The sequence below is a fragment of the Equus asinus genome, chromosome 3, assembly GCF_041296235.1.
Source record: "Equus asinus isolate D_3611 breed Donkey chromosome 3, EquAss-T2T_v2, whole genome shotgun sequence".
Taxonomy (NCBI): Eukaryota; Metazoa; Chordata; class Mammalia; order Perissodactyla; family Equidae; genus Equus; species Equus asinus.
Genome location: NC_091792.1, coordinates 103,230,654 through 103,374,832, shown reverse-complemented (window position 1 = coordinate 103,374,832; position 144,179 = coordinate 103,230,654). Strand labels below are relative to the sequence as shown.

The window sequence follows — 144,179 nt, the reverse complement described above, 5'->3', positions numbered from 1 at the left end:
GCTTTGCACCTCCACAGAGAAAGTATTACTTAGACAGGCTCCATCCTTGTGGCCCACCTCTACCATCATTACTGTAACTGGGTCAGTGAATCTTCTTAGATCTGAGTTCAACATTAGCAAGTCCACTTCGCTAACAAACTTAAAGCCCAGTTCTCCAATCTAGTCTCTATTAGGAATAAAACTGATATTTTGGCCTCCATGTCTATTATTTCCCAGTTAGTTTAGAAACAAGATGGGAAAAATGAAATATCATTTTAAGGGCAGGGAGGGGTGTTTGGAGACCACAACTTCAGATACTTACTGTACATAACATTGTCTTAGGTTCTATCGAAGAAATAAAGGAAAAAGTAAATGTACCATCTGTGTTGAGGAAATTTACGATCCTCTGGTTAAGATGTTGTCTTGCTGACAAGAGAAGCAGCTTCTCAGACAGAATATAAAACCCCAGATTTAAAAAGAAAAATTGATCAGTTTAGACTCCCCCGAGACTTTGCCACATGTTCTGTTTACACAGAACTGGACAACCACACGACATAGAAATAGAGGAAAGGACTAATGGAAAGAATGTTCATCTTTTGTACTCAGCAGTGAACTCTCATCTGTTCATTGACTTTCACTGTCTTCAAAGTATTGAGCTGTAAACTTTGGCTCTGAATACTGCTTTCATCTCAGTTATTTTCAACTCTGTGTTCTTCAATCTCTTTCTCTCCCACATTAGACAGTGGGAGAAGGATGCTATTCTTGGCTCTTTTTCTCAAATTTCTCACATTGTCCATTTGAACATAAGACACTGCTGGAGGCTTATTGCTTAACATACGAAGGATGGTCAATGCAAGGAGTAGAAGAGTCTTAAGTAACCTCCTGCCTAACTCTCATGTGGTAAAGGTGAGAGATAAATAGATAAATTTAAACTCACGTCTGAGAAAAGGACCCTGGACATAATGGAGACTTATGTGGTAGCGAGAGACTATTTTATCAGCCTTACAAGGAAACCAAATGCAGATCTATTCATCTTCACTTCAGGAAATAAAGCTCTGAATCACTTACTGGGTGTGATACCTAAATGAACCGAAGAGCAAACTATGCTTGATCTGCCTTCACATATTTTCTACTTTTTTCCAATGAAATAAAGAACCACCTTATTGAATTTTAAAAGTAGAATAAGGCAAATATGTGCATTAAAGTAGTATACAGGAGCTCTGTGTAACAGCTTTTATGTATTTGTTTGTTTTGTTTTTCATTTCTTAGGTACTTCAAGTTTCATAATGGAGCCCAAATTATGAGGCAATTATAATATTTAATAATACACACCTGGGGGCACTTGACCCACATTATTTTGGGCCTACTCTAGAAGCTTTACCCAAGGAATTTGGTTATCCTATTTGGCTATTCCAAGAAAAATGAAATCGAAGTGATCCTAAGTGTAAGTTGCTGACCATTTTTTTCTATTCTAAAACTTGTCCAAAAAGTCTTAGAAAGGATGGTCATAGCCTTTTTACCTGATATGCACCCATACCCAACAGGTTAAGACAGGAGTAGTGTAGGTGTATGAAGAGAAAAATGAGGTGAATTTCCTGTGGTGTCACAGGTAGTAAGTGAGTTTGCATAAACCACCGTATAAGCCATTATCCCCACAACTGAAGTTGCAACCTTTAATTCTCTAATTATCCTCCTCCAATTTCTGGGGAGTGATTCAGCTGTTTGGCATCCTGCCTCACTTCTGACCCACTCAGAAGTACTCACATAGCAGCTGCCGCACACTTTTTTTTTGAAAAGAAAGGGTGAAGTTGCAGCTGTGAGTCATGAGAGAATGAGAAGGACAGAGGTAAGGTGAAAGGTGAGGTGGATATCCCAAATGCATTTCACAAGAAATAGTCAAAGGAGAAAAAAGATCGAGTCAAATTTTCCCTAGAAACTTTTGAAAAAATTAGTAATTAAATAAATTTTTCATGACTACTCTTTAGTTCTGAACGTCATCCTTTCTCAGCCTTCCCACAAATAGGCACCCACAATCGCTCACACACAGCTGAGAGAGAAACTTAGTTCTCATTTCAAATCCCGCTATTGGAAATATACTTTTCCTATGATTTTCTTCACAATTATTCTATCATACAGCTAAACTGAACATTCTGAATCATTGATTATAGATTAATTGAGTGAAATCAAGCTTTTCAACCCTATGCTTGGCCATCAAACAATGCATGGTCTTAAGAAGAATTAATTTAAACACCAAGAGGACAGTTTGGTTACTAATAAGAAAAAGATTTTTTTGATTGTTTGCTTTATTGAGGTAACATTGGTTTACAGCATTACATAAATTTCAGGTGTACATGATTATATTTCGACGTCTGTATAGACTACATCGTGCGCACTATCAAAAGTCTAGTTGCCATCTAGAGAAAAACATTTTTTAACCAGAACTCAATTTTCAGCAGAGTGAATGCAAATTGATTCTTTTAAATTAATTTACAATTGGTAATTTAAGAGTCCCAAAATAACATAATAGCATAGTGGTTTAACCCAGCAGATCTGATGAGAATACAGAAATCACTGATTGGAGTCATTAAGGCTCCAAGAACACTAACACTGGCCAAAGCAACAGGCTTAGAATTTAGCCAGTAAGTCTCCTCAATATTTTGGAAGATTTTTATGAGCCTGTTGGGGACCCATCTCAAATTAAAATTTTGTTTATAAGTGAGTAATCTTTTTAAAATTTTTAGCTCCCAAGAAAAGCCTTAGAAAGGACGTTCTTACCCTTAGTTATTTTTGCAGTAGATATATCTAAGTTTCTACTGATTCAGGGCCTGATTAGACACTAAGCCTAAGGGAAAGAAGTGAATGGGCTCTTGACAAGAGAGTTCTTCCATTGTGTTCATGGAAAGGGGAGTGGTGGGCACAGTAGCATTGCACAGCGGTCAGGAGCAACGGCTATCACGCCACCTTGGGTCGGAGTCGTGCTTCTGCTTCCCCCTTGCTCAACCCCCTTAGGTAACTTTCTACCTCTTCCTTGAAATGAAGATAGAGACATTACTTACCTGACAGCATTGTAGAAATGAAGTATAAAGCGCTTAGAACAGTGCCAGGCACATAAAAAGCTCTTCAAAGATGTACACTAAAGAAACATGGGGGTCTAGATGGGTTAGTGACATTTTCCAGGTTACACAGCAGCAGAGCTAAGATTTGAACCCAGGACTCTGAACCCTCGATCATAAGCTCGGACTTGGTTTGCTCATTGCCGTTCCCCCAGAACTCTGTGAATAATTGTCATGCTGAGGAACTGGTGAAAAATTAATTTAGTGCCTCTGCCAAATGCCAAATCAAAAAGTTTTACTTAAACTTTGTGAGCTTTTTTTTTAAAAAAATACGGGGATTGATAGGGTAAGTGAACTCTTCTGAGATGTTTAAACTTGTTAAAATAGGAAAAGCTGCAAATGAGTAGAAGCTAGAGTACTGACTTTAATACTGTGACTGCTGAATTGTCCTCTCAGGGACCCATTTTACCTCCAGGCCTCTAAGCCTTGGAAGGGCTCTCGGGAGGGCACGGTACTACTCACAACATAAGTGTACTTTCTGTCTCAGCAATTGAAGGGGCCAGAAGGCAATAAAACAATGTCATTATCTCTAGTTTCCTGTCAAAATCCTTTGGGTCTCAACAAAACGCTCGCTGACATGTGACTCTGGAAGACCCCATTTGTCTTTTCATGGAGTCATCACAACCATTGCAAGTTCCTACAATCTTTTTCCTCAAAGAAATGCATTTTTGACCCAAAAGGAAGAAGTTGGCTGCAACACAAACTCCTAGCCAAATAAGGCTACCTTTTCACCTGCTACAGGATAAGACAAGTAAGCAATGGATCTGATGAAACACAAGCCCTGGAGGTAACAGCACGGTGGAAAGTGTCAGACACTGAAGATTCCCTCTTCACGTGACTCACTCAGGTGAGATCAAGCCATTAGTTTTCACATACTGGTGGTCTAGGGGCACAACCCTTCCTAAAACCTTGCTGGAAATTCTCTGAACAGTTCCATAAATTATCCACTGACCCTGGAGAATATCCAGGAGTGCCACTTTGGGGTCTAGTCTGAATGTGACTCATTCTCCCACCGGTAGTTTCTGCATAAAAAGAATAAAGTTATCTATAACAAATGAGTTTGATTTCCACTCACCCCACCCCATCCTAATGTCCCAGAAATTCCAGCCCAAACTCGAGTTCTCGTGATGTGGTTCTCCAGGTGTGATGACTGTTATGACAAAATCTGAGTAAGAGTTTGTATCACTGTCCCTCCACCCTGAAGGGGATATACTTGATGTGGAAAACTGAAATACCTGATTACTCCATTTGTTCCGGAACACAACTGCACTCTAGACAAATGATGAGTTGAGCTGGAAAGCAATTTTAAAAAGAAGTCTTCCCTTCAGTAAGGGTAATCCAATTTAACAGTAATTATCCTTATCAGAGACCCCATGACCAGATTCTACATATTTGCCCTGTCTCTCGAGTCACCTGTGTAATTGTTTACTAAGGGTTCTGCCAGGAACAATCACAAGATGTGAAGTTCATAATTGCTGGCTGTTTACAGAATCCAAATACAAAGAAATAAACCTATCTCTTTGGAAATATAAGTACAGGAGAAAATACAAGTAGCCTTAAAAGACTGTAAATACTGAGTGCTTAAGTTATTTAAAAACGAATCAAAGATTTTTTTAACGAGATTGTGTTAATATAAAGACAAATGTATGTAGTCAGATTAAATAAAACAACACAAAATAGTATTGATACAATCATGTAGAATGCATGAATAATGACAAGAGATGGGAATGCATTGAGCATTACAGAGAAACATAATAAAAATCCATAGTTTATGGAATTTCCTATAATATAAATGATTGAAAAATAATATATATGATTGAATATATATCATTGAAAAATCATATATTATAGGAAAATTCTATAAAGTGTGGAATTTAATTATGGAAAACAACTGATGTGAGAGATCATTTAACGAGCCAATTCTCTTAAATTACAAAAGATTTATTGCTAAATAGTTCACATTCATTCCATACCCTAGAGATGGAGATATAACGCTCAAAAAGACAGGCTTACGCCCTCCCCTCCTAGAGTTTACAGTCTAATGGAGATTTAGTGAAGTTGACAGGCAATAACATCATCCCCCAGTAAGTTCTATGATGCAGGGCACGTACAGAGGACTCAAGGAACAGAGAGGATGCACGCTTTGTGGGTTCCAGGTGGCTCACTGGAAGAAGAGAAGGGAACTTTGATGATGGTGTAGCAGTAATCTAGAAAAGAGACAGCAGTTAAGAAAAGGAAAGGAGATATTCAGGGCAGATGAAAAAATAAACACCTAGAAGGAGGAAAGCATTAGCTTTGAAAACAGTCAAGGATGCCTATAACAAGAGTCTCAATTCAAGCTCCAGAATATTCCGACATGACTTACAAGATCACAGTCACAGGAGGTGCAGTTGGCAGTTAACTTTATCTACAGGTGGCACTCTTGATCCAAAAGATTCTCAGCAAACACACCAAGAGTACAAGCAGAAGCATACAAAATTAACAGTTAAACATCTCATTTGAATACCCTTTAAAATGACACTCAAAAATGGTCGAGCCCAAAATCATCCCAATGTGTTTCAATCTCTTGATCATATGGAAATGACAAAGTTCTTCAGAAGGGAGTTACATGTGTTCTCTTTGTTGGGCTAAATCTTCCCTCTTCCCCAGTCACTCAAGCAAAAGGTATTATTCTGCACATATGGTTGACAATAGGAAATATGAGAGAATTAAATGGCATAGTTTTTGGTCCCACAAAAGGGATTACATTTTTCTTGGGAAAGAAGGTCAGTTGACACAAAAAAGTAAAAGAGAGTGACTAGTTAATCTGTAATGTAACTAATGTATTAGAAACCACAGTATTTGTTATATCAGTGTCTGATTGCTGATGACTAAGTTAGATATGTTTTCCTTGAAAAGGAAAATTTTGTAAAATGGAAGGGATTTGGGTTGGTGGGAGAAGGGAGGCAGGAAGTGGAGAGGACACTCTAGACAAAGAAAACAGTCAGAGCAAGCTTCAGAGACAGGCAGAGTCATGGTGTACACTTGGGTCAGTGAGCCTGTCTAAAGTCCAGGAAGCATCTGAGATGTTAGAAACCAATTGCTTTGAATTGATAGGTTGGGATGAGATAGTGGAGAAATATGAAAAAACGGGACATAAAATTTTATACTTGAAGGAAAAAGGCATTGAGAAGTGTTGAGTCAGAGAACGTAGAAATAGTCTTTACTAGTTATTCTAGCAATGCTATGAAGGAAAACTATAGAGGAAAAAATTCCACAGCCACTGGGGTCAACAGAGAGACATTTTTAGCCATATATGGCTGAGTGATGAGATCTTGGATGTAAAATAAAAACCAGGAGTCAATATCAAAGGCATTTCAAAAGAAAAATTTTTCAAAAATGTATTTGAGACTACTCTCTGGATAAAGGTAGGAACATGAAAGGCAGGGGTGAGTGGAGAATGACTCAGCAGCTATGTAACAGTGACTTCAATTAGTGGAAGTAGAAAAAAAGATGGAGTGAGAAAATTGGTAAGTTTGGTTTTGTTGTTGTTGAGCTTAATAATGAGATATGCAAGTAGAAATGTTTACTTAGATGGTAGGAAAAACAAGGCCTTATAGGTCAAGTGAGAGAACAGGTTTGGAGTCATAAGAGATAATTTTACAAAGGTTTTCTAAGGAAAAGAATAACATAGTGATTATTTTAAGTTTTTTGTTTACAGCAGAATTCTTTCTTACTTCAGCAAAACCTAAACCAAACGCCAAGTCTTTTCTGTTTTTATAAACAAAAGAGAGAGGTACTTTGCAGGAGTGAATGTTCTGGAGCATCTTTCTTCATCAAAATTCTTCAGTCCATGGTGTCCTAGGGACTAGGAAATACAAGTAGGGGGACATTCACCGAAGAAGTTGAGCTAGTCCAGGAGAATTTCTATATTGGAAGAAAGCATGGCTGGTAATAATGGAAACAAGGTGGGAACCACTCTGAAAGAGCCAAGCCAGAGCTGAGCGAGCTGTGTAGACAATTGGCACAGGAGGATAGTGGGCTATCTTAATGGCGCTGGCAGTCAAGAGCCCAGTGAACAGTCAGTCTGAGTCACAATGCACAGGCAGGTCAGGCAAGGCAGTGGGTCAGAACCAAGTGGGCAGTTCAGGAACCAGAAACTCAACCCTGGCCAAAGGTCAGAGAAGCAGTGTGGAATCAGGAAACCTAGGCTGAGCCAGCTGGATATTGTGGGCTTTGAGAATGAGCCTCCAGGTCACCAGGGCACTCATTTATTCATTCATATAAAAAATATGTCCCGTATGGGCCAGGAACTCTCCTAGGCCCTGGGATACCAGGGGAAGAAAGGAAAAGGGCGCAGTACCTGTCTTCATGCACTATGTGCAAGGAAATTGCCGGGGTTCCAGAAAATTCTGCTCTCTAATCTCTCCTACTTCAAAGATACTTCTCATGACCAATGTCTATTCAACTTCACCCTGTGAATTATACACTTTAAAAGAGTGAATTTTATGATATGCGAATTATATCTCAATAAATCTTTTTAAAAAAACACAGAAAAGTCTAGCCCTGCCACTTTCTAGCTGTGTGACTTGGGACAAGTTATTTAATCTCTGCGTGCCTCAGTTTCCTCACCTGTAAAGGAGGGATGGTAGTAGCACTTGCCTCACCAGGTGGTTGTAAGAATTAAATAAATGAATGCCTGTAAAGGGCTTAGAAGAGTGCCTGACACACAGCAGGTGCTAGAGACATTTTGCCTTTTATTGGAAATATTTGGAGGAGAAGGAGGGCTTTTTACTTAGTTAATAGCATGAAGTAAATAAAATCACATCATTAACCTTCCCCATAACAAAAAATCTTTGTAAGTGTCATTTTAAGTGGTGCATCATATTTTCTCGATTATTCCTCTACTGCTGGATCTCTAGGTTGTTTCAAGTTAGCAGCTATTTGTTATGCTGCAGTAAGCATGTTTGTACGTAAAGGTTTGTTTAAATCATTCCCTTAAAATAGATTCTCGGAAGTGGAATTACTGTTTCCAGGGCTATGACTCTTTAGAGATTCTGTATAAGAACTGCCAAAGCTTTGTCGAAAAAGCTCATCCTAATTTGCTCTGTCTCACGGCCCCTGTGTATGAGGCCGTCCACATCTCTGTACTGCCACCCCCGAGGAGTGATCTTCCTTTTCATAATCTATGCTAATTGTATTTCACTGTCTTTTTAAATTGAACTCAGTTCATTGTTGTTGAAGTTGAATATTTTTCGAACATTCATTTTTTTTTTTTTTTTTTTGGTGGGGAAGTTTGGCTCTGAGCTAACATCCATTACCAATCTCTCTCTTTCTCTTGAGGAAGATTGTTGCTGAGCTAACATCTGTGCCAATCTTCCTCTATTTTGTATGTGAGATGCCACCACAGCATAGCTCGATGAGCAGTGTGTAGATTTGTGCCTGGGGTTTGAACCCATGAACCCCATGCTGCAGTCACGCATGTGAACTGAACCACTACGCCACTGGGCCGGCCCCCAGTATTATTTTTTTTGACCATTTATCCATCTATTTCTTAGACAAACTAAGAAAACTTAAGGTTTTGTCTCAAACCTCTAGAACTCTTTACACACTGAATATAAAATATATCTTGCTATTTCACAAAATACAATTTGAACAGGAAAAAAACCACTTGGCATAAAACTGAGTACAGAGCAGCTAGTTTTCATTTACGACCCATGAAGTTTGAGGTTCTTAGACAACTGTGAGTAACTGTTTTCTTCTTAAAAATCGACTTCTACTTTCTACTTTTCTGTGACTGTTTTTCATTAGAAAGTGGTTCTTGAAAGATTAGACAATGTTTTGTTGGTGAGAAATTCTAACCAATGAGAAGTAAATTTGGATGTTGTATATGATCTCTTATTTTGATGAAAAGTCTTCCTCAGGAAGGGAAAGCGTTGTTTTTAATGTACCTTTTTGACTATGGAGCCCTTTAAAACCCTTCTATCAGAGGCTTTCTGCCTTCACCCCAAGACATCCAGGGCAGGATTCAAGAAATGCCCTTCTCGAAGCCCATGGCCCATGACTCTGGTCTCCCTCTTTTCTTTTTATAGCTATGTTCCCAGCTGTTGTCCTGGAATGTGAGGTGAATACCCTCACATTTAATCACTCTTCAGATAAACCCCATCTGGCCTGGCAGCTGTAATTTTAAAGAGCTTGCATGTTTTAATGACTGTTTTTTCACCACAAAACCGCGATGTGTGAACAGCAAACCCTCCCTCACATAGCTGCACCCTTTTTGTTGAAACCCTAGCTGTGTTTTATTAAGCAAGGAATGTTTGTTTAGCAAATCACAGACTTTTATGAGCTATGATATATGGTTCAGGATCATGTAACATTTCCTTGGACTTCTAAACATAAAACCATCTTCAAAGAAGCAGAGCTCCCTTGGTTTGTTTGGAAAGAAGAGTAATTCATTCTCAGCACAAGGCAGCATTTCACAGGGGACAGGCTTTGGGAGCAGGATGTGCTTTTTGTAAAAGGTGGTCCCTTCTATAAAAGCAAAAACACTCTCCTGTTGGAGATGAAGTTCTGCTCATGGATTTTCCACCAAAGTTGCCTTTTGGTTTTGTTTTGCTTTGTTTTGTTTCATACTAGTCCGTCCTCATTGAGGAGATAGGGTAGAAGTGGGTGGGGATGATGGGGGGGCCTGGCTGGGGGTACATTATACTAATGACAAAAGTAGGATTGTTAGAGTAGTTGTATAGACTAAATAAAAGTTCAATATACAACTGTGTCACTGTGGGAGAGGGTGGTTGAACTGAATTTGAAATTACTTAGATGTTCTTAAAGCCCTTGAGGTGGAAGAATGGATGTCACTCCTTTTCAAAAAGCGTAGCATCTAGAAACAAAGAAGTCATCCTCCATCTATTCATGTGACCTACATATTGTAACTACTATGAGCATGGCACTGTGCTACGTAAGGAGAATTCAGAGATGACGTCCAAGTGCCTGCCTTTATACATTCACAGCTATTGTTTATCCCCTCCCTCCCTCCTTCCCATGGCTCCTTCCTCCCTCCTTCCTTCCTTCTTCCATCCTTCCTTCCTTCCTTCGCTTCCTTCACTTTCCATACTAAAAAGCAGTTATAAGAGAATGGACAAAGAGTTCTGGGAAGATAGTGGAGGATAAAACCTTAAACTCCCTGGGCCTCAGTATCCTTTATGGTGGAATACCTAATGTATCAGGAGGATCTGAAAAATAGACCAAATATCTTCAAAGTGGTCCACTCCAACTAAGCACTCAATAAATATAGGGTAAAAACTTGGTCTTTCATTAGACAGAAAAAGGGAGAAGGGTTTCCAGGATGAAGGAATGTGCTGTGTAAAAGGTACTAAGACAGGAGATTCTGTTCAGAAGCATTAATATTTCATGATAGTCCTTGCTCAACAGGGAGATGGTACAAGATAGAGATGAAGAAGTTGGCAACTCTTGAGGGCTTTGTTTTCCCTACTAAGGAGCTCGGATGTGAGCCTGGAGGAGAAGGAATGTAAATAGGGAAGCAGTGTGACTGTCCGTACTGGAGGGAGCGACATTGAAGCCAGGATGATCAGTTAGGAGACTGTTAGAACAGTGAGAGCCAATGAGAGGCTAAGCTGAGAGAGTATCAGAAAACACAGAGATTTATGGATACTTGGGAGAAAAAGATAAATAGGCCTTGCATAAAGTAGATGCTCAATAAGTTTTATTTCAAAAATTGCGTGGGCCACCAATATAGTATTGAGTGTCAGAGTCCCCTCTAACCCCCTCAGTTTCAGTGTCACATCCTTCTCAGGAGGAGCTGAGAATTGTGAAAGGTTGTTCATATTTTGGTTGTTTCACCAGCTCAGTTGAGAAAAGATGATTTCTAAGATTCCACTTTTATTGCAAGTCTAGTGTACAATGAATCACCTATGCTTTCCATAGGAAAGTGTTCTATTCTTTATTGAGCACATCAACCCTGTAAGGTAGATGTTATTGGTGCCACTTCACAGATGAAGAATCTGAGGCTAAGAGAGGTTTGGTAACTTGGCCAAGGTCACACAGTATATGAGAGAACCAGAAATCAAAGTCAAATTTGTGTGACTCCAAGTGTTAAAACTTTTTCATCACAAGAAGCTACTTGAGTATAGTCAAAGACTGCTTCTCAACACTGGCCCAAAATCTTTAGGGGATTTTTTTAAGCAGAGATGTGTAGGTACCATCATAGACTTACCAAATCAGAAGTTCCTGGGGAAAAGTAGAGGCATCTATGAATTTTTAGACATCCTTGAGAAATTCTGATGTGTAAGCTGAGTTGAGAAGTTATTTCGTGGAAGTAAGAACAAAGTCTTGCCCACATTGGGAAGTTAAATGAAATGAAGGTATTCATGTCCTTGTTTATTGGTTGGGAGGAATATGGATTATAGCGTCTTTCCTTATGTTCCTCCTTACAAACACACCATACCATATCAGAAACAGTGAACTACAGTAGGGTGGAAAGAATTAACTCTCATAACTTCTCATCCCTGATTAACAGATAAGTAAACGTAGTGCATATTTCTCCAATAATTTTCAACTCAGATATGAATTGATAGATGGGAAAGGAAGTCAACATTTTAGAGAGAAATATGGAAAAGAATATATTTTTCTTGGTCTCTTTTGGTAGATGCTACAGAATTACAGTATTCTTGTAATTCTTTGATTAATTTCCTTTTGCGAATCTAAACTAAAAGCTCTAAGTTTGGAGTCATGATCTTTACCTTCTCTCTCCCCAGCTTCCCATGGCTAACTCCTGCTGAACCTTGACACTTTACCTGACCTCTATGCTGTTTTAGAAGTCTCACTTCCGTGCTCTGTTCTCCCATAGTGTCCTGTGTCTACTGCTATCAAAGCCTTAAACACACTGTAGTACAGTCGTTGCTTGGATTGACTCCCTCTGTCTAAACTGTAAGGTCCCTAAGGGCAAAGGCTCTTTCTTATTCCACCTTATATCTTCAGACCTTAACACAGAGCCTAGCAGAGAATAAGCCCTCAGTAAATATTTGTGGGATGAATGAATAAAACAAGGAAGGGAGGGAGAGCGAGAAGGATGGAGAGAGAGAGGCAAGGAGGGAGTGAAAAAGGGAAGGGGATGGGAAGAAGAAAGGAAGGAAAATGAAAAGGAAGGAAACTAGAAATTTCCCTGGGAGTGTATTGTCAACACAACTTCTCTCCAACCTCAATGGCTGAAAGAAAGTATGATGCAAAATAGCTATTCTAATAGTTAAAAATAAAGAAGCAATGGGACAATATATTACCTCAGGTCCTTAGGAACGTAATAAAGTCAAGACTTCTTACTAGGGTTCTTTTATTATTGCATATGAATTACCTTTTATTCCAGTTAAATAACTTACTGATAGACAAGACTGGATAAGAAAGGGCAACAATGCTCCCCAGAGGCCAAAGGAAACAGCTTGGGAAGCAGTCAAGATTTCTCTCCTATTGGTAGAGTGCTGGGGAGAGTCACTGGGGAGTGACTAATGTAAATGGCAGGCGCGTGCACAGACTGGTCATTCGAAGGCTGGGGCAGAGGGCAGGGAATAAAGCAGTATACAACATGCTATTCTCTTCACATTACTTGTTCGCTTCTAGGGCGCTAACTGCAGTCTCGTAACTCATAAAATACAGCCTCAGTGATTGCAATAGAGCGGCAGCACCAAAGATAGTACAAAAACCTAAATACAATAAAACAGAAATATGCTACAAGCATTCCATGATACCATTTTAAGATTTAATTTTCATATTGCAAATTCAGTAGATGTGTTGGATAAATCTCTGGGGCCACATCCACAAAAGTATGAGGACTGGCTTTTCTATTGCTGAATCCTCATCGACTGCCAGAGTACCTGGCAGAGGGTAGTTGATAAACAAATGTTTACTGAATGAATGATGAATACACATGCCTAAATGTTTCTTTAAGATGAAACTAAGAAATACAGGTAAGTGCCCCTGCTTACCTGTTGGGTAAATGCTTCAGCTGACTAATGTGCACCCATGACCTCTCGATTGGGAGACTTTGTGCTGAGCCTCTGGTTCTCAGCATCATTGTTTATTATGCTTTCTTCTTCAGAGGTTAGAACAGCAAAATAGTATTAACAATAATTAGCCTTGGAAAGAAGAGTAAGCCCAAGCACAATTTAGTGCTTATTAACAGCCCATGATGAAGACAGGAATCATCAAAAATAAGGAACCCATTAGGTTGAGAGTATAATTGTCAACGGAAACACTATCTCCTCATCTGCCAGGCATGAGTCAGCCAATGGACTTCAGCTACACCATTCATGTCTAGAGGATATTCCAATGTGTCACTGCTTCAAACCTCCCACCAGCCTTTGCTCCCTTCAGCCCAGCACATGACCTTAACCATCTTTCTCTCTTCCCCTTTGTCCCTGAAGAAGAAGAGCCCAATCCTTTGACTAAGCTGCACTCTGGATCTCGTTCCCCTGCAACCTCCTTATGAAGAAGGCAAAGCTGTTGCCCAGCTTCGTGGCCATACTCAGTTCCAACTCCTTGGGTTCTGTTTGCTCATTCCTCAACAACGCCCAGGCTTTTCTCATCCTTGAAAGAGTCTCTTCTTGAACACGTTTCCTTACCTACTTCTCTCCTCTCCTTCTCAAACTTTCGAAAACAGAAGTTAATACAACAGATCTCCTCTTCCAGCCCTTCCAATCATGCCTCCATTCACAGCATCCTGGTTTTGTCCCCATGAGTCCACCAATGGTACGATGGTAAACATGGTCAAGGACTTCCTAGTCAATAGGCCAGTGGGGTGATTGTTCCACCTTTATCTTTCTTGACCTCACCCTCCACGTCTACCACTGTTACCTTCCCTCCACTAGTGCAGCATTTAGAAAAGGTACAGCACACAATCTCCCTCTCACTCCGCTCCAAGCTCCCAGATAGTGACTCACCCTTGTGTGTTGAACAAACTTCTGCTTGTGCACTTTCAAACTATGTCCAAGTTCATTTGATTCTATTTCTGTCATCCTTTTCAGATTATAAACTTCTTGCAAGCAGAGAAAACATTTGATTTATCTTTCTCTTACAAGTGCCTGGAATAGCCCTTGACACAAAACTTTAATAAAAGGAGAAAGAGAGGGAGATAGAGAAAGTCTGACAGATATCTAAATATATCCAGAGGAGGCATGTAAATTTATTGATTTATAATGTTTACATACATAATGCAAAGAAATACAAAGACTATCCTATATCAGAGATAACTCTGTGTTTTAGACATCATGCAATTTCAGAGCATTAGGTTACCTTAAAGACTATCATAAGCAAAGAAAGAGAGGGACAGAAAATTAAAGTTATTTGTCAAAACCCACACAACTAATTAGTGGAAAAACTACCTCAGGATTCCATAACTCCAAATCCAGTGCTCTGTTTGTTATACTACATATTTATTTCCTTAAAGATTAATTAATCAACTAATTATTAATATTAAAAATATATATTGGTTGAATGCTTACTAAGTGTCAGGATTGTTCCAGGTGCTCAAGGAATAAAAGAATCATGGTTCCTGTTCTCATGGGGTAGGCAGACACTATACCAACACAAGTAATAAAATGTCGGGTAATAACTGTTAAGAAGAAAAATAAAGCAATATAAAAGGATAGCTAGTGACTGGGGAAGGTAGTGCATTTTTTTAGATGAGCTGGTAATAAAAACCTTCTCTGAGGAGATGATACTTGGACAGAAAATTGAATTATGTTTTAAATGATGTAAGAAGCACACCATGCAAAGATGTAGGGGGAAAGCAAGAATAAAGGCCCTGAGATGCAAACGATCTGGGTGTGATTACATGAGAGTCGTGAAATGTAGACGCAAAACACGATGTCAGTGACTGTGCAGGGGTCAGACCATGGGAAGACTTGGAGCCCACAGTAAAGACTGGATGTTAGGATGGTATTACAGGCTTGGGGCTAGGGACTCATGCAACCTGAGTTCTGTTTTAAGATCAGCCCAGCTGTTGAGGGAATAGATTGTAAGGGGGCAAGAGAAGAAGTACAGAGATCAGCCAGGAGGTTGTTGCAAGAGTCACTATAAGATCAGGGGGCGGGTCAGGATGCAGAGCCGAACGGGCTGGAGAGTGGTCAGATGCCGATGCATTTGAAGGCAGAGCTGAATGACTATTCTTAGTTTGGTTGGATGGAGGATGTAGGAAAAAGGGGGATCAAGAAGGAGTTCTGGGTTTACTCAGAGAAAACAAATCAATGGTTGTGCCATTCACTAAGATGAGGAAGACTAGAGGAGCAACAGATTTGATAGACATGGGAGGAGTTTAGAACATGTAAAGTTTGAGGTGCTTTTGGGACATTTAATCAATCTGTTGCTTCTGTGAGTGGTTGAGTTTTGCAGATGTTTTTAAAATTTCACTCCATATTATCAACCCACCAATGAGTGTTCAGATAATAAAAAACTGGCTTTCCAGAAGCACTCTCTCAAACAGCCAGGAAAACAAGATGCGGTCAAAGGAAAGCGCAAATCAACGTTTATGAATTAGTTTACACCTCGCATTATGTCAATGTAACGCCACAGTACAAAACACATCTTCCGTTTTGCCTCCTCCTGCCCCTTAAACTTTGCTCATGGGGGTCATCTTCCCCTGGCCCTGGAGGAAGAATTGAGAAAGTCACGACATTTCTAGTTACTCTTAGATAAGATTTCAGATCAATTTGGTCACAAAAACAGTCTCTGCTCGGAATATAAAATGTCCATACAATAGTAAAAATTCTCAACTTAGCTTTAAATTTTCTCCCATTCCCCAGCTCAGACATGGTCCGGCTGCTCTTCTTCTCAGCCCCAGGGACCAAGCAGGGGAAGGAGGGGAATGTAAGGAGACAGGAGACGGATAGGCTCTCACTTGGCTGAGAGACTTCAGACTCTAGGCGGCAGGAAGCTAAAGCTGTCTCTCTCAGGGAGCCATCTTCAAAATGCTTCCTGCACTTCCCTTGACCAAGGCAAATGTTTCTTCAGGTGGCTGGTCACTTGTACATCCTTCCTCAGCCCTTGGGCACCCAGCAGCCCGCCTCTTCCTCCCTTTGGGTTTCCTGGTGGCAGGGATACAAGCTCTGTCCAGAGTTCCTCTCAGCTTTCCAGGAACAGGTTAGGCACTCCCAGCTGCACCTCCCAACTGAGGAGCCATCTCATGGGTCTCTGAGTGGCCCCCTGAGGTCCATTTCTAGACAAGCGTTTGGATGACAGAGACTCCAATATCCTGCTACTAAAGGGAGAGAGGATGCGGACTCACAGCAGGACCGTATATTTTAAAAAGAATTCTCTTTACCAATCTCATAGCCACAATCTCTGGCTCACACCTCTCTCATTCCTGACCCCTTTTTATAACCCTGGCTTAATTAAGTGGCTAAAGGTTTTGCATAGGCTCTCTTTGAGACCATTTTCTTTGTAAATATGTGTACAAAGCACGGGAAGTCAGCCTCACACCCAGTTGGATTTCTGATACCTGTTTATATCAATGCTTTCAAGTACCTGTGTATGTGTGAGCTTCTGTGGGAGGAGCATCTCCACAGGAAGTAAGGGAGAGAGCTTCTGACTGATCCTTCAGAGACTGTGTCCCAATCAGAATGATCTCTTGTACACCTTTTATGACCTGCTTCTCCTTCCTTGATTTGCCCAGTAACTATCAATTTTATTAACTGATTTACAGTAGTTAAAAAAGTAATCACAAATATATCTCCTAGAGTAAGCATTCAATTTAAAAGGTGATTTATATAACATCATTTATATAGCATTATTTCCATTTCTCTCTCTCTCTCTCTCTCTTTTTTTTTTTTTTTTTTGTTTCAAGGTCCTCTCTGTACCTGTTCCCCCGGCGCATGTCATAGCTGGAATGCTTACGCCCTCTTGCGGTGAGGTTCAAGTCCTGCAGAGTAGGAGGCCTGCTGCCCAAATTCTGGACCATTTCCCATCTACGTTTTACTCCCTAGAGAGTGTTTGGGTCTACCGTATGCATAGTAGGTCTAAACTTGAGTGATATGAGCGTTATCAGTGACTTTTAAATCTTTGTGCTTCTCGTAATCACTTTCATTTGAAACAAACATTTCAACTGAAATAGATGTTAACATCCCATCTCAATTCTAAAGCCACTGGACACATTTGCAGTTTATCTCCTGCTGGCACCTTAAGACATTAAAAAGTAAGCCATTGTGCATTTTCTCTAACTGCTTTACTTTTTTAATTAAACTTTTTATTTTGAGATAATTATAAATTAACGCTTGTTTGGAAGAGAGAATACAGAGAGACCCTGTGTACCCTTTACTCAGTTCCTGCCAGTGGTAACGTCTTCCAAAACTGTGGAATAATATCACAACCGGATTACTAAGATTGCTGCAGTAAAGACACAGAAAAGGTCATCACCAAACAGAGCCCCCATTTTTCCTGTTTATAGTCACACCCATGGCCCTCTTGCTTTCACCCACTCACTGGAAGCCACTAATTTTTTCTGTATTTCTGTAATTTTGTCATTTCAAGAATGTGATTATATAAATGGACTCATCCATGTGTACCTTTTGGAACCAGCTTTTTTTCACTCAGCACAATCATCGGGAGACTCATCCAGGTTGCCGTTTAAACCAGTTTGTTCCTTTCAGCGCTGAGCAGCATCCGATGATATGGCTGTCCCGCCATTGCTTTCACCATTCACCCAATGGAGGACACCTGGGCTGTTTCCAGTTTGGGGCTATTAAAATAAAGCTGCTGTAAACATCTGTGTGCAGATTTTTGTGTGAACATGTTTTTATTTCTCTAGGATAAATACCCAAGAATGCAATTGCTGGGTTGTATGGCAGGTGCATGTTTAGCTTGTTAAGAAATGACCAAACTGTTTCCAAAGTGGCTATACCGTCTTACCTTCCCACTAGCAACCTAAGAGTGATCCAGTTTCTCTGCATCCTTGTTGGCATTTAGCACTGTCACTGTTTATTAGTTTAGCCATTCTGATAGGAAGGTAGTAATAGCATATTGTGGTTTAAATTTGCAATTAACTGATGGCTAATCGTATTGAACATCTTTTCACATGATCATTTGCCATTATCTCCTTCAGTAAAATATCTCTTCACGTCGTCAGCATTTCCTAATTGAACCGTTTGTTTGTTTTTAAATATTGAATTTTGAGTTGTTTATATATACTAGATACTAGTCCTTTGTCAGTTATGTGGTTTGCAAATATTTTCTCTCAGTCTATACCTTGTCCTTAATTCTCTTAACAGGGTTTTTACAGATAAAAAGTTTTAAATTTTGATAAAGTCAAATTTATCAGTTTTACCTTTAATGGACCGTGCTTTTGGAGTCAAGTCTAAGAACGCTTCACCTAGCCTTAGACCCTGAAGATTTTATCCTGTTTTTACTAAAAACAGTTTTACAGTTTTATGTTTCACTTTTAAGCCTGTGACCCATGTTGAGTTAATTTTCATGTAAGATCTGAGACGTAGGTTGAGGTTCACTTTTCTGCCCATCAACGTTGAATGGCTCCAGCACCATTTGTTGAAAAGGCTGTCCTTCCACTGAGAGCCAGTTGGGTAAAGACACAGTCAACAGAGTGAAAAGACAACCATGGAATGGGAGAACATATCTGAAAGTCATAAACCTGATAAGGCGTTAATATCCAGAATATACAAAGAAACCCTACAACCCAAAAATAGAAAAACGGTATGATTAGAAAATGCACAAAGGACTTGAACAGACATTTCTCCAAAGAAAATATACAAATGATTAACAAGAAGAACACAAAAAGATGATAAACATCACTAATCAATAGGGAAATACAAAGTAAAACCACAATGAGATACCACTTCACGTCCATTAGTATGGTTATTAATTTTTTTTTTTTTTGGTGAGGAAGATTGGCCATGAGCTAACATATGTTGCCAATCTTCCTCTTTTTTTTTTTCCTCCCCAAAGACCCAGCACATAGTTGTATAACTGAGTTGTAGGTCCTGGTTCTTCTATGTGGGATGCCGCCACAGCATGAACTGGTGAGCACTGTATAGGTCCACACCCAGGATCCAAACTGATGAACCCCGGGCTGCCAAAGCAGAGCGTGGGAACTTAACCACTCAGCCATGGGGCTGCCCCCCCCAAATTTTTTTTAAGTGTTGGCAAGGATGTAAAAAAATTGGAAGCCTTGTGCACTGTTGGCACAAGATGAGAATGTAAAATGGTTCAGCCACTATGGAGAACAATATGAAAGTTCCTCAAAAAGAGTAAAAATACAATTACCATGTGATCTAGAAATTCCACTTCTGGATGTATACCCAAAAAGGATTGAAAGCAGGAACTGGAACAGATATTTGTGCACCTATATTCGTGGCAGCAGTATCGGCAACGGCCAAAAGGTAGAAGCAATCCGAATGCCCCTACATGGCGTACTCATCTCAGATCTTTGAGAAAGTCCACCAATATCTCTTCTGCCAGCAATTTGTATTTCCATTTGTTATTATCCTTTGTTTTTAGCCTTCCAGGCAAATTCAGTCCCCGTCACTGCTAATTAGTAACTTTAAAAACCAAAAAAACCCAATTAGCAAATAATTTCCTGAAATCTATTTGTAGTTAAGAAAAAAATAGAGAAGGACATATATCTTAATTTTCTTTTTAAATTTCTACAGTCTATATACACAGAGCTTTGGGCTGGACAGGGCAATGGCTAAGACATCAGGCTCCCAAGTCAAGCTGTCTGTGTCTGAACCCCAGCTCCACTGCAAGCTATTACGTGGTCTTAAGAGGGTTATATAACCTCTCCATCCTCCACTCCTTCCTTTTTAAAGTGGAGGGCACGTTAGTACCTACCTCGTAAAGCTGTTGAGAGAAATAAGTGCCACATACCAATCACAGACCCTTCCCTTCCTTCACAAGCTACCACTATCCTGAATTTCGTAGTAATCTTCTGTTTTTCAAAATAGTCGTATCACCAAATGTGCATACATACACGCTGCAGTTTGCTTTTATCCATTTAAAAATTGTTTTTCATTTGTCTCTTTTTAAATAAATGTTTTACTTTGGAATAGCTCTAGATTTGCAGAAAAGTTGCAAAGACAGTAGCGACAGTTCCTGTATACTTTGCATCCACTTTCCCCTATTGTGGACATCTTACATTCGTATGTCACGTTTATCACAGCAGGAGCCAACACTGGTGCGTTACCATTAACCAGAGCCTATAGTTTATTCGGATTTCCTTCGTTGTTACCTAATGGCCTTTTTCTGTTCTAAGGTCCCATCTAGAAACCACCTTTTGTCATCATGTGTCCTTAGGCACGTCTTGATGGCGACAGTTTCTTAGACTTTTCCTTGTTTTTGGTGACCTGGACAGTTTTAAAGAGTCCTAGTCGGATGTTTTGTAAAACATCCTTCCACTGAGGTTTATCTTATGTTTTCTCATGATCAGCCTGGAGTTAGGGGTTTTAGGTAGGGAGATCACAAAGATAAAATGCCATTCCCACCACATCACATGGAGGGTAGATACTCTCCATGTTGCATATCACTGATGATGCTAACCGTGGATACCTGGCGGAGGTCCTGTCTGTCAGCTCTCTCCATGGTGCAGATACTTTTGCCCACCATCCAGGCTCTACTCTTTGAAAGGAAGTCACCACCGCAGTCCATGCTTCAAGAGTGAGCTGCACCTCCTGCAGGCAGCGTATCTACATGATTTATTTGAAATTCTTCTCCACGGAGTTTTATCTCCTCTCTCCCATTTATTTATTTATCATTCCATTGTTTATTTAGATCAGTTTGGACTAGTGGATATGTATGTAATACTTTGAATTATAATCCAATACTGCTTTATTTTCTTGATCAAATTATTCCAGATTTGACAATTGGGAGCCCTTTCAGTAGACTCTTGCTTCCCTTTGACATACCCCCATTGCTGTGGGGTTTGTATTGTTGTTTTAGCACTTTATTACTTTCTGACACTGTAACATGCAATAGGCTCATCTTAGATATTTTCTGCCCCAGTCCTAGAATCAGCCATTCTTCCAGGAATCCCTGGATCCTGTGATTGGAGAATGCTATTAGAAATCAACATCTAGCTGCTGAGTATGTTCATTGCTAGTGTGGTGTTATTGCTTCAAGGCCCTCTCAGCTCACAGAGCAGGGAAATATATGCAGGTATATCAATCCTCGTATATCAGTTTATCTGTAAATATTTCTATAAGTGTCCATTTGCATTAATATTAACGCAAAGTGGAATTCATACTGATGTCTCCAACTCTAATTCTCTGCTACATGGATCATTCTAGCCTTCTCCTTGCTTGTCTGTAATCTTCCACTTCAACAGTGAGAAACCTGACTCTTCTGGGGATTTCTTTACTTATTAATTCCATAAATAATTTCGATTGCCTGCTATGTGCCTACTATTGCCTACTCTGCTCTAGGTAAAAAGCAGACAAAATGTCAGCCCTTGTGAAGTTTATGTTGTAGCAGCCAATTGAAGTGAATGTAAATCCTCTTCAGGTTCAACTGAGCCCTCAGGTTCTACGTTCTTACTTACTTGCCAACTTGGTGATAGATTTTAAAAGATTATTTTTTTATATTTATCCAGTATTGTTTTCAGCAAGAGGGTTGTTCAGAGTATCTAATATGCCATATTGCCAGAAATTAGCAATTTTTTAAAAAATTAATTTCAAGAGCCAGCCCCATAGCCTAGTGGTTAAAGTTCCACGTGCTCCACTTTGGCAGCCTGGGTTCACGGGATTGGATCTTGGGGGCAGACCTATACCACTCATCAGCCCTGCTGTGGCAGAATCCCACACACAAAACAGAGGGAGATTGGCACAGATGTTAGTTCAGGGCTAATCTTTCTTAAGCAAAAAAAAAAAATGAGGAAAATTTGCAACAGATGTTAGCTCAGGGCTAATCTTCCTCACCAAAGAACAAACTAACAAACAAAAAGTTCATTTTGTTTGAAGCTCATTTTATGAAATAATCCCTGAATTTTAAGATCAATACTCAAACACGTATTTTAAAGTATTTACTACCTAGTATGATATGTTAATTCTTGTGCTTTTCCTTTTCTCATTTCCACATATGTGGCCTTTCCATTGCTCTCTTAGAGGCATTCACGACACTAAAATAGAAGTAACATTATTGGAGCAAAAGTAAAAAGAAGAAGAAAGAGTCTGTGTTGTTAGGGGCAGGGAGTATATGCTTTTATTCCAAATCAGTCTTTGGTAATCAAAAGAGAAGGTCTTTAGGAAACTCAGAGATTGCATCATAAGAAAAGAACGGGAAAAAGAACAGGGGAAAAACCCAACCCCCTTGCCCTCTCTGTGTCCCTGACCCTGGAGCCCCACCCACTGGGAGAGGACAGAGGGCTACCTGGGTGGCTGGGAAAAGGACAATCACTTGGGGAAAAGCAGAGGCAGCACCAGGACTTGCTCTGCTGGCTGCTCGGGCCAATGAGTCCAGAGGAGACAAACCACCTGTAGATCTCCGGTCCTTTGGAGGTGAGTCACATCGGCTGTTGTCTCCCTGCCCTGGGGTGTGGGCCTCCTCTGGTCAGTTGCCTGCATAATGCCTATGAACCATCCAGTGAAACATGCACCCACACCCCCAAGACTTCACTGAAGCCTGTCCAAGTCACCCTGTGTGGATATCACCACCCTCTTTTCAATGATACATGACACAGGAAGCAAAACAAAGGGTGGGGCCCTTGATACCTCAATGAGCAGTGGGAATGCAGAATGAAAGCCCAGCGTAAGTGTCTGGCTGGCACTGAAGATACACATATCTATGCTACACATATATGCTGTATGTGTGTACATATACACACAAGAGTGCACACATTCACGGACACGAATATACCTTTCTCTTCGTTTAGACTCAGAGTAGAGATGTATACCATCTCAGTAGCCATTTTAACTTTATTTTAAGTAAGGAAACTTTAAATCCATTTTACAGCCATAATATTTGGGTCAGAGTGGGGATGGGTTTGAAAGTTGAAAACTAGCCTTCTTTCTCCACTACGCTCTGAACCTACCAGTGAACAGCCACAGCTAAGAAGTCCTCCAGGGGGCACTTCCTAAGATGGACAAAAACCCACATCCTTTAGAAACACGTTTAACTAAACTATTTATAATTATAGTCTTTAAAGCTGATGCTTTTGACAGACTACACACCAAACCTTTTAAGGAGCAGGGAGGTCCTGGCAACTGCGAGGCCCAGGATTCAGGCAGCAATCACGGCAGCAGGGACGGCCAGTTAAAAGGGATTCTCCAGCAGAAAGGGACTTTCGCAGGAGAGATGTGACGTTTCATATTCAATAAAGGCCAGCCTGCTGCTCTGTGCTTTTGTAACCATGGACTAAAAATACCAAGTGAACATCAACAAATCCGCACATCTCATCCATCTCTGTCGTCAGAAGCATGCCAGCAAACCTGCAGCCTCCAAGGAAACGTCCAACCAGGGAGCCAAGAGGATGGGAAGAACGCTTGGAAATCAGCCCAGATCCTACAGAGAAAAGATTTCAGCAACAATTGAAAACCATTCAAGATCTGCAAATGCTCGTGAAATATGAGTATTTTAAAAAGAATCTCTATAGCACCTCTTTGTCGAAAATAGAAGAAAACGTGCGAGCAATTTCAGAAGCGTTTTACCTCCAGAGCTCTCAGCTTGCCAGGTGAAACCATTGCTTTTCTAGGCTCTCCCTTACAACAGAGGGGAACGTTACAAGGAGCTTCACAGACATGGAGGATCTAGGAGCTCCAAAGACCCACAATGGACAAAGCTTTAGTCATCCATCCTTTCAATATCTTTCAATATCAAATGCTTGCCACATGCAATGCCCTCTTCCAGTAACTGTCTCTACTCTTCTTTCCCTCTCTACAACAGAGGACTTACATATAAATGATTTGCAATAATAGACAATTGTACCCAATATCATCAAAGGGCAGAAGGCATAAGTAATTCTTCAGGGACAGACTTGGAGAGGGGGTGTTTTGGACTCTTGATTTCCTGCCTGAATTGTCCTCATCTTTCAGATCCAGCTTATCTTCTGTTAATTCCCATCTGCTGAGCTAGTTACCTCTTCAGTCTAAGAGACTAACACCGCGAATGTCCTCAATCCATTGTGGCTCAGCCGATCCAACCATATCCTTTCTCTCAGGACTCCTCCTCTGATTAAACCAAATGTGGATCTTAATCATCACTCCTACATCGTACTTGAGGATATATCCCAAGTATCAGGCATGCAGATGGCTGCAGAGTACTCCACTCTGCAAGAGGCATCTTCTTCTTTAAGGAAGCAAGAATCCTCACATCACACACAGTGGAAAATCCAGTGTCTCCAAAGACTTGAGGGAGAAGGGGACTTCAATTTTTCCCAGCAACCTTTTGTGCCCATCTGCTGCGGAATTTTTGACCCCTCAGCATCCCATCTCCTGTTCACACTGACCCTTTCCCTCACTGTGTCTACTCACAAGTAGACATTTCCCAGCTTCTTGAACTTCCTAAAGTGCCACCACAATTGCGAGGACAGAGGAATCTACATCTCAGGGCAGCACGGCAATCAGCCCCAAATCCACATTAACCCTCCGGTTCTTAAAATTTTCTGCTGCATTCCTGCCACTAGGAACAACAATTCCTCCTCCTCCTCCTCCTCCTCTCTCTCTTCCTCCTTCTCCTCCTCATTTATGTCTCACTGTTTCTTGGGAAAGAACTAAGTCATAGGGGGCCTGAAGCTTATGCTATTTAGATGGCCCTTTATAGGACAAGCACTACAAAATTATAAACAAGAAATTAGATACACGGCAAATGAGGTGCAACCTTAGGCAAACCTAAGCTTCATTAGCTTCTTGTCCGTTTCCATGTTGCTCTGACACTGTCTCCCTCTCTTAGTTGCCAGCCCCTCCACTTCAATTCCTGCTGTTTTTCTTGTGAAGAACTAAGAGAGATCAACTTTCATAACTTGAAAATGTTAAAACACTTTGCTAAATAATGTAATTTTCTCTCCAAATATTTCAAAGCCGAGAGCTTTTAAATGAACATGTTTGACTTCGCTGAAATTAGCTAGCACACAAATTCTCAGTTCTGGATTCCCTCTCCCTCTACCTACTTAGAAGTCACCCTTCCCCTCCACACGTATCCACCACTCTAACCAAGACATATCAATGTAGATTTCACCCAGAACACAGCTCCCCTAGACTGAAGGAGCTGGGATGTATTACTAGCTGTTACTACAGTTTGACAGTTCTTGCTCATGGGTGTGAGTACGCAGAGTAACAATTGATGTGTGCTCCAGTCTTTGGTCAAATAGGGAGGAACGTTTATGGAAAAAAGGCCCAACCTTTGTTTGTGAAATATGAAATAGAAAGGACGTCAGGTTGCGGCGAGATATCGTGACATAATCAGTCTATTCTAAAGCTGTTTTTCAGTATCCTGTATTTCAGGTAGAAGCTGAGCTTTAAATGGTAGGGAGAGGTGGAATCTGTCTATGAGGGTATGTGCTAAGGAGACTCCGAGGGGAATCTGTGTACACAAAGGCAGGTAAATGGTCCCCTGCAAGGCCAGGCCTCATAAAATCTCATAAGGAGGGTTCTCTGATCTGTATCTTATTAATTATTATTAATGATAATAAGAGCAATAACAAAAATAGTTATCAATTATTAAGAACTTATTTCCAATGAAACTGTACCAATGCTTTGTAAAATTGTGTAATTCTCATAGCGATTCTGAAAGGGAGATATTACTATCCTCCATTTGACAGCAAGGAGATATAGAGATTTGGGAGAGTTAAATAAATCTTCCATAGTCATATAGCTGTTAAGCGAAGGATGCAAAATTCAAACTCCAAGTCTATTTCACCTACAATCTATATAATATTTTGGTTAAAACATATGGAATTGCCATGTTTGCAGGTCAAAAGTAGTCAGAATTGGCAATTTCATATGGTTCAATAATACTCAACTCTCAGCTTATAACTCTGCTAAAAGTCTGAGAATCATTGCTCAAGTCAAATGAGGAATTTTTAGGTTCACACAACTAATATCCACTGTGACCCCGGGAGTAGCAAAGACCTGGGATAGCTAAGAGGCCCACCCCCTGACGTGATGCAACAGAGGGTGTAACTTGCAGAGTTACAGTCAGCTTCCTGAATCATTGAGAGCAGGGGTCAGTAAGCTTGTCCTCTGAGAGCCAGATAGGCAACATTCTTGGCTTTGCAGGCCATATTGCCTCTGTTGCCTACCCAGCCCTGCAGCTATACTGTGAAAGCAGCCATAGTGGACGTGTCTGTGTTCCAATCAAATTTTCTTTACAAAAACAAGCTGCCAACCCCTGATCTACAAGAATGATTGCCCCAGGTTTTCTCAAAGAGATGAGAGCACCACTTGACCTCATACGGAACCTCCAATGGATGCAGGGGGCTTAAACAGACAAGGAGATGGGATAGTATAGTGCATAGTAGCTAACGGTCTTCACTCTGGGGTCAGAGTGCTGAGCGTTGAATTTCAGCTCCAACACTTGTTAGCCATGTGACTTTGGGTGAGAACTTCAACTGAGCTTCAATTTTCTCATGTGTACAATGGAATAGTAATAGTACCTACTTCATAAAGTTGTCAGAAATAAATGAAAGAATCCATGTAATACCTTAGTGCAATCAACACCTGGCTTATTGTAAGCACTCAATAAATGTTAATGAGTTGGGTGTTCAAGGGCTTTCCCAGGTATCTTGGCATTTTTTAGCTAAATCCTTTCAGCTAAGGACACTAGTGATGAGTTCCTACATTCTCTGAAGAGATCTGCTCTTTATGACTTCCATGCAGGCTATTCGAAGAGAGCAAACCCAGTGCTGAAACATCACTCCACCTTAGCTCTATTAGAGCAAACACAGCCTTCAAAAGGAGGGCTGCAAAGAAGGGAATTCACTAAGGGAAAGTGGGGAGACGTGAGGGGTCCTCTTCCCTCTGCCTAAACCATATAGGGGAAGACTTCTAGAAACACCATTAGAGGTGGAAGAGGAGACGGGCACCTCACCTCCCATTCACCAAACTATAGAAATGCAAGTCTGGGTGCTTTCATGAGACAGGAGAAAACCACACAGAGAGTTAATAAGGGAAAAATGACATCGATCCCCTTGAATTTAGGGACTACAAGAACATAGAGACTGATGGCTGTTTTCCACCTGGAGAATGCTGAATGGCAGAAAAAATGCTGGTGTGTTAGAGAGAGGAGAGCAAAATTAGAAGGGTCAGCAGTTGGGCAAATTACATTCCCTCCATTTAGTGATGCCAGATGCATGAATTTCCCATGAGTCAAGTGATGGCACAGAAAATAGTCAAGCATGAACTGCTGCATGTGTACCCCATTCAGAAGTGCCAGCACTAGAATGGGTGAGGTATACCAGAGGGTCAGAGGGTAAATCTAGGGAGTCACATTACCTGCATCAGAGAGTGACAGAAAGCGTGAGCAATCCTATCGCTACAGCTCCAGGCAGATGCAACTCTGTGCCTCTTCCTTTAATCCCTCCTTCCTCTGTTCTAACCCTGGAGAGGACAGAAGCAGGAAAGCATATGGAACAAAGAGCAGAGAAACAGACCAAGTCCCCCTTCCCACAGAAATCTCCAAACCAAAGGTCAGTACTTAATTAGCGGGGAAGGCAAAAGTGTTGAATTGGATGTGAGATTGAAATTTTGATTTTACTGCTTTTTTTAAGGCCTGAAACTCAGAGTCACCAAAAATGGCCATTTTTTAAAAGCTGAAACCAACTGGAAATATGTAGGAGCTGCCTAAAATATCATCTAAGGTATGGAAAGGAGATCAGAAACAGAATGTTTGAAGGAAGTCGTGGGAGAAAACTAAAAGCATTTTCTGTTTGTGAGCCCACTGATTCTTTGGTCAACTCAATAAACTGGTTGCATTTGCCATTATTAGTAAGACTGGACGTGTGCATGTACATGAAAGCAGAGAATAAACATTGTGGAAAAAGTAAGGAGATATTTTAGTCAAGGTATATCCAGGATGTGGGATAAAGGAGAAGAGTGTGAGCTTGAGCAAGAGAAATTTTACTCATTTAAGAATTAAGGAGACAGGGAGCAGATCTGCACGGACACATGGACAGTATAAGGTGTGCCAGTAGAGTATTTTCTCCATTGTCTAAAGGCAAAATCTGTATTATCTAAGGGAGAGGACAGTGGACAGACACAGAGGTCTACCACTAGGAGCAAGTTCTTTGGCTGTGATTTTTCACGTGTCAAGAAGCCTACTAAATGTGTAAGAACCTGTAGCAGCAGAGGCCCCCCAGGCCCGGCTGACAAGCCTTGTGAGTATTTAACCCATAAAGTAAGATCAGGCTCCCTAAACTTGTACCACTGGGAGAGGAGTGAAAAAGATGTGCAGACTCCAAGAAGGGCATGTTTCCTGTGTTCATGAAGAGCAGTAAATAATGAGAATCCTCGCTGGGACAGAACTAGGGGCTGCCAGTTGGTTAAGCAAAAAGTGTAGTCCCTTTCAGGTCAGGCAGTCTTTGCAATTCTTCGCCAGCAGGATTTGTATTTTCTGTGGGCCAGAGATGGCTCTTTGTTTGCCGTGATCCTATTTTTCTATATTACAGTTCTTTCTCCATCACTGTATATTGTATACGTTGAAGACAGATCATTTATCTTTTGGTTTATGAGTCGCTAGAGCATGAGCTACATTCAGACTTGATGGAGAGACAGCATATCACACAAGGGTCTTGAACTTCAAGTTGGATGCGCTGATTAGATGAAACCCTGGGGTGGTCTCCACTGGGAAAGAGGAGAATGTGTTTAATGAGGAGAAAGAGGGACCTCTGTGGATGTCGGGCAGCCAAAGGATTGAGTAGAGGCGAATACTGTGGATTATCCAGCCATATGCTATTCACCATGTCCTTACCTTTGACCTTCTCTATCACGGAGGCTGAAAAGCTAAAATACTCACCTTCCCGGACATGTTTGCAGCTTGGGGTGACTGAGTGACCCAGAGCTGGCCCGTGAGGCACAAGTGGATGTTATTCATGAGACTTCTAGGAAATTTGATTGGTTTGTAAGGAAAAGACTTGGCTGCCATTCTCTTTAGCCCTTCCTTCTTTTTCGCTGACTCCTTTTCTTTTCTTTTCTTGTCTAGACTAGGTGCACACTACCTGGAGGTGTGGCAGCCATTTTACAACAGTGAAGATGACATTTAAGAATGGTAGAATAGGAAGACAGAAGGAGCCCCTGTGACATCACCGAGCAGCTGCTCCAGATCCACACTTCTTGTTACATGAGAAAAATAAACTCATCTGGTGGAACCACTGTGATTGAATTTTCTGCCATTTGGATCTGAATTAATTCCCAACTGAAATAATGTGATGAAATGCTCTATCCATAAAGCACATTTGTAGAAAGAAGAGTATTTATCAAAGTGAACTAATATATTTTAATTTTAAAAAGTCCTGTGATCAAATGGTTTGGAAAACACCAGGTTAAACCAGATTAAATAGCTTACTTTATTTAAGGAGATATACTGTTTTTAGCTAACTTAAACACAGGACTCTATTTCATTGTCCATCTCAATGCACCAGTTTTACTAGAATAAACTTTGGGAAATTCTGTTGTATAAAATATCAATAATATAGGAAATAGTTAATGACATCATTTTCTGATGTTATGTGAAACATATTGGATGTTATGTGATGTTGTGTGATGATGATAAGTGAAAAAAACTAAGTTACAGACAAAATGTATTTCTATTCATTACGGTTATGCGTAGTGAATAATTTCTTTATCTATCTATTTATCTTCCTTTTCCAAACTCTCTAGATAAATTACAACTAATATACATTATTTATATAATCAGGAAAAGCACAATCCTTTTTTCCCCGGTAGAATTCTGTTTACTAGTGTGGAATGAGTGGAAACATGTTAAGCTTTGGGGCGTAGTATCAAGTAACAGAGCTGCATTCCTGCCATTTACCCACCTGGAGAGCAGAACCAGTCTAAGTCCACCTCACGGTTCAGTGAAATACTCTGTTTGCTTCAAAACCTGCTGGCTGAGCACATGACCCGCTGGGGAGATGGACACGTGCGGGAGTAAGGGGCAGGGCCTAGGGACTGCTCAGGTTTCCCCTGAGAAGTAAGAAACCCCAGCTCAGACCGTTCTATGGCATCAGTGGAAGGGTTCTGAGGAGAGGAGAGAAACTCTGCAGTCTAAGGAGAATCTAAAGAAAGTCCTCACGTGAGTTCCAACCAGACAAGTGCTCAGTAAGTGTGGGTTCTTTCAGTTCTGTAAAAATGGTAAAACTATGTTAAGGAATAAATAAAGGAATATTAAAACCACTAGAATGTTATTCCTTCTGCATGTGATTTAAGTGACTGTATAAAGTTGCAATGATGTCAAAACTAAATTGCCACAAAAAATAGCAATTATTTGTAATTTATTTGGACAACGATTACTTTTCCAGTTTTTTTGGCAAATGTAGAAAGAAATAAAAATGTCAATTATCAAATCATTTTGCTATGGAGGACATTAGAAACTTGAATGGGATCTGAGAATTAGATGAAAATAACGCATAAATGTCAATTTCATCATTTCAGTTGGAGTCACGTGGGGAATGTCCTCATTTGTGAGAACTACACACTAACATATATGGGGACGAGGGACATCAGTGTGGAAACTTCCTCTCAAATGGTTCAGGGAAAAAAATGTTCTCTTTTTTCTCCACAAGTATTTTCTTTGCGACTTTTCTGTAAATTTGTGATGAATTCAAAACATAAAATACGTATTTTTTAAATGATAATAAAGGAAACAAATATATTAATTTTCACTCTTCGCTCTTTCCTCTAAGCTGCATTGCTGTGGAAAGTCATGCTCTCAATATAGTTCTTTCTAACGAGCCCCCTGACCTCATCTGTAATTCTACTTGGAGACTGAAAACACTTTATTTAAATAGCCATTTTCCCCAATGAAAATATTGTATACTCAAAAAAAAGAGTAAAGATTACTATCGCATAATCCTTATGTTTTCCAAGGCATTTCACATACCTTAGATCACTGGGTTCTCATCAGACTGGTGGACAAACTTGGAGGAAATGGGAGAGAAGATGTCCTAGACGGGGCATGATGTGGACTGTGATTCCAGCTCCATAAATTTCAGCTCTGTGACCTTGGGAACATTAACTAAACTCTCTGAGCCTCTGCTTCATTATCTGAACCTCCTAAATAGCAACTTGACTATTTACAAAAATTACACTTCCTCTTTGAAGACTTAATGAGGTATAAATCACCAAGTCAATGTATAAGTCCTAATCAAGGATCGTTCATTTCTTCAACTGACAGTTATGGTGTACCCGGTAAGCGCCAGGAACTGTTCTGGACACAGGGGACCTGACTGTGACCTATAGATACAACCCCTGCTGTCATGGAGTTCACAGTTTAGTGGGAGCAGAGAGACAGAAGACAATCAAGTGGGGATGTCACAGAGTCATTGGGGGTAAGGTAAAGAGTGGCTTTAGGTAAAGGTAGTCAGAGGAGGCTTCTCCAGGGAGAGCTGAAATGTCAGTAATGTTAAGAGTCTGTGCTAAGAGCTGGACAAGCAGCTCCTCCAGTTGCCCATCAGAGACTGCCCTCAGAGGGAAGGGCTGCCTGGGGGAAATACAGCAGTGCTTACCAAGCGGGCCAGCTGCCTGTGGGTGCCCTGTAATCCCGATGACAGGCTTCAGAGTTTGTGAAAACCCCACAATCCCCTTGCATTAGTCAGGGGTCTCCACAGAAACAGAACCAATGCACATAAAAGATTTACTATGAGAAATTAGCTCGCACAATTACGGAGGTGAAGAAGTCCCACAATCGGCCATCTGTGAGCCGAAGACTCAGGAAGTCTGAAGGCCTGAGACCCAAGGAAGCCCATGATGTAAATCCCAGTCCAAGGACAGGAGAAGATGAGGTGAGATGTCCCAGCTCCAGCAATGAGGAAGGAAAAAGGAGAACATTTCTCCTTCCCCCACATTTTGTTCTACTCATGCCCTTGACAGATTGGACAATGCCCACCTACACTGGGGAGGGTGCTCCACTTTACTGAGTCCACCAATTCAAACGCTAATCTCATCTGGAAACACCCTCACACACACACCCAGGAGCAATGTTTAATCTGGGCACCATGTTGCCCACTCATGTTGACACATAACATTAACCATCACACTCCCTTAATGCCTGTGCTCGTGGAACATTCATGGAGACACCATATCAGGGTGAACAGAAGTACTCCAGTTCATGTACCCCACCCTCTAACCCATATAGAAGCAATTCAACTAAAGCATAGCCCTGGGCTTCTGAGGGGTTATTTTTTAAAGCTGGTTTAGTGCTCTGTGTGTGTGTGTGTGTGTAATATTGCTGGATTTTTTTTCATATTATAACATTTTATGAGAATATTATTCTGAAACTAGTTCTTTCCTGGTTTTCCTAGCTCAAAAATTACACTCCCATTTAAAGACTATATTAGGGCAATTATTCCAATGTGTGATTAAGGACCTAAGAAAAGAGCAAATGACGTCCTTGTGGCAACACATAGGCAGTCTGTATTACACCTGACTTGCCATGACCCATGTAAGAAGGAAGAAGGAGAAGAAAAGAGAAGCTATTCCAACTCTGAAATTCCCAACTGCCTGTCCGAACAGTCATGCATTGTCCGCAGACGTGGACTCCTGGTTCCATTGCCATTTATTTTGACATTCACGTCAGGAAAAGTTTTATCACTTGATTTATGCTTCCAAATGGTTTAATTCAGATGTTTTCATGACTCAAAAATGGAAAACTCCTGACTTAGAAAGCCTCGTTTGCATTTGTGTGTCTGTCTACCGGTGCTGTAAATGATTTCTCAAGTCGACATTTACATTCCAAGCTAGGGTTGCTCTCAGAGAATTCTGAAATGCTTTCTATATTTGGGAGAACTGCATCAGAAACCAAAGCACGCACATTTAATTTTAAAAGAACATACCATGCTTTACATGTAATTCTAGCTCCCTGTTCTCTTTACATTTTTCTTCCACAGAAAAAATGCCTTCAAGCTGTAGTTGACACTGGCCATTTGGCCTCAAGCCAAAAATCTCCCAAAGACCTGTGGCTTCCTAGGAAACTGAGGGGTCGGTCACAGACAGAGGGCCTGGTTCAGAGGGCACACAAAGCGTCCCCATGACAGCAGAGGGCTGGAGCCAAGATTCCATCCTCTCCCTGCCACCTAGTCTCCATTCTTAGGAAGCACTCAGGAACACACAGCAGATATTGAGGAAATGTTCTAGAATTAACAAAATGTGCAAACACTGGGAATTGTCTCCCATTTCTTCTCTTTTATTCCTGAGTACTAGCTGAGCAAATGGCTGCCCGTCTATAGACTGCGTCTCCCATCTAGGTGCAGTCACGTAACTAACAGTTGACACGTGGGGTGTGAGTGGAAGTCATTCCTCAGAGGAAGCCGCACGCCCTCCACTGCCCTGTCCTCTTCCTTTGAACTGATCAACTTTGACCACGCAGATGAAGACAAATTCCTAGGGGCCAGTAAAGCCACAGATAAGGGATCTTGGCTTCTTGAATGACATCATGGAGCAAAACCACCTACTTCAGGGGTGTTATAAGAGAAAAAAATAAACTATTTTGTTTGAGCCACTGTATTTTTGAGTTTCTTTATGACGGCAGCTCAATTTGTGCTCTTACTAGCACCCAAAGTAATTAATTCAATATATATTCAATCACCTCCATTCTTTGTGCCACTGTGCTACACTCAGTAGGGAATAAAAAAAGGTGAAAAGGCATAGTTTGTGCCCTCAAGGAGCTTAGAAATCAACAAAAATAGATATATTCAGAAGGAACCAGAGCAAGGGAAGACACAAGAGTGCTCCGGGAAAGGAAGGGAACACAAGGTCCTGTCAACCTCTCACACTGCCAAGCAACAGTGCTTCCTGAGCACCCAACGTGTGGAATGACAAGCCACCCTCCTCAAAAACAGGAACACTGAAGGGGCCAGACTGGTGGTGCAGCACTTCAGCAGCCTGGCGTTCACCAGCTTGAATCCCGGCTGCCAACCTACACACAGCTTATCAAGCCATGCTGTGGCAGCATCCCACATATAAAGTAGAGGGAGATGGGCACAGATGTCAGCTCAGGGCCAGTCTTCCTCAGCAAAAAAAGAGGAGAATTAGCAGCAGATGTTAGCTCAGGGTCAATCTTCCTCAAAAAAAAAAAAAAGAGAGAGAGATGGAGCAGTGAAGCTTATTTCCACTCTTCTTTCCTGCCTTGTTTGTATTTCTTCTTCCCTCACTGGGGACCCAGAGCATCCATGCTGCTACAAGCCTCCCCTAAGACCCACATCAGCTTTGGATGGTATCCATGTCCACATTCCCATCAAAATATGTATCTTCAGTGTCCTTGTTCCTCAGCTTCTTACTACTTGGATCAAGTTTAAAAAGTCAATACGAGTCCAGGTCTTAAAGGTGTAGTGGATTCTTCTTCTCTAATAATAGTAGCTCGCGTTTACTAAACACTTACTGCGTACCAGGTACTATTCTAAATTCTTTGTATGTAAAGTTTCACCCCAGTCCCATGAAGAAGGTACTGTTAGTGAGGAAACTGAGGCTCAGGGAGGTTCAGCAACGTACCTAAACTCACACAGCAAATAAGTGGTTAGCAACTGAAGCCAGGCAGTCTGATTCCTGAGCTTCTAGATCCTGTGCTCTTAACCACCACATTGCACAACTTTTACCATTTTAACTGAAGCCTACTATTTAGGGATAAGCAGGCCCTGTGCCTGGTCACTGTGATGAGGAGGGTTGTTTGGCCAGGGGACTTTATCCACAGAGTAGAGTGGGAGAGGGGAGCTTGTGGTCAGGCCACTCAAGGCCCTCCCTCTTTCAGATGTCAAAGCAGCACATAGCAGGACATCTCAATGTCAGGCCTTAGACCACAAGAAGGGAGGAGAGTCATGGAGGGTCGGAAGATGTGTTCAGGTGGTTCACATACACACCCAGGATCACACTGAATCAGCTGCTGAGAAACGTTCTGCCACTTGCTAATCTCCTTCCTAACAATAACAGAGCAAGCCCGAGACTGTCCCTTGGGCAGCTAACACTGTCTAGTCAGAATTTAGAAATATTCTTTCCTTTTCATTGCATTAGCATTTATTGTTTACCTTCCACTTCTAGTAGGTGATACCAATTTTCCAATTATGTGACAAAGTTGCCTTATAAAATAGACGTAAATGAAAAATGCGAACAGTGAAAGAATATTGAATAAACGATGTTACACACAATAGAACAGACAGAAGTAGAATTATTGAAGGAAGCACCAACATTGGGAAATACTTCTGCAAGAGTTCTCTGGTCCATCCACTCTGAGCACAGGCTAAGGAAGCTCCATGTTAATTGACTCTATCAAGTTTCGGTATTAACACTATCTGAGGAAGTTCTTTTTAATTCAAGACACTCAGACTCAAGATCACAAAAGAGGTTTAGTTGCACGGATTAGAACCCATACTATGAAATCAATTATATACAGTTTACCAAACAGCAATACACACACACACACAGACACACACACACGCACATAGTTCAAGTAATGGTGTTAACTGTTGTTCCCATCCTCCCAGGATAGATGTGAGGACTGATTTGGAGTGACAGAGGTCAAGTCTCTGTCCCGGGTTCTAATTCTGTTGTCCTTTAGGCTACACTTTTTACTTCTTTGTCATATGTTTTATGTACTTTTTTCCTTGTTTCTGAAATGATACAGCACAGAAGATAGAAGAAAAACTGGAACTTTGTGGCTAGACAGACTAGGGTTCAAATTCTGACTCTGCTACCCACTTACTGAGTGACTTTGGACCAAGGACTTAGCCTCTCTGAACCTGATTTCCTCATCTGTAAAGTGAAGATTATACCTCACTTGAAGAGATGTTGTGAATGTTAGAACGAATTCTTAAAAAGGACCAAGCACGGTGCCTAGTCGCTGGCGCTGTTAAGTCCCTGAGAGCTGGCAAATGCCGGCCTTGCTCAATGTTTGGGGTTTAATGTGTAGTGGTTCTCTGCCTGGACTTCGGTTAACATCAAGTGCTTCACTCTCTGTAATTCTCTTATTTGCTGCTGCAGAAACATGACGTCCAAGGATCCTGTAGAAAGGAATCTCCTCCTTTGCCAATGCTTCCTAGCAAAATGCCCTTTAGAAAAATGCCTGCTCCCGTTTCAGTTACAATGAGAGGAGTTCTGTCAACTAACCCGGCTATAGATAGGGAGAAAATCTCTCTCCTGGGCTTTTACCCAGTATGAGCAAGGTGCCCAGAGAGCTACAGGCTTCTGAAGGCCCACAAGAAGGTTTGAAATTGGAAAAAATATATTGACACCAACACACAAAAATAAAAATCATGCGGCTGGCCCAGTGGCATAGTGGTTAAGTTGGCATGCTCTACTTCAGCAGCCCAGGGTTCACTGGTTCAGATCCCGGGTGTGGACCTACCCACTGCTTATCCAACCATGCTGTGGCAGGCATCCCACATATAAAATAGAGGAAGATGGGCACAGATGTTAGCTCAGGGCCAATCTTCCTCAGCAAAAACAGGAGGATCGGCAGTAGATGTTAGTTCAGGCCTGATCTTCCTCACCAAAAACTAAAACAAACAAAAAATATGAATAAATAAATAAATAAATAAAAGTCTTACTAAATCAAAATTCTTTAAAAAAAGTTTGGTTAAATAACTGCAAAATGCAATATCATATGTAGTGGGCTGAATGGTGGCCCCAAAGATATCAGATCCTAATCTCTATAAGTCTATACACGTTACCTCATTCAGAAAAAGGATCTTTGCAGATAAGAGTAAGTGAAAGCTTCTGTGGTATGAAGAGAATCCCGGCCTATCTGGTTGGACCTTAAATGCCGTCACAAATGTCCTTGTAAGAGAGAGACAGAAGGAGATTATGCACCCAGAGAAGAAAGCAATGTGACAATGGAGGCATAGGTTGGAGTAATGTGGCCACAAGCCAAGCAATGCTGGCAGCCTCCAGAAGCTGGAAGAAGCAAGGAACAAATTCTCCTGTAGAGCCTCCAAAGGGAGCCTGACCCTGCCAACATATTGTTTTTGAACCAATGAAATAGGTCTTGGACTCTGGTCTCCACAAGTGGGAGAGGTTACATTTCTATTGTTTTAAGCACCCAGTTTCTTACAGCAGCTATAGGAAACTAACACATATGCCAACGTGTCATCTGCACTTCAACTCTCGAATAAACAATTTAAAATTTGTATCGTAAGTGCACAACTTTCTAAAAGTCCTTTCATAAGTTTTACAGCCCTAAATAATGTGTAATACGCAAAGTGGGTGTGTTTTAATATATTTGATATGGTGAAGAATGGAGCCTCCAAAATAAGAGTTCCTAGAATTGTGAGCATCTGAAATGTTCCTGGGTTTGTGTGTCCTGAGACGCTCCCTACCAGTTAGGAATGCTCCGGTGCCATCACCCAGGATAGGGATTAAAGGCTAATTTACTGCTTAACTCCCTCCCTCTCTCTCGAATACCAAAATAGGGAGATAAAGCACATGGCTAGAGAAAAAAATAAATGTACTTTTGATGAGAATAACTTTTTTGGCCCAGCTTTACTATTAATTAGTATTGTCCTAAAGTCTCTGTCCAAGTTCTAAAACGCGTTTAGGTAATCACAGTTGGAACAGTTGGGGCTTTGTCTGGAACTCGCAACGTGGGTTTGCTTTCTGCAAGCTGTTGTTCTCGGAGAAATCTTCAGGATTGGAAGATCTAATGATTTCCCTGAAATGATTGAAAGACAAAATAATTGAACATGAGAGGCAGATGATGCTGGGCAGACGGCCCGGATGAGCCGTCTGTGAATTTGGGTGCCGCTGGTTGTGTGGGCTCAGCACAGACTCACCCCGCCTGAGCACGGTTCTCGTCTGTAAAACCGAGAGGCCAGCGACCTGACCTTTAAAGATAACTTTCCCTTCCGAAAGCCTGACTCTAATGCATCAGAAAAACGTCAAAATCAGTTTCACATCACCTCTGGCTGGTGATAATGGATGATTTTTTTCCTTGTCTTATGCTTTTCGGTACATCTTGACATTTTTGACAAGTGATAGTCCCCTTCAAAATCAGGAAACAATAGCAATAAAGGGAGCACTTTAAATTGCAGTCAATTTGTATTTATCTTCTAAAATGGAAGCGTGGGCCCCAGTTTATTTGCTTCAGTGCTCACTTACTGTCAAAGTCACCTCCTTTGCATAGACCGAGTCACAGACCTGGTCCCAGATTTTCTAGCTAAGAGCCTGACTGCACAAAGTGAGTTTCCCTCTTTCCTCCAATGACTCCTCTAGAGAGTCATCAGGGGCACCTTATCACATGGCTTATTAAGGTCTCTTTCACAGTGAAACCGAGTGAGCCAGCACTGAAAGACAGTCTCTAATAAAACCTGCCATTTATACAGCAATATCTTTTTTTTTTTTTTGGTGAGGAAGACTGGCCCTAAGCTAACATCTGTGCCAATCTTCCTCTATTTTGTACATGGGATGCTGCAACAGCATGGCTTGATGAGCAGTATGTTACCCCGGATCCAAACCCTTTAACTACAGGCTGCCAAAGCAGAGTGTATGAACTTAACCACTACGCCACCAGGCTAGCCCCACAGCAACATCTTTTTAACGGAGACTAATTTAATTCTTAGTCTCCCTTTGACTTGCGAGGTGGCCTAAGGAAACTTGTTTTGACTCAAGATGAATTCTAAATAACTATAAATCTTTATTATTCTTATCAAGCCCTTGCATGTGGTTTCCTATTCAAGTAGAGAGTAATCCACAAGGTTTGGCAGCTTACATATGGAGAAATGGAATTTACCTTTCTGAGGGATTTCAGCTTTATCATCACAGGCACCATTAGGTTCACCTCTGAATACAATTAAGGGAAGGCTCGCCCAGCTGATAATTCAAAATCCACGTGCTCAGCCCCGTGTCTTTTCTATTTCTTCCCTCTCACCTCCCTAGGTAGTTGTGAAACTGAAACACCCTCAAAAACTGTCACAGATCATTGTCATAGCGTAAACTACTCCTAAAAGTACTGTTGCCATGGGGATAGATTCCTATCATATCTTCCTTTTCAAGTAAAGCCTGACTGGAATATTTTTAGCAGTGGACGGTATAGTCTGTTTATTAAAAGTTGTTATTAATTTGCCCAAACAAGTTTCTGTGGGCTTAAAGCAACTGTGAATCACACATATCCATGTTGGCTGGAACTTTTTTTTAAATCTGAGTTTCTAGATCATTTTCACCATGTGAGTTATTTCCTTCCAAAGCTAATTATTAAAGGAAGCAAGGCAGGGTGAGAAGAGAAACAGCTAAGTGAAGTGAGAAAAAAGAAAACAGAAAAGGTTAAGCATTTTTCTTGGGATCAGAGAAATCTCAATCACGTAACAATGTTTTTTTACCCTGCTCTGAGAAAAAACAATTTCACTGGCTTACGAGAGATGCTGCAAAAGAGAACTAGGCAGGACCAGGCCAGTTGCGCAGCAGTTAAGTTCACACCTTTGGCTTTGGTGGCCTGGGGTTTGCCAGTTCGAATCCCAGGAGTGGACATGGCACTGTTTATCAAGCCATGCTGTGGCAAGCATCCCACATATAAAATAGAGGAAGATGACACAGATGTTAGTTCAGGGCCAGTCTGCCTCAGGAAAAACAGGAGGATTGGCAGCAGATGTTAGCTCAGGGCCAATATTCCTCAAAAAATAAAGAGAACTAGGTTTCTCAGTCAGTAAATCATGGCTGCATCTGGCAGTTGGTTCTCACAGCGGTAAATGAGGTGGTGGACCAGCTCAGGCGTTTCCATGCTTCTCTGAGGAGTTTGGAGGGCTCCAAGCACAAGCCCTAGGGGAAGTCTAGGGTCCCCACTCTTCAGCTCTTATCTGTTACATACATTAACTCAATAAGATTTTGCTAGAAAGATGTAGGATTTGGGGGGGCAGTGCATTGTTTGTTTAAGAAGAATTGAAAAATGAGAATGGTTAATGGTAGCTGTCATAATGAAATGTATTGCTTTTACATTTCACAGTGCCTGGCTCTATCAATTCTTTCCATCGACATCTGCCACTTCTAGTTTTCACGACACTGCAAGAGAGACAGTATTATTTCCTTTTTACAGATGAGCTCACTGACCATCCAGCTCGCCCCCCTCAAAGTCCCTTCCTCATCTCGTACTCTCTTCAGCATGTCACAAGCTACAGATGGGTAAATTGCAAGAAAGCCACCTCCACAACCAGCACCTCTGTTTTCCCACATAGTTTTGTAGGGGAGGAAGACATTTCCTCTCCCCAAATGGGGGTTCGTCTGGCCGGAGAACGAATTAAATTCACATGAGACAGAATAGCAAGAGAAAATTAAACAAAGCTTTATGAGGAACCATGGCCCGGGGCCTTTCTTCCTGAAGGAAGAAAGGGCACCGAAGAAGTGGGGTGCACATAGTGGTTATACACCTCCAAACAGGGTGTTTCACATGTGATTGAAATGTCCCTCCCACAATAGTCACAAGATTGCCCTGTCGGCACAGTGCTTGATGGACACAGCAGGTAGTGGTCGGCTATCTCAGAGGGCGTAGCAGGAGGCAAGTCGATTGTCTGGAGCTGGGTGGTCACAGGTGAGCACAGCCATCAGTTCCTAGCCTAAGGAAAGACGCTTAATCCTTAAAGAAATGCCAACGTTGGGAGGAGGAGGGAAGTCAGTTACAGGAGGTTACCAGACTAGCACAATAAAATGCAGATTTAAGTCCTTGCCTTTGCTATTGACTAAGAGTTTCTAGAGAGAAGGTCATCGCCTTTCTTCTTCCTGGTATAGAGAGGGAGACACCTTTTACAGATAGAGATTTACTTTACAAATGTAAGTGTCCTAAGGAAGGGCAAGTTCCATTCCTCAGAGCCTCCTTCCCTGTCCCAGTTTATCAAAAGCAATCAGCCTCAAATAATCCTGATGCCAAAGAGACATATCTTGGGGTGGCCAATTCCAGGTCCCCACAGTTTCAATATTTTTCTCAACTCCTTATGTACCTTACTGCTTCTCCCTCTCAAGAAATTTAGGATACATTTGGCCAGGACTGATCCAGAGAAGCATGCTCTAAAATAACCCCTCTCACTAAGTATAAATCAGTGACCTAAAACAGACCCTGCATGTACAGACTCTCCTGTTTATTCAACACTTATTCATTCCAAAGAGATGTCTACTGAGCCTTCTACACAGTAGGCACAGAAATAGGCTGGGTCCTTGTGGCGTTTCTGATCTGTGCCCCTGGAGTACGACCCCCTGTCTTTTAAACATCATATCAAGAGCCTTAATGCTGCCTTCAAGGAGCAAAATGACCCAGTCCAAAGTTCTCCTTAACACTTTCCCGGGCAGGCTCTCTGTTTCTCCTCGCAGACTGGAAACTATCGTGACACTTACTGAGCCATTAATCATGTGGTTCAGTCACCAAGCAGCGTTGCCACTCAAAACAGAGTCCAGAAACAAAAAGGGGTTTTGAAGTAACTGGATTTCTCCAACCATGGGAAGGGACTCCAGGAACCGACCGTGACGGTGTTTCTCAGTGCTCCCCTTTTCCCCCAGCCTCTTCTCTCACAGCGTGTCTGATGCGCTTCTTTTACCCAAGCTCCCTGGAAAACCCCTTCCCCGGCTCAGTGCTGTCTCGTCCTCCTTCTCCTGCTCCATGTCCTCTGGATCTCTCATCACAAAAGCCCGAACAGCCAGCCCAGCGGGGCTGGAAGCTCGTCAGAGAGCAGGAGAGGCAGGCAGGAGCAAAGGAAAAGTCAGGCATGTTTATGAGTTAATCACGTCTCTACAACACAAAGGTAGAAAAGATTCCTGCCCACCTGCCCTAGGGTGACACGTCCTGGAGAGGGGCATGTCCATCATTCTGATCTATGCTTTTCTCCTCCTGCGATATAGACAGACAGATAGACAGATGGAAGGGATGGACACATCTATCCTAAGAGGAGAAATTAATGTTTATATTTAATATATATACTAGCAAATATATTAATAATAATGGCCTATAATATATATTTATGTTTAAATATATACATTCCTATATCTATCTATATCTATATGTCTCTCCAGAGACATAGATCTGTCTACATAGATATAGATACATAGAAATATATAGGATAATAGAAATTGATATAGATATATATATAAAGCGAGAGAGAGAAATAGATATAGATCTATAGATATAGATATATAAAAGATCTGCTTCCAAATCCTATTCAAAGATTCCTCCTCACACACATGTGCACACAGACACACACACACACAGCCCACTGGTACACAGCCATGACATGAGATACCATCTCTTGAGATGCCAGCTCTTTTCCAGCTTAAAGATGCCAGCTCTGTAGGCCTGAGCACTTCACTCACGAAACGGCCTCCAGTAGATCGTAAAATAACAGTTAGAATGTGAATGGCCTGAAATTCTACCCCAGTTCTAATAACTAAGTATTCCAAAAGCCAAGTTGAAGTTCCAGAATGGAAACAAACCAAAAAAGAGGATAAATGAATTAGCTTTTGGTGATATTTTTTAGTGATGGTCCAGAAATGACAATCCGTCATTTAATGATATTGAAACCAGTGTGCTCAATTTACAGATAACGAAACCATGGACAAAAGAAGTAAAGTGCCTTGCTCAAGGTCACACCAGCAGTAAAGGGCAAAGCCAAGACTCAAATCTAGTCCAGAGATCTTTAAACGACCAGAAAAATGGTACCTCCCAGCTGGAGTCTCATCCAGAATTAGTGCACCTTTAGCTCTGTGAAACATTCAACCCAAGTGCTCTGTCTTCTGCCAGCTAGTTGCATTTTAGGAAGCATCCTAAAAAGGATATGAATTGTGTCTCATTATGTATCATCACAATATTGCCTACGATTAGTTAGGCAAGGTTTTCCCCAGGAACACCCCTGTTATGAGGCCTTGCCCTCCCACTTCACTTTCTCAGTTTGCATCCTTCTACGCCTAGTTGTCTATATCATAGAAGAAGCTGACTTTACTGAATATACTCAGATTAAGCTTGGCCAAGCCAAGAGCTAAATGCCACTTTTAATCTTTTTTTTTGTGAGGACGATTCCCCCTGAGCTAACATCTGTTGCCAATCCTCCTCTCTTTTTTAGCTTGAGGAAGATTAGCCCTGAGCTAACGTCTGTGTCAATCTTTCTCTACTTTCTATGTGGGATACTGCCACACTGTGGCTGATGAGGAGAGTAGGTCCACACCCGGGATCCGAACCTGCAAACCCCTGGCCACTGAAGCAAGTTGTGCAGAACTTTAACCACTCAACCACAGGGCTAGCCCCCCACTTTTAATATTTTTAATAGTCAACTTAAAAATAGCTTAAACACAGACCTTCAAATGAGAAACATTAATATTTTATACCATCTACTTTTATAACTAAAAAAAAGCTATAATCCTAAAAACCCAGGTGCAATTGTACCTTAACGTAAAAATATGAAAATAGAAAGAATAATCCAAAATTGTCTATTTCACAATAATCTACTTAAGCCAATTATGTTAAATTGTGTCTGTGTTGATGGAACAATTCCCAGTTAGAAAATTCTTTTTCAGATCTAGCTCCCTCACCGATAAGCATGTGAATTTGGACAATCCAATCCTCTATGGACCCCTAGTTTCTTTTCTGTACAGTAAGGAAAAAGAAGTCTAGAGCTGATGATCTCTCAGTTCCCTTCCAGCCCCAAAATGCTGTGTCCTAAACACTCCATACCGTGTAGGAAAACAAGTGGGATCTTGTATCTACTCAAATGCTAAAATGCAAAACCTAACTCTGAGCATAAATCTCAAATATACTAGAAAATATATTTTTTTTCTTATGGTAAAGTAGTTTTTGTGTTGGAAATTTCTGATCTCTATACCCCTTTTATCAAAAACAGTGGGTATAAATGTCCGAATAGTATAATAAGCCACTGGGGGGGGCGGGGGGGAATACCTCTATCAGAACAGCTACCTGCCCTCAGGAAACAATATGACAAATGCTCTTCCTCCTCACTTAGGGTCACTGCTTTTCAAAGGAAAGCCCTCAAAGAACTCCATTAGTATCTCTGGAGGCGTTTGTTAACATGAAGAATCCTAACACGCCCCTTCGTTTACCTAAAAAAACAAAATGTTGGCTGGGAGGAGGGGGTGGTGGTTCACAGAGAATGTCCTAACTCAGGCTGCCATGACAACATCCCACAAACTGGGTGGCTTCAACAAGAGAAATTTATTTCCTCGTAGTTCTGGAGGCTGGCAAGTCTACGATCAAGGTGCTGGCCAGCTCAGCTTCTTGTGAGAGCTCTCTTCCTGCCTGGCAGACGGCTGCCCTCTCCCCAGGTCCTCACAATACCCTTCCTAGACGCTTGCCTGTAGAGCGCGATCTCTCTCTCTCTTCCTTTTCTTATAAAACCATCAGTCTTATTGAATGAGGATCCCACCCTTATGATCTCATTTACCCTTAATGACTTCCTAAAAGCTCTATCTTCAAATTCAGTCCCACTGGGGGTTCGGGCTTCAACATAAGAATTTTGTGGGACACAATTCAGTCCACAGTAGAGGAGGAATTTATCATTTTAACAGGCTCTCTGGGTTGTTCTTTTGCACGCTAACATTTGAGAAACACTGGCTAGGCTCCAGGGAGAATTAATTTGCCTTCAAACAGCAAAATTTGACATCACATGTCCTTTCCTATCTTTAGATCATAAAAAATTTAAAAAATGGAAACAGAAAGAGAGAGAAGAGAGAGAAGCGAAGACAGGGACAGGGACAGAGAGAGAGCACGTGCCAAGTTAAAATGAGGTTTATAGAAGTGATTTATACATGATAATATAAATAAATAAGAATATGAATATAACAAATATATAGTTAAATAAATAAAATATATAAATCTATATATTTCTATATTATAATATATATGTATTATATAATATATTAGTTATATATATTTTTATATTATATATTATAATATTTAATATTTATTATATTATTATTATATATTATATATATTTATATATATATATATGGCCCAATGAGCGGTGTGTAGGTCCACCCCCAGGATCCAAACCCCCGAACCCCGTACTGCCAAAGCAAACACAACCCCTATGCCACTGGCCTGGCCCCTAAAGTTTATTTTAAAAAGTGATTTAAATGAATCAGACTCTACATGTGAAGAAATTTTAAGACTAGTGTAATTAATTTTGCCTAATGCTTAGAGTTCTTTCAATGGGAATAAAGAAAGAAATCTACATCAGAAAGAAAAAAAGTTATGAACAACTATAATGCCTCCTCAACCTCAAAAACAGAAAAGGACAATAAATTGCAAAAATCAGATAAAAGCATTTCCTTCACATTGGACACCATATTGCAAGTGCACTTAAGATTAGCAAGGCATAACATTTATTTCCCTGATGTCTGTCTTCCAAAGAGTTCACAGTGTTTGAGGGTCACCTAAAAAATTATTCATGTGAAATTTTTATTAAGACAAGTCAATTTAATTGAATTATTTCCTAATTATTGAGCCTTTTAGTTAGAGCTTCCAAGTACGCAAATGACTTCGAAAGCAAACTTTGAAGTTGCAATGACAACACCCTAAGGGAATCACATAGTGTTTTCCTTTGCCCAGATACGGCATGCAGTAAACACCTAAGTAAATGTTGAATGAATGAATGAAATTGCTCCTTATTGCTTCATTCAGCACACTGTCTAAGTTTGTCTCTTGACTATTTCATGGGGGTGATCATCAGTCGGTTTGGTATCTTAGCTTTTTTCTAAACGATCGTCTCACAGCATAATCCTCACTGGAAGCCCTGATTATTGCACTTAGAAACCTCTGTACCTTCTGGACTTGTGTGGCTGTTTGTAATGTGTGTTAGTTAAATCCAGAAGGTGGAGAGAGAAGCTGCTGGAGCGCATAGATTTCCTGTATTGTCTTAATATGTGCTACTCCCTTCATGCTCTATTATTGGAAGATAAAAATGGACCTCCCTTCTTTCTACCTGCTGTCTGTGCAAATCCAACCCATATCAGTGAGATTTGTTGCAACAAATCACCTCAAAACTTAATCGTTTAAGACAACAACCATTTCATTTAGCTCATGATTCTCTGGGTTATCAGAGCTTGATGGGGACTTTCTTCGCCTCAAATTTTATCCTATAGGAAGTTCGTCCAGGCTTTCTCACATGGAAGATTTCTAGACCAAGAAAGAGTAAATCCCAATGCACAAGAATTTTTTGTCTCTGCTTGTATCATGTTTTCTAGTGCCTATCAGCCAAAGAAAATCACATAGGTAAGTCTACTTTTAAGGGTGGAGAAACAGATTCCACCTCTTAATAGGAGGAACTGCTAAATATTGTGGCCATTTTGTTCCAATCTACCATGGTCCGCCCTCTGGACACAACTATTTCTATTCCTCACAAAGCAACATACACTGATTTCCCCAAGACTGTTTCCAAAGTCTGATCCAATATGGTATCAGTCTCAAGATTTCATATCTTGCAATTTATATCTTGTTCAAATATGGATGGAATCCTGGAGTGTGGCATCTTGGGTGTACCGCCTCTTCATCTGGAGACCTCCAAACTTATGAGAAGACATCTGCTCTTCACACACCTAACATGCAATGAAGAAACCAGGACAAAATAACCGTAACAGAGACTCTTGTTCAAAAAGGGAAGAAACAGAACAAGACAGCATTCACTTTTCTAGGAATTCTGTAATCCAACTGAGTAAATATCGTTAGATTTCCCTCCTGTGGCTAAAAGGAAAGCTCTCAGATCAGAATGCAGTTCTGCTCCCAAGGAGTGGTTACCTTGTCCATTGTTTATTACATCTTTTGGTTCCACTCCCTATACTCTTGCATCCACCATCTGAGATGTCCTTCATTTTTTGTGTGAATTTGCACCTAAGTAGCCTTCTTGGACTGCTTCCTTCCTGCTTATAAAAATTGGGTACCCAGAGAATTTTTTAATTTTGAACTATCTCAGTCCATTTTTGTCCAAATTTGCCTAGTATCGGGGAAGACTACTAGAAGAAACAACGTTTAAATTGAGACTTGAAGAATGGTGAGAATTTAGGCAGGTGAGGGAGAGGGTGAGCAGTGGAAGGAGAATAGTGTCAGCAAAAGGAATGTTTCCTGCCTGTGAATTAGAGGACCTCGGGCAAGTTCTTTGAGCCCAGATTCTGAACCCGTTTTCTTCTCTGCACAAAGGGACAGTAATAGTACCTATGCCACAGAGTTCTTATGACGGACAAAGAAGGTCTTATTTGTAAAGTGCTTAATACGGTATCTAGGACATTAGTAAGTACTTAATAAATATTTTCTACTGATAGTAATAGCCTGGAGCCAGACTTCCCGCGTTTGGATCCTGGATTTGCCACTTGACTAGCTGTGTGATCCCGGGCAAGATGTTCATCTCGCGTCCTTCAGCTCCTCTTCAAGATAACTCTAAGGACCTGTGCACAGGGCTGTTGGGAGGATTCGATGAGTTCCTACATGAAGCGTTAGACAACTGTTGCCACATAATAAGTGCTCCGTGAATATTAGCTTCTATTGGGAAAAAAGAAATCTCACAGCAGTCCAATGAGGAATCTAGAAATTATTCTATGGCTTTTAAGGAAATTGAGACTCAAAAAGCATGAGTACCTGTCCAAGTTCACTTAGCTAACGAATTCCATAAACTGAAACTCAAACACACAATTTCTGATTCCAGCCTCGCTCCGTGGGGTCTCCCTGAGCTCCAGTAAAAACTGCCTTCTGGGAACCTCAGGGAACAATCCTTGGCTAATTGGCATAATAATATTACCACTGGTAATAATGTCCCTTGGTCATTTCCAAATCAGTGAGGATGAATTTCCTGAGAATTTTCTGAGTTGTGGAGAAATAGATGGGAATTTTTGTCACTCTGAATTACTTGTGTCAGAATATTTTAACTATAGCACCAAGCAAATCATACTTACTAACAGGAAAGAAGTCTCAGATTTGAACACGAGCAATAGATGTGCAGAGAAAACTGCACTGGTCCTTGAAGCACTCTTCATCTTGTAAAGACAAAATGAGAGCTTTTCGACTTACAAAATAAATTGTCGAGAGACCCTTATGTAATAAGAGTGTCCAGTGTCAAACACCAATGAGAAAATGTCACCAGCGAGCTGAGATGCACATCCAATTCTGTCAGGCTCCCAATCCCTTACCCACCCACCACGCCGCTCGCAGCAACGCATGCTGCCACCAGGGGTCATTTGCAATTGCTCTTTTATGAGCTCCCGGATGAGAGAAAAAGAAACAGAAGAGGGGCTGGTGAAAAACTACTAAAATGCACAAAAACTTAAGGTTAGGGATGGCTTTAGGAGTCCCCTGGTATATCTCTGTAAAGAAACTGTGGTTCACATTTTCCTAGACCAAAGAATTTCAGATCTGAAAAAACAGTCACTAAGACCAAACAAATCCTTAATATTCAGCCTTATCTTTTTATTCTCTTTTGGTTTGGTTTCCATGGCAATCTGTATTTATTGGGCAATTCTGTGTGTATTTGCTGAAGACAAGTGATTGCTTATGCTCAGCCTAGGGGGGAAAAAGCAGTCTGGAGAGAGGTCATTTAGAAACAGGAATCTTGTTTTATTTTGTGGGAACTCTTAGGCTAAAGTCATTAAAAATAACTGAGGTAATTTCTTAAACTTTGTGGTAGACATTATCTGACAGATGAATTAAATTAAAATCAATTATAAGAAAAAGAAGAGGAGGAGAGAGAGAAAGAGAGAAGATGAGAGGGAGGGTGGGAGGGAAAGAGGAAGGGAATAAACACGTGTGGTGTGTGGATTTTCCCTGATGACCCCAGCTAAATTCTAGCCACTCTCATTGCTTGCCTTCATCCCCGAGGGCATTTTGTCTACATCCACTTCTGTCTCCACCTCTCTCATCCCTCTGCACTCTGACTTCTGCTTCTGTCACTGCAGTGAAGCAGAAGAAAGGTTGGCAGACTTGAAGGGAAGCCGTGTGCCAATGCCACCACCACAACCTGGATGTCAGTTCCACAGATCTAGAAACTCTACCTTCCTACCTCACACGCCTCCAATTCTCTGCTTCTCTGCTTGAGGTCTTTCTCCTTTTGCCTCACTGAGTACCTAACCCTGCCCTAGTCTTCCCTGGCCGTGATAGTCAGCTACTGCCAACCAGGAAGCTTAGTTTCCCTGCATGCATCAGTTTCTTTGTGGTCTGGATGCTGAGTTGAAAGTAGACACCCTACCCATGGCCTGCCCCAGCAGAGTGAGCTAACACCATGGAGGCTATGATGGACCGTTGAGTCAGAGGCCAGATGAGGTGATTGAAGCCAATAAGATATGAGGAGAAGTCAAGTCAGCAAGGACAGGATGGTCACTGCTCCCCGGGATCATGCCTGGGCCAACAGATAGGACCATGAGGTCACTCGCCTCAGAATTCAGCATCCAAGGCCAGCAGAATACAGTAGTCAGGCCAGGCGATATGCCCCCAGATAATAGTGGATGCCAGCCAGAACAATCCAAGGACCCACGTGAGACGGAAGCCCCTTTCGTCATCCCCTGCAGACCACTTTAGTGAGAGAAATAGGAAGAGATGGAGACTCTGTGAGAACCTGAGCTTTGTATTCCAAGGAATTCAGGAGATTTCTGGAAGGGACTTTTTACATTACTCATTTGGGCTAAGTCCAAACCAGATTGAATGTTTAATTAGTTTATTTCCCCACTTACCAGCATATGAGCATTCAGGAGAGAAAAGCTAATTAGTAATGGACTAAATTAATTTATTAGATTTTTTGCTGCACAACCAATTTGGAGTGTGAGTCGCATTTTTTTACTGAAATACACCCACACAAGTTTGCATTTTTCAAGGAGTTCACAGCAGCTCTGAATGTTAAAGCTCCTAGCCTATATTCACACCTTCAGAAATACCATTCACTTTTGTCGTTCCACCTCTTTGCAAAATCTGTATTTTTAACCCTTGAGTACAATTTATAGATTGCAAGTATCAGCAAGACATCTTAACTTAGATGCTCGATAGGCAACCTGAAACTCAATGAAGGTGCAGTGGAAGCTTGTCTGTCCCTAAAGTCAGCTCCCAGCTCACCTTGCTCTTGCTGTCATGAACACGGCATTTCTAGTCTCCCTTCTGACAGAATCAAAGGCACCTCTGTCTCCTCCTTTTCTCATTTATTCCCAACTGTATCTAATGTCAAATCCTGCTAGATTTTTTCTTTTGAAGTGGATCCAGGTTTTACCCCTTATCTCTCCGTTTCTACTTTTCCCTTATTATTGCACATCAAGATACTGCAAATCAAGATACAGGTTTCTCCTCAGGACCTCAGCATCTGTGCCTCTTAGTCCATCTCCAGTACTCTTGGACGATTCTTCTCAAAGCTGTTGTTTCATTATTTCTTTCCCCTGCTCAACACTCATCTTTTTCTTGACCTGGACTTTTTTCGATCTCCAAGTCTACATTCCCAATTGCTTGCTAGATCCTCTACAAAAATCTTCCCAGAGGGGCCGGCCCAGTGGCTGAGTGGTTAAGTTCACGCGCTCTGCTTTGGCAGCCCAGGGTTTTGCCAGTTCATATCCTGGGCGCAGACACGGCACCACTCATCAGGCCATGCTGAGGTGGCGTCCCACATAGCACAACCAAAGGCACTCACAACTAGAATATACAACTATGTACTGGGGGACTTTGGGGAGAAAGAAGAAGAAGAAAAAAAAGAAGATTGGCAACAGATGTTAGCTCAGGTGCCAATCTTTAAAATAAAAATGTTCCCAGAGTCCTCAAATCTCATTTTTTTAAGCCAAAATCATTATCTCTACTATCTCACCCTAGCTTCCACCGCCAGCATGCTCCTCCTCCTCCAATCCATATCTCAGTTCATCACACCAAGAACTGCCTGGTCATGAGTCTGGAGCTATCAGTCTTCTCCAATGCTTCCTTCTCTCACATCCTCAAATTCAACAGATCACAAAATCATGTTGATTCTTGCACCAAAATGCCCAGAGTACATCATAGCCTTATATTTATACCTCCCAATTCCAGCTCCTGTCATTTCTCCTGCCTTTGATCGCTCAGCTTTCCAATTTACCATTCTCAATGCCTGCAGAATTATATTCCTAAAGGATGTGTCTTATCATGTCACTTGCCTGCTCAAAAAGCTTTGTCTTTCCTGTCCAGTAAAGTCCAAGAATTTGTAGCATGACATATCAGATGCCATGGCCTTGTCCTGTCCCTACCTGACAGCCTCATCTTCAAGCATATTCCCCAAACACCCCATGCTGGGCTCTTCCATACTGGGGTTGTTAGATTTAGCAAATAAAAATACAGAATGTCCAGTTAAACAGCAATGTTTAGAACATATTTATACGAAAATGTTATTTTTTGTTCATCTGAAATTCAAATTTGACTGGGTGTCTTTCTCTTATCTCTCAACATTCTTCCATACAGCCTTCTCCAAATGTGTCCCATATTTACAAACCCACATAATCTTACTTGTAATGGTTGCTGTCTCCAAGTGAAATTCTTCTCCCTACTTTCTTATTGATCTCTCATCCAGCCTATAGATCTCTTACCAATAGAAAAGATCCAGCTCCTCTTCCCTCCCAGGACTTAGACCTTATCTAAAGTTCTGTAGTGGGATGAACTCATCTCCTCCCCTTTCCTAAGGTGCTCTTTATTAAAGAGAGAAAGCTTTGTGATGTAATTCAGGGGGTGGGAGTGGGAGGCAGAAATCCTTGCCAAGCATAATAATGCCGAGATATTAGTTTCCAAGAAATAGTGTAAAAAATTCTCTAATAATGGGGACACAGATTACTTTGGGATGGGTATGTGGAGAATGGTTTGCTTGATTGCATACTTAATAAAGAATCATGGAAGCCCTCTATATTTCTCCACCTTACCTAGAAAGGGGGAAGGAAAGAAGCTAGCAGACCTCAAGATAAAGCCCATCCCTTCTTGTGAAAAGACACAGGCATTCGATGACTAAAGCTACTAAACTCGTGAGACACCAGAAGAACCTGAGGAGACTGAGACCGGATTAGGAAAGAGGAACTAGATTGCATGGAACAGGGAGGAGAGAGGGTATCTGAAGGGAGAATACTGTGAGGGGGAAGTAGAGAGATAGGCCCTGGGAGTCCCTCTGAAGGCCTGGGATGACCCTGATTGGGTCCAAATTCTTCCCTACCTGTTCTTATCCTGAACACTGAAATGGGGATGCTACAGAGGTGTCCAGTACAGATTCACTTTAAGGAAAAGTAAGTGAGGCAGCATCTGGAACAGGAAGAGAATGAATATCCCTTACCTCCTGGTCATAGGCTGACCAGCCATTGCTTCAAAGTGGGCTACTGAGGTAACTCAGAGCCTCTCCACACAGATGATGACCCAGCAGGAAAGGGTTAGTTTGATCTCAGCTTGAACCTCCCTAGAGGAACGCCTTCTTATCTCTACTTCCCTATCACATCCCACTCATTCTTCCAGGCCTAGATGGCTGCCACCGCTTCTGAGCAGTCTTCCCTAATCCCTTCAATACCTAGCCCATACTAGCAAGGGATTATTTGCACATGTAAAACTCTCATTTTCTCTGTTAGAGAACAAAATTCTTGGGGCCACAGACCAAGGCTAGTTCATCCTGTTATCCTGAGCCCTTGGCCCTATGCTATGCATATAGTAAATGCTGAATATTCATTGGATGAATGAACGCACTTACGTGGCTTTTTATTATAACTATTTGTGTATATGTCTTTTCTCCTACTAGAAAAACTACTCTGTCTCTTGTTCTCCTCTCCACTCTCCCTGCACTTAGAACACGTGTGTGCATGTTCACTGTCAGCTTTCAGTGACATGTAACCAAGTGAATTAGAATCTGAAGGTGATTTACAAAAATGAAAAGTTTGATTTTAAACAAGTGACTGATGTCGCATGAGGTGACGTTATTACCATGAAAAAAGATGTTAAAGTGTAATTTTCAATGTATTGGAAAGGTTTACAACATTAACATCTCCCCTATGATTTTTTAAAAATACTACTTCTTAATTATCATGAAGGTAAACATCTGCCTAATCCAGCCTGAACGGTGACAAATTCTAGATTGGTGGGGTTTAAATTAACGAAGTTTCATTGAATTCAAGAGACTCGAGCAATGTGGAGTTAATTTTGGTTATTGGAAAAATATTTTTTAAATTACACCAATTTGTGTAAAGCTTTACTATTTGTAAAAGCTTCAGGAACAGCTAAATACTTTACAGGCTGTTTACCTCTTCGTATCCTTTGTGGTTCGAAAAATTACTTGGTCTCATCAAATTAAATACTCTCTAATAAGAGCACAATATGCATTCCTTACATTAGTGAGCATGCCATCTTGTTCAATCTATATGTTTTATTCATATACTCAATGTCCTTCTCTCCTATTTTCAGATATTTTAACTTAAGAAAAAATAGCTAAGCCTGTTAAACCTGGCTGAAAGTTTGCATTTTAAAAACAAACAAAAAACTAATCAGCTGGTTGCTACAGAATCCTCTTATTTTATTCCTGTTCACTATTTCACTTTTCAAAATGTCTCAAAGTTTTGTCAACCACATAGTCTTGGTAATCAGTTATTTAACCAACTGGCAGTCCAGAACAACACATTTCTGTTTCTTTTCATTTGGCAGGTAGATAATTTCAGTGCACGTTTATATCAAAGTCTGAGATACCAAAATTAAGAGGCAGTTGACAATGATTTACTAGTAATAAGATTTGCAAGGGTACTTAAGCTTCCTGAGCCTTAGGTTTATTATCAGGGAAATGGGTATAATAATTCTTACCGTGCAGGCACATTGTGAATAGCAAACACGAGAGGTTATTCCCGTCCCTGGCCCAAGCTATTTCTGACACCTCCAGTGATGTTGTGTGTACAAGCAGTAAAGTCCAACTCTACTTCCAAAAATAGCTAAATTATCTCAGCATAATTTAAAAATTATTAGGCCTCTAATTATTTTCAATAGCATTCTAATAATTCTTCCTTAATTTTTCTCCTTGAGTACTTTCGAGGGGGGAGTAGGGAAGGGAGAGAGGAGGAACATAGGGAGAGAAATGAGGCAATTTCTTAGGACCAGTCACTGAGCTGGAATTCTTCACCTAAACATGGCTTGTCCCGACAAGAGTAGAAAGACATTCCTTCCCATAGGGATCATAAAAACTTAAAAATACAGAGTACTTTCACTGTCAATGCAGTGACTCAGCTTCCAAAAAGAATTTCTTGTTTTCCTTAAGAGTGATTAAAGAACATCATCATCATCATCATCATCACTGTTATTGATCTTACTAATAATAACTAACATTAATTGAACCCTTACTTAGAGAGTGCTTAAAATATCCCAAGTGCTGGGCTAAGCATTTTGCAGGCATTATCTCATCTAGTCCTCTCAACGCACCCTATTTATTATTTATTTTCCCCTTGGTGGTGAGAGCAAGAGTAGGTTGAAGTAACTTGTCCAGGGCCTCCCAGTCAGTGACAGACCTGGGGTTGTAGCCTAGATCTGTCTGTATAAAGATCCTACGCTTGTAGCCTTGGCATTGCAATAGTTCACAAGCCAGTGTCCCCCTATCCCTTCACCTTTTATAGAATGATGGGGAACACTGGTTTGCTCAAGAGTTCAGATATTTTTTTGTTTTGTTTTGTTTTGTTTTGTTTTGGAGGAAGATTAGCCCTCAGCTAACTACTGCCAGTCCTCCTCTTTTTGCTGAGGAAGCCTGGCTCTGAGCTAACTTCCGTGCCCATCTTCCTCTAGTTTATACGTGGGACGCCTACCACAGCATGGCTGCCAAGCAGTGCCATGTCCGCACCCGGGATCCGAACCAGCGAACCCCAGGCCGCCGAGAAGTGGAACGTGCGAACTTAACCGCTGCGCCACCGGGCCGGCCCCAAGAGTTGAGATATTATGAAGCGCAGTGGAGTGAGGAGGCACAGTGGGACAGTACCCAAGAGTAGAGTACCTTTACTTTAGGAGTAAAACAAACGAAACCTACCAACCAAACAAAAAACATTGTGTAAATTATTATTTTTAGAATTTCTAGTTCCGGTTCATTGAGTAAACAAATGTTCCTAGGGTGTTAAAAAAGAATACGCCAGAAACAGGTTTATTAAAATTAGTATTTTAATTAGTATTTAATTATTAAAATTAATATTTAGAAGTGTTCAAAAATGCTTCTAGAGAGTAAGTCAGATAAAGGTTCTCTCTGACTTTTTACTAAAACCCAACATACAGAAAATAGTTATCTAGCTTGGATCACAGAGTTTCAAAATCTTTTATTATTCTGCTTACATCTTATAAGAATAATTACACTTGCCACAGCAAGTGACATTAAGGAGTTCTGTGTTGGTGAAGAATTTTGTTTGTTTGACTTATTTTAAAAAAACTGAAGGAGAATAAAAAAGAAAACCCCTCTTGAAGTACCTCTGTCACACATTTATTTTTATTTTTGTAGCTTAAACTTGAGTAAGAAGAACAAAATGTGGAGGAAAAAGTCTTTAAAAACATTTTTGGTTAAACATTTCTTTTAGAATACAAGTACTGACTGTAATTGTTGACTAAACATACCTAGAGATCCACATTTTGAAATTTGCAATAGCAGAAACATTCCTAATAATTTCTCTCCTGAAAATAATCGCTGATATAGTTTTTGGAGGTTTATAGCTTATTTAGTTTCCTAATATAGAATTTCAGACTACTTCAAACACCAATAGCTGACAGGTCCCAGAGAAGAATGGTTTACAGAAGTGCCAACTAGATGTTATTATAAGATACGCATTCCCAGGATCCAGTAACATTAGCAAACAGGCAAGAATAGACTATTTGCACTTTATGTTCCAGTATTAACGCTCAGCTGCCAAAGATGATCATGTGGAAACAGGTTACTTTGCAGAAAAATATTCTGAAGTATAGAGAATTCTTTGAAGAAGAGCAGATGCCCAAATGCAGCACCCACATTCATCAACCATAGCAAAAAAAAAAAAAAAATGTATAAACCAAGATTTTTATACCAAAGGAACATAGTTAAACTTTTTTTGCTCTTGACAGTCATTATTAAAATATGTACATTATTTGGCAATCAAGAGAAATCTACTCATTCTACCATATACTGAGTCATTCTGTAAATGCTATCTTCAGTTTCATGCTCCAAAACAGCGGGATAGGTTAAAAGTCAGTGACAATGTCCTCTGGATAACATAACTTCTTGGCTGAGCCTTGTTTTAAATTCCATGCTATGAAAGTGTGTATCCACTATAATACAAGCTCCATGAGGTCACAGATATTTTTAACTGTTTTCTTCACTAATGAGGGCCCAGCACCTAAGGTACTTGGCACTAGGTTGGTACTTAATTAAATACTTTTGAATGAATGAATGATAGAATGCACCAATATATTTAGGCTTTCATAAAATCTCTGCAGGATATACTAAAATGAAGGTCTCATTAAGTCAATAGCTTGGTCTTAAAGCCAAGGGAACTGAAATACGTCCTGGATTTCATTCACAAAATTTTGCGCAAACCAGGACCTTATCCAAATAGAAAGCTATTTGACCCAGAACATTTTCCCCCACTCTCTATGTAACTTGCCTACACCATGAGCAAAGATATAGAGTACGAAATGCGAAAGGCCGAAATAATCCACTTCAGGAAAGAAATCAAAAACTCTCCCCTTATCTCAGCCCATGATTTAATAATATAACATCATTGGAAGCAGGAACCTCTCACCTCCCAGCTCGTATGCCCATATACTCTACTCTGTCATGCCTGAGCATTCTGGAACAAAGCATGAAGCCTTGCTTCCTTCTCTTCTCTTATTCTCTTGTAGCAACACCCACCCGTCCCTCCACTGCTAGAGCTTTCCAAGAAATTCCGTAGAATTTGACAAGAATCCTAGAAATATCCGGACTTACTGAAATTCGGGGCAGAGACCTTTATTTCTCAGAGCCAGTCATCAGCTCAGATGTAATTGCCTTCAGGAGTCTTCCCTTATTCCTTCCAAAGTGGCTGTCACCCTCCTCCTTGATCCCGTGATAACCTGAGCCTCTCTCAGAGCACCAAATGGTACTGAAATGATCAGTAAGTAGCTATTTCTTCCTCTAAACTGTAAACTTCCTACAGGACCTTGTCTATTCCTCCTTAGCATTTGTCCTAGTGGGTGGCATAGCACCCAGAGTACAGAAGGTTCCCAATCGACGCTTGCTGAACTCCCTGCTCCCTCTCCATGTTCCCCTCCAACCACCGTCCTGAATGGCCATATGGTGAAAATTGAATATTGTTACTAGAAATGATCCTCTAATACAATTAAAGGCACGATTTGAACACCATAATGTGATATTCTGTTTCATAAATTTGATATCTGTTTCATAGATGACATAGAATGTCATTTCTGCTTTAAGAAACTGTTGTCCACAATCTCATGATGCATTGGAGTCGATCAGGGTATTGGTTCCAAGTTACAGAAACCCAAATAGAACTAGTTTAAGCCAAATGAGGAATTTATTATAAAGATACTAACATGCATCATGGCGCCCACAGACAGGAATGGCGTAAGGCTAAACTTTGAGAACACATGTAACGGGGACTCAGACTGTCAGGGACCTTGAGTGTCATCTCTGTTCTGCTCTGACTAGCTTCTTTTGCTTTTCTGGTCCACTTGGAGCAAAACATGACTGCCAATAGCTTCAAAATGGACATTTTTATACCCCAAAATCCCGAAGAAGACTAACTTCGGTTCAAGTTCCCAATGCCCCTAGAATGACTCCAATTAAGTGCGCACCTTAAACCAACCAAATGTAGCTGAAGGTGGGGTTCAAAATATGGCCAGGCTGTTGGGCAGACAATCTCAATTGTGTCCACCACAATTCCACATTCTTTAGTTTCCAAGAAAACATGTGGTCAGTAGAGACTATTTCCAACATATTAGAGGTAGTCTCTATAAAATATAAGGTTTTTTACAGCAATAATGTTCAAATTTATTTCTATTAATAATTCATTTAACAGAAAATTCCGAAGTAAATATATGTATGCTTTGTTTTAAAAATAAATTTATTTGTTACATGATAATATTGACAGTGTACATAAACAAGGTCATTTAGTATAAGCAAAACAATTATAAAACACATTTTGAAAAGATATGAAAATCTTTGAGGTTCTTTCTTGACATTAGACCTACCAAATTTCAAGAGACATCATTAACATTTTAGGATCAAAACAAACTTTCCAAGCCTGAATCGTCTTGAGAGATTCCATTGGTCAATCAACCTCGGTTCAGGAAAGAAGAAACACCAAGAGCATTGTTTTTTGTTTTTAAATGCTCTAACAAGCATGTTTCAAATGCTCTTAGTGTCAAAGAAAATTGAGAAAGAGAAGAAATGAATGAGCCCAGAAGGGGGCTTTTGAAAATAAAGCATACATAACATGGATCAGTTGGATATAATCCTATTTCAACAAGGGCCATTAAGTTAGGAGAAAAAATAGATTTAGAAAGTTAGCAGTTGTTTGACTTTGCTCTTATTGATACTTGAGCTATTTCTGTGTTATACAGAAGCACAGCCTCAGCCTCACTCAAAACACGACGAGTGATAGAGGTGAGAAACGACTTCACCTTGTGTCGGAATTCTCTGCCTTCACTTTGTGTATGCAGCCTACGCTGCAAAGTAAAACTTGGAAAGATTCTGGAAAAGAAGATGCTTGGCTGACAGGCACAACAGCCAAAATGCAGCAATTTGGGGACACCTTCCATCACTTTTTGTGAATGACCCACCCAGTCAATGTAGAAAGTTCTGTATTCTATGGAATATTGGCTAAATGTAGATTTTGCTTTTTCAAGTTTAAAAGAGTCTTTATCAAATGTACCGTGGAGTTGAAGAAGCATTTGGCAAGAGAGTCCTAAGTAATAGATGATTATGGTCATGATTTCATTGCACCAAAATTCACCTGAGAGCAACCCCAGGAAGTGTTTTTTCAGAAGAACGAAAATGAGGATATGGTCACAATCAGTCTCGCTTGGGTTCTGCGGTGCTGTCACTGACCATTACCCTGGGATAACCAGCTTCTTCCAGTGCGATTCTTTATACTTTAGTGAGCATAAACACTTACCTGGGGTTTAAAGACTGTCAGGTATTTATCTTCCATCCCTATTCACTACCCTAGCTATGGGGCAAATCTATTTGCTTTACTAATGTAGAATTTATTCATGTCACTGAGAATTTAGAAAGGAGCAAAGGAACGTAATAAAACACAATGCTATGGAAAGCGTGGTGATAACAGTAACATATATCCAGGATCCTGCATTCTGAGTTTCTGCAGGAAAATGACCCCAGACCTCAGAGTCATGGCAAAACGCAGTTCAGTATAAGGTCCTGGGTTCTACTAGTGAGTCAGGCTGCACTGACTTGGATGAACAAAAATGATGGTTAGGAGCACAAACTTTGAACCTGGGTAAATCTTGGTTCCAATTCCAGATCCACCAGTTCCTAACCCTGTAATTCTGGGTTAGTTTACTTACCTTCTTTGGGCCTGTTTCCACATATGGGAAATGAGGATCATAGTAGATATCTCCTAGGCTCTTCAAAGGATTAATGGAAATAATATATTTCAAACTCTTAGCACATAGTAAATGTTGGATAAGTGGTGGCTTTTTTACTAATTCAGTTCCTAAGGTCTAAACTCCTTCCTGCTTTTTTTTTTTGTTTGACTAGTAATCCTGGTGACTAGTAAAACTTAATTGGAAGTTTATTAAAATTTCCCTTCTTAACTGGGTGCTTTTTCCCAATTACTAAGCAATAATAAAATTACTTATTATTATTATTATAAAAACAATAGTAAACACAAACTAACATTACAAACAAAAAGTAAATACACTATTTAAAATTCATTTTTCTAGCTGTTTTCCTGAGACACATTCTGTCCATTTTCAAACGAGCAAGGCATTTTGCAGCTGGCCACCAGTCTGGAGGTACTTTCATAGCCTGTAGGAATAAGGAAAAAAACAGCAAGCCATTTAAAAGAAATGTACTATGCAATTAAAAAAAATCTAGAGCCAGCATTTTTGTTTTCAGTTCATTACTGTCCCCCTGGTAATAAGTTAGGAGAACATTATAATTTCTCAATAAGCATTTACTATTCCCTCTTATGCTGGTGGGAGTTTCTGGGAAAGGAGAGTCTTTGTACTGCTGAGAGCTATGGAAAAGTCACCGCTCTCTCTTGCTGGATGTGAACAGGGAAGCATGTGGCCCCAACTGCTACTGGCCTCTGCTAAGAGGAACGAGCCAAGCACCAAGCCAGCTCTTCCCACAGTGAACAGAAAGAAAGAACGTGGGAGCCGCGGGTTCACCCAAGTGTGAAGACCACCTTCCCTCTGGACTGCCAGTTCATGCGAGCCAATCATTTCCTTTGTTTTAAACCATTCTGATTGGGTTTGAAGCCATTACAGCTCAAACTACCCCAGCTAGCTGTGCTAGTTATGCTCCACGCTCCCTGGGACAGAGCGGTTCTCCGCCCTGCGCTGCGCTCCAGGGGGCTGACCTCCAGCTTGCATCACAAGGGCTCCCTTGCTCTCCCATTCTGATTGGGTTTGGCTAGTGGGAGGCATCTGCTGAAAATCTGAAGGCAGAAGGAAAGAGGGTGTGAGGTTTTTTTTCTCTGTTTCCTGCCTCCTTCCTTGTTTAGGCTCCTGCAGTGCCTATTTCTCTCCGCAGCTACGGCTCCTGACTGGTGGAACCTGCAGGGGCCAACCTCGGTGCCAAGGTAACACTCCCAGGTCCTTCCAGACACGGGACGGGGAAAGCCTCCTGCCATTGCTAGAAGCCAGGAGCCTCAACCTTCCTGTGGGTTCCCTCAACCCTGCTCTCCCAGTCCGTTCATCAAAATCTCTTTATTAGAGAAGCCGGCCTGGTGGCGCTGCGGTTAAGTTTGCACCTTCAGCTTCAGCGGCCTGGGGTTCACCGGCGGGATCCCCGGTGTGGACATGGCACCGCTTGGCAAGCCATGCTCTGGCAGGCATCCCACATATAAACTAGAGGAAGATGGGCACGAGGTTAGCTCAGGGCCAGTCTTCCTCAGCAAAAAAAGGAGGATTGGCAGCAGATGTTAGCTTAGCGCTAATCTTCCTCAAAAAAAAAAAAAAAAAAAACCTCTTTGTTAGATCATCCAAGAGGATTTGTGACTCCTGCTGGGATCCTAACGGATACAACATTTAAAGTGCTCAGAACAGTGGTTGGCATATGGTATGCTGAATAAATAAAGTTATTACGAAAACATTGCTATTGTTATTTTCTTTCAACATGAGATGTCTAAACTAAAATACCTCTTCTTTTGCCCAAAAATGAGAAGGAAAAATTATAAAATAAGGAGAAAGTCTTGTATTGGGCTTCAGATTTTATGAAAAAATGTTAATTTATTTTTAGATGTTTTTAACATAATCGAATTCCAATCAAGGATTTCCTGGACGGAGTCCAGCCCCTTTTCACAGGTCAATGTCACCTGACTAGTTTCCCATCTACCAAGTTTATCGCACTCACCATTAAGCAATACTAGTCTCTTGAATATCTTCATTGATTGGAGTTATGTCTTTACCCAGAGTTTCCATTTCTTCCTCTTTCTTCCTTCTTTTACGACGTTTCCGAAGAGGACTTGGAAAATAAAGTGTTGGAAATGAGCATAGGCCTATTAGTTCATCTCAGTGAACATTTTAGTCAAAACAAAACTAATTTAGTGAACACAAAATTAATCATCAAGAGAGCCTGTGTGATCTTATTTCTAGAATGTTAAAAACGCATAGGTTTCCTTTTTTTGGTAAATATTTTAGGTTCTCTCTTAACCCATCTCTTTTTCCAGGCTCACGTGATAGCCACAATGGGCAGCAGTGTGGATGGAGTAGAGTTAACAAAACACAAAGAAGATGGTACCTGATTGGTGATGAGCTTGATTGGCACAAGAAAATTTTTCAGGCCAAGTCATTTTACAAAATAGACTGATAAGAATTATTTAATGTGCAAATAAATAGTACAAATTGGAAACAGACATAAGAAAACCAAGAAAGTGAAAGCAGCCTCTGGATTTGTTAATAAAGCTTCTAGACACATTCATTAAGAAATGTACTCGATATTCTGGATGGCAGTCCAGTTTTCTTAAAGTATAATTCAAAATTAATGTAACAAAATAGGCCATTTCTCAGTTCCACCCCAAATCTGGCATATCAAAATTCCTTTTTGCCATAAAGTAGGTAAAATTTTAAAAATATGTTTCAATTTTATAGCTAGAAGGAATCCTACAGATTATCTGGTTTAATTCTCTCATTTTACAGAAGACAAAATTAAAGTTTAAAGATGCTAGGAAATTTGTCCAAGATCTCAAAGATATTTAACGGTAGGACTGAGACAAAAATCAAAGACTCTAGTCTCCCGGGAACTATGCTAATGTTTTTCTACCGAGAATGTTGTAAAGAAAAGGGTCATGAGGCACCCTCTTCTGGTGTGTTCCATGGCCCAAAAGTAATGTAACAGTTCAGGAAGCTAGGCTAGCTTCTCAAAACAAGAAGATAGCGCGTAAAAAAAAACCACCTTTTTAGCATACTACAGGAGTCCTGATAAAAATTTGATGGGTTTCCAAAAGAAACTACTTTAAGAATTGTACCAAGCCACTCTGTCTCAGAGAAAAAGAAAGGTGTTTCTTGATTCCCAAAGTTGTGGTACAAAATGAAAAGACAAGAAGAACAGCGTACTCATCTTTTGTAAATAAAATTCGTTATTTTAATGTGGCCAGGAAAAAAAATGTTTGTTTCTATCTTTCAAAGTTATTGTGTTTAAGAAAACGAGAGTCTTCTTTAGCTTACTAACAAACCCACATAAAATATGACTGACTTTAGGACTAAATAATTGGCTTTTTTAATGAAGCTATAATTGACATAAAACAATGTATTAGTTTAAGGTGTATAGCATGGTTTGATATTTGTATATGTTGCAAAATGATCACCACAATAAGTTTAAATAACATCCATCACCTCACATAGTTACAGAATTTTTCTTTCTCAGGATGAGAACTTTTAAGATGTGCTCTCCAGGCAACTTTCAAGTATACAATACAGTGTCATTAACTCTAGTCACCATGCTCACATCCCCAGGACTTCTTGTCTTAGAACTGGAAGTTTGTACCCTTTGACCACCTTCATCCATTTTGCTCCTCCCTCTTTTTTTTAAATTAAGAGACTTATACAAATTTTATTTTAAATTATATTAATTATGCTCAGCAAAATGACAGAAATCATATATCATGTGGTTTATTATAAATACTTCAATATAAATGATGGCAAACCTCAAAAAGTGATTTATTTAAATTAAAGCAAAAAGGAAAGAGAAAAGGTAGGAAGGAAAGAAGAAAGGAAAGAAAAGAGAGCAAGATGCAATCTCTCAGACTGACTTAAAATTAAACGTACAAATACTTACTGACAGCATGTGCAGATGCTGACCACCAAAATGATAAAAATGACCATAATTGCTATCAAACAAATCACTAAAATCTGCCCTCTATCTCCTCTTAGGTAAAACAAGTCAACGCGCTCACATCGTGCCCCGGCGTAGCCTTCGTCACAGCTGGAAAAGCAAAACAAGAGGAGGGCCACAGGGTGAAAACGCAAGACTTGCAGGAATCTCTACTATTTCTTTTCTTAAGAAACTACCATCGTTTTCATTTCTTCGAATTAATAAAGGACACAGTTCCTTTAAAAAAATTTTTTTAAACTGTACAACCACTGTGTTCATGAGTAATTTCACTTTCTTTGCTGAAAACCTGTCATCACTTGATCATTATGAACAATATGTCTAGTACAAATAAACAGAGATGAGGACAATTTATTAAAATTCATTCTGAAATTTTCGATTCTAAGGTAAAGGGAGAGCATGATAAAATTTCCTCCAGAGCACTCCCAAGGACTTAAATACCTCCAGGACAAGGAATCCAAAAATCCTCAGGACTTCCCATTTCATTGGAGGGCAATACGAACAGCTTCAGTGTGCCCAAGCTCTCTTATTATGAATCATTAAGAAACTGTGCTGTTTTATACGATCAAACATGCAATACATAGAGAGGTCCACAAATGTTTTTCAACAAGATTCCCCCAGCCCACCCCCCAGCCTCTCTCTTGGTAACTTCCGTCCGTCAGCGGTCAGTGCTAGTTCGACTGCGAGGAGGGCTCACAGATTAGGGAATGCTCGGCTGTTCACCACCTCCCCAACTACATCCCCCCAAATGCAATGGGTCTTAGCTTCTCCAGTTCCTTTATCTGATCCTCGAAGGCCACATTTGCAGACCTGTACACCATTCCTTCCCCTCTCCTCTAAACGGCCCCCCTTCTCCACGCCCTTCATAAAACAGAATGACCAAAATCAACAAGCTCTCCCAAGTGGGACTGTCACTTCCCTCATCCTCTCAACTCTCTATCAATACAGTCTTAGGATTCACCTCAACTCACCAGATGCCCCACGTCTGAGGTGACAGGTACAGATCCGTTTGACCAAGCCAAGACTTGTTTGAGTAACGCTCAACGAGCTAAAGGCTCAGTGATTTGGGGACTGTCCATAGTATTCTCTGAATTGTGTCAGATACTTAAAAAATACAAAAGGTGTTTGTCTGAGGACATTTTAAAACCAAAATTATATGTTGTAACAGCAGGACCTTTGCATTAACAAATATTTTTCCTCTTTTCTCCTCAGACTCACTCAAAACACAAAGAGATACTGGTCATATACACAATCATTTAAATCTCAAAAAGATGAAATTCTGCTTCTTGAAAAGATTTCTGTGCAACCTTGTTTATTTTTTTGCTTTATGTTTTTAAGAAAAGATCTATTGCCAGGCTATTCTACAGTTTATATTTTATTTATGTTCATTATATATATATTAAAATACATTATATATATTTTATTTGTATTCATTTTAAGAGCCAAAGCAGTTACTTCCCACAAAGCCTGTATTTCTCAAGTAAGGAGATCCCTTAGTACCAATATTGTAGCTGGACAATGTTTCAAAAAACAAAAAAAACTAGCTCAGTCACAACCATCAATTGAAAGGTGAGATTCAATGCAAGCAAAGGAGAAAAGACACCTAACGCCATCTATTACAAAGGACCCAGGATGTTGAGGGAAAATTGCTTCCTGCAAGAGGGCCAGATATTTTTCTTGCAAGGTCAAAATAACAGGAAGAGAGCTTAGAAATATTAGGAAATTTCAAAAATCTCTTGCACATAGCCCTGGAACTGGGGGAAAAACATCACTTTTAATTGTATGTGTGGGAGGGAGATTTAAACAGTTTTTTAAGAGCATAATTAAAATCTTACAAATATAGTCTCTTCCAATTAGCTTAAATGTTTCTCTAACAAATTTACTAAATATGACATTTTTAAACAATAACTTTGTCCATAAAATACACAACAATGACTTGCTGTTCTTTTAGAACGTTTTTTCTAATTGTAAGCTTTGGGTTCAGTGGCTTAACCATGTTTTAATTGAATTTCCCAGTAAGCAGTACTTCTTGTAAGTTATAACCCAACGAAGCCATGCGGAAAGGTCAAAACTTTACATAGGCAGTTATAGTGGCTCTCATGTTATTTCACTTCTTATCCAACTAATAATGTATCGGCTGGTGGCCATTTCAATGGAGCAGAGGAGGCAACGAGTGCAAGATCCTAGTATGTGTTTATTAAATGATTAGTAAATGAATACATGAGTTTTTATTAGTAAATATTTTACAAAATAAAATAAAAAATAATTTTTAAAGGGGCCAGCCGGTGGCGTAGTAGTTAAGTTCGCGCTTTCTGCTTTGGCAGCCGGGGGTTTTCAGGTTCAGATCTGAGATGCGGACCTGGCATGGCTCCTCAAGCCACACTGTGGCAGCATCCCACATAAAATAGAGAAAGATTGGCACGGATGTTAGTTCAGCCACAATCTTCCTCAAGCAAAAAGAGGAAAATTGGCACAGATGTTGTTAGCTGAGGGCCAATCTTCCTCACATACACACACAAAAAAGAGTAAAAAAAGAATAACAATAATTTTTAAAGATGGTCATAACCCTTGAGAACACCACAAAATCAGGATTTGGAATCACTGTTCTGAAATAATCACTAGACACTGCTCTAAGAGATTCATAAGCAATGTCTCAGTTGATCCTTATAACAACCTTTGAGGTTCGTGCTATTATTAACACCATTTTATAGATGGAGAAACTGAGGTATAGAGAAGCTAAGAGAGCATGGCTGGTATTCAAAAGCAGGAAGTTTGGTTCCCAAGTTCATGGCCCAACCACATTGTAATACTGCTTAAATGAACTGTGCTGCATGAACAAATAAAAATTATCTATCTGGAAACAAATCATCCTCATTCCAAGAAAATACTGAGAAAACTAATAGGGAATTTGAAACACACTGTTTTTTAATGTAAAAAGAGTAGTCCACGAACTCATGTGATCCCAAGCAAAAGGAGATATTTCTGGCTTCCGAAAACAGCATAGTCATCAATGGCCAGACAGTTTTGCCTGAATCCGTGCTACAGCAAGTCATCTGAAAGGACCAGGCTAGGCTGAATATCTCCCACGCACCCCAATGGTACGAGTTACGGAATATTTACTCCATGCTGGGTGCCATGCACAGGTTAGGGTTAGGTATTTTTGCTTACTGTATTATTTTGTTTAATGTTTCACACTTAAGACGAAGATATTATTACTCCCTTTTATAGATGAAAAAAACTGAGGCTCAGGAAAGGTAATTGACCCATTGTTAACACAGTTTATAATCGATAGAAACAGGGCCGGCCTGGTGGCACAGCAGTTAAGTTCTCACATTTCGCTTTGGCAGCCTGGGGTTTGCTGGTTCAGATCCTGGGTGTGGACCTACACACTGCTTGTCAAGCCATGCTGTGGCAGGCATCCCACATATAAAGTAGAGGAAGACGGGCACAGATGTTAGCTCAGGGCTAATCTTCCTCAAAATAAATAAATAAATAAAAATAATTGATAGAAACAAAATCTTAACTTAGGACTATTTGACTATCTTTTGTTCTGACACCTATGCTCTTCCACTCCCATTGACTCTGTATCATTCCACCACTAAGAAGGTGTTCAGATTAAGGCCTTGTTTTTTGGGTTTGGGTTTGGGTGTTTTGGCAAGGAAAATTGGCCCTGAGCTAACATCTGTTGCCAATCCTCCTCTATTTTTTGCCCCCCAAAGTCCCAGTACATAGGTGTATATCCTAGTTGTAAGTGCTTCTAGTTCTTCTGTGTGGGATCCCACCACAGCATGGCTTGATGAGCAGTGTGTGGGTCTGCACCCAGGATCTGAACCAGTGGGTTAAACTGTGGTTTTCATTTCAGAAGGCAGCAGGGTTAAAGACAAATAAATATATAGACACAGGGGCCAGTTAGAAAAATGTGCTGGGTTAAAGGTCATTAATATTTTTAAAACTCAATATATGCTCCCCAGCCAGTGAGCAACTAAATGAAATTAAAAAACAAAACAAAAAAAAAAAAAACAGCTCTCTTTCCCAACACACACAGGCACATTTTCAAAAATTACTTCCTTACAGTAGCAATTCTTATTCTACTCTAAGCATTATCTATGTATGTTTATCTTTTTAAATTAAATTTAATTATAATTAAATTTTGAAGAAGTCCATGACTCTTAAACATTGCACCAAATTAGGGTTTGGAATCACGGTTCTGAGATACTTATGAAAAACAAAAAATGTATAGTGGGGGAAATGACAAAGAAGAACATAAAATTTCTATTAACTTTAGGTCAAATCTATACTTTAAAAAATCACCTCATTCCTCTATGAGGAAACGTCTCATACAGCACAGCAGAAGGACATCTCTTTAGAATAAAATGAATATTTAAAATATGCAAAAAAGTTGTTTGTCCTTGAGTATAATTAAACTTGGACTCAATTTACTAAGTGTTGGAAAGAGTGTTTTTCTCCCAATTCTCTGCTGTACTAAACAGGCTTTGCGAATCGCTATTTATAAATAGGACTGATTTCATTGCACTTAATTGACGCTTGCAAAAGTAGCTTTTAATTTGGCAGAAATTCCTTCATATTTACATTAGCTCTGAGCCACCTAACACATGCCCGAAGAATTTGTTTCCATTCGCACTACCTGGGAGTTTAGTTGAGCTGAAAAGCATTCTTAACACTGGACAGAAACAGTTTTGCTTGCACCAGGCAGCACAAGACCCAGCCCCACCTGGAGCGGATCTGGACTCTCGCACATTCATGTTTCAGGAGGAAAGTGTGCGTCAGTTTCTCCAGAAGTAGCCCCTGAATGGGCCCCTAAAGAAGCGGCCCGGGGGCGGGACCAAGCGGCACCGTGTCCCTACAGATGGCTTGGTTAGCTCAGACTTTCCAGTCCTGTCAAGACCCAGGCTGGCACCATTCTGCACCCCTTCGCTCGCTGGCTCAGGGCACTCCACTTACACGCAGGAGGGCGTCTGCTCGGCCACCACGAAGCGACATCTCCCTTTGATGCAGTAATGTTTATATTGCTTGGGGCACCGAGAGAAGTGGCCCCTTCGCTTTGATTGCGTAGTAGTAGCTGAAAAATGAGAAAAAGTTCAATAAATCAACTCACTTTAAATACATATTTCTAAGTAGAATCGTATTCCTATCTTTGCCGCCAGTTTTCCTGTAGAAGATACTCCAGGCTCTCACACATCCTTCTCTCTGCACTGGGACATGAATCAGACTTTGGTGGCCCCAAAATAGCCCTCGAGATTATTGGGTAATGGGGATTGTGGTGGGAATGTTTTATATTTTAGTTAAGATTTGCATCCACACTGGTGTCGTTTAAAGGGTAAAGCACAATTGTGATAAGAGAGAAGACTATTTCTTCCGCGAAGGTTATCAGAGCCGTGGGGCTGACAGCACTGAAAAGAGAGAAGGGCGTTTTTCCTTTCCTTTTTTTTAACTTAAACACTTACGTAGCACTTACTGAGTGCCAGATGATGGTCTATATACTTTATGTATATATATATTAACTAATTTGATGCTCATAACAGCCTTGTGAGGTAAGCACCATTCTAACTCCTATTTATGGATGAGCAAAGCACAGCACATACAAAGTCCCCTTCCCAGATCACACAGCTAGAAACAGCAGAACTGGGACTCAAACCCAGGCGGTCGGGCCCCAGAGTTCATGCTCTCAACTGCTCCACTCTGGCTCTCTGTCAAGCCAGCTGTTCAGCAGGGAGTTGTCATCCGCTCTCTGCCTGAGGCACCCAGAAGTCACGCCTGCCTGAATGGGAGATTCTCCCTCTCATTTGAACCCTGGAGAGTTTCTCTTGCCCTGAAAAAGGAGGAAAATCCTGGAGGCTTCATATCCGGATTTTAATCCTGCACTGACTTCCCTTTCTTGTCCTTAGAGAGTCTTGACTGCCTAATTTTTCAACTGGAGACAGCAAGATGTAGCAATTTCTCCATCGCTTACATATAGAAAGTTTCAACCAATAAGGATTGTCAAGTAAAACAGTACAGAAATACTAACTAGCTGTTCCGTATATTGATTCACAGCAGACATGGGCCCACACCCAGAGAAAACAGCTAACTAGTCAGCTCCAGCCCCAGGTTGGACTTTCCATATTTATGGTATGACGAACAGCTTACAGGACTCAGACACCTGTGGAGCCAGGAAGACCACGGCGTGCACTTCAGAAGGGCATTTCACACTAGGTTTCTATGGCACCTGGTACCGCAAAGACATTAAACAATCCTTTTAGTAATGCCAATAACTATTAAACTTCCTGATTAATATAATGAAACGAGTACATATAATTGTCCAGGGGCCACCAGAGAGGAATCACAAAGAGCTCTGGACCATCTATACACAGCAAATTCCTGGGACGTCAGGTCACAGAGTTTCAGGGGTGGCAGAACGCTGCTGAGGAACTGGCTGACCTGGTTTTGGTTGGTGGCTTGATTACCAGTCATGCTGACTGCTTGTATGCGCCAGATATTTGCTCCCATGCGTGCCAATCAATGGGACTCTCATTGAAATTTCTCCCAGAAATAACTGCAGAGTGTCTCAAAGGCAAAGATCTGTGTATTTTGGCAAATAAATGGATCAGTCAACTTCCACTCATCGAGTACTTTCAGTTTCCAGAGTCCTGTAATAGGCATTGGGGGGAAAAAAAAAGAGGATATCCTATCTATCTATCTAAATTGGTATGATAGAACAAACTAAAAAAACAATAATAAGCAACCAAGCAGTAAAACAGCCATAGTAATCATACAAACAGTTGTGGTGCACTGGAAGCAGTGGGAAAAACACTGGATCAGGAGGAAGAAAATTAATCTTTCATTTTCAGCTCGGCCTTTCATTAGCCACATGGGCCCAGGCAAGCTAATTAAGCTGTCTGAGGCTCAGTTTTCTCATCTATAAACGGTTATATAAAACACTGATGCGGTAGATGTTATCATCTCCCTTAAAGAGCTGTTGAGAGGCTCAAAGAAAAAAATACATGTGGAAATGCCTAGCAGAGTGCCCAGGACAATACAATCCTCAGTAAAAAATGAGTTGCTTCTAGAATCTTGAGAATCTTGGCAATTCTAAGAGAAATCTTATTTCATTATGAAGCCTGCTTACCTAATTAAAGAAAAATTTCAGGAAAACGTAGATTTTTAGGAGGAATTGAACAAGCAATTGAGTTACAGAGAGTATCAAGAGCAAAAGTTCAGGATCAGGAATCCACAGGCCTGATGCAGGGGCAGGAGTCAGATTTAATGGGAATGGAAGAGGCATGAAGGGGAGCAGCCAAGGACGGCTGTGAATGGAAATTGGAGACCTCAAATGTCAGAAGGCCGAAGTGTTAGCGCTTGAAATATAAGGAAGGAGAAAGCTGAAGAAGGATTTTACAGATTGAATTAAATGGTATATGTAAAAAATACTTTAAATTGTGAAGCATTTTATCAATGTATTAGATAGGAGAGTGCAGACTGGATTGCAGTAGGAAGATGTCAGGGGCAAGAGAACACCAGGCCATAGCTGAGCCATGCAGACATACATGATGCGGGCCTGGGCCAGGGGGATGGAGGGCAAGGCGATGAATTTAAGAGGCGGCAAGACTTAGTGACAGATTCGCTGTGCTCCAGAGGGGCCTTCCTACTTTGCAAAGCATGCTTGACTTATATATAAGCCATCTGGCTCTGTATCTGAACTTTACTAATTCCTCTAGTTATTATGCCCCTTTAAATGTAGCTGGCCTTTTAATAAACACCATGCAGAGATGATACCAAAAAGCCTTAAGCAGCAGCTGCTGGATGCAGTGATTTGATCAGCCTCGGTTCATCTAAGCGGCACAAATCCATGCCAGGGAAATTGTTGCCAGACCCTGTTTTGATCACTCACAGAGCTCTCTCCTTTGCCAAATAAGCATGCTCTTAAATATTCCCAGCATTATGTGGATTTAAAAACCCTTCCATGCCACCAAGCGGAAAATGTCCAGTGATTTCTCTACGGAACTTTAAAACCTGGAAGAAAAATAAATGACACATACCACCCCCTAAAAGCCAGGTGGGATCCTCTCTTCTTCTCTAATGGAAACGAAAGGCTTGTCAGCATTCCCCCTTTCGAAATGCACCTTAAATTCCAGTTGCTTTCATCTAATATTCCTCAAGGTCACATTATCTGAAATTGAACAACTGTGAAATCTAACATTTTCTGCTTATCATGAGACCTGATGACACAGGACAGGGGATGGCAAAATCTACCCTTCTATTCCAGGGACGTTTATCAAGAAGAAGGAAAAGTTAATCCTATGACAAAAGAATGATTAGTCCCCCATATTGTGTTTCTCTGTTGAGAAGTGAAGGACATGGTCTTGAAAATGTAACAGCCGTGAAGATTCGCCTGATACTGGGTGTGGAGGACCTTAATTGATCTTTTTTCTCCACCTTACTCTTTTCCAAACCACATTCCCCAAACCAAAACATTCCTCTGGGAGTGAGTCTGTCCCACAAAATTGCACTGGAAAACTACACCCTCTAGTGGGCCAGATTTCAACCCAATCTCCTAAGTGGATGTGCACCACAGGTAATTTATCTCAACCTCTTCATGAGGCACTATAGCCCAAAGATTCTAAAGCCAATTAAATAAGAAACCACAAGCGTTACTGCAGGTCACTGTGTGCTAAAATCTGATTCTAAGAGTTAGCAAAAGGGATCAGAAGTAAGAACACTTTTCTTTGATTGTATGGACAGATAGATAAGAAGTAGTCATCTTCCTTGGGTCAGATGGATAGTTAGATGACATGTGATGGATTCTCTTGGGGCAAACTAAAGTGGAGGAACACAGCAGACATCCAAATGACTGAGTTTAAATATGGAATTTTCCTCGATTTGATTATATAGAGTGGTTCCTTAATCTTTCTCTACATGACTTTTATTCAAGCCAAAACAGGCTTTGTGATGCCTTTGTGATTAAAACTCTTCAGAATGGATACATTAGGTTTCTTTATAAAACCTTCACTTACTTATTCCAGTAGAGCTCATTGCAAATCTATTTAATGATTTTGTAAATGATGTTAATATCGGCAACACTTCTGAAATCAACTCTAAGGGAAATAGACAATTATGATTACAATGTGTTTTTGTAATTCTCCTTACCATGTTCATAACCTCACAGTATCTCTAACCCCTTAGTTAGATACAAAGTTAAATCTCTGTGTAACGGATTTAAATGTGGGTGCCAAATTTTGAGGTAGAAGTCCCACAAGTGTTAACAAGGAAAGACAGGGAGGAAAACAAATCCCTACAAATTCACCATCCTACACAAGTATCTGACCTAAAAAAGGGAACAACTAGTGTACAGAAGAGTTTATGTGGGCACAGCAGAGTTTGGAGACAAGTTTCTTCCTGATCTATTAGGCAGAACAAGGCTTCAATATTCTCATCCTTGGCTTCCAGGCACTTTCCCAATAGGGGTTTCCTCATTTTACAAACTTTTTAAGCCAAGAAGAGAAGAAGAAAGTTTTATACATATGTACATTTTTTTTTTGCTGAGGAAGATTCACCCTGAGCTAACATATGTTACCAATCTTCCTCTTTTTGTATGTGAGCCACTGTCACAGCATGGCCACTGACAGATGAGCGGTGTAGGTACACACCTGGGAACTGAACCTGGGCTGCCAAAGTGGAGCTCACTGAACTTAACCACTAGGCCACCGGGGCTGGCCCAAAAGTTTTACATTTTTTAAGCTAATTTTCCTTCTTATCTTGTCAACTATCTCCCTGAGACAGGGAATGCAAATTCACATTGTCCTTGAAAAAGTACAAAATTTGAATATTCATTGTAATTGAGGATTCCCATTTGTCTCACATTCAATGCCATTTCCTATAGCTATGTGAAAGGGTCTGTAGCTCCAGGAAAAGAAAAATAAATTTCACAGATGCAATTGTGAACTCTCCTCTGCTCCTAGGATGTGCTGATACAGGAGGCCAGCCAGGTCCGATCAGCACGTCTTCTATCCAGGAGGGCTGTGCCAACCATTTCTGAGCTTACAGGAGTGGGCCTGCACTTAGAGCTGCCGTTTTTCATTCTATCCCTTTAAAGGAAGAAAAAAAAATCCAGTGCTGAGGTGTGAGAGTATCTGTACCTATTTAAAATTATTCATGGCTGTGGGGCAAAGAAAAATGGACAGACAGAAAGAAAACCTGTACTTCCTTTTGTTTTTCAAGAGTGTGTGCTATGGAATTCTTATGCATATGATGCCTCCTTTACTCATTCTCCTTTGCTGGTTCATCCTCATCTCCTTCATCCTCTTAAGTTTGCAGTGCATTGGGACTCAATGCTTTCTCATCCTTTCTCCTCTCTCCACTCCCTCCTTGGGTGTTTCTTGGCTTTAAACACCTTTATGGTAACAACTTCCAAATTTATGCTTCCATCCCAGATCTCTTCCTTCAATGCCACTGTCCCACTAACATCTCCACTTTGAGGTCTAACTGGAATTTCAATTTAACACTTCCAAAATGGAACACCGATTTTCCCTCTCAAATCGGTCTTTCCTCATCATAGATAAATGGTATCTACATTTCTTTCTGTTATTCAAGCCAAAAATCTTGGAGTCATCTTGACTTCTTTCTCTTGTACTCTACATCCAATTCATCAGAAAATCCTATTGGTTGCATTCAAAATATATGCAGAGGGGCCAGTGCCATGGCTTAGTGGTTAAGTTTAGTGCACTCCACTTCGGTAGCACAGGTTCACAGGTTCAGATCTCAGGCATGGACCTATACTACTCGTCAGCCATGCTGTGGGGGTGACCCACATATAAAATAGAGGAGGACTGACACAGATGTTAGCTCAGGGCTAATCTTCCTCAGCAAAAAAGACAAAACACATGCAGAGTAATCCCTTCAACTCTACTACCTTAGTCTAAGCCCAACATCATCTCTAGGCTGGAGGTAGTCTCCATGGCAACAACATCTAACTAGTCTCCCTGCTTCTGCCCTGACTATCTAGTCTGCACACAGACACCAGAGTGATTAAAACTCACTCAGAGTAAAAGTTGAAAGGCCTTGTAATCCTCGGCAAGACTCCACATGACGTCACCCATTCCCTCTCTGACCTCATCTTTGACCATTCTGTTCATGGCCACAACCTTGGCCCATGGAACAGGGCCTGCTGCATAGTAGGTGCTCATAAACATTGGTGGAATGAATAAATGCCTCACTTAAGATAGAAAATAACAAACTAAAAGTGGAATGCTTAGAGATTGGGGCTATTTGAAAATAAAATCATAAAATCATTTAGAAATAGGAAAGACCCCTAAAGATCATTTGATTAACTTCTCCATTTTACAGGTTACAATCTGAGTCTTTGAAAGCTTAAGTGACTTGCTCAAGGTCAGCCAGGCAGTTAACAGAGACAGTCTGCTCCTGCTCCACAGTAATTCCTCTTTCAAGAACCTATTGTCCTTATTTGGCTTTCAAGCAATTATTTTTCAGAATTTCCCTCATTTATTCAGCATTCTGATCTTCCTACACGATTCTAGCAGTTTAACATTAAGTACACACGTTCTAGAGCCAGTCTCTCCAAATTCATGACAGGCTACTCTGCTTACTGTGTGACCTTAAACAAACTAAAAATCTTCTGCACAGGAAAGAAACAATTAACAGCCTGAAAAGTCAACCTACAGCCTCTATGAAAAATAATATGGATTTTCCTTAAGAAGTTAAAAATAGCACTACCATATGATCCAGCCATCCCACTTCTGGGTATTTATCCAAAAGAATTGAAATCAGGATCTCAAGGAGATAGTTGCACTCCCATGTTTATTGTGGCATCACTTTCAATAGCCAAGATGTGGAAACAACCTAAGTGTCCATCAACAGATGAATGGATAAAGAAAATGTCATATGTACAGTTAACGAAATATTACTCAGCCTTAAAAAAGAAGGAAATCCTGCAATATGCAACAATGTTGGGATGAACATGGAGGACATTATGCTAAGTGAAATAAGCCATTCACAGAAGGACCAATACTACATGATTCCACTTATATGAGGTAGCTAAATAGCAGAGAATAGGATGGTGGTTGCCAGGGGCTGGGGGGAGGGGGAATAAAGAGTTGTTGTTGAGTGGCTATAAAGTTCCACTTACCTAAGTTATGAAAGGTGAATAATTTCTAGAGATCTGCTGTACAATATTGTGCTTATAGTTAACAGTACTGTATAGCACACTTAAAAATTTGTTAAAAGGGTAGATCTCATGTTAAGTGTTCTTACTACAATAAAAAAATTAGAAAACATATTTACGATGATGAGGTAGATTTTTTAACACCGTCAATCATCAAATTATGGAGTAATCTCCAAAAGGAAATGTGAAAATGCTGTCTGTCATTTAAGGCATTTGAAACAAGACTGAAGAAAAGCACACAAACATATAAAGTTGGCCTTGTCCTTCTCCCTACTTGAGTGACAGGACCCACACAAGCATGACCTAAGACACCAGTGGATTCCACAGCCTATGGGTGCTCTCCAGACCACCCATTAGTGCGAGGAAAGAAAGAGGACGATTGGGCTGGAATGGATGACTCACAGCAGGACAACTTGCTCAGCATGTTCCTGGCTCAGTTACAGCTTCCCGGGTGCTAGGAAAAGAGCATTTAACACCAAGTCATCACGCTCCCAGCTTGGAGAAGTTTCCAGGGAGTACTGGAAGGTCTTCTCCACCCCACTCTACTTTTGGAATTGGCCTGTGTTTTGTTTTGTTTTGAAATCAGAAATAACCCGTGTAGAAGACTACACCATACAATCTATAAAGGACAGACAGAACCTTAGACCAGGGGTCAGCAAACTATGGCCCAAGGGCCAAATCTGTCCCACAGACTATTTCTCTAAATAAAGTTTTATCGGAACACATCCAAAGCCATTCATTTGCATAGTGTCTATGGCTGCTTTCACAGCACAATGGCCGAGTTGAACAGTTGCAACAAAGACTACATGGCCCACAAAGCCTAAAATACTTATTATCGGATCCCTTACTACGGCTCACTCCTGCCTTAGACTAATAACTTTCAGAATACTAAGTCAAGCATCTCCCAGGTAAAACACATAAAATTCATTTCCTTCTTCCCTTCTTTTAAGTTACAGAATAGAAAAAATAATTTTAATTTGAATAGAATACGTCAACTTTCTATAAGTCTAGTCCAAAATATCCCATGCTAGACTCTGGAGCACACATCTGCGACACACAAAATAGTATAACGATTAAGAATGGAAGCACTAGAATCAGAAATACCTGAGTGTGAATCCCAGATTTGCCATATTCCAGCTGTGTGACCTTTAGCAAGTTACATATTCTTTATAGGCTTCACTTTGAAATAAAGTAAAGAATACTGTCCAACTCATAGGGTTCTTGTAAAGAGTGAATGAATTACTATATATAAAGCACTTAGCACACTGCCTGGTACGTTAATATGTGCTCAAAGAACTGCCTAGTTTTATGATTACTATATTAACAGAAAATTAAAACTAGAAAGATCAACTTTTCGTGACTGAATATAAAGCTTATAAAATACAAACGCATCGCTTGTTAACCATTACCTGCGCAGTTTTCTCTGGGATCTCCACAGAGAAGGCCATCATTTTCAGGACTTCTGGTTGAATTCCCATCTGCCACAACACAGTGGAGGATCACTAGACCTTCAAGTTCAAAACAAAACCAAAATAAATATGAAAACTTGAAAATTTGCTCCGCGCAAAATACTCTATCGGAGTCATGTCCCATTCGTGAAAATAACAAGCCTGTGGCGTCCATTTCCAGGTCATTCTCCCACAGCGAGTGAGAGGTACACAGGCCAGCATGTCTCACTTTTCAAGCTCAGAGCTCAAGACAGACTTTTCAAGCCAACATCACTTACACCTAACTATGCACCTTAAGTGAGGAGATTTGGTCATAGCTGGTAATGGAGCTTTATCATGCAAGCAGAAAAATAGAGGGAGTTCTCAGCCACCGGATGAACACACTGATGGATTTCCAGGGAGAATGGATGATGAGCTGATGAATAAATGAAAAGAAATTGGATATTTTGGAGTATATAAGGAAGCCATTTGGTTTAAAACTAATTTGGCCTGACCTTGTTTTTCCAAAAGGTCCTGATATGGCCTGTTGAGCATGCATTGTATGTCTGCTTTAAACATTTACAATGTCCCAAGGACGAGCATGATGCCCTTAAAGATAGGGATACATCTTCCTCCCATATCAGTATTTCCTTAAGGACAAAAGTCTCTTCCTAGAAACTAAGGATTAATCATTGACCTGCTGTGCTCACTTTGTGACCACTCACCTGCTGACCACCCATCTGCTACACTCATCTTGTGACCACTGACCTGCTGTGCTAGCTAAGAATCTTGTGACAGTAGTGAAAGAGATATTCCTGTCATACGTGATATATGCTCTTTGTTCCAAGACAGTATATAACCACTCTGTACACACCACTTATTGGGTGTGCTTCCTTTCTTGGGGGAAGGAAGCTCCCAGGCTATAGTCCTCAGATCTGGCTTATAATAAACTCACTCCAAATTTTGATTTATAGATTGATTATAGATTATTTGCATCAACAGAACCCATGTGGCAATGTACTTTCTCCATTTCACAGAGACCCAATGTTTCTCAGGTATTAACTATTGAGTGTGCTTCCTTCTGAGGAGGTGAGAACAAGATATTCAATTCGTGAGAATTATTTAAAAATTTCAGGTTCCTCCAGCTAAGTATCTGTCTCTGAGAAGGACAGGCCTCAGGTAAATGCATGGGGAAGAGAGGAACACTGTGTTGTGATTAAAACAGTTTAAAATACAGTGTGTAGCCCTTGCATGGGTCCTGATTCAGGACCAACAAACCAACTGTAAAAAATCATTTAGGAGATAATCAGGGAAATCTGACACTGACCGGACATTAGATAATATTAAGGAAATGCTAGAGGTAGTTTAAAGTGTGATAATGATATTGTAGTTTAGGGTAACAAACAGAGTCCCATTTCTCTTAGAAATATATATTTAAATACTTATTAATGAAATTAATGTTTCTGAGACTTGCTTTAAAATAATCCAAAATGCAAGAAGGGTACAAAGTAGTGAGGGAAAGGTATAGATGAAACAAGATTGGCCTCATGTTAACAATTGTTGAAGCTGGGTGGTGGGTATACCAACAATTACTATGCTGTTCTCTCTACTTTTATATATGTTTGAAAGTGTCTATAATAAATTGGAGAGGAGATGGGAGGGGAGGGGAGGGCAGAGGAGGAGAGATAATGTGGCTTAGGAGTTAGCTAGTCCTGAATTCACGACCAGGGCTGGTCCTGATTCATGACCTATTTTGCCATGTTACAGCCACATGCCTTAGGCAAGTTTCATAACCTCTCAGTGTCTTCAGTGGCAAAGTGGAGATAATTATTCTCTCTTCTTCAGAGCATTGTTGTGAGGATTCAACCAGGTAAGCATGCAAAGCACTTAACACAGGGCTGGCATGTAAACAATGCTCAATCAAATTACTCAGTAATTTGTGTTTGTCCACATGTGTATGTGATAAAAGTGTGAAAAATATCCATATAGATAAACAGTCAAAAACGTGGGTAAGTAGATAGAGAGTTGTTCACACTGTTAGAGACTTTTTCTGTAATTTTCCTTATTTGTATTATGTAAATAGTAGGAATAAGATAACTCACCCACATTTATACATCTCGTCAATGGTTTCTAAACTATGCATGTTCTCCAGTTCAATTCAGTTCAACAAGCATCCGTGAGCATCCAGAAACACACTAGCCTCAAATCCCTGCAAAGCTACTAAGGCAGGTAATCAGCCAACCGATTAACCATAACAGAAAGCGATAGTATTGTACCAGAGAACAATAGTATCTAGCAAGTTCAAAGGCCAAAAGAGTTTTCAAAAAGTCTTTCAAAACAGAGATTCTTTTCTATCTATTATATTGGAAACATTTTTATTTTCTTTTAAAAAAAAGAGGTGGCAACTAGCATTGGAAACAGTGAAAAGAAATGAAAACTCAAATCCAGTAGTATTGGGTAAATTGGTTCTACTTTTCTAGAAGACAATTTAGCACTGTATGTGCTAAAAGCAAAAAACTCAAAAAATATACAAATGCTTAAACTCAGTAATTTCATCTCTAGTAATTTTCTAGTAGTAAGGAAATACTTCAAGATACATGAAAAAAATTAGCTACAAAAATTCTCTATATGACATAGGCTATAAAAATTAGAAATTACCTAAATATCTAACAATAGAGAATTGATTAAATATATGGAACTATTTTTATGGAACAAAATGCTATTCAACCCTAAAAACGCATTTCCAAGCATTTCGATATATTCCTAAGTAAGAGAAGCAGGCTATAGAAAAGTAATGTAGTGTAATCTTGTGTTTGTCCACATGTGTATGTGATAAAAGTGTGAAAAATATCCATATAGATAAACAGTCAAAAACGTGGGTAGGTAGATAGAGAGTTGTTCACACTGTTAGAGACTTTTTCTGTAATTTTCCTTATTTGTACTTTCTAATTTTTCTACTAGCATATTTTGTTTGTTGCAACAAGACAAAAAGGAGTGACAGATTTTTTTTTAAATGCAATTTAACCACCAAATTTCTAGATTTTTCATATCTTTTATCCAACACCTGGCCTCCTCATTTCACACTTAGAACAAACCAGAAACAAGCAATCATTTAGGGCTTGTCAAGCACAGAAACTGTGTATTACTCATCCTTGTAATTCTGGTATCCAACACACAACACAATGGATAGTCAACAAATGCTGAAAGAACGAATAAATCAATCGATAAACAAACAAACAAAACAAGCTTCAAATTAAAAAATTCCAATATCCATTTCTACTGGAAAATTTCAATCAATTTCTTCATTATTATAAAACAAATTTAACTCATTTTTAAAACCCTACACATGGGCTTTCTTCATGAGCAGAATCAGGAGGACTTACTTCTGGAGTTAACCTGTTCTAATGACGGGAATTTTACAAAATCTTTAAATCTCATGGAGATTCAACACCTGCAAACTGGGGATGACAATATCCCCTTCTCGAGGTTATTGTAAAATTTAAACTACATAACATAAGAAAAGGCCTAGGGCTTGGCACGTAGCATGAAAATTTCAGCCTACTTGCCTTCCTTCTTACTATCACACATAATTTAACCCATCATGCTCCACTTGTGCCTAACAGAGGGAGTCTTGATTCCATTGAAACCCTGCCTGGGCCCTCTGAACCTTCTGGCAGCCTGGGGCCATTGCTCAGGCTCTCTTCTGCTAAGCCTCACTCCACATGCTCGCATCCCCTGGCAAAAGGATGCCACTGGGGAGAGCCCCTGGAGAGGACCCCTGGGGAAGAGGCATTCTTGGGCAAACCAAACAGCAAGCACAGGGGCTGGAGTAGTGTGCACTGTTCTTTCTACTCCCACCCAACTATCTTCAGGTCATAAGCTGGTGGCCATGAACTAAATCCAGCCTGAAGGACCATTTTCTTGATCTGCATAGTTTTAAAAAACTGGGTCAAGATAGTTCATATGAAATCTAGATTTTTCTGCTTCCACTGAAAAAGCAGAAGGTCTGGCACCATAGGTCTGAAACACCTTCATGGCAACAGCTGGCTGGAGCTAAGCAGCAGATGACACCGTTAAATGCCACAGACCCCATCAGGGTGCTGCACTCATTTATTTTAACTGCCTAGACCCTGACAGACATTTGAGTTTGTGATCTGTAATGAAGTCACTCAGAATCAGAGAAATGCTCACTAAACCATCTACTCAATACTGAAGGCTGCTTCAGAGAGAAAGGACACTCTTGTTCCATCCACAATTCAACAAATTTTTATTAAGCACTATATATTTAGCACTAGTGCAAGACACCAAAGGTTCAAAGATAACAGATACTATCATTAAGCTCAAGGAGCTCATGTCCTGGTAAGGAAGATAGATGCACAAATCTTTAAGGTATATTGTAATAAGCACAACAACTGAACACAGGAGTATCACAGGATGGAGGATCAGCTCTGCCTAGCAGCAAAGACTCAGAGAGAGGGTGAAGATTATGAGCTTTTAATGAGGAATAAATGATTTTTTAAAGCATCAATTAATAACCGCTGGAAAATAAAAATTGTGCAAGCAAGACAACATAATCACAGTATATCATTTGTTTCAGCAGTGGATAATATTTTTATGGTAATAATAACGTAAACATTAATAATTTAACAAAAATTTGTCATAAAATCAGGACCAGCAGTTAGCCCACACACACCTTATGGGGAAACCAATTGTGATTACTCAGTATCTGTGCTGTGTCAGATCTTAAACGGTTTGAGCATCCCTCCTATAGTAACTATACTGGAATCAGAAGAGAAGGAAAACTCAATAGGTAAAGTCCAAACTTGACAAGGCAGGAAAGAGCATTACCAGCAAATTATTTAGCAAGACAGAGGTAAATACAGAAGAAAGAGTCAAATGTCGCTTCTACAGAGGTGGAAAGGCAGGAAGACATGGTGCAAAGATCTGCCGTTTGTTGTTTTGAGCCTTTTGGTACTATTTGATTTTTTAAAATCTATGTATGTTGACTAGCTGATTAGAAGAGAAGAGAAACTCAATAGGTCAAGTCCATCTTTAAAGATGTTGAACTGAGAAAGGAAGGGGTAAGATTAGTCAATATGTACAAAAAAAGAGATTTGTTTTGTTTTTGGTTTTGTTTTTAATGCGAAAGATAATTGACAGGAAGAAGCCAAAGGTACAGGAGAGAGGCAAATGATGGATTACCAACAGGGACAGAAGAAGTTGGAAAGTTTAGCCCAAAATGCAGGGGCCTCTTAAGCAATTGCAATGTACAGCCCTTTGCAGTCAAAGTTAGCAATTCTGGCAAATATAATTTTATTTTGAGTGAATGAAAACCCTTTGGAAACTAAGAGCTTAAAGGTATTTTATATTCTATACATCTCATTTCACTATTTTATATCATATACATCTCACCTCATTGTTTAAGGAAATCCAAGTTCTGGTCTAAAATAAACGGAAAACATCTAACGGGTTTCTCAGCTTTCACACTGTCGACATTTGGGCTGGATAATTCTGTGTTGTGGGAGGCTGTGCATTGTAGGATGACTGACAGAATCCCTGGCTTTTACCCACGAAATGCCAGTGACATCCCACCTCCCTTCCTCCCCCTATTCCTCAGTTGTCACAATCAAAGATGTCTCCAGACATTGCCAAATGTTTCCTTAGGGGAGAAATTACCCTGGTTGAGAACCATCGCAATTCTCTCCAACCTGCTTTAACATTTTTTATCCAAAATATTGCTTTCATTTTTAGCATATTCCTTTAATCTAAATCAATTGCACAGCCTCAAAGGCTCGAATTTTGACTTCTTAAAATATTTCTTAGGGAAAGTATCATTATCTTATGGAAAGATCACCAGACTCAGTCATTAACTCTCCATGTGACCTTGAGCTAATTAACAAACTATCCTGAACTTTCTCCTCAAGAAAAATTAGGATCATAGGTTCGCTGCCTATCTCATAATCTAGTCAAGTGAAATTACATAGTAAAAGAATTTGTAAAGGAACATACATTATTAAAATAATCACTATCTTTATCAGAGAAAGTATGGATGGACTGTATTTTAGAGAAAACGAAAGAAAATATGGTACTTAGATATGGAAAACATAAAATTTTCATTCAAAGGTGTCACAAACTATATTAAATTTCAAAATTAGTAAGAACCATAGAGGTATTAAAATCTCCTACCAACCAACTCTCAACGCCCCTAAAATCATCCACTGGGAGAGTGTGCGAACCCCAAGTTTAAAATCTCAGTTTAAAGTTTAAATCTCTAAGGCGTCCCATTTCAGTGAGACCATTCATCCATTCTTTCCATCACAGTTATTCATTCATTAAAAAAAACCACTAAGCACCTATTTCTAAAGTTCTATGAATGCTTCCTTATGTTGAACTGGTTTTTGCCTTCCTGTAATTCTACCCTGCTCATTAGGATCTCCTAGAATAAGTCGAATCCCTCTTTTCCATGACAGATTCTCATATATTTGAAGCCAACTATCGTGTCTTCCTGAAAGGATTTCTCTTCTTCAGCCTGAGCATGCTGGTTCCTTCAACCGTATTTGACCTAACCTCATCAAGACCCCGCATAAGATTTGTCATCTTCCTCTAAACGCAAGATGACAATAAAATGCCATTTCACATGGTCTGGCAAAGACAGACTAGAGTAAGGCTCTCAACTCCCACATTGCGGGCACCACATTTCCGGTAGCGCAGTGCCATAGCACATCAGCCCTTTCTGGCTGTCCCATTACATGGCGAGGTTTTACTCTGCTTAAACTAAAATGACGCTAGTAAATCTCTTATACTGCAGTGCATTGACGAGTTTGTTCTGTGTTGTTGGTCTTCTGTTTTCTTTCATTTTTATTTTTCACATAAAAAAAATGATTTTCTACTTGTCCCTCTTAAATGTTACTGTGCTTTCACCTATCATTCAAATATTTCACAATCTTTTTGTTTTCTTATTTTCTTCATTCAACCTATTATCCATACCTCCCTGCTTCATCTGGTCTGCAGAATTTCTCAGATGCGTTAAAGCAATAAAAGCAAAATAAAACAGAATAATATTAGATTAGCTGCATTTGCTAAGTGACTGGAAATTGAGTCCCTATTTCTGGGGCCAGTTTTTAAATACCAACTCCTCTCGTAAAATTAAAGACAAAAAAGGAAAAGAAACCCAATTCTACTTCAGTGAGTCAAAGCTCCATATACTTGCAGGCATTTTGAGAGTCTCAAATGAAAATTGCAGGACGTATTAGAAGTGTTATTCCTGTCAGCCAGCACAGGGAGTGAAGCCACTGGGAACAATGCAAGTATTCAAAGAGACACAGCCTGGCAAGGAGCGTGACCGCTGTCTCAAAGTGACTGTTAATGCTGAGGTAAGTCTTACACCAGCTGGGTCAACTATTTAAAAAGATCAAATGTGACCAACCTAAACAGTCATGGATGCTGTATTTGCCTCATCTCTAAGATGAATTTTCCACTTTTAGAGCCAAGTGCATTTTGTATTTGAAAAAGAAATATATTATTGCAAAATGTCCACTCCTCTATAGTCTGATGATTTTGGACATTTTCTTAGGTATCTTAACTTCCACTTGGGTCTACTAAATTCAATGATTTCCTATGATATCACATCAACCTCATTTTCAGATTTGAATCACACTCCAAGTCTCATTAGCAAATCCAATTGTAAATCAAAGGGGAATTTATCAACTGATGAACATAAGCAGAAACTAGAAGAATATTTCACACTCAAATCCTGAAATTGCATTTACATTAGAGGAAAGCAATATAGATTAATGCGAAAAGGATAGGTTTGGAGTCAAATGGAACTGGATTTGAATCCCAGGTGTACCTTTTAATCACAGGTTTTGTGATTATGCTTAATTTACTCAAGCATTGAACTTCAGGGTCCCTGTCTGTAAACTGAGACCCATAATATGTAACTTGTGTGGTAAAGATTTAGCTATGTGCTTAAAGAAAGGGAAAAAATAGATTATGAATTATTAACCTTGGTAATGCCTGGCACAGGATAGGCACGCAATAAAATAGCAGCTATAAGAGGCCTAAAGTAAAAAGGAATTCTAATTAATCCAGGGGAGGGTAAAAGAAATAAAAGGGCACATGTGTATGGTGACGATCATAGTTACTCTTTGGGTGGTGAACATGATGTAATCCACACAGAAACTGAAATATAATGATGTACACCTGAAACTTATTTAACATTCTAAACCAATGTTACCTCAATAAAAAACAATTTTTTAAATTAGATTCTCAATCTCATAAATGGCTATTGACAAATTGCTACATTTATGGTATAATTTGACTTTTGTATAAAATATGTTTACGAAATAAACTACAAAGGATAAATACCCATACATCCACATGCTACATTTCACAGTGTGCTTATATGTATGTATTTTGTGAGGCAAAACTGTATGTTGGTCTTTCTACATGCTGTTTCTTTCTAGTGGTTTTTTTTACTGGTGAGGAAGATTGTCCCTGAGCTAACATCTGTGCCAATCTTCCTCTATTTTGTATGTGGGTCACTGCCACAGCGTGGCTTGATGAGTGGTGTATAGGTCTGTACCTAGTATCCAAACCTGAGAACCCCGGGCTGCCGAAGCAGAGCACAGGCACTTTACACCACCAAGCTGGCCCCTCCAGTGTTTTTCAAAGAAATTTGAAATGAATGCGCCTCAACTGACTAACAGAAATATGACATCTTCCACATGGATGGTTCTTCACATTCTCAGTAAAATTCTACCAGTCACTCAGTGTCCTGTTTATGTCAGACGGGATTACCGATTCAGTGGGTTGGTTAAGCAATACAAATACAGCAGGTAAAGTCAGATCTTAGCTGGTACTACCAAATGGATTATAAATCATATCCCTCATTAAAGAAAAATAAAGTGTTTAAGGTTTAAACCAACATTCAAAGTGAAAACTCTAAGCACCTGGGGAATTTTCCCATTGCATCTACCTTGCCAGGAAGAAAAACAGAATCTTGAGTATGCATACTATACACAGAGCATTTTCCAAGCCCAAAAGGAGATCACGTCTAACAAGGAGTTGAAAAAAAATATTAGAGGGTGGAAATGGTGTTTAACATGATTGTGGGTTGTGGTTGACTGAGACAAAAACTGTGAAATAGGTGAAGTTTGACATTGGTGTTCTCCTCCATCTTTTCTTGTTAACTTCTTTTCTATCTTTTGTTGTTTTTGTCTTTTGCCCTCCTATAGACTAGTATCCTCATCCTGCTTTAACATTGCCCTAAACAGAGCATCACTCTTTAATGTATTTCCCTTTTTAAATGTATTTGCTTTCAAAGCATACCTGCAAAAAGAAAAATTGCTTAACTCAAAAGAAATATTCTACAATCAAGTGCTTCAACCTGGATCTTCTCAAAAGCAGAGCCTGAGATACAGATTAAGGGGTTAGCCCTTTATTTGGGAGGTACAAGCCCTGGGCCATGAGAATGAGAAAAAAGGAAAGGGAGCACAGAAAGAGACAGGGTAATGTAATGTGTGTACCCATCATGCTGGTGCAGCTCCAAGATGAGTCACATTGGGACACAGAAATGTGCTCAGATACGTATTCACTCATACATGGGCTACGGAAAGGGTTCAAAAAGGAACTTTGCCTTGAAGTAGTCCACGGAAGAAAGAATGAAGGAGGAACTTGCCTGCCCCAATCACTTTCATCACCCATTTGTAATTGGAAAAAATCCCCCCTCCAGGGTGCTAACTTCCCCCATCTCTGGATTCTTGGTGAGTGAGAGGCCAGAAGGCATGCCCTGGAAACATGCTGTTCTAGCCAAGTCCAAAAAGAGGGGCAATTTGCTGTAGGTGGGGAGCCAAGCAAGAGACAAAGGAAGGTAGCTGAAGGGCTCTAAAGGGGTGCACAATGCTTGCGTCCCAATACAGTGAGGATTTGGGGCATCAGGACATTTCATGGAGAGCCATGTTCCAGGAAGGAGGAGTTTTTCCAAGATCTCTCAAGCCACACCACCTAGAGAATTGCCTATTCTATAAAACTGAAAGACAGGCTTCTGGATTTTCAGGACCTGGAGGGGAAGCAGAGATAAGGGTAGAGAAAAAATAAGAGGATTTCACAAATAGTTTATGTTCATTCAAAATTAGGAAAGTAAAATATGAACTCCTTCCTCCTTCAATGTAAAATTCTATTCCAAAAGGTAGAAACAATATCTTCCTGTTTAAGAAAGGCTAAGAATAATGGATAACATTTCTTTTAAATCATAAAAGTAATCCACAATCTTATATTTTTAAAGCCCAGTGAGAGAAGTAATTTAACAACCTGCCATACACAAACTAACTCATATATCTGAAAACTGTCAACACCATAGTAATGGTGTTGCCAGTATATCAACCTCTTTTTTTCCCCACCATGATCATTATTAAATCTGTAACAACAATGACTAAATTGAATGGGAGCCCCATAATAACCTAGACCTAGTTTCTTAGAAATCATCAGTTGTCAAAGCTTGACTTTTTGGTTCCCATTACTTTATGATAAGGCCAGACCAGACAGTCAGACATTGTAATACTTTAAATGAAAAGCTCTGGGCTCACTGAATTTCCATAGTAGTTTAAAGAGAAAAGGCAAAAGGAACCAGGGAAAAAGAAAAATTTGTTATCAGGGAGGATTATCCAAGTGCAAAGTAAGAGGAATAGTGGAGCTGGCCTCTGGATCCAGCGATAACACAGCCTCTGACCCACGAGGAAATAGTCAACAAAGTTTAATAATGGTAAAGAAAAGGATCCAGGATTTCAGAGTGATGCTTACCCAACCTGAAAAAGCACCAAAATTTAGGCCCTTAAAATGAGTTAGGGTAAGCCAACCTGATTTAACATTAATCCATTATTATATTTTTTGATAAAACCATTTGCAGAGACCAGAAATATAAACAAATAAATAGGCAGCATAGTTTAAGTGCCAGGTATATAGAAAATAAATTCTATTGGCATTCCTAAGAAAGGCAATATGTTAAGCTGGAGAAATTGTAGGGAAAATTTTCACAAAAAGTGTTGGGAACTAAACTGGATCAAAGGCAATGACACAGAAATGAGCTTAGTATGTTTGGGAGACAATGACTAAAGCTGTCCAGCTGGAGTGAAGAATTATACAAAGAAGTATTAAGAAACAAGGGACTTCTTGATGTGCGTGGTGTGACTGTGAAATAACTCAATTGATTTTCATGTGTGACCTATGAAAATAAGACACATTAAGAAAGAGTCATACCACATAATTCCAGTTGAAGCTTTGCAATGTCTGTTCGCCACATCCTGAAAGACAGATTCCCAATAAAGAATCTGACCAGTCTAGAAAACCACTCAATAAGTATTTAATAGTGATAAGTGCCGCTGGGCAGAAATCAGTAAGAAAGAATGGGGTGCATTTCCTTTGTTATGCTTCTGGAAAGGCAAATGGAAATACAGCTTATCATTCTTGTGTGTGGTTTCATCTTGTATCTAAATCACTCTTCCAATCATTCTTCTTACCCTCCATTACAGGATAGTTGTCATTTACCTAAAAATGATGAAAGAATTTTCTCACAGAAGTTTTCTATCATAGGATGGCAATGTTAGAAATGTGTCTCCTGAAATAATAATATTTGAAATTTTTGTCAATATAATTTATCAGTTAGAGTTATGCTGGGGGTTTTTTCCCTTCACAGTAGGGTCCCAGTTGATAACTATTACCCTAATAGATAGTAAAATATAAAGAATGCAGTCTTTAAGGCAAAAACTGAGCCTGGGGCATAGGATTAGTACTATATCCCAAGGTGAGGTTCATGAGAAGGCATAGCCTCTGAATCCAGTTTTGAGGGGAAAAATTCAAGTAGTTTTCTTTTTCAAAATCCTTTGCCATTGGTTTCCCAGGTCTACAAGTGGCCTGCCTTTACTTTTCTTCCAAGAGAAATCCACTGACAATTTCTTAGTTTGAAACTCTATCTACCAACCTCCAAAGCATTCCCAAAGTGCAGTAACATATCCTGTGCTCTTAGAGACATGAGAACCCTTGCTGGTCACTTGATCCACTTCCTGCCTCACCTGGGAATTACCTCTACACAACTCCCTGTAAGAGCCAGCCAGACAACAAACACATCCAGGTATGGGAAGCTCACCAAATCCCAAGCCAGCTCTACTTGGAAGAAGACTCTTCCTAAATTAAGATGAGAGCTGTCTTCCTGGAATTTTAGCTCATTAATCCAAGTTAATGCCCTCTCAACTAAACAGAAGAGATCTTTGAGATAACGTTTCAACTGCAGTATTTGAAGTTGGACCTCAATAAACCAAAACTTTCTCTATGCTACCCACTATTCCAACTTCTATCCTCTCAGTCATGTGTGTGTGTATGTGTGTGTGTGTGTCCTTGGCTTCTTCAGTTACCACTAACCTCCTGTCTCTGGTCTTTCAAAAGCACCAGTGATTTCCTCATAGCTCACTCACCGGTGGCCTGTTCTCGAGCCTCTGCCTCCTCCGTCTCCGCCATATTTGATATGGTTGCCCTTCCCAAATCTCCCATGCAGAATCCACTCCCGATCTTGGCTTCCTAACTTATCCTTCCCTTTTCACTCAACTCTGCCAGCTCTTTTTCTGACTCCCACACCCCTAACACTCTACTCTCAGTTCTCTTTTTTCAATTTTTTTTTCTTGTGGTAAAATATACGCAACATAAAATTTACTATGTTAACCATTTTTAAATGTACAGTTCAGTGGTAATAAGTACATTCATATTGCACAACTATAACCACCATCCATCTCCAGAACTCTTTTCATCGTGCAAAACTGAAATTCTATACACACTAACCAGTAACTCCCCATTCCCGCTTCTCCCAGCCTCTAGAAACCACCATTCTACTTTCTATCTCTATAATCTCACCCCGGGCTCCTTTTTTATAAAGCCATTCACTCTCACAAAATACCCATGCACTCAGTATTTGAACAAATATTTACTGAGAAGTTATTGTGTGCTAAGCACTGTGCTAGATCCTGACATTATAATCAGCTAAGTGATTCATTTATATTTTCAGCCCTATCTCCTAGCCAAGTGATTGTCCAAACTGGCTAGTCATTAGACTCTCCTGTAGAATCTTTTGTTGTAATAAACTTTTGTAATAATTTTAGATTTACAGAAAAGTTGCAAAGTACGGAGTATTCTCGTACACCCCTTACCCACTTCCTTTCCCTCTAATGTTATTATCATTGCCATGGGTACATTTATCAAAACTAAGAATCAACATTGATACATTACTATTGACTAAACTTAAGACTTTATTCTGATTTCACCAATTTTCTATTAACATCCTTTTTCTGTGTCAAGATTTTTAGTCTCATTTCACCTGTAACAGGTTCTCCGTCTTTTCCTTGTTTTTTATGACTCCATTGACAAATTTAAAGAGTACTGGTAGGCATTTTATAGAATGTCCTTCAATTTGGGATTTGCCTTATGTTTTTATAATGATTGGACCAGGGTTACAGGTTTTGAACACTATATTATGTACTATATTATACATACTATATTATAACATTATATTATAATATAACACTGTATTATAACATTATGGGTTAATGAACTCCCTGGAGGAGAAGAGTTCCTCTATCACATCATATGAGGGGTACATGATATCATGGGTGATATTAACGCTAGCCACTTGGTTAAGGTAGTGTTTGCCAGGTTTTTGCTCTGTAAAGTTACTATTTTTTTCCTTTTCATACTCTATTCTTTGGAAGCAAGTCACCAAGTCCAGCTTATATTCAAAGGGAGCAAGGAATTAAGCTCCACCTTTAGCAGGGGGAGAGTATCTAAATACATTATTTGCAATTATGCTGTAAGAAAAATTTGTCTCTTCTCCTGGAAAATCTTTAAAAATTTAGCTTCCTGGGGACATAGCAACCAGACTTTAGTGGGTCTGGGAAGAGGCCTGATGACCTGTTCTTTTTGCATTCCTTGGGAGAACAATCAGATTTGGGTTCCACAGCTCTAATTCGAAGTCAACTTCCATATTTCAAATGCTTCATATTCAGGTGCTCATGGGACATTTGAATATCTCCAAAACAGTTCACATCCCCCCCAAAAAAGCAGTTTTCATTCACGTTTGGTACCATAAACTCTTTCTCTCTCAGGTTAGCAGTCTTGGAGATGGCTTTCATTCTTCTCTCCCCTTCCTGACCCTCACATGACGTCATTATAGCCTATAAATTATTGCTTAGAAACATTTATTGAATTTATTCCTTTCTCTCCATTGCTTGGTCCAGACTTTCTGGGCTAGTTAACAACTTCCTCTACTTTCGCCTTATTACATTAGTCTCTCTTCTTCTGATCCATTCTGCACACTAAAACCAATATTTAAGCTACTGCATTCCTGTATTACTCCCCTACTGAAAAATACCACAATAGCTACCTGTATCCATTATTACTACACTCCTAAGAAAGAAGCCCTTTGACATGAGTCAGGGACAAAATGACGTTCTTAACGTTAGAGAATAAAGCTGCAATAGAAAAAGGTGGAGTTTTCAGGGAGAAGAATAAAGTTCATTCCTTTTTGGTTTTCTCTCTCAAAGTGTTGTGTGGTCGTGAGTCAATTCTCTTCAGTTGGTCCTCTTGGATTAGTCTCTTTCTCCAGGTGCTATTGCTACTCAAGATGGGTCAGGGGCTACCTCTGGATTCTGAGCCACCCCCTAGCCTAGCAGCACATGGTTAGGGACCAGGAAGATAGAACCATGAAGTAAACAACTCCGTTCAGCCTCTAATCTGGAATTAAGCAAGGGTGAGGCCAACTCTTCACCCAGCTATAGGGCGTACGGTAAAATGGAGTCTGGATACCTCCAAGTATTCAAACAAGTTCCTCAGGTAGGAGACCACCTAATATTTTAAAGTAAAGTCTTAACATGTAATTAAAAGCATGAATTTATATTAATTACAAAATCTCCTGGCTCCAATTCCTACAAAATCCTGCAAAGATGGCACTGTGTCAAGAATTCAGGATCCTGACTAATGTCCTCATTCTGGAAACCAGGTCCTTATTCAGCCAATATTTTCCTCATACTACATAAAATTAATTCTTTCTTCAAGGCATTTGGGTATCCTCACTCTCTGCTGCACAAAAAATTGTAATCATTAATTCGTTCACCTTCTAATTTTTCTCCCACATTTTCCTCCACCACCGTCATAGCAAAACTAACTCAAGTTCCTATTTCCTTGGTGAATTTTCCCCAGTCACTCCAACTCATAATAAATTCTCCTTCTCTGCTCTCATATTTAGTCTGTACTATGTAATGCAAACTTTGTTAAATATTGAACTATTATACAATGTTCATTTGTGATGAACATTTTTACCCAATATAGTACAAACTCTTTTTGGAAAGACAATGACTTAGACAATTCTCCTTAATGTTAGATACACTTCGCAATACTATTAGAAATTTTGAGATATGTCTTCCTCACTAAGGGTTCTAGAAATAAAGACAGTGCTTTCCAACAACACACCCAACACCACGCCATGGGCAAGAGAGTTGTGCTTTTGGATAAGTTCATGTTTTGCCGATAGTGGTAGTCAATACCTAAATTTCATGAACAAATCTCATTCTATCAGGTCAGCCTACTCAGCAAAACCAGGCACAGCTGCCATCTCAGTGAGACACTGTCTGAAACAAGTCATTGTTAGAAAATCCAAGACATTAAAGATGGAATATGAAGAGTTATTAGAAAACATGAAGCATTGTTGGTTTTTTATTATAGAAGCTAAGAAAGTGCACACACGCCCGCACACGTGTGTGAGTGTATACATGTGCGTACTTGTGCCGAAACTGTAAAGTTTACATCAAGATCTTTGTGATGCACAATGAGAAGCTCTTGGTCTAGCGAGACTTCCTGGGCTATCTGCACTCTGATTCATTCATTTAACAAATATTTATTCAGCACCTACCATGCACAGGCACTGTTTTGGGCATTGAGAACATAGCTGTGAATAAAACAGACCAAAATCTCTGCTACTGTGGAACTCACACTTTAAGGTTCTAGTGTGCAGAGCACTGTTGAAAGCATGGCTGTGTTGGGGCAGATTCCTGCTTTTTTTCCTTCACCTGCTCCTAGTGGTGAATATTACAGCAATTTCCTTTGATCAAAGTACAAACACTTACAGTCTAATTGGCTTAATGAACACAATGATTCTATTTCTCCTTTTTAGGTAATACTTATGAAATAATTTAAAAGTTACCTTCACATCTACAAAGTTGAGAATTTTAATAATATATTGGACATTTATTTGCCAATTATTCTGCAAAATCTTTTCCTCTTTATTTTATCTCATTTTATCCTCAAAATGATCCTGTGTCCCTAGATGATAGGTACTACTACTATGACTATCATTCTGTAGAAGAGAGAATGAGGTACAGAGAGGTTAAGTAACTTTTTCAATGTTATAATGCAACTATTATGGAACAGCTTAATATTTATGTGTGGCCGTCTGCTATTAAAACTCGTAAAAGATTATTTTGTCAAAAGAAAACTTTTCTGAAATAATTTCTGTTTATCTTTCCATTTTTTTGAATATTTAGAAACAAATTTTGACACTGTGTCAACATTCATTCTTCCAAAATGACAGTTTTATTTCTTGTTAATTAAGGTAATTATTTGTATAATTCAAATAAACGAGATAACCCCAATTTGATGACATCACCTAAAATATTAAAATTATCTTTTAATATTTCATGTTTTATCTGCTAGTGCAGGCTGACTTTTGAGTCTGATTCACCTTAAGATGCTGGGTTTTGGTATCAATGCCAGGCATGTGCTGCAAAGCTTTTCATCGCATAAAACTAAGATCAGAATTAGCAGATGAAGAAGAATACACAGAGACATTTTTAGAAAGTAGATATGCATTTTGCTTTTGCAGGATTATTTTTAACATTTGTCCCTTTCTAACAAAGCCAATCAAAATAGAATTGTTTGGGGAATTTTTATCTATTGCCTATTTCATAACCAGTGGGAGCAGGAATTTGAGAAATAAAAGCAAGAGAAAGTTTTTCCATTGATTGGTAGACCCTGATTATAGTCAGGAAGTACCCAGAATCAAAATATCCATGATTTTTAAAAGATACTGATCACAATTAGTGATTTTTCTGTACTTTCATGTTATCTATTATAATAGCTCATGTTTATCCAGAACTCACTATGTTTCAGGCACATTTTATGTGCTTTATGCAGTAACTCATTTAATCCAGATAATAGCCTTGGTTCTATTACTAGTGGATTTTATAGATGAGGAAACTGAGGCCAACAGGGTCTAAGAGACTTGCCCAAGATTAAGGAGTTGGTGATCACAGTACCAGGAAGGTCATGCCTAGAGGGTCTGGCTTAAGGTCTACACTCTTGACCACAACTCACACTTCCTTGGGATATGCTCTTTTTACCTGTTCTCAGTAATAGGCTTGTAGGCCCAATCAAGGGGAATATAAAGCAAGGTCACCCCCCTCCACTGCCCTGAGTGTCCCCTAAGTGTCATAGTGCTGCAAGCAGTCCAGGGAAGTACAGGAGTCACCCCACAGGTTCAGGTTTAAGGACACAGTCAGAGAAGGATGGCCAAAGTGACGCTGGGCATAGACCAAAGTACAACAATTGGTTGACCAACACCAACTGTCCACTATCAGCTGGAACTGCATGGGCCTGGGATGTGAGCAAGCAGGGTTTCCTGGCTAGGAGAAAGAGCCAGGAGTCCAAGAATCTGAGGTGTAGCCAGAGCATGATATATGAGTAGGCAGCAGAGAAAGCAAAGAGGTTAGGAGAAAGCTAGAATGAACTTAAATGCTTCTTAAATAAGTTGTAAGAACTAGGTCCCAGTGCTGATTTTTTCTCTTAAATGCAATGAAGTGTCATTGCACTGCACCTTAGTGTCCTGTCTCCCCCATATAACTCATTGAACAACAAATATTTACCTGCTATGATCCAGACACTGTCACCTCACCCTCATAGTTCATGCTCATAAAGCCAGAACCTCAGACAAGTGACTTAATGCCTTTGTGTTCCATCTTGTCCTCCATAAATGACAATAATAATGATGTCTAGCTTATGTGTTAAGTAGATAGTGTTATGTGGATGAAGTGAGTTATTATGCTCTTAGCACAGTGCCTGGCATGCATGCTACATAAGCACCCTGCTATTATTTTTGGTGTGAAAATTTAATGAGATAATGGTATGAAAATGCTTTTTCAATTGTAAAGTTCCCCAAAATGTAAAGAATTATTACTCTAGAATTCCATACCTAAGGTCAAGCAGACATCTGAGTACACAGTAACCTAGGAGGTTGGACCGGTTGAGAATCAGAAACTTAGAATGTCATTTCAATGGGAAGGTGGTCATGAATAAGACAAGTGTGGATCTCATAAAAGTGCCTCCTTCAGCTCGGATGACAGTTTTCCGGCCTTGCTACTGGGCTTTCTGCACCAGGAGGCAGGGGAAGCTGACCTCTCCCATGTTGGAAAGGCCTGGACCACATGGCTTATCCCAAAGCATGAAGGACAGAGGTCTGTGTATCATGTGCTTAAATCTCACCATCAAGAAATCCACACAATGCACGGCTATGACGTATTTATATACAATGTTAGATTAGTTAGGAATTCCTCAAGTTAACCAGCCAAGCTAACCAGCCAGACTACAGTCAGCCTCCACAGCAAATCTATCTCACCGTGTGAGGGTCCACCAAAGGTTTTTATTCTATTTAATACTAAACAGAAACCCATAAATATAACAACTTTGTTACTTCCAGCTAATGAAACACCTGTATGTTAGAAAAAGTTCTATCAAACAAGAAAGCAAATCAACTCACACCTCACAGACTTCAAAGGGCATCCTTTCATGAACCATTGGAGCATGTCCTGAGTCCAATGCCCTTCCCTCCCCTGTTTACACACTCATTTTAACTGTTTAAAGGCTATATTTTGACTAATTAGGTCTGCCCTTGAACAAAGTATGTGAGAGACATGCAGCAGTTCTGAATCCCCAAAGCAGGACACAGAAACAGAAGAAGACTTGCTACTTGCAAAACAAAGGTCCTTTTGTGACCCTCTAGCACTGCTGACAGCAAGTCCCATGTTAAAAAAGATGAAGAGATATGTCCTGCTGCAACTTCTCCGAATTGTGACTGTGTTTTGCCAACAAAAAACAGAACTGTTTTCTTTACTGAATCTGCTGTCTTTTTAATGACTGGGCATTGTCACCAACAGCCACTTGCATTCATTCATTCAATTAACTAATATGTTTGAGCTCCCACTATGTGCTAGGCACTCTTTATGTGTCCCCTCAAAAGTCAGGGAGACTAAATGAACGAATACTTCCATGATTTTGCAAAGAGGAAAATGTTACATGAGTAACTCATCCTGTTACACAACTAGCTAGGGTACTTTGAAAGAAGGCTGAACATAAACATCGTTAGACTTTTTGTCACTGTTTTGGAATCAATGCCTCAGGTCTACAGGTGAAGTAAATAACATACTACATATCCTCCCAAAAATGTAAGGAATGAATAAAAGTACTTCACGGCCATTTGACTTGGCCTTGCTGATGATCAAAGGAGGTTATTGCCTAATCAATGTGAATTGAGATTGACTCCCCCATCTCTCTCCAATCATCTAAAGAAATTTCTCTAAATTCCAGCAATTAGAAATTCTTCTGAGCTACCAAGATTCCTTTGTTAAGATACAGATATGCCTGGGAAAGCCAGCAGTCATTAGCAGTACAAAGCATATCCCTTTTAATCAAATTACTTTCCTCTTTAATTTTACTTTGGAGCAGTCCTGACCAGCTTATCCACGGATTCTTTGTGGATCCAGGGGTTTGTCATAGCAGTTTGGGAAGTGTATCAGGATCACGGCTTAAGCCTGAACAGCATGCAGCCTGGATTCTGGCTTGTCTGGAAACTCCTAGGAAGAACTAATCCCAATGGAGAAGCTGACGAGCATGGTTCATGGATCAGAGGGGTGACTCAGGGTCCAGCTTGGTGCCTGTCCCTCTGACTGTGCCCTGACCCAGCCTCCTAGTGACATTCACATCACATAAAAGGGTGAGAAAGAACAAGATGAGGTTTCCCCCTTGGGCTCTCTGTAGACTTTAGGAGCACAGGTGTACTGGGGTGAGCAGTCTCAGCAGGGACGGGCCACTGCCGGAAGCTTGGGTCCCCGGAACAGACTTAAGTACTCTGAGCCTCTGCACCTCCATCTTTAGCACAGACCTTGACAGGCCAAGCTGCAGCAGGGGCACCTTCACAGGCACAGCAAGGTATGCCTGCACTACTAGGGGCTTCCAGAATGATTTGGGAATTTCCACACAACAACTGAGAATGGAGCAATAGCAAAAACTGATTTGTAACAGTTGTTAATGGGCAAGCGCTGCCTGCAAAACGTGGAATTTTTGAAGAGGGGAAAAAAAAAAACCTCCAAATGCTCTTCTAAGCCAAAAGTACAACTCAAGAGGCAAATCCTCAAATCTTTCCACATTTGGGGCTTCAGTTACTTCCTATGTACAATGGGAATTTTACTTACTGCCACCTACCTGCTTCGTAACTTGAAAGCTAGATATGACATCATGAATACATTCACATTCTCAAGCAGGACTTAAAATCAGTTTACCAGTATTAATGTTTTAGATTATAAGAAGGAGGGGAACACATTTTTTTACCTTAAAACTCACTCGTTTTTTAAAAAAGAAATGTTTTTTCCTTTTTCAACCAGTTATGATTTTAGCTTTAGTTTTATATAGCAACTCAATGAGAGAGAGAAATTAAAAAACAAAATTAAAGGGAACAATCCAATTTCTTTTAGATAAAAAAAAGACACTTTCAACAAAGTTATTGTCCCTTTATCATATTTATCAAAGAAACAAGCATCCACGATTCTCTCTGTTATGATAAAGTTTGCATGAACAAAGATCCCATTACAAAGTAATTGGAAGTCAAATACTAATGTAAAGAGATTTTCTCTTAAATCTCCCAGTAGAAATCTTGGTTAAAGATCAGTAGAATGTCAGGTTGGTAAGCACCTTAGTTTCATCTAAAGCAACCCCTTCATTTTACAAATGAGAAAAACAATGCCCAGAAAGTTGTAACTTACAGACATGGAGTCACAGAATAGCAGAGCTGGAACCAGTCTCGTGGCTGCTCAGTGCCAGTTCTCAAGGCACTTTCCTCTGTGACACACACACACACACACACACATGCTAGTGCATCACAGCTCATTGCAACACATTCTTTTCAAAAAGTAAATAAAATAACATGATAAATTAGGAATGTGACTTAAAAGTAAAGTGCGTATGAGAAAAACAGGACGACTTTATGAAAACACTGATGCCAACAAATTACATCCTTTGGCATTTTGCAAGGAGTGGAGCTTTAAGGGCATCTAGAGACCGAGTTCAATTCCCCAGGCCAAACATCCCGCAGGGCAGTTGTACATTTCAGCTACCCTGGGTGTACAATAGCCTTGGATTAGAGTTTTGTTTTTTTCATTTCTGCCTTTTGACAAGTTTTGAGAAAAAAAATAAAGCACTGTGTGATAGTAAAGAGGGAAGACTGTCCATTGACCTGGAATAATCATTTCCACCATTACATCTCTGCTGGCACTTCACCCTCATCTAGGCCGGAATTAGCTCTGCCTGGATCACACCTAAGAGACAGTCAGGTCCTCTGGCCCACAGCCCCCCTCACCTCCTCCCAAACAGCACCCCACTGCCAGATTTACCTCCTTAAATCATCGTTTGCATTATATCCATCTCCACATTCAAGACCTATGATGGGCTGTAACTGTTCATTGATTCACGTCCAAATATTTTAATCTGGCGTTTTTGGCTCTTCATAATGTATCTGCATGTCATAGATTCTACTTTTGGGCAGGCTGACTGCTTGTCTCTCTAGTAAAGCAATCTTATTCCCATCACCAACCCTTTACTAAATGTTTTTTCTCTTGTCTATCATCAGCTTCTCTTCCCTACTATTTCCAATCCTCCCCCAGCTTCAAGGCACCCACTCATGCCCTCAGGCGGCTTTGTCCACTACTCCCTCCCTCACTGTGGAGCTCTCCCTTGTCTGGTTTCATGAATTTTTCTTTTATTGTTTTATGTCTTGCATTCCCAAATTCAACATAACATCTTTTAAGGGCAGGAATCACATCTCAGGCATTTCTTGAGCCTTCTTCCCACCCCCTTTCCCATATACTCCACCATCCTGTGGCCTGTAGTAGAATTTCAGTAAATACTGTGATGCTTGGACCATCCAGAGAATGTGGAGGAAAAGAATACCACCATCATCCACTACAGTAGCCCCCCCTTATCTGCAGGGTGCTCCAAAACCCCCAGTGGATGCCTGAAACCTCAGATAGTACTGAACCCTAGTACTGAACCCTACATATACTAAGCTTTTTCCTATTTATACATACCTATGATAAAGTTTAATTTATAAATTAGGCACACTAAGAGATTAACAATAATAAAATAAACTAGAATTGTCACAATATATTGTAGTAAAGTTACTGTAGATCTTAGCAACCTCACTATACGATTTTATTTATTATGTTGAGAACTTTCACCTTTTCAGTTAAAGGAAGCACTTTACAGCTTGTCTTTGGCATATCTGAATTGCCAGCATCACTACTCTTGGGCTTTGGAGCCGTTACTAAGTAAAACAAGGGTTACTTGAACACAAGTGCTGCCATACCAGGATGGTGGATCTGATAACCAAGATGGCTACTAAGTGACTAACCGGGGGGTAGCATGTACAGTGGATATGATGGACAAAGGGATGATTCATGTCCCCAGTGGGACAGAGCGAGACAGCACAAGATGTCATTATGCTACTCAGAACACGGTGCAATTTAAAACTTATGAATTGTTTATTTCTGGAATTTCCCAGTTAAAATGGCAGTTGACTGTAGAAAGTGAACTTGCAGATAAGGGGGGACTACTGGCAAAAGCATCAGTTCTGTTTGGGGGCCTAACTCTCAGACCCATTGCTCTTCGCTAGGCTCCACATCACTCCACCACTAAACTGTCCCTGACTTCTCCTTCTGCATGATTGGTTAAGTCAGTCCCTTCTTTCTACCCATGCTCTTCAGTCTAATCCACCGCCAACCAAGGTCACAACACCTTTTTAGCCACCTGTCTTACTCCAAGAGCACAGCCAAATGAGAGTTTCCATTTAGATTCCAGCTCTTTTCTGCTCCGTAAGAGAAATCCTAGCCCTTCCCAGACTTGAAGCTGTAGACACTTCAGTTGTGGAGACTCTCCTCCTCCCACATTAATGTCCCAAGCCCCGGTGTGCCCACCCACCACCCCAGCTGAGACGACAAAATCTTGTTGGTCTCACTTCCCTTCACCCCTTCACAATGACCATGATGCAGACGGAACGCCTTGAAGTAGACGGATTTTCCCACCTAGCTGTCTTCCTGCTCCCTTCCTGCCCTGGAGGGCAGGGGCAGCCTTGCTTCCAGCTGCATTAACTGTCCCCAGCACCTGAAGTTCCAGCACTCTCTCCGACCGAACTGACCCCCCAGGTGGTGAGGACAGCCTCTAACGGATTCCAGGCATCCTGCGTTCCTCCCTCTGGCCACTTTCCCTCACACCAGGTGACTCCGCCCAGTGGTCCCTAACCTAACAACCCAGATTTTACCTTCGAAAAGAAGAAAAGTTCCCACTGCCCTGCAATTTCTCCTTAAACCAGGAAATGATATATTCCAAGTAAAGCATCTATGTATTTCATCCATAGTGCCCTAAGTAAAATACGTCGTTTTCCTTTCCTATCAGCCACAGGAGATTCAGGTCTCAGAAGTTGTCTTTTTTTCTCCTCCAGCTCCTCCCACCTGCCTCAGCAAGAAATCGGTGTAATAATGCACTCCCAGGCCACAGTCCCCTCCCGTCTCTCCGGGGGTCTGCCCCCTCCTGGCTCTGGCTGAGACGCGGGGCACGCACTCCCGGCACTCCACCTCTCTGGGCGCTCGCGGCCTGCGTCTTACGCCGGGGAGCTGCCGTTCCTCCTCCTCCCCCGGGACAGCCTTCCCGTCCAGCCTCCCAGGCTCTTCCTCTGGTGGGTTTCCCTCCCACCGCTCCTCACCCGCCGGCTCTGCTCCCGCGTCTGCAGCCCCAGCAGCGGGGCCCACGGGGCCCTTCCGCCCTCCAGCCGTCCCACGCGCCCGGGGACAGTCAGGTGCAGCCCCGACAGGTGCAGCCCCAGGTGCCCAATTGCCGGATCCTTAACCTGGTGCTCTCCCCGTCGTCCAAGTTCTCCGACCCGCCCTTGCCAGCCCCCGTGCGCCCTCGGGTCCAACTGCCAGCGCGGATCAAGGTTCGCCCTCCCTGCGACTCCACCCCAGACTTTCCTCCTGGGGCTCCCGTGCCCGGAGCGGCCACTTACCCAGGGCGAGGGCCAGGAGCAGCGGCAGGGAGCTGGCGCTGCTGCCCGGGGCGGCCCGGTCCATCAACCCCGCGCTGCGGGGCCGGGAAGCCCCTCGACGAGTCTCCCACCTCCTCCTGCGCCCCCTTCCCCGGCCACGGGCGCCCGAGGGGGTGCCTGGAAACTAATCCCGGAGCCAGCAGGAAACGAAACTACTCAGGCTGGCACCCTGGCTCCAGGGCAGCCAAACACCCAGGGCCAGCGGGCGGCTGGTCCGAGAGTGTCGCTGGGCGGAGGGAGCCTCCTATTTATCCCTGCTCTTTCTGCACACACCCCACCAACGAGGCGCGGGACTTCGTCGTGGGAGCCTCCACGATGTTCCCACCCAAATTACCCCACACCCACACCCACACTCTGGGACCAATTCGGGCTGCCCTCGGGCCAGCTCACCCGCTCCCCCTGCTGGGTTGCACCTGACTGTTCCTTTCCCTCCCCCTTTGGGAGTAAGCAAGGCAGGTAGGAGCTGACAGCGTGCACGTGGAGGGGTGTCAGGTGTGCCTGGGGGCGGGACAGAGAAGCCTGCTCTGAACTCCTGGAACCCACTGAGAGAGAATCAGAGACCAAACGTGCTCTGGAATTCCAGCTCCCCTTATTTCAGCCAATTGTTGGTTTCTTGGAGGGACCAGAGCCAGCATTCACTGTGGTTCACCTCAGGCATTTGAAGATTCACAAGCCTTTCTTCTACACATATAATTTGTTGAATATCTGGGAGTTTTGGCTCACTAAGAGCTACTTGAGAAATTTCGTTTATATTTTACTGTATTTTCATTTATCTAATTCATTTACTCCGTTGGATCTATAAAAATGGGAATGCTTGTTGCCTGTGGCTTGCCAAGCGCTATCTCTCCGCCAACACACCTCCACTTTATGGAGAGGTGGCATCTGACGATCTGCATCCAGCATTTTCTGGAACACAAAGACATCCTCACAGCTGTCAAAGACGGAAAGCAGCCTCCCATGTTACCTTATGTGATCAATATATTTGCCTCCAAAATAGCTAAAGGGTTCACCTGTTTTCATGCTGATCTGTATTCCTCTTGCGAGATCAATATGTGTCATCATGCCCCCTCAGTACAGCAGTGTATTTCCATTGCAGCCATAAGTCCAATAAACATTCATTTACATAGGAAATGCAGTTCAGAGGTCTGCCCCTTCCTCCTCATTGTTTAAATTAAAATAGTGTGCACTTTTCTTCTACTAGTGATATTTCCTTTCAAAACCAATTCACATTATTTTAGTGCCCCAGGCAACCAATATATCCAGAGGGATAAAAATCAGCTGTTAATTTTCAGAATCCCATTCTAGCCTCCACATGACATCTCATAAAGCATTGGTGGAGGGGCAGGCATGGGGTTAGAGAAACCCAAGACTGTGGGCTAGAAGGTTCCTGCCCCCAGATGAAAAGGGTGGGGGCACAGGATGCCAAGGGATTTGGCATCATCTCCCTCCCTTCATTTCCCTTTCTGATATTCCCTCCCTCAGGGATCTATGTTAAGGCATCTTTCACTCTGAGATGGCACCCTAGCTGGCCGCTGCCCTGCTATGCCCAACAGAATGTTACTATTTTATTTTCCTTTCCCATAGATGCTAATAAAAAATAAAGCACACCTAAGCAAAAAATACCAAATGTTTGTCAAGCATTGGAAAGTGCCAGGACGTGGTGTAAGAGTTCATCATTCATGTCGTTCAAATGGTAAATTAAATTTTCAGGCCACTAGAGTATGAAATAGTGTAATTTAATACACTAAAGAGGCCAGATAAGTTAATAACCTTCCCTAAGGGCTCTACTTACTGCCAGAAATAAAATAAGTTCTCCAGATAATATGCCTTCCAAATTTCGTGGCACCAGAGGTCTCATCTCTTTAAAGTCAAGAGAGTTTCCCTTTCCTCTTTTCCTTCTTTCTTCCTCTCTCTCTTTCTCTCCTTCCTTTTTCCTTCACCTCTTCTTTCTCCTTTTTTCCTCCTTCCCATCCCCCTCTTCCTCCTCCTTCTTCTTTCTCTTTCCCTCTTCCTCGCTCTCAATTCATTCACTCATGCGGGAAGGTACAGCTGGGATCCAACCACTGACTTTGGAAGAGTAGAATGTAAGAACTGACCTTCCTGGGGCCTCATTCATGTAACTGGGGTGTGTCTCAATGCTTTAGATTGCAAGCTGAGCTGTTACTAAGACAAGAATAAGTTAAAGCTACACCAGAGTCACAAGGTGGAACTTGTGTCCCCACTATCCTCAAGCTAGGGATTGCTCGAATGGTGTCTTTCCTGTGCCAGCTTTGGGCTGGTCTAACGAGCCCTCCCAAATCTGGCATGAGGCTTAAGTGGATTCCTTCGGAGGGCCTTTAAGCATCAATCTTTTCTCTTCCCACACAGAGCAGCCTCTAGCAGGAACATTCCTCCCGCTCCTCTGGACAGGACAAAATAAGCTTGTGGTTATTTGTGGGGCACAACACATAAACAGACACGCATGTGGCGGTAGAAAGGAAAATTTGGGAATGTAGTCATTCTAGGTCAGCATGCAATTCTCCACATGATCACTTTAAGGCACTGAGTAGCATAGGAAGATTTCCCAATGGTCATTAACATTATTTAATTCAATAAGAGTGGATGAATGTAAAGAAATTTGAATGTGAAAGGCTTTTTGAAAACACAATGTTTTTGCAGTAATGATAAACTTTATGCATGGTAGATTATTAAAAATTATTAGTTCAATATGTGTAGAAAGCTTTCAAATATTCTGTTGAAACTATTGATTTAGTGTTTAAGGAAACCGGTGAGACATTACTGCTCAACAGCTGCAGTCAGGTGATTTTGTTTTACAATCTAGTTTTTCTAAAGGGAGGAGATTATGATCGCTTTTTTTCTTACCTTTTATTGTACCTTCCTTTCGGTCTCTCAGGGATGCATTCTTTTATATGTTAGCCTCAATCTGTTTAACTTCCTGTCTTTTTAAAATGGCAGCTTAATAGAAGTTTAATAAATCTCAGATAGAATCCTCTCTGTGATATTATGGCTACTGGTTTCAGCTCACCATTATGATCTTTTCCTTTGACCATATTCATAAATACTCCGAAATATACTTCTGGTTAAAAAAAAAATCTGGGCTTTTGTGCTGGCCCTAGTTGTAGACTAAGTAGGCAGGCACCTAAGTGACATGATTTTAATGCTGTCGTGTGGCAAGGCCCTAGACATCCCTCCCAATACACCTGCAACTGCAGCTTCTTGCCCTCCTACATGGTCCCAGACTCCCATCAGTGTAGACCCTCCTCTGGGTGGGACGACAAAGGTGGAGTATTAGGCACAATCTGTTCAAATTGGAGCTGTGTCACCGAATGGCTGGATCACAAATTACTCGTCTTTCTGAGCCTTAGTTTCCTCATCTATAAAATGTGATGGCAATAATTTGCACAGTTTTTATAATTCACAATGATATATATCTCTAGGCAAAAATCTGCCATATTCAGGAAACTACAGTTGCTGTATTAGTGTTAAAATCTATTTACAGGGTACATAGAGAGAACCAGTGGTAACTGGCTTCCTTCACGGACCCTCTGTTACTAATAGTTGTGCTGAAGGGAAGGAAACAGCACAGAGCAAAGGTCTGATGGGCAAGTAACACTGAGCCTAAAAGTCCGTGCATCTGGGCACTATTTGTGCCTCTTCCTACTCCTCTAGATCCTTCTGATTTTCTTCTCCCTCCTCTCATTCCTCTCCGTCCTTCAACTCTCTTTGCAGACCAAGACAGCATAACCCAGGATACAATCGTTTATTAAACAGTAAACAGAAAGTACTAAGTTTTGAAGACCTAAATAAAAGCTATCTAGTTTCCCAAAGTCCAAAGAAATGAATTAATCTTTTAAGTCAAAGAAATTAATGTTCAATGGGCTTGCAATAAATGAAGCAGAATTTGGATCCCTGAGGCTTTACATGGTCATCCTCACTCTTTCCTCCAGCTTCTTGGGAAAGGCAAATGGTGAACGGAGAGAGTGAGAAGTAGGAAGCAGCAAAGTAGTGGAGGAGAGGGGGCTTGAGCTTGAAATACTTTGTTCAAAAGCTCTTTCACAGAAGCAGAATGGTATTTCAAAGGACTGGAGTGTAAGGAAGAGGCTATCTATCTTTGTACCATGATCATTTCTCACCCTTCATTTTAAGGTGAAAATATCAGTACATTTGTTATTAATCTTAACATAATTTAGCAGCTCTCATGATTCCCCCAAAACATTGTTATGTCCCAACCTAACAATCCTTGGAATTTAAGGTTTTTTCAGAGATAACCATGCGTGTTCTTTTAACGATACCTTTCAATTGCCTTTGTATTTCTCATGGCATAATTTTTTCTGAAAGGTTTCTTTAACCCTGTAACATATACCTGCCATCTGTCTCTAGATATAGTACGTTAAAAGTGTTAAAACCAATGTAAAATATTCGAAGATGACTTAGCAGAAAATATGAAATGCCTGCAGAATATTCTGCTATTATTGTCTTCTGTCTTCCCAGTATATTGAAAGTTTTTATTGTCCCTGTTAATGACAATGTCTTTAATAACTTTGTCTTCAGCATTAGCATCTAATAATAATCCACATAAATATTTTTGAGATTCAAAGAATTGTAACCTACAAATGCAAAGAACTCCAAATCATAAAAAAATGAAACCAATATCTCTCTTTAAATTTGTTATGCTTTAGACTTTGTGTGCAGAGAAAATGGCAGAATGGATTTTGGTGGACAGATAGTCTGCCACACCTAGCAAATGAAATGAAAAAGAATACACCTGTGAATACATATTTGCAGGATAGTAATGTTGATTTATTGTATTTTTTTTTTTTTGAGGAAGAGTAGCCCTGAGCTAACTACTGCCAATCCTCCTCTTTTTTTTTTTTTTCGCTGCAGAAGACTGGCCCTGAGGTAGCATCCGTGCCCATCTTCCTCTACTGTATATGTGGGATGCCTACCACAGCATGGCTTGCCAAGTGGTGTCATGTCTGCACCCAGGATCCAAACCCATGAACCCCGGGCAGCCAAAGCAGAACATGCGCACTTAACTGCTGTGCCACTGGGCTGGCCCCTGGTTTATTGTGTTTTAAAATATCATCTACTACCAAAGAAAATGATACTCTTGCTAATCTTGGTTCTATGCTGATATGTTAATCAGATAACGTGTATGAAAATGCACTGACAACTATAAAATTATACACAGTATAAAGTATTATGATTATTTCTCATTTTAGCTTCATACATTGAAATAATATATATTTTGTGAATGTGACTATTTACCGTTAACAATCATAACAAATTTAGAATGTATCTATTCCAAGATGTATGCTTTGTTGATCCTTCAACATCTTTGACACCAGGATGTACCTCTCAATGCTGTCAGGTGCCAGTTATCCTGAAGCTGTCGTTGCTTGTGCATAGTCTCAAAGGCTTGGAAGAAAATCCTGTAGACCAAAGTGGAACACCCTTTTAAGCAAGGCTATGTCACCAACACTTTTAAAGGCATAAAGGAAAATATTGTATGGAAAAACAAAAATATCAATGATTCAAAGTGAAAAGTGGTTGGGAAAAGTAGGACTTGGAATTGAAAAAGTTTTAGAAATATGTTAACTGAATTATTTTGTTTATTATTTGTTCCCTTTTTTGCGTATATAATAGTGGCATATACATACAATAAGAATCTTATGTTTAAATACGTCTGAAATATTTCTTTCAACTATAGTAAAATTAAATTTCTCAATGATAAGAAAGCATTGGTCATAGTTTAACTTTTTTTAATTAAAAAAAATTCTTCCTTGTCATAAAATATTAGTGCATCTTATCAATGCCATTTTATATGACATAAAATATGGCATTTTGGACTCAAAATTATAAACTCCTCAATAGCCTCTACCCTGGGGTCAGCAGTGCTTCAACAGAGCTGGCTAGTAACCCAGCTGTGTGATTTCAGGGCCCCAACATTTACACTCTAATGCCCTTCTATGATTTGCTAAAATTCTCATTGACTAAAATTCTTTTCTCCCTTGAATAAAGCTCCTAGAGATGCTTATAAAAAATTCAAACTTGTTATCTGGGAGAGCTAACACATTAAGACATTAATACCTTTAATATCTTAGTGTAGATTAACTAATTTAGTATAAAAGGTAGGCAGTCACTTGGCAAGATGTGACAAGTAATCTCTGATTGCTGCATAAAGTACCTTTAAAGACTGCTGGCTGAGATGTTAGGCTCAAAGTTAGGTCAGCTTCCTATCGCAAAAGAATAAGAGAAGGGAGAAGGATCTTGACAAAAGGGCAAGGGAGGGAGAGCCAATCTTTTTTACCCTCCATTTTGTTTACGGTTCACTTTGGCCTGCAGGATGAGCTTTCTTCCGGTCCCCCACTCTAGCAGAAAGATCTGTAGAATTTCACTGGAAATGCAATCTTAGGTGACTCAACACTGGACTAAGGGTCTGGGGTAGAGTTGAAGCTGAGCAGAATAAGCGTTTCTCCTCTGCCTCACAGTCACACAGGTAAAATCTGATTAAAATGAGCATTGTAATAGTGTCTGCTTCTAATTTTATAAAGCCCCTTCTACGGAAATAATATACAAGAACATATTTCCATATTTTCTCACTTAATTTTCATCATAACCCCATGAAGTGTTATTTCCTCCCCATCTTAAAGATGAAAAAACTAAGGTTAACGTAAGCTAAATCATTTGCTTAAGACACATAGATAGTATGTGGTATAACTAGGTCTCATGATCAGAGCCTATGATTTAGAACTCTAGACTTTTCTAACGTAAGATCGGGCTTCTCTTTTGGGTTGTCAAGCTCTGGAGATAAAACAAAATTGTAAGGGATGTGATACAGGTAACTACATACTTACATTCTGGGGGGTGGTGCCATATAGCCTGACAATGGAATCTTCCGGGCCCTTGATATACTTTCCTTCCTCACCTGAGCTTGAATGTGGGGGATCCACATCGGTGGCATGACATCTAGCACTGCAACTACAATGGAAAAGTATTTAACCTCCTTAGAAATCTTAGCCCAACTTTACAGGCTGTAGCAAACAGGCGAGGGCTCTGCAAAGCTGGATGAATCTGGATTTGAGATGTTCTAAATCCAGGTAACTAAAATCTAGAGGACTTTTCAAGAATAATCACAATAACTCATTCTTCCTCCACTAAAAATCAAAATTTCTGAAAAACCTGTAAGGAATATCTAGAATGTTTATTATACCTCCCAGCTTCTTTTTTTGATAATAGTCTTCTTGACTGATGTCAGTTTCTGTGCTATGCAACAACATGGATGAACCTGAAGTCATTAGGCTAAGTGAAATAAGCCAGTCTCAGAAAGACAAATACTGCATGATTCCATTTATATGACATATCTAAAATAGGCAAATTCATAGAATCAGAGAGGAGCGTTGATTGCCGTGGGGCTGGATGGAGGGAAAATGAGGAGTTAACAATGAACCGGCAGGAATCAATGAAGCAAGATGAATGAGCTCTAGAGATCTCCTCTACAACATTGTGCATCCTGTCAGCAATAGTATATTGTACACTTGAAGTTTTGTTAAGAGGGTAGATCTCATGTTGTGTTCTTAGAACAATAAAATAAAATTTAAAGAGAGAAAACCCAAGATAAGTGTAGAGATTTTAAGAGTTCCCAAATCCTTTGATGAATTTGAGTGTTTTGATTCATATGAATTATATTCCAAGACATTGGGTGTGGGGGAGAAGAGCCAGTAGTAATCCATGTCACACAGAGTACTAGCAATCTCCGTGAAATCAGTTCCAAAAGACTGAAGATAAGGAAATATATTTTTAGTGAACCCGATAGGGAAGAATGTGTATCTCATAAATGACAGCTTGCTAAACTTAACCAGACTGGTGAGGGTTCTTGCCTCTGTTTCACAAACAACAATTCTTTCTGGGTTGTTTAGCCTTAAGCAGAGAAGATAAAGAAGGGAAGTAGGGAAAGTGGCTTGCATGATAGATTTCCTCAAATATTTGAAGAGTCGTCACATGCAAAATGAATTATATTCATACTGCTCAGTCCCAGAGGTTACAACAAGGACCTAAGGGTTAGGAGCAGATGAAATTGGATTCAATATAAAGAAGATCTATCTAAAATTCTAATGAGAGAATAGATTCCTTTGGGAAATAATGAGCTCCTCGAAACTGGAAATACATAAGCTGTGTTTTTTAGAGGAAATTCTAGTAATTTTGTCTCACTCCTAACCTAGAGATTCTGAGATTCCAAGACTAGATGACTTTAAACAGCCTTTTTCAGCCATAAAATGCTAATACAGCATATCAAGATTTCTTCCTTCAACTTGGTTTTAAAGTGACCAAATGGTCACTAAGAAACCGTTTCTGCTTAAATCTGCCATGAGCTAGACAGTTAAAAAAAATTTAAAAAACAATTAACATACAAATAGCCAAGAATTTCCCATATTCTAAGCTATCTTCACATTGCAACTTAATTTAAATTTAATTTAAAACCAGTGCTTTTGGTTCTGGTCAATAATATTTATATGCTCCCATAGAAATAAAAAATAAATACTAAAATGTATTCATTACAAATCATGGGCTATTGGACTCAGAAGTTGTGCAATTTAACAATTTCTGCATTCTTAGCCTACTAACAAGTACAGGCTAATGTCAACTATCGAATCATTTTAATGTGAGCTGCCTGAGGCTAAATTTTGACACAGCCCAAATCCCCATGTTTAAGTTGTCTGGAATATATTTTTAAACATATTGAGGGCACAAAATGGAGTTTTAACACAGTGGTATGAACATAAGATTGCATTTAAGCAGGGTAAATATTCCCGTGAACAATTAGTCTAAAGGAAGGCGTCTTTTTCACTACAGTCAATGCCCTAAGAAGATGAAGGGTGAGGCTTGAAATGCAGTCTAGACTCAAAAGCTGTTCTGGAGACTTCCAGCTGTGATGACAAATGACGTTTGCAAATCTTAATAACTTCTAACTGCTGTATCCCTTTCTTCGGGCAAACTGTCAAAATGGTAAATTCAACAGAAAAATCCCCAACTTGAGTAAATAACTCTCTGCCTTCAAATGTTCATAATTTGAGATTTTAGTTTCTCATTATGTATCTCTCATTTATTTAGCATCTTCTTCATCCTCAAAAAGCCCTGAAAGCATCCATTCCTCGTGCTGTCTTAGTGTCTTTGTTTTATAAATAAGGCATAAAGAAGTTTTATAACTCAAGTCTGGGCATTAGAACGAGAATCAAGGTCTTTTCCCACTGAATCCAATACATAATCCAGCACGCTACGTCCTTCTGCCACCATAGTGCTGACAACTTCATTAATAAAATCCATTGCAAGTCAATCCAGACTTGCAAATTGTCGTTGCCTGTCATCCTAGGGGTCAGAAGGAAATTGTGTCCCTTATTTAGAAACTTACTTAGCAGAAGGTAGTACGGTAAAGAAATTAAAACATTTATTATAAAAACCTACTTCAACCCGCTCAATTTTTACATTTCCATCATCCCTCTCAGTTTAGGGATATATTTACACTGCAGTTATGTTCCACTATCTCCTTTAATATCATCGAAGATACTTTTCCCCATGAATCAAAATCAGAGCTCTGCAAACAATAACTGTCTCTGTGGCTTTAGTGGGAAAATGTTTCCAAAAGCACTGCTATCCAAAGAAGAGATTTAAGCCGTCTGCACCATATTAATGGCCACTTATGCAATGCCCTGCTCCGAAAGAAGGAAATAAAATCAAGATGGAAAATATTAGCTTCTCTCCCCCACCACTTTGCAGCTTGATTTCTCGCTTCATTTCCAATGCTATTACATTAACTCGGACCGTTATCATCCCGTGCCTGGAATAGTCTTCTCTCTGATTTTCCTGGCTCCAATATTATTTCTCTGCTTCAGTTCCCTCATGTGTAAAGTGGAGAATAATAATGATTCCTCGTCTGCTGGATTGTTGTGGGAAATAAATGAGTGAATACATAGAAAGTGTTTAGATTAGTATCTGGCACACAGTGAGTACTCAATAAATGTTAACCCCATGTAAAATTTTATCCTCTTCACTGCAAAATGGATCATTCTACAATGAAAATCTGGATATACCCAGAATCCACTACGCCCTGTCTCTTCCGTTGCTGCCATTCTGGTCTGAGTCCCCATCATCGCTTGCCTGGGTTATTACAGCAGCTTCCTTATTGGTCTTTCTGCTTCTGCTCTTGACTCTACAGTCTGTGCTCAGCTCAGTAGCTGCATGATCCGTTTGAATTTTAAGTTGGATCATGCTACTCCTCTGCTCACTGGCGCGCTCTCTCTCTCTCCCTAATGGCTGTTCATCTCACTACAAACATCAACCAAGGTCCTTACAATGGTCTCTAAGTCCCTGCAGAGTCCATAACCCCCTTTGCATGACTTCCCTGACCCCATCTCCACCTGCACTCCTCCTAGTTTACTTAACTCCAGCCCCTCAGGCCTCTTCAAGACTCTTCACACACTCACGCCAGGCCTGCTCCCACCTTAGGGCCTTTGAATGGTTCCTTCTGCCTCTGACATCTTCTGCCTTCTTCCCTATTGTCTGCTTTATTTACCCTTTCAGTTCAAATCTTTGACCACCCTACTTTGAACTACAGCTCCTCCTCCACCCCAGTACTACTGATCCCCCTTAGCCTGAGCTATATTTTTCCATAACGCACACAGCCTTTTCACACACCATATGATTAACTTATTGATCATAGATATTGTTTCTCACCAGTATAAAGTCAACCCCACAGGGGCAGAGATCTGGACCTGTTAGTTTATAGGTGTGTCCCAATGCCTGGAAGGGTGCCTGAAGTGTAATATATTCCAAACACGTTATCCTGTAAAACGGTGAATAAATCAATAAATGAACATATAGCCATCCTACTGAATACCCTTGGATATTCCCCCACTGCCGGAGGTCAGTCCAGACTCCTCAGCCAGCAGATGAAGGCTCTGATGATCAGGCCGCTTCCTATTGCTTCAGCGCTCACCTCGGACAGCGCTGCCTCACACTCTCCACACCACAGCCACACTGAACTATGTGAACTGTTTGCAGTGTCCTGGCCATACAGCTGAACATCTCCTACTGACCCGAATGCACATGTTCTCTTGTCTGCCTCGCCTATATCTCCCACATTTCAGGGTTTCACTTCAAAGATGAAACTTTTCTTGACTTTCCAATTCCTAGTGAATGTATTCCTCTCTCTTTTCTGCCCCTCACGTGTCCTGCCGAGAGTTCTAGCTCAGCAGGAGAGGCACTGTATTGGTTTCATTTGTTTCCGTGACTATCCTCCTTGACCACATTATAGGTGACAAGAGGGCAGAGAACCTATTCACATACCCAGCATTTTGCACAGTGCCAACCAGGTCATACGGGTCACAGATGCGCAATACATATTGTTGTATAGTCATAGAAATAAGTGAAAGATGTCCATTAGGTTCTGCTAATTCCAGTATGGTCCAAGAATGGAGAGCAGATTAGAAAGTAAAGCTCCTCCAGGTCAAGAGTCTGCTTATGTGGTTCAAACAGACTCAAGATTAGTGCCGATGCTTTGAAGGAAGGTAACAGAGGTGAGGCAGAGTGTACTGACCGCGGAGAAAGGGCAAGATCTGACCAGGAGCACACAGAGAGCTCAGGTGCAGTCTTCATCCCTGTTGATGATGGCGTGGCAGTTAAGGGAGGTCATACCTGGATCTCTGGGTCTTTCCTGAATTACGTTAACTCCAGGGAGGCTCTCTTGAGGTGCAGGGCTCAGGGGAAGGGCAACCACATGTGACAGGATTATTCCAAGGAGCTTCCAATAACGGAAGCTAAATAAAACGTTGAGGCAGGAACAAATAGAGAAACCAGAGAGAGAGAAAAGGAAAGAGAAAGAAGAAAAGGAAAAAAGAACTGCTGCTTTTTTTCCTCCACCCAAATTGCCCTTGCAATGACCTAGTTGTCATCAGCCCAAATTTCAACCCACATCCTTTCTGTGGGGACAGTCCCTGAGCACTAGTCCCCTTAACTTTTTTCTGTCCTTGCCCTTTTAGCACAGCATTCAAGTACCCTCCCACTGATCATAAACCCTCCTCTGGATCCAGGCATTTTTCCTTGTTTTCTTATCTGTTCCTCGGGCCAGGGTCACATAACATGCTGACTAAGGTTAATTACTTCATTAATTTCCCTTCTTGCCCGATGCACAGCATTACTTTTATCACCTTCTGTTCAAAGATGAGTTGAATTCATTACTAGGATTTTGTGCATGAAGGTCAGTTGAACTTCAAAGTGTAGGCTGAGAGACAAGGAATAAGAGAAGTCTGCCATGCCACTGCTGAAATTCTCTCCAAAATGAACCAGTTGTACCCTCGATTTATCTTGCTGGGGGTGTTATAACACACCCTGGGCTCAGCTGTTTCCTCCATCCCGACCTTTCCAGTAAAATACACATCTGCAGCATAAGGAGACCAGAGTTCTCTGCTCTCTCGTCCCAGGGTACCTCCTTCACACTCACATCCATCCAGTTAATCCATTCAACAATCAGGGGGAAAGCACCCACTATGTGTCAAGTACCCTGCAAGATTCTGGCATATCAGTTAAATAAGACTAGCCTCTGTTCTCAGAATGTACAGTGTAATTAAAGAACAGAAAACTAAAGCAAGGGTTTTTGTAAAGTATGACAAACAATCATAGTAACAGTAACAAGAATAATAATAGTTGCTGAAATTTATTAAATGTGTACTACGTGCCAGCCACACATTGCTTTTCATGTATTACCTCATTCATGTATTAAATCCAACAATCCTATAAAGGCAGATGCTATTTTCTTCTCTATTGTGCCAGTGAGAACAGTGAAGCACACAGAGATTAAGTAATTTGTCCAACTAGGTAACCAAGGGCAGGGCCCTGATTGGAACCTGGACACATACCCAAGGTGCTTAAAACAGACTGAGGGACCCAAGACTCCCTTCCTGAACTCTACCTGGAAGCACATACATACCTGGAATCCCTGCTCCCGACTTGCTGGCAGTCGCTTCTGCAGCATACACTGAGTACTCGCTAAGTGCCAGACGTGGTGTTGGAAACACAAACAGGCTGTAAAAAACTTCACAGTTTCAGCGGAGTAGAGAGCCACAGAGAGATGGAACAGTACAATGGTGCACTTGGCACTATAAAGAAAAGGTCTAGGCTAGGTACAGAAGAGGCAGAAGGCAGGAGTGGGTAAGGACTAGGGAAGACCTCATATGGGAGGCATCTGCACAACGAGAAGCAGGAAAGACCTCTGGAAAGACATTCTGGGCAGAAGTGATGCCCCATCAGTTTTCTTTAAGTGAGTCTCTCTTCTTTCAAAACCATCCTCAACATTTTCTTCAATAAATTTCCCCTTAATTGGGGATGGTTAATTTCATGTGTCAGCTTGACTGGGCTCCAAGGGGCCCAGACAATTGGTTAAATCTTTCTCTGGGTATGCCCGTGAGGGCGTTTCTGGATGCGATTAACGTTTGACTCGTAGACTGAGTGGAGCAGACTGCCCTCCCCATCCCGCCCTCTGGAGGCCTGAACAGAACAAAAGGTGAGCGAAGGGAGACTTTGCTCTCTCTGCCCAACTGCTTTTGAGCTAGAACATCAATCTCCTCCTGCCCTCAGGTTGGAGCTACACCCCTGGCTCTCGTTGGTCTCCAGCTTGCAGACACCCGATGGTGGGACTCCTCAGCCTCTGCAATCGTGGGAGCCACTGCCTTGTATTAAATACCGTTGGTTCTGTTTCTCTGGAGACCAGACTAGTACAATCTTATTCTGATCACCTTTTTCCTGTATTTCCTTGGTATGTGTATGTCCTTGGGTAGCACACCAAGAATGCGGATGCTAAGATGTGGGAATGCCTCCACAGAAACATGGTGAGTCCTCACTGGGAGAAATCCCATCATGCAGTATTCTTCCCCTTTGCTGCACTCAGTAGCCACTTAATAGATGTGGCTACGCTGGAGGCTGGACTAGCATTTCTCAGCACCTGGCAGCAGCGGGAGAGAGGCTGATGCTTCTCTGGTTGTGTGCTCTCTCTGGCAGCATCCTGATTGCCAGGTCTTGTAAGGCAAACTGCCGTCAAACTTGCTTTCTGCCAGAAGACTAGAGGATGGCCAGACTCTACAGACTCAGGGTCAGGAAGATGTAGGAAGAGGAATCTTCTATCTAGGACAGCCTCTCCAGGTAGGATGGCACTGAGTCATACTCTAGCAAGAGGCATCAGACAAATTCTGAGCCCACTAGAAGGGTCTGGTCTCCATCACAGGCCTGAGATGGCCCCAGAGATCTTGGACTCTGGCAGGGAGCATCTATGCTCATATAGAATTTAAACTCTGTAAGGAAAGAGGCTAAGGCTCACTCATTTGTGAATCCTTGTTGATGAAATCCCCAACTTCCATGCTTTCTCCTCACTAGCCTCTGGATGACTCTAGTTTAAGACGGAAGAAGTAGAAGTGGCTTTCATTACAGTGAAATCTGCCTAGCACAGATTGGTAGAAAGGCGATCTTCTGCGTTAGTGGAAAGTGTCCATCTTAGAGTATCTATAAGCCTTGTATTCATTCATTTCCCATATATGTTTGAGCATTCTCTGTGTGCTAAGCATAATTCTAGTCAAGTGGGGATAGAGCATTACATGAGACAAAGTCCTTGCCTCACCGAGGAGTGAGGGAGATATGCTATGAACTTGAAGATATTAATACAATCTTGGACCATGTTAAGTGCTATGAAAGAATTGAAGCAGCATTAGCGAGGAGAGGCTGAAATCAAGTTGTAGTTTGTATATGTGTGTGTGTGCATATGTGTGCGTGCGTGTGTGTATGTGTTATTTTAAGTAGGGTGCTGCAGGGAGGCCTCTCTGAAGAGGTGAAATCTGGAATGCAAACTACGAGACAGTCTAAGAGAAGGGTATTTCAGGCAGAGGAAATAGCAAATGCAAAGGCCCTGGAGCGGGAATGCTTCGAGAAACAAGGATTCTAACACGGCGGGAGCATAGTGAGTAACCCAGAGAATGACAGGAGATGAAGTCAGCAAATAGTCAGGAACCAGATCTCACAGGGTCTCATTGGACACGGAAAAGTCTTTAGGTTTCCTTCAAAGTCTGACAGGAATCCACTGGGGAAGGGAAGTGATACAAGAATGTAATTTATGTTTTTACAGGGTCGTTTTGACTGCTGAGTATGTTGCCGGGTGTCGGGGGTGGGTTCCCAGAGACAAGTTATAGGTAACCACATAATCCAGGTGAGAAACAAAGGTAGGTTGTCCTAGGGTTAGTGAGACATCGTGATGTAACAGAATTTGGGATATATTTTGAAAGTAGAGCTGGTGGGACTTGCTAATGGTTTAGATGATGGGATGGGAGAAAAAAAAGCTGACTTCTAGAGACATGAAGATAAAGATGCTCAAACTTCAAGCCCACTCACCTGAATGGACCCTTTCCAAGCTTTTGGGAGGGGCCCTAGAAATTTCATACTTATAATTTTATAATCCTTTTGTTAAAGAGGGCCTCTAAGACTTCAGGCAACATAAAGCCTGAATCCCCTTTAGTTTGAGTTTTTTAGCCTTAGTAACCAAGCAAAAAGGATAACATTAACAAAATGAAAAAGTTGCTCAATTTATACTGCAGACACACAACTTCTAGAGCTACACTAACCAAATATAACTGATACAAGCATCAAGAACATCTCATGGAGGGGGCCGGCTCGGTGGTGCAGCGGTTAAGTGCGCATGTTCCGCTTCTCAGCGGCCCGGGGTTCGCCGGCCCGGATCCCGGGTGCAGACATGGCACCGCTTGGCATACCATGCTGTGGTAGGCATCCCACATATAACACAGAGGAAGATGGGCATGATGTTAGCTCAGGGCCAGGCTTCCTCAGCAAAAAGAGGAGGACTGGCAGTAGTTAGCTCAGGGCTAATCTTCCTCAAAAAGGAAAAAAAAAGAACATCTCATGGGATGTGATTACATAGCAACTTTATTTTTTGTCTTCTATGGTCCTTATTTTGTTATTATTGTTGTTTTTCCTTTGTGCCTTGATGAAAACTCAGAAAATTCTTCTTTTATACCTTTAAATATGTTGAAATCCGATTACTCTAAGTTGTGAAGTCTCAATTCAAAATTAGGATGTCTGATTCTCATTCAAAAGTGAGTCTTCTCTCTTCCTGTCTAGCCAGGTCTTGTTGCCAGTAGCAAGGTTGAAGCTGAGAAGCGGAGTATGGTTGGCTTCTTCTCTTTCTATCTCTCACATTCCCCCTCATCAGCCAGCTGCTGTCTCTGAAGCCTTGGAGGTTGGAGATGGTGGTATGGGAAAGTGAGTGAGAGGAAAGGAAAGGGAAGCAGGCAAGTTCTCCTTTAACTGGTACTGTCATAAGCTGGCCTAGAGCTTTCAAAGCCTAGCAGATGACTAGAGCTGGCTTTTCCTTTAGTGGGTCGATTCACTGATTTTTCAGGAACCTTCCGTCCTGGGATGTTCTCCCTGAAGTTCCCTCGATTCTTTTGGATACATCTCTATTCCACCCTGTTGCCTAGATCCTAGGAATTTGACTGTGTCGTAAGCTTCTATCTGTTGAGGCCTGTTTGGCCATCCAGGGGCTCATCTGAAACAAAGACAACTCTAGTTCATCATTCCCACTGTGTGCGGTCCATAACCAGCAAAAGGGAAACACACAGACATCCTTTCACAGAAACCCTGAGAGTGCAGGCCAATCCCGGCACATTGATTCACCAGCTCACTCATCAGCAGCTGGACTTTCGCACTTCATGTCTTCAGGCAGGATTCCCTCACCTTCGCTGTAAACCTCTCAAACTGCGGGCAGCTCACAATGACCTCAGGGAACTCTCAGTGATTTCCTTAAAGCACCTCCCTTTTGAGTTGAGATGGGGGGGTGAGGGGCGAATCCTCACCCATCCTTCTCCTGTAGAGGAAAGTGGAACTCACAGCACACAAACAGTCCTCTCTAAAAAGTATTCTTCTTCCCCAAATCCTCTTTTCTCTTGTTATAAGTCGACTAATTCTTGGCCACCTATGTTTTTCAGATTCAAGTCAGTGTTCTGTCTCATAACTCAGTTATCTGATGCTTCTGTTTTAATATCCTGTTATGTAACCATGGCTCAGCCCAGTCCAGCTTCAACAAATGATAGGAATGGCTGTAGTCCTCTTATCCGAACATTACCGATTCAGAGCTTATATTGTCATTTTAACTAAATACTTCATCACATCTTATTTATACTCATTCTCTTCTATACTCATGAGCTTAATAAATTTCTGTAATACATAATTCTTCAAATTCCAAACTAGGTAAGGTCATGTCAGTGAGAATGTTCACTCAGCCCTCCACCCTGGCAGTAGGCTCAATCAGCAACACACTAAGCAAGCTTCCATTTTTCAGAGATTTTCTGAGTTCCCTGGAATTCTTCAGTGTGACTTCATTTCTCACCAGTCAGAACACAAGTTAAGACAATGGATAAAAGAAAATTTATGTTATTAGTGATCTCCTAAGCCAGTAATTCTCAAACTTGGTTGTGCATATGAACCTCCTGTGGAGTTTGTTGAAAGTGCATCCCCCTGGGCCCTCTCCGAGCTTCTGCTTCAGTAGCTCTCAGGTGAGGCCTGGGAATCCGCCATATGGCACGTGCCCAGGTGATTCTGCTGTGGGGGTTTCATTCTGACTCGGATCACACTAGGAGAGAAGATCTCAATTCTCTCTCACATCGTCTCCTTTCCTAGGCAGGAATTGCAAATTATGATTTGATCACGGTTTGCAGCATAATCATCCTATTAATTGTCTCCAGATCCAGGGATGGTGTCCCCTGATATTCTAATTGGCCCCTCACTGGAGTCACAGCCACTATGGTGACAGTGTAATGAAGCTTCCCCAGCCCCCTGCTTTCGATCTTGTCTCTCGATTCTGTTGTTCCCCAGAACTCTTTTTCCCACTTTATTTTATCTCATTTCTCCCTATTTCTGCTTATAAAGCAGACTTTGATTCTGGAACTATAGCCGTGAAGGAGAGGGCGCAGGAATTTCCTCTCATCTTTAGCCGCCTTTAATTCCTATTGATACATTTCTGAAGACCTGAGCCCTTGCCCAGGACTCCCCATTACCTTTTTATTATCAAACGACATTTGGGCTCATGAGGCCTTAGTTAGCTTGGCCAATTGATTGAGAGGGTTTCATTCACTGGGAAGCTCAGTTAGAAGTAGCAAAGAGAGAGCCAAATGGGGCCAAAGTTTCATAAAGCAGTGTTATGCCCTCTTACCGAATCTGTCTAGACTTTGGCTAAAAAATAAGTAAAATTGTGATTTGTTCACTAAAGTCAACTGGTTCACATAAAGTTAAAGAAATCCTGACTCTGAATATCGGCGGTGCTCAAAGTGAGCTTCCCGCGACTGCTGATGGAGGCATGGTTTCCACTGCCGTCTTTGTCATTGCCCTCAGAACCCTGTGCTCACCAATGTTCTTTTTTTTTTTCAAAATTTTAAGACAAATACCCGTCAATTATCATTTTGTACACTTGTACATCTTATTTCCACTTTCCTTCAAGGTATCTACCCCTTTTCATTTTCTTTTCTTTATTCCTACCTTTTTCCCATGCCCATCCCCATCCCAACACAAACACACTCTTACACATACACTCACACTCTCACACACTCACACACACACACAAGGTGGCCCCAACACAATCCTCTTCGACCTTGGCCCTCTGGGATGAAGCCTCACAACTCCACAGCAGGCAGCGGTGGTCAGAGGACCAGCATCACCTGACAGGGGACCATGGCAAACTGCCGGAGAAAGCAGGGGTAGACCCGGGGCTAGGCTTGTTAGAATGGCTTCCGGCTGGTGGAAAAGAAGGTGCTAACAGGAGCAGAAGGACATAGAAAGGGGAGAACTGATACATGTTTGGACAAAAATTGAGGATTGGAGCTAGGGGTGCTCTAGAGATGGGAACAGGGTCCCTCTAGTCTGCCCCAAACAGTTGCTAGACCCTGTGCAAGAGTAAAAATGAAGACCCATACATCATACGGCTAAATATTGTAAAAATATAACTCAAGCTAAAAAACTGTTCAATAAAATATGTCCTATCCTACCATCTTAACAAATATGCATTCATAACAACAAAATAAAAATTTGTGTGAAGCTGTGCTTTGTATCTACCTGGGGATGCCTGAACTTAATTGTTATTGCACTAGTCTGGGTGTTCTGTTGATAGCAGCCCAGTCTAGGGGGCCTAGTGATGCATGGTTGAGTAATACAATAAACACATACATAATTTACACAGGATTAATATTTATTCTTTAAGATTACTTTTCCTTGTTTTCCTCCATTCCAGCAAAATCAATAATTGTGTTGCTATAATCAAAATCAGCCACATAATTTAGTGGAGGTTCCTCAAAAAATTAAAAATAGATCTACCATATGATCCAGCAATTCCAGTTCTGAGTATATACCTAAAGGAAATGAAATGAAAACAGGATTTTGAAGAGATAAATGCATTCCCATGTTTATTGCAGCATTATTTACAATAGCCAAAATACAGAAACAACCTAAGTGCCAACCAATAGATGAATGGATAAAGAAGATGTGGTACATAAATATACACATACATATATATATATATATATATACACACACACACACACACAATGGGATACTATTCAGCCGTGAGAAAAGAGGACATCTTTCCATTTGCAACAACGTGGATGGACCTTGAAAACATTATGCTAAGTGAGGTAAGTCAAACAGAGAAAGACAAGTACTGTATGATATCACTTATATGTGGAATCTAAAAAAGCCAAACTTGTAAAAACAGAGAGTAAAACGGTGGTTACTAGGTGATGAGGGCGGGGGCATAGGGTAGATGTTTAAGCATACAAACTTACAACAAGTAATAAATAAACCCGAGAGATCCAATCCGCAGTACAGTAAATATAGACAACAATATTGTATTATAATCATCAGACTTCCTAAGAAACTAGAACTTAATTATTCCAACCACTAAAAGGAAAGGATAATTATGAAACGTGACAGAGATGCTAATTATAGCGACAATGTCAATTATACAATACATAAATGCACCAAATTAACATATTGTACACTTTAAATTTACACAATGTTATTTGTCAAATATATTTCAATAAAAAAAAGATTACCCACATAATTTGGATTTTATTTACAGTGATGATCTAAAGACTTAAAAAGTAAAGCATAATTGTGAAAAGGCCAGGGTTTGACTCTTACAGACTTGATTTGGGTCACATGTTTACTCTGAACCTATCACTGGGAGTGGGATGGTAAGGGGGGAGGGATGGAATGCTCTGATTGGTCGGTTCTGTTTCATCATCTTGACAATCATAGAGCCAACTAGAAGGTCTGTCCCCCCTTTACTCTCTGCCCCTCCTTCCATCTCCCTCCCACACACACACCACATAGACTCAAGGAAGACATGGTAAAAGATAACCACAGTTAAAAACATGCAGCATTGCTGTTGCTCTTTTTTCTTTTAATTTACACTTAATGGAAGCAGAGAAAGGGGACATTTTTTAAAATGAGACATCTTTGAAGTATTTTTTTAAATTATATTTGTGGCAACATTTTGAAATGGGACATACTCATAGTAAATATCTAAAGAAAATCTTGCTTTCTATTTATATATAGTTCAAAAATGTGCAGGGACTGGCCCCATGGCCTAGTGGTTAAGTTCAGCATGCTCTTCAGTGGCCCATGTTCAGTCCCTGGGTGCAGACCTACACCACTTGTTGGCGGCCATGCTGTGGTGGCGACCCATATACAAAATAGAGGAAGATTGGCACGGATATTAGCTCAGGGTGAATCTTCCTCAATGAAAAAACAAAAGTGCAAAACTAATAATACATGATTTTAGGACACATACATATGTGTAAAATCAATAAAGAAAACAAGGGGACAAAAAATTCCGGCCAGGTGTTACCTTTAGGGAGAGAACAGGGAGGGAGGGGATGAGGAAAGGCAGAGGAGGTGTCAAAAATGCTATTAATATTTGATTTCTCAAGCTGGGGCCAAGTACACGGGTGTTCCTTTTCTTATTATTCTTTACTTCTCATAACATGTTATAAATATCACCTTATAGATATCAAGCATTTATTTTTAAAAATTTTTTAAGAAAATCTAATCTAAGTTTAATTTGAGACTTTTGTAACTAGCAGTTACAGAGTTTAAAGAGAATGTGGTTTGGCCACAGTAATCATATTATTTACAGGAGGTATTTAAGAGGCCCATTTCTCTGCCTTTTTCTCCTTTTTTGCCTTCTCTTTAGCTGCTGGACTGTTTCCTGACTCCATGAAGAAAGCTGGAGTTGAGGTAGACAGTGATGCCATCACCTCCAGCCCAGCAGTCTTATCACCGACCATGGCAGTTTGACTGCTTATGAAATATTCATGAAAGGCCCACACTAACCCAGGCACAGCTCCAGTGTGCATTCTCTTGTGCCAGCTTTTTCTTAATGCCCCTGTGAACTCTGCATGCTATGTGTAAAACAGACAGTCTCCAATCTCAGATGCTTCATCAGAGATGAGACTGTGTGTGATGGACTGAATGTTTGTGTGCCCCCAAAATTTATTTGTTGAAGCCCTAACCCCCAATGTGATGTTATTTGGAGATGGGGCCTTTGGAAGATCATTAGTGTTAGATGGGGTCATACAGGTGGACCCTCATGATGGGATTTTTGCCCTTTTAAGAAGAGACCTTAATTATAGCCATTCTGATGGGACTGAGGTGATATCTCATTGATATCCCATTGATTTGTATTTCCCTGATAGTGATGTTGAATATCTTTTCATGTGCCTGCTGGCCAACAATATATCCTCTTTGGAGAAATCTCTGTTCAGATCTGTTGCCCATTTTTTAATTGGGTTGTTGGGTTTTTTTGTTGTTGAGATGTATGAGTTCTTTGTATATTTTGGATATTAAGCTCTTATCTGATATATCATTTGCAAATATCCTCTCCCAATTGTTAGGCTGTCTTTTCATTTTGTTGCTAGTTTCCCCTGTTGTGCAGAAACTTTTTAGTTGGATGTAGTTCCATTTGTTTATTTTTTCTATTGTTTCTCTTGCCTGGTCAGACATGGTACTTGAAAAGATGCTGCTAAAACGGATGTCAAGGAGCATACTACCTCTGTTTTCTTCCAGAAGTTTCATGGTTTCAGATCTTACATTCAAGTCTTTAATCCATTTTGAGTTGCACCCTATGTTCATTGCAACATTATTGACAATAGCCAAGATTTGGAAGCGACCTAGGTGCCTATCAAGGGATGAATGGATAAAGAAGATGTGGTATCTATACACAATGGAATACTACTCTGCCATAAGAAATGATGAAATTCGGTCTTTTGTGACAACATGGATGGAGCTTCAGGGTATGATGCTAAGTGAAATAAGTCAGAGGGGAAAAGTCAAATACCGTATGATCTCACTCATAAGTAGGAGATAAAACCAACAACAAACAAACAGATAGCAACAGAGATTGGATTAGTGCTTACCAGAGGGGAAGGGGGGAGGCAGGAAAACTAAAAGGCTGATTAGGCACATGTGGGTGGTGATGGATTGTAATTAGTCTTTGGGAGATGAACATGATGTAGTCTATACAGAATTCAAAATATATTACAATGTACACCCAAAATTTATATAACGTTATGAACCAATGTTACTGCAATAAAAAAAAATTAAATTAAATTAAATAAAAAAGAGGCCTCGAGCTCTCTGTCTCTGTTTCTCTCTCTCTCTCCTGAGGACATCGCTAGGAAGAGGACACTCACCAGGAATCAAATCAGCCGGACCTGGATCTTGGACCTTCCAGCCTCTAGAACTGCGAGAAAATAAATTTCTGTTGTTTCAGCCACGCAGTCCGTGGTATCTTGTTAGGACAGCCCTAGCTGACTAAGACTTTGTGAAATCGTTATCATTAACTAAACAGAAAGGGGATGTGTAGCAGGTTGGTTATATCATAAGATTTCATAGTCCTGAACAGACGTAAATCCTCTCTCAATACAAAAAGAGTTTTTAACGATAAAGTTAGCATATCATTTTTGTTACATTCCACAAGTGGCCGCCTTATTTGGAGCGAAATGAGGCAGTTATGAGCACAGCATGATTTCTGGAAGCTCCGCCTCTCCTTCAGCTCTGCCACCATGCCTGAAATCCCCTCCTTCGGGTCACTCTCTAAAGGACTTCTGGAAAGTAGACCTTTTTAACTAGGTCATTCTAAAGGAATAACAAAAACTTGTAACGTGTTCACAGGGTTGACCTGGACTTCAACGAAGCTGTTTCAGGTTTTTGTGTCTGATTTTCACAGCAGCCCCGTGAGGTGGGCAAGGCAAATGCTATTATCCTTTTGTAGAAATGAGTAGCACAGAGAACGAATGCGTGGCTTCCCTTAATCTACACAGGGCGGCAGATCCAAAATAGTAGAAATGCATAACCATCCCTGGGCTTCCTTGGAATCAGGGGAAAAAATTGGGAAGTTACTTCCTGAGCTGGTCAGTGCAGGGGCGTGGGAAAATCCTGAGGGAGCTCTGATCCAAACGGAGAGAAGTACGATATGAGAGCTACCTCCTCTTTCATCGTGGGATGCAGATGATCCACGGAAAGTGTCTCTCTACCTGAGTGACACAGAATTAACACCAACATGTTTGTTTCTGGTTTGATCCCCAGGCTGGCCACGCCCCTTCTCTTTGTTCTGATTGCTGTTTGTGTATTGAACAGATTTTTATAATGAGCTGTGCTTTAGGAATATACACTGTCATCGATTAGGCTCAAAGAGATTATTTTCTAACTTTTAGCTTACTTGTATGTCTTTGCACATGTCGTTCCCTCTGGAATGCTCTTCCTCTCTGCCCCTCCACCATGACCACAGCCACCACCAGAGCTGGCCTGGCAACTGTTCTTTCTTCGAAGCCTGGCTGATAAGACACAAGCTCATACATATGATCCAGCTGTACATAATAATTATGCATGTAAAAAAAGACCAGAAGTTAATTTACAAAGGTAATACAGGTTTTATGTTAGGATACATAAGTGAGCTTTCTATAAGATCATCTCAGTGATTTTGTCATCTTAAAATACAATAAAATAGTGTTCAAAATATTTTCCTCTGGGAATTCCTCTCTCAACTAGCAGACACAACTGGTCACTTTAATCATGTTGTACCAGCCATACTCCCTGTTTCTGTGGCCCACCAAAAAGAAAGAGCGCGTGTGCTGGGGAGCTGTGCAAACCCTGCTTCCATCACTTTTGAGTAGTGTTTAGTTAACCTCTCTGAGCCAGAGTTACCTCATCTGTGGGACTAAAATAATAATTCTTACCTTGGCGGGCAGTGGTGAGACCAGAGATAATCTATGTAAATCAGCGAGTACAGTGCCTGACATACAGCCAGTGCGTAATTCATGGTAGGTCTCATCTCACTGAAAACCCTTACATGGCGAGCAGTATATAGTCCATCTGAAGCACCCCAGGGTCCAGCAGAGGCCCCAGCACAAAGTAGGTACTCAAAGAATGTTTTTAGAATGAATGAATGAGTGAATAAACAAATGAATGGATACTGAGGACACAGTAATCTCATTAGTAAGTTATCTGCTGGAATACTATTGTCAATGAGCTCCAGCTAAAGATCACTAAGAACACAACTGTAGTTAAACAAGTTAGGTTTATTATCTCCACAGCCAGGAAGAATGTGCAGCGTGGGGAACCAAGAGACATCTCAGTAAGAGTGTTAGAAAGGACTTATTATAGGATTCAGGCTTTACGTTAAGAGACTTTTGGGGAGGGCTCAAGGAAATGGGGCTTTGCTCTAGATTGGGTGCTGTTGGGAAGTGGGTATAAACCTATGATTGGGTTTCCTAACGAATCTCAACTAGAGAGAGGGAAGACTAGAACGAGGCTAATGCTATACTTGGTAAGGAACCAGCAGCTACCCGTTTGGGGCAGGGCAGGGGGATGTTGGCCCGTTTCTGTGGTCTGGACCATGCTCCTGATTTTGTCAGTGGTCAGACACGATTATGGAGTGGCTTGTTGTCTTGATCCATCACAGTCACTAAGTGGCCTTATCTGATGCTGATATTCTGTGAAATTATTCGTAGAGAAGAACACCCAAACCTAGCCGTGAGCCCCAGGCCTGCTCCTAGTGTGAGGGCAGTGTTTCCTTTTCTCTCGTTGGAACAGCATGCTAGTTAACAGGATTTAATTCTTGAAAATATGTCTCTAAGGGCTGGGGTCTGTCCCTCTATGGGACATTGATCTATTTTTCATTGGCCATTAACAAAATCCCTATATCCTATATTTAGGTAGGTAAGGGTTTAATTTTTACCAAGAAATCACTCTACCAAGAGATCTCTACTTTTTCAGGTTAAGTTTGGAGAAAATAAATGAGAGTGAAAATAGAGCACAAAGAAACAAATCAAAGCTTTTTCATTTTCTTCTGTTGCATGAAGTTATTTGGTTATATGTCCAAAATAAGACAGACCCCAAGATTTAGAGCAAGAAGACAGATAATGTTCCAAAAACTTCCAGTACAAGTTAGACTATAACATAGGTCTTAATTGAATGCCACCAAAAGCAGCTCATCCTAGGTGACGTCAGCATCATACTGAAACTTTCCCAAAGTAATAGTATGCCAATCACTGCTTTACATATATATATATAAACACATATATAGTGTATGTTAACCCTCCCAACAACATTATAAACTATATTGCTCTCTTTTTATAGAAGATGGAAACTGAGGCTCAAAGGTATAAAGCAATTCTTTCAAGGCCTCACCAACAGTAGGTGATAAAGCTGGGATCAGAACTCCAGATTGTACAACCATCCCATGCACAACACCACTTCACTCTACTTCTTCCCAGAGTGACTGCCAGCAAGGCATTGATGATGTTAACATGAGAGTGAGACCAACCGGAAGCAATCAACCTAAAATTACAAGTAAAAAACTTACAATTTTGAAAATTGTTACTTGTTATAAGGATATATTAAAACGAAGATAGATAATGTTGGCAAGACAATTGCAAAAATTAGGTAATGAACAAGATGGAACCTAATGGGAAAAACATCGGAGTTTGGTTTTTGTTTGTTTTTTTGTGTTTGGTGATGGCGCTGATCCAGCACTGTCCCGTGGAGGAAGACGTGAAGTCCAGTTGACATACCATTTAGTCAGTGGAAAGGAATGCCAGTTTAGGTTTCCCAGGCAGCAGGCACTGAGACCGATTTAGAAATGCAAGAGGTTTCTTGGAAAGGTGGGGGAGGAGGAGAATGTCCTTGAAAGATGTCTTAGTCTGTTTGGGCTGCAATAACAAAAATACCATAAACTGGTTGGCTTGGAAACAACAGAAATTTATTTCTCACAGTTATGGAGCCTCTGGCAAAAGCAAGGGCATTGTCCCCCTCCCCCACCTTTTTAATTAACCATCACAAAAGACAAAGAGGGAAGAAAAAGTAGAGTTGGGCAGGAAAGCCTTTCAGCCACGAGGTTGACCTGTCACCTATAAAAGGAAAGGGAGGAGAAAGCAGGATTGGACAGGGAGAGCCTCAGACTGCGATGCAGCTCTGACAGGTCTCTGCCAACACAGTGGGTCCTTCCGAAGCATTCAGCAGAAATGGTCAGGCCCTAGGAACCGCACTCTTCCCACTCATTGACTGGAGATTGCCCAGAAAGAGCTTGGCCTCAGCTCCAAGGCCTTGGTAGACCCTGAGGGGGCTGCAGCTGGAGGCTGTCAGCTGACTGCCCTGCCTGCAGCTGGAAGGCGAAGTCTTTCCTGAAGAGAGATCCTGGCGGTCTATCTCCAGGGCTTTCTCAGAAGGTGCCTTCTATCAAGGATTAGGGGATCTTCCTCGAGATCTGCTGCAGCCAAGGTGAAATATGTCCAAGGACATTCCCTTCTTTAGTCCTGGGTTCCTGTTCAGCAGGCAGCATTCAGATGGCTCGTTTGGTTCAGTACGTACCCCAATAATGGAAAAGAAGTAATCGAGGAAGCCAGCTCCAAGTATAAGAGCCACTAGGGAACGAGGTTACAAGGAGAGCAGCAGAGCAGCATTGCTGCCGGCCCACTTCCCGACTTTACAGGTGAGCAAACCAGTCCGCAGCATGGTTAACTCACTCGCCAACAATCACTGAATGATGGAACAAAGCAGAACCCTGGTCCATTCCATCCGCTCACTCTCATTAAGAAGCATCAGGACACATTAGACCAATCACTCCTGCATAACCAGATGGAAATTCTGTTTCTAAACATGAAAAGCTAAGGACCTGTTTTGAGTGCTGTCAATCATATCAATGCTTAACAACCCAGGAGATCTCTCCAGAAGCAGTCTGTGAAGTATTACCCATCAAAAGCTAAGGACCTGTTTTGAGTGCTGTCAATCATATCAATGCTTAACAACCCAGGAGATCTCTCCAGAAGCAGTCTGTGAAGTATTACCCATGTATCACACTTTGTATTACACCAGGTGTCTTTAATGGCTTTGGATTTTCAGTCCATTAATATCATTGCAGCGGAAACAGATCCATAGACACCAAGATAAAATTCTTTCAAGGGTCATCTTTTGATGGAGTTTTCTAGCTTTCAGTCTTCATATTTTTTAAAACTTAGTAGAAAATTCTGTCCTCCCAGGTGAAGTCTTGGTGTCTTGTATGTCTTAGCGTCTGACTCTACTTTGAGATCATGGCCATGGGTTGTGTATATTTTACACCAAAAGTCCATAGCGCATACACAGAGGAAATAGAAAAATATTTAACTTTGTGTGTGTGTGAGGAAGATTGTCGCTGAGCGAACATCAGTGCCCATCTTCCTCTATTTTATGTGGGATGCCGCTACAGTGTGTCTTGACAAGCTGTCCTAGGTCCCCACCCGGGGTCCAAAACTGTGAAGCCCAGACCGCCAAAGCAGAGTAAGCAAACTTAACCACTATGCCACAAGGCTGCTCAGAAAAATATCTAAGTTTTAAATTAGTCCCTGCGTCTCATATTTCCTAGAAACTTCTAAGTCTCACAGTCACTTTTAGATGAATAGTAATCTATATTTATCATATTACATAGTTAAAAATTTATTAGAAAATACTGATAATTTTCAATGATTGTCCTCTTAATTTTTAAACAGTTAACGATGTTGATGAGACTCAGCAGTCAAACAAGAGAGAGATGATCTCCATTTAAATGAGGTGGTATTTCTACTCTCACTCACTCCTAACTCCTCCCAACCTCAGATAAAAATCAGGGAATTTTGACATATTGGCAAAACCAATAGGCAGACATCTAAATGTTGTAGGAAACAAGGAAACAAGGAAATCCCATTTGGCCAAGGATGTCTCAAGTTTTGACATCCTGTAATCATTTCACTTCCTCTGCTGTGTCTATAATACTCCTGGGCTCATCCCCACACCCTGGGCCCAGTTCCTGGTCACCTACCTTACTCTTCCATTCTGTAGACCCATCCCCTTCGGGTTTGCTGTAGAAGGGACCCCATTTTACACTTTCGGTCCTCCCCAATTATTCCTTTGCATCCTCTTTCTTTTTGCTGTAGCACTTACAGAATTTTAATTCATTATTAATTGGTCACTTATTTGCTAAATGTCTCCCTGCTAGATTATTGGATCTTTGAAGGCAGAGGCTATTTTCCTTGTTTTCTGTTGTATTCCAGGGCCTGGCACTAGTGGGATTTTGGTAAATACGGTTTTCTTTCTCCAGACTCAGGTGCACAAAACTGGCCCATCTTTTTCCTCAGTTGGTGGTACAGCATCAGTACTGGTCCATGCCAGGCCTTCCTTTAGTTTATCCCACTCAGGTTTCCCTCTCACTCACATTTTCTCTATCCTCGCTCAAGTCTCTCTGACTAGGTACAAGACATTGACATTAGTATATTTTGTGTATGACCTGCCACTTGACGTCGTTGGAAATTATCAGTATTTTCTAACTAATTCTCGAAGTGTGCAATGGTCACCTAGACCGATATGTATACTTGAAAATTATATAACGTTGTTTTGTGCATGTATTGATTTTTTTAATATAAATTTTATTCAAGTGCAACATGCATTCTGAAAAATATGCAAATTGTAGGTGTACAGCTCAATGAATTCTCCAAAATGAGCACGCCCACATCCGGCATCCAAATCAAGAAACGGGACATTTCCAATACTCCCCTGAAGCCCCACCCATGCCTCCCTGCAGACAGTCCTCTCCTCAAGCAAGACTAACCACTATCCTGATTTTTAACACCACAGATTAATTTTGCCTGTTTTGGGATCTTTTTAAATCAAATCATATCATACATACTCTTATGATTCTTGCTTCTTTCCCTCAACACGATGTTTGTGAGATTCATTCTTTCTATTGTCTGTAGTTGTAGTTTATTTATTCTTATTACTGCACAATATTCTATTACATGTATATATTATAATTTATTTTATCTTGCTGTATTTCTTTATCTATCTATACTGTAACCAGACATATACATTGTTTTGGTTATTATGTGTAGGGTTTATATGAACATTCTTGTGCAAATCTTTTGGTGAACATATATATACATGTTTTCTGCATAGCTAAGAGTGGAATGTAGATCTGTGTGGGGGATTTCTTGGGGGTGTATACCCAGCTGTGAGACTGCTGGATCAGAGGGCATTTTCTCAAATAGGTTTACCAAATACTTCTAGATTGCTCTCCACAGTGCCTGCACAAGCTGTCACTCCCATCTCAGCGCATGAGGGCTGTATTTTCTCCACATCTTTGTCAGCACCTAATATTATCTAACTTTCTCATTCTTGACAAGATTATGGTGAAAAGTGCTATTTCTTTGTTATTTACTTAGCATTTTCTTGATTACTAATGAGGTGGAGCACTTCTTTATGTGTGTATCAGCCATTCAGTTTCCTACTTTAAGAATTGCCTCTCCATATCCTCTGCCATTTTTCTTTTAAACTTTCTTTCTTTTTGTTGATTTCCATAAGTTTCTTACATATGCTATATATTAATCTCGTCAGTGTTGGAAATATTCACTTCCAATCTGTTACCCAGAGGTTAATTATCTAGGAGATCCCTCACTGTACAAAAATATTTAATTTTGCTTTATTTAGTCAAACTCACTGGCTTTTTTGGTTGGTTTTGTTTTTGGGGTTTTTTGCCTTTAGTGTTTGAACTTCTGAGGTCTTATTTAAGAACCCTCAACCTACCATGACTTAACAAGAGTGTTGTTGCTTTATCTTTCATAATTATATCTTGGATCTATTTTCTTTCATGCTGCCTGAGGACTCTCACTTTTTCTCTCCATACAGTTAGCCAATACCATCCCTGATACATAATAAATATCCATACAACTGTGGATCTGCTTCTGGACTCTAGTCCTGCGCTAGCACCACACTAGTTGCAAAACACGACCAGAAGGTGAAGCTCTGCTCTTTAATTTTTCTCAGTTACTTGTTGACCTTTATTCACCCATATAAATTTTAGAATTAGTCAACTTTCTCCAAAACATATCCTACTAGTATTATGATTGGAATTACATTAACTTTATAGATTAATTTTTGGCAAATTGATTTATTTACAATATAGATTGTCTAATCCATGAACATGGTCCTTCTCTAGATTTTATTTCCTAAGTTTTCTAAGGACATCTTAAAATTGTACGTTAAACTGTTATAGTACCTACTGTTATGCTACAGATAAATATACAAGTGTAAATGAAATGTTTTATAGGAAAGATACAAACATAAATTGATCTTTATAAATTATAAATGAGTTTGCGCCTGTTTGTGGCTTTGAGAGCAGAGAGGTGGTGAAAAACAATGTAGACTAGAAAGTTATGGAGTCAGGCAGACCAGGAGTCCAATTCCAGATTCTTTACCCACTGGCTGTAGGAATTTGAACAAATTACTTATTCTCTTGTGCCTCGATTTCCTAATTTTTTGAGCAGAAACAATACCCATGCATAAATGAGATAACGTGAAAAATGCCTGGCACATGGTAGGAATTTGAGAAATGTCAGCTTCCCTTCTCTATTCTTGAGTTTTCTCCTAGGAATCAGTCCTAAGAATACTAACTCTGTCATTTTCTAGCATTCTCTGTCATTCTCATACCTCTCTTTGATAAAGGTAGACTCATCTTCAGCACCACCACCATCATTCCTACAGTCTTCTCTCACTCCCGGGGTGAGAAAATAAAATTCGTTTTGGTCTTAGAAAAAGCCACATATCGATGCCTCTCCTTCCTTATCTTCCTATCTCGTTCAACTACCAAATCCTCAGCCCCTGAATACAGGTGACCATGATCTTAGCCAGGCATGTGTCATTAATACACAAGTACAAAATTCTCATTCTTCTCCACCCCAGAGAGAAGTCTCTGTGTATTCTGTATTCTTGATCATACATGCAATTGAATTCAATAGTTCATGTACATTGAAGTAGACTTTCAGCTGTCTTTATCTCACTGACCTGTTTAATTCTTGCATGTATTTTTCAAGTTGCAATTATATATTCTTGTTAGTTTATGCATTTGTTTTCTCCCTCCTCCACTAGACTGTAAGCTTAGGAAAACAAGGACTCTCATTGTCTCAATCACCATTGTGACAGGACCTGCATCCTGCCGAGACCATGTATTCATATGTGTTGAATGCATGAATGAGTTTTTGATTAATTTATTATCTAGGTCTGAAGGCCAATTTATGGTAAACCAGATAAAGAATTTTCTTCATTTACAGACTTTATAAATTGCCTTACATTGTTTCTGCATATCTACATTACCAAATCAGACTCTTTGATTTTTCAAGGTAGAGATTTTAAATGATGAAACTACACAAGGAAACACTGGGTATCATAGCTTCAATTGAAATTAATTCTTCTCCTTCCACACCATTTTTTCATAAATGAAACATAACCATAAAGCAATATTCTATACACAGAGTGGATGTTTGATAATTCTTGTTAAATGAGCCAATTAAATTATTATTAAAATTTAGACACTAAAGTTGAGATTATTGCAAAGAAGTAACAGCAGAGTGTAAAGAGAAAAAAATCTTTGGAGTTCTGGTAATTAACTGGATACCAAGGAAACCGTTATGATTCTAGGAAATGTTGATGAGATAAGATGCATGGGTCGTCTTATGCCTTGTGAGACATTAACACAAATATTATAAAACTCCCATCACATTTCCATAACGCACACATACACATATGTGTGCTCATGCGCAGAAGCTCGTCCGTTAAAATTCACATAGCTGTTGCATGTGGATACTGGGGGGCCAGATTTTTAGGGATCTTAATTGGTACAACTTATATCTGAAAGCCTGTGAATGCCAGGTTACAGGGGCCTGGGGAGAGGAACTGCAGTGTTCCCCTGAGAATCCCTAATTCCCACACCCTCTGAGTTATGGAGGTCACCATAGCAACATCTGTGTACATCACTGCTTCCATGTGGATGGGCCACAGCTGCTAAGCCCTACTGGGGATCCAGCACGCCCTGTCTGGCTGCATATTAAGTCACAGTCTTATTCCAAGATTTCTGAGAATCTCTGAACCCTTGAGCTCATCCCAGGAGAAATAATTAAGGTCACGCTGACTTGAGTAGCATATGGGATAGCAGTAAGTCATTAACTGTTTTATGGTTCTAGGGTGACAGTCATTTCAGAAGGCAGCCAACTGCACCTGAGAGGTGTGGCCCCTCCGAGTGGCCTAGAGGAAAATGCACTCAGACTGACTTATTTCAACCAAGGAGGCTGGGCAAAGCTCCAGCCTTTTTGTTAGGGGTGATAAGCCCTTTCTGATTGCTGTGACTTAAATTAAGAAACGCAGGCTATCCCTCAGGTACCTAGGTAAACGGCTCTGGGATTGTCCAGTTCTGAAAACGTGGTAAACACAATTGGGAAAATATACACCACAAAGATATCCAAGTAGAGAAAAAGAACCCCACATATGCTTTTTATAGGCAGCCAGATCTAATCTACCAAATGATCTGCCATCACTGAAGAGATAGGTATTACGTACGTTTTCATTTCTGAAGTACGATCTTCTAAATATCAAACCTCGTATACCCAAAAGCTTACTTGTTAAGACCTTTTCTTGGATATGCTGAAAAACCAGTCACCTCTTCTAATACACATGTTCAGCTTGTACACTGCACAAGTATGCCACATCTAAGGGGGCACCATTACATCATGTACACGTGAGATCACATGGGCCAATGTGGTGATTCAGCCTAACAGCCAAGTCCTGGATCAGCAGGCAAGACCCCTTTACATAAACCCACACTGGCACATACAGTCACGCACACACTTGGGAGAACATGCGTGTATGCACTCATTCGTACACACGTATCTGCACAGCTGTGCCCCTGAAGTCCCATCTCTTTCCCTTCTTGCCCACTACTCTTAGAGTCCTCATTCCCTACCCAACTTCATCCCAACCTGGTCCAGTCATTTCATCTGTGGTGAAGAGGAAGTGCACAAGCTGCTGGCGTCCAGTGTGTGTCACCCCGTATCCAGCCATCTGTGAGTCATTCAGAGAGTGGGTACATGTGCGTGCAGCTGGGACTGCAGCCCGCTGGGGCTCTAGAAAGTACACGTCAACGAGGTCAAAGAAACTTAAAAAAAAGAACAGAGACCAGATATTCTACAGTGTAGCATCAAAAAGGAAACTAAACAAATGCAGTTCTTTATTTAGCTTTTTAGGGATTTAATTCCAAAGGATCCTGATGAAGAAAGGGAAGTCTTGATAAGAGACCCCTGTGGCTCTGACAGCTTGTCAATGAGCTTGGATTTCAAGGGAGGAGAGGTGTGAGGGGTGCTCAGGATCTCGGGTGAATGTGAAACCACAGCAAGAACTTGCACCAATGGAGTCAGGAAGACAGGCTGAGTCTGGTAAGATCAAGAAAGTAAAGAAGGAAGGCATGATTCACTGAGGGCTGCAAAGGTTCAGTTACTTGCCTGAGGTCACATAGACACGGGTATGAAGTGGCAGAGCCAGGATTTGAACCCAGGTCCACACTACCCTGCCGCAATACTGCTCCATATGTCCATTCAATCAGCATGTTCTCCTGGTGGTGTGACCTCTGCTCTCGTTCGGGCTCTCATCTACATAACTGCAAGTTTCCCCAGTCCATCTCTGCTCTCCATTTTGCCCTGTTGGAATCCACTCCCCAGGATTCGCCTAGACCAGCGCCATGTTCCTAAACTCTGACTGCGTCATTCTTGCGAAAATCTTCCCAGGGCTTTCCACTCACTCCTGAAATGGCATGCCTGGTTCTCCTTGACTTGACTCCCTAGAGCCTCTGAGCCTCATCTCACACCCCCCTCTCCTCCACAGTAGGCAGGACACGAATACTGAACATGTAAAGGCTCTTCCAACTCCATCACACTTCCTGGCCTTTGTTCACGTTCCCACCTGCCAGGAGTACTCTGTCTCCACCTCCCACGGCAACGTCCTTCAGAACTGCGCACAAACCCTACCTCCCATCCCCGGGATGCCTTCTCTGACCTCCAAGCCTCGGCAAGGCCCTGTTCTGAGCCCCCATGTTGTGTTGTACCACTCACCGTGTTTACACTGTATAGGACATTCTTCAGCTTTTATGGGCCTTTCTCTCTCACTAGATTTTGAGCTTCTTAGGGCAGGGAACATTCCTGACTCATTTTTTTCTCCCCAACATCTATACAAGAACACTGGCTGCTCAAAAATGTTTATTGAACTCTAAATTACATCAAGTATAAATTCCTCAGATGGCCCATAGGGCGTTCTACTATTTGGCCATCCATGTCCACCCAGAGTTATCTTTGTCCCACCCTGTCTGCCTGTCCGATGGGATTCACCCTTCACCACTGGCCAGCTAGTCTCCTTACTGTCCCAAATGCACACCTTTTCACTTCTATGGTTCCTTCTCCCTGAAACACTCCCTATTATTGGCTATGGAGATGCTCCTCCATTCAGTTCAAGGATAACCATTGCATGAGGCACTGGTCCTCTCTGTTCCTTCCTGTCCAGAAAAGCCACTGAATACACACCCCGTGGAAGATCACTGTGCACAGACAGGGCTTTCACAGCTGCTCAACTTTACTCTAGGTCAATCAGACAGTGGACCAGCTTGTTTGCCAGGGGTCCCCGAATGTCAGTGCCTTTAGGTGTTTTTCTCAGACAGTGAAGTTTCTTCCAGACACTCATCCTTCACACTTCTGGCAGGAGGCTTACCTCCAGCTGCAGTTTCGGGGAAAAGGAGAAAGAGGGTTGTGGACTCACCATGCAGTGTGTAGACATTCATTTAATTTCCAGTTTTCTCTCCTGCTTTTTCATGTGCCCGCTGTCCCAGGTCTCTCTCTGCTCTCATTTCTCTAAAGAGTAAACCCATGCTTTCTTTTGGGGGTGAAGAAAGGAGTGCAGACATCTGTCTGCTCCATATAGAGTCAACGTCCCCTCTTTTCAACCTGCTCCCTCACCATCACCTTCTGGAGTCACTGGCACCTCTCACTTGTGAGCCCCTCTGGGGTTCTCTGGAGTGAACAGACTTCCAGGTCTTTATCTTCCTCAGCAAGATGCTAAGTTGCAGGATCTGAATTATGTTGCAAGACCTGATCCGTACTGACTTTTTTTAAAATTGATTTTCCACCTTCCCTCAAAATATAAGTTGATTTAGGCAGAAACGCTGTTTTGTTCCCTGCAAAGAAGAGTGCCTGAAAGAACAGCTCCGTCTGCTTTGTTTACATCTGTCCATCTATCTCGACTGCTGAAATAGTCTCTTTTATGAGTTTATAATTGTTTTGTTTATATGCTATGTTTTAGTGGAATTTAGGGGAAATCTGAGATAAATGCACATATTCAACCCAGTGGGTCTAACAAGAAGCCTACTCTTGTTTTTATATACATAGTCTCGCAGTTTATTTTCCACCAGAATCCAATGTGACCCCATTGAAACTTCAGTTAGATTATGTCCTCTACGTGCTCCCTCCAGTGCTTTCCCAATCATTCTGAGTAACACCCCAAATCCCTATAACTCTTACGTGGTCCCATGATCTGGCTCTCTACTCCCCCCGCATGACTTCTTTCATCTCACCCTCCTTCTCACCCACCCTCGCTCTGCTCCAGCCACCTGGCCTCCTCCCTCTTCCCAGAACACACAAAGCATGTCCACACCACAGGGTTTTGTTCTCTCTGTTCCAGCTGCCTGGAATGCCCTTCCCCCCACTAGCTGCATTGCTAACTCCCTCCACCCCTTCAAGAGTTTTGTAAAATATCTCCTTCTTAACGAGCCCTGCATTGGCCACCCTATTTAAGACAGCAGCTCCCAAGAGCCCCCATCTCTTCCTCCAAAGCCTGCTTTATTATTTTCCATAGCATTTATGACAATCTCACACTCTGTATATTCAATTTTTTTTTTAATATGGAATGCTTCACCAATTTGCGTGTCATCCTTGCACAGAAACCATGCTAATCTTCTCTGTATCGTTCTAGTTTTAGTATATGTGCTACTGAAGTGAGCACTATGCAATTTTTTGCTTAATTTATTTTCCACTTTTTCTCAAAATGTAAGTTGGTGAAGACCGAAACTCTAATTTGTTCACTGATAAGAACAGTGCCTGGTACACAGTAAGAGACAATGAATGTTTGTTGCCTGGGGGAATGAATACATGAATGAATGAACAACCCCTCTCCCCAAGAATTTGAGTTAGTTAAATCTTCAGTTAGCACATGGAACCCCTGACCAAAGTCTACTGGCAGATGGAGACCCCAAGGAGAGGTGAGAACTCACCAGGAGGGAGGGGTTAAGTCAAGGCTGATGATGCAGGATCAACACAAGACCCTAAGGCCTTATGGGAGAGGCTGATTCCCTACATGGCTGGGTCTGGAAACCTCTCCTAATCAGCTATCCAGCCTTCCTGACATGGTACTGTAACAAGAGGAGCATTGGTCAACTATGTGAGTGTGGACGGCACTGTAAACCAAGCATGGGCAAGACCACAGGCTGAACATACACCTGGGTCAGCAAGAGCCTGGCCACAGAATGGATGTCTGCACTTGGGACCATTCAGGGCCAGTGTTGAACAACATAGGCACCACAGGGTGGGAAGCAAAACACTGGTGCTTGTGGACTGACAAGGCTTGGCCTGTGAGAATTGGACTGGCCTTCTTTAAACCAAATTAAGTCCTCAGGATTCTGGGACAATCGTAAGGGATGGCGGGAATGGAGAATAGGGCCCTGGGGGTGGAACGTCAAAGGATCAAAAGTGAGCTTCCTGATACCTGGGTGCTACAGTGATTAATTTGGAAAATAAAAGCAATTTGGTTCATTATTTCTACGAAGCTGGTGAAACAGACCATATTGGCTAAAGTGGTGAGTATTGAATGTAAGAGTGATGAGTATCGCCTACCTTTTAGACTTACTCTGATAATTTGTTATAAGTACCTGGCAGCGTCACCACATGGAAGTGCTCAAAAAATGGGTACTAGTTCCATTATTCAAGTAGTAGAGCACCCAAAAATATATTAGCTGTATTTGAATGTTCATACTGCTAAAAATTAGCTCAGGATAATTTTCTCAGTTAGTCCTTATTGGCAAATTAAAAAGTTGGACATCTTCCATCCAGGCCCTGAAGCTGCGTCACTGGCGTTATATAGGGGGAAATGTTACATCAGCTTCAAGGAAATTAGTGTTCGTCACTTAATTGCTTCGCTTTACTAAATAATATAGGTTTTGATTCCAGTGACTTATAAACTATATTTCTTCCATTTTGAATTCAATTCCCTCTTCTGTAAAAGAGAAGTAGTACCTACCTCACGAGTGTTTTATGAGGATCAAATGAGATCATGCTTGTCAGCAATATATGAATGTCAGGCTTTGCTACTATCCTTGTCATTGTCACCCATTCCCTTCAGAGCACACACTCACTTTATTCTTTGAAAAGGTACTGTTTGCGTGGTCCATGAAGCAATGTGCTTGGAAACCTCTGAGCGGATAGATTAAGCCAGACATCATTGCTCCCCTTCTGACTCCATGGACTTCTGCCATGTGCAAAATGGGAATGATTTATGCTAATGTTCCTTTCATAAGGTTCTGGAAAGATTTGATATGAAAGATACTGTGTGATGGCAGAAAGACATTTTTACTTATTTTACTTTATTTTGGATTTCCTGGAAGGCATTACTAAACTGAATTGATTGTGCAATGCAAATGTCCAGGCTGACATTGCAACCATCATTTCCACAGTATGTTACTCAGATGTATATTAACAAAAATTTGCTTTATGTATGATTCAATGGGATGAATATTAAGGTTATTAGGGATAATTTAGAAATCAAACAATCACGGGTCCTTTGAGGTTGTGATTTTATGATAGATTTATATGGGGTTTTTGTCTGTTTTTTTTTTATTTTGTTTTTTAAGAATTCTTGAAGGGTTTCCTGCTCTTTCCTTTAAGGTAGAGTTGCCCGATTTGACAAATAAAAATACAGGCCACACAGTTAAATTTGAATTTCAGATAAACAGCAAATATTTTTTTAGCTTTTTTGAAGAGTTGATCACTGATTTTTATTTTAATCCAAAGCAAATAATTCTCTATGGTGGTTTTGGGGAAAGAGGAGTGACATATTTTAAGACAGCAGCAAACCTATCTTTTCTACATAGATTTTTTTTTCTTAATATAGCCTGCGACTCGAAGGAACTGAATGTTTTTAAATATGGGAATCATATAATCAGAACTTCCCTTTAGGAGAGAGTTTTGGCACATAATGTACACAACAGATAGGATCAGCAAAACCAGTTAGGATCTTGTCGTTCAGCGAAGGAGAGAGCTCTGTAACTCAGAGACGGAAATACAAATAGAAAAGAAGGAAACGGTGTGTGAGAGACGCTGGGCCAGTGAGTACATGGCCAGGCATTAATTAACTGAGGAGAAAAAGAGAAAATTAAATGTCGAACGTAATTCTAGAGTTCTAAGTCTAGAAGAATATAAGTTTCACCCAAGGAAAATCGGGAAATCAGGAAAAAAGGCTCATTTTGAGGACAAAGATTATAAAATACCTTTAGGGCTTACAGAATCATAAATGTTCTATTAATTAGGCATATCTAAAGCTAAGACATCTAAGTCTGTATGGAAATTTAAAATGCATTAAAGTAACCTTTCAATAAAAGTAGAAAACAAATGCATATGTGCACACCCACAGCTTTAAACATAAAGAACACAATTACATAATCTTCCTGGCATGACAAGTTCTGATGGTAAATTTACCTATTCAATTAATCTTCCTTCCAAGAAAAGAAAAGCAGTCACGAGTATTGTTTAATTTGCTTAATTTAACCAATATTTATTAAGCACTGACTCTGGTTCTGTACTGTTGCCCATGCTGGGGAGACAGAGATGGGGATCGACAAGACCCTTGTGCTTACGCAGAATGGCAGGCACACCAAAGACAAGAGGAAATGCATAAGTATAGGGCCTCATTTCACGGGGAGACGGATGCTAAGAAGAAAAATAAAGCAGGGTAATTTTCTGGGATTCCATCTCAGGGGAGGTCAAGGAAGGTCCCTGATGAAATAACTTTTGAACAAGGACCTGGATAAAGTGAAGAAATGAAATCTCGTGGAAAAGAAGCCCAGACAAAAGAAATAGTAGCAGCAAAGTTCCTGAGACCACAGAGTAGAGACAGTTACTCGTTACCATTCTTCTTCCCTGCCCACCATTGCCGTGGCTTCACTCTGGGCAATGTTTACTCGCCTTGCCAACTTCAGGCTTGGGTGTGCGTTCCACTTTGGACCCACTGGCATGGGAGTGGATGTAATGAAATCACATCTGTCCAGAAGTTTTGAATGTTCTTGTGTGGTTTGGCTTGGTCTCTCATGTTCCTGCTAACTGTCACCAGAAGAACATGCCCTGGGTGGCCGCCACTCCCAGAAAAAGAGACCCACGGAGCACACCCAACCTGTCCCACAGCCTGGGACAGAACTGCCCCAACCAACCCACAAAGCCACAAGCAAGAAAAAAGTTTTGTTTTTTGTTTTGAGTGATTATGATTTGGGGAGGCGGGGGGGATTCCACAGTATTATCGCAGCAGAAACATGACTGATGCAACAGAAACGAGTTTGAATGTTTATGGAAGAAAAGCCCAGAATGGCTAGAGCCGGTGCAGGGCAGGGAGAATAATCAGTCACTAGGTCAGAGGAGAGAGACGTGGGCCTCGTGGGCTACTCCGGGAGGTCAAGTTTAAAACATCTGCTGAGTGTGTTTGAGAGGATTTTAAGGTTCACATTTCTAAAAGAACCTTCTGACGCTGTGTGAAGAACAGAACGAAAGGAGACAGGAATAGGGAGGGCTACCATTAAGTGAGGTTTCGAGTAATCTAGGCAAGAGATGATGGTGATTTGACCTCCAGTGTAGCGAGGGAGGGTGAGAAGTAACTCCAGGTCACACCTGTTTGGAGGTTGAACTGGCAGGACTTGTCGATGTTTTGGAGGTGGGATCACAGGTCCAAAGACATGGAGGGTGATTCCCTAGAGTCTGGGCCTGAGTAACTCTCTAGAATGTTCCCAGCACTGCTGCTTGCTCTACAAGAGACAAGAGAAACATATGACCTGGTTCCCACTTACTGTAACCTTATAAAATAGCACTTGAATTTTAAATTAAAATGGTCTTTGCCTAAGGACAAAAGAAAATGAAAATCTTGTAGTAAATACTGAAGATTTCAAGGAACATCTTACATAAGAAATTGCGCTGTTTGTATATACAGTACGCACACAGATTTGTATGCTGTCTTCACACACACACACACACTTTAACCATGAATTATAGCTGCCTTAAGAAGTACAGACAGTCTGAGTCCTGTGTGAGTTGCTGGTGACTCTAATTTGAATTAGGATGTTAGTAGCAGACACTAAAAGCAAGGGACAAGTGCGAAAGACTTTCCACAGCATTTGCTGAGGTGTTCATTTGAGTGAGAAGTTAAATAGGCTTTGAGGCTGTAAGTAAGGATGACTGGGAAATAATGCCATCTAAGGAAAAGAGAGAGAGAGGCCAGTCTGGGGAGGGAGGTAACGTTGGGATTTAGAAGTGTCCTGTTCAAGGTGACTGCAGAGTATTCCGTGGACATGAGCAGCAGCGCCTGGAGAGAAAGGACTGGAATAATAATAGTAATTACCAGCTAAGAGTTTGTGATCACTTCCCAGTTTCTTAGCATGATCTAAGCACTTTACATGTGTTATCTTATTTGACCCACATAAAACTCCTCAAAACCAGGTCCCCATGGGGAAACTCTGGCTGGGAGAGTCACATAGCCTCGCAAGTGGCAGAGCCAGGCTGATGGAGCCAGCCAACCTGATTCCAGAGCACATACTGTTCCATGGAGGCCAGAAAGAGGGGCAGGTGTACACGGCTTTGTGAATTATGTCCTCGGCCTCTCCTTTAGTCAGCGTTAGACTGGTTTTCCTTGGCGCTGCTGTGAGATATCTACTTCCGGTTTGTCTTTCTTCTCTATCCTGGCTTGGAAACTCCTGAAGAAGTTTCATATTCTTATTACTCTCCCTCAATGCTTAGCACAGCGTCAGACATCTTCTGTCCTTCATTCATTCATTCATCTAACAACTTTTTATCAGGCACCAGTGATGGACCCGGCGCTGTGCTAGGACAGGGGCCAGATCCAAAGGACAACCTAGACTCTTCACCCTGAGGGGACACTCTCTAGTAGAAAAGAATGAGATGTGAGCTTGTCCTTATGGTGCAGTGTGATGACTGCTGTGACACAGGGGAAGTGCTATCATCTACATAAGAACTCAGAAAAGCGAGAGACACTTTTGTTCTCTTTGACCAGATACTAGAAGAGTGCATCAATTTCTGAGGACTGTCATCATAAAATTACTGCAAATTGGGTGGCTTAGAACAACAGAAATTATTCTCTCACTGTTCAGGAGGCCAGAAGTTTGAAGTCAGGCTCTCATCAGGGCCTCCAAAGGCTCTAAGGGCACACCCTTCCTTGCTTCTTCCATTGTCTGGTGGCTTCTGGAGTTCCTTGGCTTGTGGCAGCTCTGCCTCCAATCTCTGCCTCCATCTTCACATGGCCTTCTTCTCTACATGTGTCTCTCTGTGTCCTCTAAGGAGAAGACATCTTATAATGAGACATCAGGCATTGGATTTAGGGCTCACCCTAAATCCAAGATGATTTCTTCTCAAAATTCTTAACTAATTACATTTACAAAGAAGCTTTATTTTCCAAATAAAGTCACATCCTGAGTTTTTAAGGTTCGCATTCTGAGAAAAATGAATGGTCTTCCTAGTCAAGAACCACTCTGTCTGCAAGTGACAGAAACCCAACCTGAGCTAAACTGGACAAAAGGGGAAAATTTGGGCTCACATAAGCAGAAAGGACAATAGTAAGAAACAGGGGCCTGTCAGCTCATTTCTCCCTCTTCGTTACTCGTTCATTCTGGTCCACCTCCACATCAGCTTCACTCTCTACACCTGGAGAAGGGCCTCTTTGCCAGGATGGAGACAGGGCCCCTGAGAGCTCCAGCACTCAGATCCTTATA

General features: G+C 40.8%; 1 protein-coding gene, 1 long non-coding RNA gene and 1 other non-coding gene across 3 annotated transcripts; 1 reads left to right on the top strand and 2 right to left on the bottom strand.

Moving 5' to 3' along the window:
- The first annotated feature begins 27,524 nt into the window (after window positions 1-27,524).
- LOC139044851 (uncharacterized) lies at window positions 27,525-68,572 on the top strand. The gene is made up of 4 exons (XR_011502187.1): window positions 27,525-27,696; window positions 27,778-27,867; window positions 29,208-30,325; window positions 63,666-68,572. It is a non-coding gene; the product is annotated as an uncharacterized lncRNA (long non-coding RNA).
- BTC (betacellulin) lies at window positions 58,114-102,071 on the bottom strand. Its single transcript, XM_014865120.3, has 6 exons — window positions 101,639-102,071; window positions 77,209-77,307; window positions 68,587-68,704; window positions 63,571-63,717; window positions 61,648-61,758; window positions 58,114-60,096 (listed from the first exon to the last, which is right to left on the bottom strand). Exons 1-5 carry the CDS (start codon window positions 101,700-101,702, stop codon window positions 61,650-61,652), a joined length of 537 nt encoding a protein of 178 aa, XP_014720606.1. The 5' UTR covers window positions 101,703-102,071; the 3' UTR covers window positions 58,114-60,096; window positions 61,648-61,649.
- A 35,970-nt stretch (window positions 102,072-138,041) lies between these two features.
- On the bottom strand, window positions 138,042-138,148 carry LOC123284863 (U6 spliceosomal RNA). Its single transcript, XR_006526308.1, has one exon. It is a non-coding gene; the product is annotated as a U6 spliceosomal RNA (small nuclear RNA).
- Window positions 138,149-144,179: the final 6,031 nt, after the last annotated feature.

Coding starts and splice junctions, on each gene's coding strand:
- BTC (XM_014865120.3), bottom strand. CDS start 101,702: ATGGACCGGGCCGCCCCGGGCAGCAGCGCCAGCTCCCTGCCGCTGCTC. Junction 77,308..101,638: donor GCTCCTGGCCCTCGCCCTGG/GTAAGTGGCCGC, acceptor TTGAACTTGAAG/GTCTAGTGATCCTCCACTGT. Junction 68,705..77,208: donor TCCCAGAGAAAACTGCGCAG/GTAATGGTTAAC, acceptor CTCATTTTTCAG/CTACTACTACGCAATCAAAG.